Source organism: Salarias fasciatus, chromosome 6 (genome assembly GCF_902148845.1).
Source record: "Salarias fasciatus chromosome 6, fSalaFa1.1, whole genome shotgun sequence".
Classification (NCBI taxonomy): Eukaryota; Metazoa; Chordata; class Actinopteri; order Blenniiformes; family Blenniidae; genus Salarias; species Salarias fasciatus.
The window spans coordinates 8,278,651-8,421,509 of record NC_043750.1 but is presented as its reverse complement, the minus strand read 5'-3'; the positions used below and the strand labels follow the sequence as shown (position 1 = coordinate 8,421,509).

At 45.7% G+C, this 142,859-nt stretch overlaps 14 protein-coding genes across 14 annotated transcripts; 7 read left to right on the top strand and 7 right to left on the bottom strand.

The window, feature by feature from the left end:
• The first annotated feature begins 23,606 nt into the window (after positions 1-23,606).
• Positions 23,607-23,918, top strand: LOC115389944 (histone H4). Its single transcript, XM_030093533.1, has one exon. The coding sequence runs from the start codon at positions 23,607-23,609 to the stop codon at positions 23,916-23,918; it is 312 nt and encodes a 103-aa protein (XP_029949393.1).
• A 920-nt stretch (positions 23,919-24,838) lies between these two features.
• LOC115389935 (histone H2B 1/2-like) lies at positions 24,839-40,113 on the top strand. Its single transcript, XM_030093524.1, has 2 exons — positions 24,839-25,230; positions 40,091-40,113. Exon 1 carries the CDS (start codon positions 24,839-24,841, stop codon positions 25,211-25,213), a length of 375 nt encoding a protein of 124 aa, XP_029949384.1. The 3' UTR covers positions 25,214-25,230; positions 40,091-40,113.
• On the top strand, positions 33,054-33,440 carry LOC115389926 (histone H2A-like). Its single transcript, XM_030093514.1, has one exon. The coding sequence runs from the start codon at positions 33,054-33,056 to the stop codon at positions 33,438-33,440; it is 387 nt and encodes a 128-aa protein (XP_029949374.1).
• On the top strand, positions 35,667-36,339 carry LOC115389917 (histone H1-like). The gene has a single exon (XM_030093505.1). The coding sequence runs from the start codon at positions 35,707-35,709 to the stop codon at positions 36,337-36,339; it is 633 nt and encodes a 210-aa protein (XP_029949365.1). The 5' UTR covers positions 35,667-35,706.
• Positions 38,047-122,432, bottom strand: LOC115389924 (histone H2B 1/2-like). Its single transcript, XM_030093513.1, has 4 exons — positions 122,062-122,432; positions 55,834-55,845; positions 42,272-42,274; positions 38,047-38,096 (listed from the first exon to the last, which is right to left on the bottom strand). Exons 1-4 carry the CDS (start codon positions 122,430-122,432, stop codon positions 38,081-38,083), a joined length of 402 nt encoding a protein of 133 aa, XP_029949373.1. The 3' UTR covers positions 38,047-38,080.
• LOC115389933 (histone H2B 1/2-like) lies at positions 39,732-40,274 on the top strand. Its single transcript, XM_030093522.1, has one exon. It carries the CDS (start codon positions 39,755-39,757, stop codon positions 40,127-40,129), a length of 375 nt encoding a protein of 124 aa, XP_029949382.1. The 5' UTR covers positions 39,732-39,754; the 3' UTR covers positions 40,130-40,274.
• On the top strand, positions 41,520-64,737 carry LOC115389927 (histone H2A). The gene is made up of 4 exons (XM_030093515.1): positions 41,520-41,525; positions 48,180-48,182; positions 55,419-55,810; positions 64,727-64,737. The coding sequence occupies exon 3, from the start codon at positions 55,422-55,424 to the stop codon at positions 55,806-55,808; it is 387 nt and encodes a 128-aa protein (XP_029949375.1). The 5' UTR covers positions 41,520-41,525; positions 48,180-48,182; positions 55,419-55,421; the 3' UTR covers positions 55,809-55,810; positions 64,727-64,737.
• LOC115389948 (histone H4) lies at positions 54,162-54,487 on the top strand. The gene has a single exon (XM_030093537.1). The coding sequence runs from the start codon at positions 54,176-54,178 to the stop codon at positions 54,485-54,487; it is 312 nt and encodes a 103-aa protein (XP_029949397.1). The 5' UTR covers positions 54,162-54,175.
• On the bottom strand, positions 101,679-102,066 carry LOC115389930 (histone H2A). The gene has a single exon (XM_030093519.1). It carries the CDS (start codon positions 102,063-102,065, stop codon positions 101,679-101,681), a length of 387 nt encoding a protein of 128 aa, XP_029949379.1. The 5' UTR covers position 102,066.
• On the bottom strand, positions 103,020-103,331 carry LOC115389950 (histone H4). Its single transcript, XM_030093540.1, has one exon. It carries the CDS (start codon positions 103,329-103,331, stop codon positions 103,020-103,022), a length of 312 nt encoding a protein of 103 aa, XP_029949400.1.
• LOC115389928 (histone H2A-like) lies at positions 110,035-119,996 on the bottom strand. The gene is made up of 2 exons (XM_030093516.1): positions 119,607-119,996; positions 110,035-110,046 (listed from the first exon to the last, which is right to left on the bottom strand). Exon 1 carries the CDS (start codon positions 119,993-119,995, stop codon positions 119,609-119,611), a length of 387 nt encoding a protein of 128 aa, XP_029949376.1. The 5' UTR covers position 119,996; the 3' UTR covers positions 110,035-110,046; positions 119,607-119,608.
• Positions 112,886-113,428, bottom strand: LOC115389943 (histone H2B 1/2-like). Its single transcript, XM_030093532.1, has one exon. The coding sequence runs from the start codon at positions 113,403-113,405 to the stop codon at positions 113,031-113,033; it is 375 nt and encodes a 124-aa protein (XP_029949392.1). The 5' UTR covers positions 113,406-113,428; the 3' UTR covers positions 112,886-113,030.
• On the bottom strand, positions 114,965-115,395 carry LOC115389921 (histone H3). Its single transcript, XM_030093510.1, has one exon. The coding sequence runs from the start codon at positions 115,382-115,384 to the stop codon at positions 114,974-114,976; it is 411 nt and encodes a 136-aa protein (XP_029949370.1). The 5' UTR covers positions 115,385-115,395; the 3' UTR covers positions 114,965-114,973.
• On the bottom strand, positions 116,729-117,383 carry LOC115389919 (histone H1-like). The gene has a single exon (XM_030093508.1). The coding sequence runs from the start codon at positions 117,341-117,343 to the stop codon at positions 116,729-116,731; it is 615 nt and encodes a 204-aa protein (XP_029949368.1). The 5' UTR covers positions 117,344-117,383.
• Positions 122,433-142,859: the final 20,427 nt, after the last annotated feature.

The window sequence follows — 142,859 nt, the reverse complement described above, 5'->3', positions numbered from 1 at the left end:
ATGCCCCCTTACAACAAAGGACAACTTAAAGGTATAATGGACGAGTTTCTCGAAAAAGTCGAAGCCAAACATCTGTTACTCGCTTTTTGAAAACGCACATTCGCCAGACCATCCTACCTGCTCTGCTGCTCCTATGAGAGCGCTTGACGGCGTGACGCAAGCATTTCTTCAGCGTGATTGACATGTCGGAGGACCAGTAGTTGACACTCGCATCACGCCATTCATTGGCTAAAAAATCGTCCATTATACCTTTAACAAAGAATTAAACAAACAAAAGAGAACCAAAAGAAATATGCCATCACATGAAAAATCTAATTAACAAAAAGCAAACCAAATAAGAAAAGAAACAAACAGTACAGGTGATGGCATAACGAAAAACAAACAAATCAGACACACATAATGTAAATAACACCCCATAAATAAGGGAGGGGAAATTAATAGGTGGATAACCCTCATTCCTTCTCATTTACTCCATAAAAGTAACTTAGGGCGGCTTATCATTTGATAATTGAGTCCGTGGTGCTTCCAGTGGGGATACAGTCAAGTCGGCACCACTCCAAGTCGGCCCCGGCCAACTCGGCACCGCCCCGGGATACAGTCAACTCGGCATCAAGCCAAGTCGGCATCAAGCCAAGTCGGCATCTTGCCAAGTCGGCCTCGCAAGCGGGGGGGCTCTTGAGTGGCCTAGTTGGTCGGTGCGGACTTGACTGTAAGCTGCTTACCAACTCGGCCAAAAGCGTCTTTCTTTTTTTTTTTAATCACGATGGTGGATAATGTACCTGGGAGCTTCATGTTTGATGTCCGAGTAGCTTAGCTACAAGCGCGCAGCGCTTAGCGGCTGTCTGGTCATGTGACCGGTCCCAAGGCATTCTGGGAATCGTAGTGCAGCGATGCCGGCTGCGCCGCGACGATTTGCAGTTTTTTTCGTGCCGGCAGCGCCGCTTCTCCTCACATAGCAGGCAGGGGACTGGAGGACAAACTGTGTGGTTATGGTGACTGACAGGTTAGAGGTGGAGAATGGACCTGGAGCTTCATGGTTGACGTCCTGTTTGAACCGAGTAGCTTAGCTACGAGCGCACAGCGCGAGCGGCTGTCTGGTCATGTGACCAGATCATGTGACCGGCATGTGATCCACGAACGCCGCATGATCAAACCAGTCGCCTGCATTATAATTTTATTGTAATGTTCTCCACCCCCGAAGTTTGGTCAGCCAGTACAATTAATTTATTTTTACCCAATCAGTGGAAACCTAGGAAGACCGAAGCTGCATGACGAACTCGATCACACTTATTGTATTGCATCCCAACCACAACATAATACCTGTATTGCATTATGCTTATGCTGATTTGTTCATTTCTGATCAACATTGTTAGTTTATCAGTCATTATTCTTTTCTTTAACAAACATTGTCATTTGCAAAAAGCATGTATTTTGTTGTAAATGTTGTTTGCCCGCCATCTAGTGTGCGTCAACAGTAATAGCAACTGGGACTGTAATATCAAACGATTACCAGTAGTACATGTTAAGCTGTTCATGTGGTTTCTTGGCGTTCATAAGCTCATAAACGTAGCCCTCCGGTAAAATATTATATACATTTCATTTCACTGAAATGACGGTCGTCATGTATACATTTAAATCACGTGTCAAACTCCAGTCCTCAGGAGCGGTGACCCTACATGTTTTAGATCTAATTGTAAATCTAATTGTACTGGCTGACCAAACTTCAGGGGTGGAGAACATTACAATAAAATTATAATGCAGGCGACTGGTTTGATCATGCGGCGTTCGCGGATCACATGCCGGTCACATGATCTGGTCACATGACCAGACAGCCGCTCGCGCTGTGCGCTCATAGCTAAGCTACTCGGTTCAAACAGGATGTCAACCATGAAGCTCCAGGTCCATTCTCCACCTCTAACCTGTCAGTCACCATAACCACACAGTTTGTCCTCCAGTCCCCTGCCTGCTACGTGAGGAGAAGCGGCGCTGCCGGCACGAAAAAAACTGCAAATCGTTGCGGCGCAGCCGGCATCGCTGCACTACGATTCCCAGAATGCCTTAGGACCGGTCACATGACCAGACAGCCGCTAAGCGCTGCGCGCTTGTAGCTACTCGGACGTCAAACATGAAGCTCCCAGTTACATTATCCACCATCGTGATTAAAAAAAAAAAGAAAGACGCTTTTGGCCGAGTTGGTAAGCAGCTTACAGTCAAGTCCGCACCGACCAACTCGGCCACTCGAGAGCCCCCCCTGCCCGCGAGGCCGACTTGGCAAGATGCCGACTTGGCTTGATGCCGACTTGGCTTGATGCCGAGTTGACTGTATCCCGGGGCGGTGCCGAGTTGGCCGGGGCCGACTTGGAGTGGTGCCGACTTGACTGTAAACCCTTCCAGTGACAGCCGTCACTGCCAGCTGCATGCAGGCTGTAACCCAAGACAGCCGGGGGAGACCTTGCAGCAGTCCCGCAGATACCGGGGAGCACCCGTGGTCCAGAGCAGCTATTATTGTCGTAGCCGCACCGTCAAACCAAAGGCAGTCATGCACCAAAAAGCAGCGGCAGAGGCCGAGCATGTAGAATGGAGATCCGATTAATAAAGTTGGTACTCAGAGAGGCCATCAGAGATGTATTCACATACCACCCAAATAGCGTCTGTCTGTCCATCCGAAAGAGACGGGGGCACGGTGTCATGGATGTAATCACCTACAAGCGCAAGAGGTGGGACATGCTCTCAATTCCAAAACCAAACAGGGAGCGCAGATACAGTGTGCCTTTATAGCCAGCTCCCCCTGCTGGGATTGGTTAATTGCTGCAGGCCACACAGAAACCTCCTCCTGCTACACCAACGTCACTCCTGACCTCTGGGTGACCCAGGAACTGTATAAGTTCGGGTTCTTGACCCAGGATCGGTTCCTGTTTTCTTCTCGCGTTCAGTCCGTATACACCTGATGGGACGAGCCTGTACAGCGTCATGATGGCGTCGCTGGGAGCCTTGTGACCGTATAGGTCGGAGCTGCTGATACCCTCCAAAAGCTGTGATGTGTTGCGGTCCCGTTCACCTGACTCGGCGGCGCTGCGCGTCGCCTGTGGTGAGAGATTCATTCATACCTCTGGCAGACGGTAAGGTTGCTGAATCTACTATTCTTCATAGTGAGTGATGGGGTTAGCGGCTGCTTCCCCCAGGGATGTTTACATGACGACTGCGGCCGTTGCAGCGTGGTCGGTGATATTGAGGCTCAGGGACACCGCTTGCATCCCTCACCTGGCTTCAAGAAGTGAAGCAGCAATCTGGCCAGTGTGATACTGTGCTTCTGACTGTTTTGAAGCCGCATTGAGCTACCCGCTGTGCGAGGCTCACCTTGGCCGCTTCCTCCGGCTTCCTATTGCGCCTACGAGCATGCGGGCGAGTGTGCAGCCGGTAGCCCCGGCACCAGGGGCATGCGAGGTGATGCTGCCACGGCGGGCGAGGAGCACAGCGGGTGGAGGCATACGGCTGCTGGCTCGGCTGAGCGGCTAGCCTGTGATGTGTGGCCAGCGTCTGGCCTGCCGCCCTGTCCTTTCCCCACATCCGTTGTTCACTGGGGTAATCGTTTTCCCTTCGCACCCACTTGATTTGCCGTGCAGGTGGCGTACGCCCATTCCCTCGGCTTACCGCACCACCGTCCCAGGCACCTGATACTTTGACTGGTGCCACTGCGGAGCAGTGGGGAGCAGGTGTCCCCGGTCAACAGTTTTTTTCCTGTGTGGTGCTGCCCAGCTGCTAGCCTACACTCTGCATTTGCCGTGTAGGAAGCGTATGCCCCCTTCCCTCGGCTTACCACGCTAGCATCTCCTACCCCGGGCGCCCGTTCCTCCGACGGGCTCAGCTGTGGTTGCTGTGCAGGTGGCGTACCTCAGCTTCTGCGCTGCCATTATTCTAGCCTGCTGTGTGCGCTCGGCACTGCGGTAAGGTAGGAGGGGAGAGAGCCGCCTGGTGGCCACTCTCTCTGCTGGTCGTGGATGGTGTCTCGTTTGGTTGTGCAGGTGGTGTGCGCCCCTTCCCTCAACCTCCGCAGACAGGATGTGGCATGAGATGGAGAGCCGCGTGTTGGCGATAGACGGCTCTCACTGCGTTGTTACCTGGGGAGCCCCCCTTACAGGCGGATGATGCCCAGGACCGCTGTCCCAATTGCCTTGGACCTTTTCACCTCAGGGAGGCGCTGGCAGACAACCTGTGCATAGCCTGTGGCAGTATCGAGGCTGTTGGGGGGGGGGGGGTTGTTCCCTTTCCTGGATGTGGCCTTAGCTGGGACCCTGGCTGGGGGCTGTCATTTGCTGTGCAGGCAGCGTGTGCTGCCGTCCCTCAGCTTATTGCATCACTTTGTCCTTTTGCTTCTGGGTGCTGGGTGCTGGGCACACCCCCCCTCCCTCCCCTGGCGGTGGACCGGTGGCGGCTGATGGAAGAGGGGGCTGCCGAGGGCAGCTGTCCCTCTTAGGCAGGTGACTCAGCCGGCTTGCTGGCCGGTGATTGAGGTTGATTGTCCAAATGGCACACACCTCCTCCCTCTGCTTCTTGTATATTGCTGTTCTTCTGGACTGGTACTGCTCCGACGGCGTGACAACGCGTGATTGGAGCACAGGACAAAAATTCGAGTCTGAGCGCATGAGCGCGAGCGGTGCATGATGGATTCTCGTGGTGTGTGTGAACGAATACCGCGAGAATTCAGCTTGCCGGCAAGGTTAAGCTGACAGCTGATTTTTGCTAATCCGTCCGCCACGCATTTGTTATTGGTCAAGCGGGGTTTTTCAAAAATTTGCACAGTATTTGTCAGTACGCCCTTAATGCGCAGATTTTAGATACATAAACGGCAAAAATCACTGGACATCTTGTCGCAAATGTCACTTTCTATCTACTGTGGGCGTGATTGTTGATATTCACTTGCCAGGTGCATGCTGTCGATGTCATTTTTTTCTTTGTGGTGATTGGGTGAAACCAAACTTGGTTAGGCGGGTGCATGGTGTCCTTCCGTCCAATGAACGCAAAGAGTTCTACAGCAAGTCCCTCCTTCCCCGAGTGGATTTGCCGAGTGAAATGTCAGATTGACATGTGAAGCAATTTGGTGTATATGACTAAGTTGTCTTACTTGTAGTTATATATTTTCCATGGTTATTATTATATTATGCCCTTCCACTTAACTCTGCAGTATTATTAATATTGCTTGTCGTTTGTTTTCATTCTAGATCACACACACACACACACACACACACACACACACACACACACACACACACACACACAGAGGTTTGTATTTCTATCCTTGTGGGGACCTTCCATTGACTCCCTTTCATGTCTAACTCCTAACCCTGACCCTTACCCTAACCCTAACCCACACCAAAACAAAGCCTAACCCTAAAGAAATGTTTTTGCACTTTTACTTTTTTCAGTAACAACAACATGGCCAAGAAAACGCTGTTTCCCCTCATTAGGACCGGAAAAATGTCCCCACAAGGCACATTGTTCCAGGTTTTCCTATCCTTGTGGGGACATTTGGCCCCAACAAGGATAGAAATATGAGTACACACACACACACACACACACACACACACACACACACACACACACACACACACACACACACACACACACACACACACACACACTCCTATGTATACCAGTGCATAGGAATACATAGGAATGACTGGATCCCCACTCTCCGTGCCCTTCTCTCTGACTGGAGCTCTGTCAAGGGAAACTGTCAATATGGCAACATTCACCCAGAGTGCCCCACTCCATCGCATAATCACAGCTGGGTATTATACAAAAAATGAAACAGAAAATAACACCAAACTAGACTCTAAATTGATAACTGCATGTATCTCCAGAGTTTGGTGGCTCTTCATTCGGACATGCTAACATTCAAACATTCTTGGTGTGACTTCCTGTCTCACATCTTGTCTTGTGTGGTGTTATTGCATTGTTTATGTGTTTGTGTTAAGAAACTACAAAAGCCTCTAGTGATGACATCAGTTATGCGACGCGGGCGGAGATCATTAGGACCCCAAGCGGGACTGTGTATGGTTGTTGTTGTGGTTACGGCTGAATAAAGCAAGATGCATAAACACAGTGGGACTCACGAGCTTTATTGGATAACACAACATGGTGTAAGAAGTCCTGTGATAATGCATGAAGTGGAAAGGGTCGGATTTATGCCGCTTGGACTCCCTCTCATGACCTGAACGAGAGAAAAAGAGGAGAAAAGTGAGGCATGGTGGACGACAACATGCAGCGAGCCCCGGCGGGACCAAGCACCACTTTCAGTATCCAGCCACCGGAAACCTTCGACTTCACAAAGCTGCAAGAGTGGGCCAAATGAATACGCAGGTTTGAATGGTTTCACCTTTCAAGTAACCTGAATGCTAGCTCAGACGAAAATCAAGTAAATACGTTGATTTACTGCATTCTTGCAGACGGAGTCGCGTCATAGGTCATGTGACTGCCCATAGCAACCGTCCTCAAGGGGGAAAAACAACAGCCTCACGCAGTTCATTGTGCCTTGTGCATTGCGGTTTTAGGTGTTATTGTAGTGTAATTTTACATTTGTTCAGTGTGTGGAAGGTCTTGTTGGCTATAGATGGCCTACACATACTACGACGAGCTTTTTGGGGATAGTTTGGCCCGATATAGGACAAATTTGGACAATGTGGGTGTAAAAATGTGCCCCTTCAGACTCCCTGCTGATGAGTATGACGGTACGTGGGAATTTTTTTAGCAATTCATCTGTGAAGCGGCACTGTCTGAACAGCCCTGTCTGCTCCGCTCCGTCTGTGTGTGTATAATTACCTCGTGCTACAAAGTAGCATCATAGTATTGTGTACAAAGCGCCGGTCAATTTACGTTCACGTGTAATTGTGCTATAAAAAACAGCGGACACCGGACATTCTCCTGAATTTATAAAACCCGCCCGGACGCACAGGACAGGACGTAAGAAGTGTACATGTCCGGGAAAAAGCAGACGCTTGGTCACCGTATCTATACAGCCCAGGTTAGAGGAGGAGACAGTGCAGGAGGACGAGGAGGACAGGGTGGAAAAGACAAAAAACACTGAAACGGTATCAGGAGTAATAAAAACATACCTGAAATAAAATGAGCTGGGCGCACATATGTGTAATGAGATCTTGGGTGCCATAAGTTGTTGTGGAGAAGGGTCAGACCATTTTCTGAATTCGATGTCGACTTTCTATTTATGGCTTGCAGCCACAGTCGGCGCCTTTCTGGTTCCGTACTCTCACTCGGTATCATATAAAATGACAGAGTAGGATTTTTCCCTGTTATTGTTAGTGCAGCCGACCACACAACAACTTTTAACCATCTTAGAACTTCCCTCGTATTGTACGTCTTTACCCTGTCTAAGCGAGTGGAGACGACGGCTTTCCCCTTTGCACTGGTTGCTATGGGCGACGGACCCGGATGTTGGCCAAATGCCCGGATGTCCACCTGTATGAATGGGCGACGAAGCCGATGATGTCCTGCGCAGGCTAAATATAGCTGCAGATCGGAGAAGAACGTATCAGGGTGTACGTGATGGCTTCCAAGCATTTTTCATTGTGAAGAAAAATGTCATTTATGAGCGAGCGAAATTCAACATGCGGAGACAGGATGAAAATGAGACTGTGGATGCCTTTATCACAGCATTGTATGCGCTGGCTGAAGACTGTGGCTACGGGGAGCTACATGATGAGCTAATACGCGACTGGCTCATTGTCGGTCTGCTGGGCAAACACCTGTCTGAACGCATGCAGCTTGACCCGGATCCCACGCTGGAAAAGGTGATTAACATGGCGAGGCAGAGTGAAGAAGTGAAAAGGCAGCAATCCTCACTGTGAGGAGACACCAGGACACAGGCCGGAGAGGCTAAATGTGTGGACAGAGTGCTGAAAAGCAGTGATAAGTTTGCCAAAGCTAAACCACGCCAAGTCCCCAGTCACCCAAATAAACTGCAGAGTTTTAGACACATTAACCCTCCTCCTGTGTTAGCTTTCTGTTACCATTCCCGGTGTTAAAGGTGCTGTAAGCAGGATTTTGCTAGTCAGTGCTAATTTTTCTGTGTTTTCTTTGGATTAAATGTTAGAGTATCCATTGATAATCCTTTAGGAGTGTAGCATAATTGCACTACCGCAACGACGCAGCGTTTCCATCTGTCTCTGTTCTGAGCTGAAAAGGAGTCTCAACAGCTCCAGGTATCTTTGACCAATCAGAAGAGCCCATGAGGCTCTAACCGTGATTGGTAGAGGAGCGTTCATAGCACGTTCTTGTGGGAGGGGCTTAACTTGCGTAAGGGCGTGATGTCAGAGAAAACAGGACAGGATTGGCTGTGCTGGGTTTCAAATCGCCATCTTAGATGGGTCAAATAGATGCGGAATCCTGCCTACAGCACCTTTAACAGGTCGGTTTCGACCCGTGTTTTAAATCAGCTTCAAAATAGACTGAAACAACAACCTATCATCCAGTTGTGTTTTTCATCTCTTTGTTACCTTGTTAGGCTTCCTTATCCATGAAAATGTTGGGTTTAACAGTTTTGATGTCGGTCTCTGGGCCATTTTTGTAAAATCAGTATGCCTCTCGATTTCAATAAAAAAAAAAGAAAAATTACCCTCAAGAGAATCATGTAATTAAATAAAATGTTGTTGTGTTACCTGAATATTACTGAGGAGTATAGAACACATCTCTGAAATTAATTTGCTTGATTTATTTTTTCATTCAAAAATTAATCACTGTACTAACATCTATGGTGTTATGGGTCAGTTCTGACCCATACATATTATCTTCAAGAAAATGCAAAAAAAAAAAAAAAAAAAAAAAAAAAAATGTCAGCAATACAACTTCAATATAAACACATTGAAACACAGAACAGGTCACAACAGAAAATATTGATTTGCAAGTTCAAAGAAACAAAAAATCAAACCAATAGAAACCAACTACTACTTCCAAAACTATTAGGAAGGGAAATCAGAGTAAAAGTCTCCATGTGCAGAACATGCTTGACATGCGTGTGTGCGTGTGTGTGTGTGTGTATTTAGATGCATGTGTGGCAAAAAGTAACACTTTTTGTGTGTTGTTTACAGAGATATTTCTTGTATTTGAAACACAATATGTGTGTCTCTCTGTCTTTACTGCTTGGGCACACCCAACTCTTTTTTTTTATAGTCAGGTGGCCTGACTGGGGTTGTGGCTGTGGCTCTTCTGGTTGGTGTTGTGGCTGGGCTGACTGAGGAGGATGTTGATGCAGATTCTGTGTTGCCGGTGGTGTGGTCGGAGTGCTTAGTGAGCTCTGCAACGGTCTGACAAAGGCTGCGGCATGGGGATCTCGGTGCGCCTTTGCTCAATGTGTGGCTTGACAAGTCAGTTTCCTACCTAAGATCCTACCAATTTTGGCTTGAATCCTTCAGCAGGAACAGCCCCAGCACCAGTGACCTCCTCATCAGACTCAGATGTGCCTGTGTGGTTAGTACTCCACATTGTTCTCTTCCTGAGAAACTTGCTCCTCTGCATCGCCATACTGATCTGTGTCTTCTCCCTCATTTTCTCCAAAAATGTAATTCAAATTGTCTTTCACCGTAAATCCTTTTTTCATCTTTGCATGCTGCAAATTGGAGATGTGCCCTCTGCAAGTCAAATGAGTGAAGTGGCCTCCCATGTCTGGGCATGGCCATCTATGTTTGTTTTGTTTTTTTGGCAGCTATACTGGACAAATGAGCATCCCCTAAAGCTCAGATGGTTGGGAGAGGAGGTGGCTATCAGTGTGTTGACTGACAATGCACTTTTGATTTCAATTTTGGCTCTAATTTGTACTTTATAATCTTATTTTTTATAACCGGGTCGAAACTGACCCTAACATGACAAGTGACATAATTTCAACTAGACAATTTTATAAAGTAGTGAAAAAAACAGAAAAAAAGTTGAAAAAAAGTTTGTTGAAATCAAGGTTCTTGACAAAGTCAAAAAGCCATGGTGCAAAAAAAAAATCTTCTTCGCTGGCTCTTGAAGGAGGTGGACGCTTTTCCGATCACTCCTGCTTGCTTCTCTCCCTCCCTACTGTCTCCGCTGTAGCACTCTGTCTCGTCTGTTGGACTGGAGCAACCACCTGTCTTGATTTTCTTCAAAGAATCAAACATATCAACCATGGAATTGATCAGCTGGCCTCTCAACGCAATTGATACGATTTTCTCACAAAGAAGTGCAGGAGCAGGGGAGCCTGTCTGCCCTGACGGAACTCGGCATGCTGGGCATTTGATGGAGTCCCGCGGAAGCTGGAGAGCCATCATATATCTGGCAAATCTGAGCGTCGAGGGTGCAGAAGATGTTTACATTTTGGGATTTATGATGATCGGTCTGCTGCTGATTGGCCTGGTCAGTGGTCGGATCCTCTGGAGGATTAAGAAGACCGCCACCTCAAAAGACGTCCAAGGGTGGACGGTCTTTTCAAATCAACGGGCAAAAGCTGAGGCTGACCGAGTTTGCGAACTCTTTCGAAGGATGGACAATTTTGCTGGGACTATGGACAAAATGAGGCGCAAGATGGATTTGACCACAGGAGGGTACAACTCAGTTTTGGTCTGAAATGATTGAGAACCAGCGAAAACGGGAAGATCACAACGGCTCCTTCCGACCAAAACAAGATACCAAGAAACCTTCGGACTGAACCTGGCGCCCCTTGGAATTCAAACAATCTCCCGGAAGAAGATAAGGACACGAGGTCGCTCACTATCTCTCCCACTACTGTCCCGACAAAACACCCTTCCCTTTCTGGACTGTTTCTTTGGAGGACATCCCCATGGCAACGGTGGTCACCAGCTGGAGCGCGGAGAGGACAGGCCAACCACACACACATACAACGGACTGATGAACTAATAGAGCACACACTCGCACACATCCCCCTCCCCCACTCTCAGCGTCCCCTCCCCTCTCTTCTGCTGACGACAAATGGTGATGGCGTGTTGCGCCGATGGGGGCAGCAATCAGCGATCCATTAGTCTGAGAGCAATTTGTCTCGTGTTTTTTGCTATGTTTGTGTCTGGTTGGCTTTGTTTTGGTCTCTCACTTCTAATCACGACTCCCTTCGGAATCGCGATCTGAATTGATGTATCTTTTTTTTTACCACCACCCCCCCACTCCCCATTTCTGTCTGAGTTCCTTTAACTCTGTTTTACTTTTCAAGACGGAGCGCCGTAATTGGCTGCCTGGGCATCTTAAAAACCCATGTAATTTCGTTGGACTTGTAACTTGTTGCGATGACAATAAAACTATCCTGATCCTGAAATTTTAAGTGACTCATTTTTGCATTTAAAGGTGCATTAAGGAGTTTGCACATCTTATGCGACACAGCGCCCCCTGAAGGCCTTGGGCGTAACTGCAGCTTAGTGAAACACTCGTGCCTGTGGCTTCCATCCTTGTACGTGCACAGAAGAGGGGGACTCCTTCCTTGCTCGTTAAGTAGCGCTCGAGTAAAATTTGGGTTTCTTTTGCCTGCTGGGGTCTGTGCTGGAGCTGTGGCAGTGCTAGAAGCCAGTCTTTTCTTACTTTCTGGAAGCTCCATCCTCAGTACTGCTCAGTAGTTGCTGCTAAGCATCTGGCGGACTAAACGAAACTTAAGGATATCAGGACAGCGGGAGCGCGCATTACGTCACATCATCTGAAATTCTCCTCCAAAAAAATTCTGATGCCGGTCCGGCACTGCAACTTTCAAGTGACAATTTAACGCTGTTAGCGGTACTTACAATGAATATGCCAGGGCATATTGTACATATTACTGAATATTTGTAACATATTTATGGTGGAAAATAAGTATTTTTAAAGCTGAAAAACTCCTTAATGCACCTTTAAAAACTAAAACGGGTCGTGCCGACCCTAACACAAGAGGAAGCTTAAACCAAGTGCTCAGTGTCACAAATGCGGCAGCTCTCAGTCACATGCAAAGCAAGACTGTCCAGCAAATGAAGTAAAATGCCACTCATGTGGGAAAAATGGACATTACGGGCAAGTGTGCAAAGCTAAAAAGACCGTGCATGAGTTGGAAGAGGATGTTGATGCTTTATTCCTCGGCAGTGTCACCAGCAACGGAGAGCCATGGATGGTAAATATTGAAATAATTGACAAACAGATGTCATTTAAAATAGGCACGGGCGCTGATGTCACAGTGCTGCCACAGAAGGAGTTTGAAGAGATCTTCGGCAGCAGCCCACCTGCTCTCCAGAAAGCAACCAAGCCACTGCTAGGACCTGGGAGGAGCCCATTAAAGGTCGTGGGAGTTATGGAAATGGTGCTAAGGAAAAGTGACAAAGAAGCAAGGGAGGATGTGTATATCCTAAAGCACCTTCACACTGCACTACTGGGGAGGCCTGCTATCCGCAAGCTGGAGCTCGTGGCTCGCCTAGACAACATCACTATGGAGACCCTTAAAACCAGCTATCCAAGGCTATGCAGCGGTCTCGGAGTGGTGCGGCAACCACATGCCATCAAGTGAAAACAAGATGCTCAACCACTCTCGCTCAAAACACCTCGCAGGATCCCTCTGCCACTCATGGACAAAGTCAAACAGAAACTGTCTTGCATGGAAAACCTGGGCGTGATCACCAGAATAGAGAAGCTTACCGACTGGTGTTCAGGCATGGTAGTGGTACCGAAAAAGAACACAGAAAAAGTTCGCATCTGTGTTGATCTCACACACCTCAACCTCTCTGTGTGTAGAGAAAAATACATCCTGCCATCGGTGGAGGAAACATTAGGCAGACTGACTGGAGCCAGAAATTTCAGTAAGCTGGATGCCAATATAGGGTTTTGGCAGATATCCCTGACAGAAGATTCAGCAAAATATATCACCTTCATCACACCCTTTGGCCGCTATTACTTCAAGCGACTGCCTTTCGGCATAGCTTCTGCCCCCGAACACTTTCAGAACAGGATGCCAACCGAGGTGTTACGACCAGCTCGTTTGGGAGACGGGTGAAGGCAGTAACATAAAGACCACAGATTGAACGTGGAAATTAAAGTTATTTATTTAACAAAAGTAAGATCAAATGGTAACAAAAAGAGACTCTAACCTAGAGTTGTAAAACCAAAAACAAATCCACAAGGTAACTAAAAACAGAGATAATATAGAAAAACTCAAAGGATTCCTGAAGCCAAACTCAAACCAAAAGGATATTTCAAAACACAGAACCAAAACTACAAATAGACAAACCCAAAACGAGTGCCTCACTACCAAACAGCAGACACGATACTAATTCAGAGCTCAAGAGGCACGTGAGCGTGGCGAGCTACAGCCAGCTGCTGTCTGTGTCTTGTCGGCTGCTTTTATCCCCTCAGCTGCTCCCCACGAGGTGCTCTCGGGCCAGGCTCCCCAGGTGCAGGCAATGGAGATGTTTCCTGCAGCAGCAGCAGCAGCCTGGGATCACACACTCTGACACAGATACATACTCACATGGGGGGGGGGGGGGGGGGGGGGGGGGGGGAGAACCGAGAATACGGTGACAGCCGTAACACGCGTAAGTGTGGGAGCATTTCCAAAATGTCCTGAACCTGCCGAGGTGAGGGGCATGCCATCATGGTCCGAGAATTCAGGACCATCCCAGAAAAGTGGTCACCTGTGTGGGGACCAGGTTGCTCTTGGCTGTGTTGACACGCAAGCCGAGAGCGGCAGTGTGCTCGAGCACCGCCTGCGTGTCCCGAACGGCGTCCTCGCGAGACGGGGCACAGATCAGCCAATCGTCCAGATAGGGCAAGATTGTCAAGCCCCGAGTCTGCAGGGGGAACAGAGCTGCAGCCATGCACCTGGAAAACACCCGAGGAGACAGGGAAAGCCCGAACGGGAGGACCCTGAACTGATAGTGCTTCCCTTGAAATGCAAACCGAAGGAACCGCCAGTGTGACGGCGCAACAGGGACATGAAAGTAAGCGTCCCTCAAATCGATCACTGTGAACCAGTCCCCCGGCGATATTGTGTGGAGAACCTGAGGGATGCGCAGCATCTTGAATGGAATAACTTTTAAAAATTCGTTTAGACCCCGAAGATCCAGAACGGGGCGTCAGTCGCCTGTCTTCTTCGGTACGAGGAAATACCTTGAATAAACACCCCCCCGGGTCCTGCAGGGGATCGACAGGAATCACAGCACCTTTGGCCAGCAAGGTGTGAATTTCCTCGGACAGTGCTCGTGCCCTGGCCCGGTCATGGATTACAGTCATTGTGACCCGGCCATGAACGGGAGGCCGGCGGCGGAACTGAATGCGATAACCCCGGGACAGTGTGGCCAGCACCCAAGCATCTGGAGCGTGGGTAGCCCAGTGTCTGAGTTGACCCGGGGTAAAAAAACCGAGCGCTGGCCGTGGAGTCTCATCTGCGTGCCCCCTGCCCTCTGGAAGTCTTGGGGGGGCGCTGGTGTGGCTGCCCCATCCGTGATGAGCGGGGGGGCAGAGACCCATGCTGTGGCCTCCGTTCCGGAACCGTTCTGTAATCCTGGCGGCGAGTTTCTGGAAGAGGGTGCGATGGCCCAGTAGAGTACCTCTGTGAAGATGATGAGGCAGACCCTGGACCCACCCGAGGAGGGGGAGGTCTCTGGAGTCCCACCAATTGCTGCCGAGTACGGTTTGCCTGCGCGGTGCGCTCCAGGGCCTCCAGTGCCGCAGACCCAAATAATTCCCCAGGAACCACCGGCGTGCTCCGCAGCGTACCCTGACTGGACTCTGAAAGTGGTGACTGTGCCAACCAAACCTGGCGTCGAGTCTGTACGAGCGTAGACATCAGGCAACCAAGCTCCCTTGACATTAGGGCGAAAGCTTGTAGGGACGCGTCCATTAGGCCCTGCGTAGGTGGGTCGACAGAAACCTCCTCCAATGTCGACGACAGACCCAGCAGGAGGTGGGAGAGGGAGTTACCAATGCGGCCCATGCGCGCACCAGTCTCATAGGCTTTACAGAGTAGATCGTCCGTGATCCTACACTGCGGTCGCGGCACCTGGCGTTCGTTCGTAGCCTCTACTCCGGATGCACAATGAGAGATGCGATAGCTGATTCCACAGCCGGCATGCGTCCCAGGCCAAACTTATCAGCATCCTGCATCGCTGCAAAGGCCCGCCCATTCGTGGTGGGCCTGGAAAATGCCGTGTTATCCGTCCAACACGCATGCAGCTCCTTAATGTATTCCTCTGATGGCGGGACCGCAAAGGGCTCAGCTGCCGTCTGGCATCGGAAGAAAGCGCTGGAGCGGACTTGGTTTGACGTGGGGACATCCAACTGCAGGCGGGTGAGAGCCGTCTGAATAGCCATGGCCACAGACACATCTCCAGTGCCCCGGGAGCCCGCAGAGGTGTGGGACCCGGACTCAGAAACTCGGGAGCTCAGCTCATCGAAATCACTCCTAAATTGAGTGTCCGATGCCGCCACCGAGATCACGTCCTCGTGCGATGCCAAATCATGTTCCTGCTGAACCGCCGCATGGCGTCCTGTGTCGGCCTGTGTCGGCCTGAAGGTCCTGGAGCATCGCCTTCATCTGCGCCAATTCCGATGACAGGTTTTCCACTCTACCAGACAACCCGTCCCCGGGGTCCTCCTTCCTGCGCCTCTTCCTCGTACGTGCTAGTGCCTCCGAAGAAGGGTGCGTCCGTGTCCGTGACTGTCCAGCAGGCAACACCATAGACGTGGGATCCCCCTCCGGGCAACCCTCAAACTCAGCCAAGCGCGCAACCTTCATGGAATGCGGCATAATTAAGCAACTCGGGCAGTCTGTGCCATGGAGGGCCTCCCGTAGGTAGTCCACACCCAGGCAGGGGGAACACAAATCATGGCCATCCTCAGGTTGGAGTGCTGCTAAGCAGAATCTGCAACACAGCTGCTCCAACATGGCATTAAAAAAAACAACCTTCAGCTGTCCTACTCACTAAGAAACTCAGTGTTCAGAAAAGCAACTACAGAGTCAGGTCGAGCAGAGAACGCCACTAGTGACTCCTGAATGTCCGAGTGCGGGGTCACAAACCGGGTCGAGCAGAGAATGCCACGTGCGATTTGCGACAGGCTCACAATGCAGGAAAACAATCCTGCCGTTGTTTTTCTTTTTTTTTTTCTTTTTGTCTTTAATTTAATTATTACTATTAACTTCCTTCCTTCAAACAACTGAAGAGACAGTGTATGAATCACACTCAGACAGAAAACACGAGCTGACAGACAGCCGTCTTCAATAACAAAGGGGCAAAGTTACGCCTCCTAATTAACAAATTAACAATTAAGCCGCACAGGCAATAAAGCAGAGCAGCGCGCACCACATGGTGGGCTGTCACAACAGAAAACAACTGTCTAAGAGACACGGCGATAAACGATACCTGGCTTTCACGGGAAAGAAGAAAAAGAGGAGATGGAGTGCTGCTTGTGCAGCCCTTAGAGGGCGAGCAAGCTCGCAGCTCTGACTTACCCAGTCGCAGGGTTAACAGTCACAAACAGCACATCAACTGTAAGTGGAGTTAAGCTCAAAATGCTCACCACCAGACCCAACCAACCTGCTCGCGAGAAGGTTTAAAGGGACTGAGCTTCCGGTGTGACGTGGCTATATAGACTCACGTCAGCCACCGGGAGGTCACGTGTGACTTTGTTGTCATTAATTCTCGACCTGCGTATGCGAAAGGATGATCATTCAGTGCTTTGTGCACCGCCTCTGGCGGTCAGTAGGGATGAAATAGAACTCACCATTATCCTCCATCAGCGACTCCAGCAGCGCCGTGGCAGAGTCGTGGTCACGTCCTGGTGTTTACAAGTCAGTGGCGTAGATTGTCCATCTGTTGGAACCATCCCCAGGTCTTTCCAGCCCCGCTCTTCTCTCCCGCTCTTTGAGTTCTGGTCCTTGTTTCAGTTTTTCTCGGCATCGGGCTGAGGTCCAGTGTGATCCGTGGTCTGCCACCAACTCCAGGAGGTCTTGAAAAACATTGGGCGGTACTAAGCTCCTACTGGATCTTTTCATCCCCCACTGAACAAATGAGCGTCTGAATCCTCCCAACAGACCATGGAGTTACTGTCCGCTGTTCTGAAATTGTTTTTATTGCTATTATTTTGTTCCTTTACCATCCGTTCCTCTTCTCTTTCTCCTCACATCGGAGCAAAGCAACATGGCGGAGTTTAGGTTTCAGCCAGAGCTGGTTGCTGATTGGTCAATCACTAAACCAATCAGCGACAAGTATGTGTTGACGTCACATTCCAGCCCGACTCAGCCCGTGTCAGCCCTGCTGTGGAGCAGGGCCGAAAACCTACCCGGGTTGCCTCAAAGCGGGCTGGTGGAAGCGCCCACAAGCGGGGGGAGAGCCGAGTCAAGCCGAGCAGAGTAGGGCCGGTGGAAACGCGCCACAACATGCTTGGACTTATAGAAAGAAAAAAAAAAGAGGAAAAAAAAATGTGTTCTCATTCTTGTGTGAATACTTTTAGTTATGAAGAAGTGTCAAGATGCCAATATAGGGTTTTGGCAGATATCCCTGACAGAAGATTCAGCAAAATATATCACCTTCATCACACCCTTCGGCCGCTATTACTTCAAGCGACTGCCTTTCGGCATAGCTTCTGCCCCCGAACACTTTTTCTTTTTTTTTTTTTTTTTTTTTAATTTATTTGAGTAACATGATAAAATAAAAACAAATCAAAATCACATCAACAAACAAAAATACAATGGTGGTACTCAAAGGGAGCAGGTGGAAGTTCAAAGAACTTATAACAGTCCCACCCCCCGTCCTGCACAATCAACAATCCAAAGTAGAAGAAAACAAAACAATTTGCACAAATAGCGTGCTCATTCAATTTAAGGATAGCAACAAAAAAAAAACTGCAAACAATTTGCACAGCAGTGTACTCATTAAGTAAGTCTTTCTCAGGTGTTAGCCATTTAATTCTTCTGCATATTTCCGCATAAAATAATTTTTATATGTCTTTTTAAATTGCCCCAGTTCCTTACAGGTTTTCATATCATTTTCTAAATTATTCCATCGGTCCACACCACACCTGGTTATACACATGCTTTTTTGAGTTGTTCTAAAGTAAGGTTTTTTTAAGTCCATCTGTCCTCTCAAGTTATACGTCCCTTCTCTTGTACAGAACATTTTCTGGATATGTTCTGGGAGTATATTTACTTTAACTTTAAAGATGAATAAGTTAGTCTTAAACTCTATTAGGTCCCTGAATTTCAAGATTTTTGACTGGAGAAACAATGCATTTGTATGATCACGATAACCAGCTAAATGAAGGATCCTAATTGCTCTTTTTTGCAGTTTATACAAGACATCTGTGTTGCTTTTATATGTATTTCCCCAAACTTCAGCACAATATGTTAAGTGGGGTAGGATGAGAGCACAATATATGGTGAACAGGGATTTCTTGTCAAGGATATACTTGGATTTATTCATCAGGGCCACGATTTTTGCCACTTTAGTCTTGATTTTTGAGATGTGTTGTTTCCAACAGATTTTATGGTCAAGGGTTACACCGAGAAATGTGTACTCATAGACTCTCTCAATGGAAACATTGTCAATTTGAATTTGGATTTGTGGATTTATGTTACGATTTCCAAAGAACATAATTTTTGTCTTTAATATATTTAAGGACAGTTTGTTTGAGGCAAACCAGTTTTTCAGCTTACCCATTTCAATTGTGATCTCTTCCATCAATGTTTTCAGGTTCTCCCCTGAGCACAATATTGTTGTATCATCAGCAAATAGAACAAGTTTTAGTTTTTCAGAAACAGAATACAGATCATTAATGTACAATAGAAACAATTTTGGTCCCAGCACAGATCCCTGTGGAACGCCACATACTATGTTTTCACACATTGACCTGTGCTGTCCCATCTGGACATACTGTTTTCTATTTGACAAATTTCAGAACAGGATGCCAACCGAGGTCACATGTGGCATGGAAGGAGTTGTCTGCCACATGGACGACGTTCTCGTCTGGGGCGCGACTCAAGAAGAGCACGACGCTCGTCTACATGCTGTGCTCAGGTGGATGGAAGAGGCAGGCATCACACTGAACATCGAAAAGTGCGACCTGTCAAAGCAGGAGGTGACCTTCTTAGGTCTCGTGATGTCCACCAGTGGAATCAACCCTGACCCGAGCAAAACAGAAGCGGTGAGAAAAATGAAGGAGCCTACAAACGTCACAGAGCTGAGGAGTTTCCTCGGGATGGTTAACCAGCTGGGGAAATTCATCCCTCAGCTGGCAGAAAGAGACAAGCCACCTAGAGATCTTCTTTCAAAATGAAACCACTGGCTGTGGGGCGTGGACCAGGTCAGAGCATTCCAAGACCTGAAAGATGCTCTGGTTTCACCTCCAGTCCTAGCCATGTATGATCCAAATCGTGAATGCAAAGTCTCAGCTGACGCATCTTTGTATGGCCTGGGAAGCTTGCTGCTCCAGAAATGGGAGGAGTGTAGACCAGTGGCCTACGTATCACGATCTCTCACACAAACAGAGCAGAGATATGCTCAAGTGGAGAAAGAGGCCTTAGGCCTGACCTGGGCTTGTGAACGATTCCGCAACTTTCTCATTGGAAAGCAATTCCAGATGGAGACAGACCACAAACCGCTCCTGAGTCTGCTAGGATCACAGCCACTTGATGCCCTTCCTCCTTGGATCCAAAGAATCAGGATGCGTCCCATGCGCGACTCTTACTCCATCTCTCATATACCCGGCAAATACCTGTGGACAGCTGACACACTGTTCCGTGCTCCAGTACAACAGGTGGAAACACCAGAAGACAAGGAGCTGCTGGAGGATACGAATATATATGTGGACATGGTAATGGAAACTCTGCCAGCAGTGCTTCCTACCTGGAGCAACTGAAGCAGGAGTTAAAAACTGACAGCATTTGTGCACGTGTGATGCAGCTTTGTGAAGAAGGATGGCCTGCACACTACAACAGTGAACCCACAATCAGACTGTACTGGGCAGACCGAGCTTTTCTCATGGTTCACGACGGACTGCTGCTCAAGGGAGACAGGCTTGTCATTCCTGCAACGATGAGAAATGACGTGCTCACCAGACTCCATGAAGGTCATCAGGGAGTGGTGAAGTGCAGGGAGCGTGCACAACAGTCAGTGTGGTGGCCTGGGCTAAGCCAGCAGCTAAATGAAAGAGTCCTCAACTGTCAGACATGCAGTAAGGAGAGACAGAATCCCACAGAGCCGCTGATGCCCACACATTACCCTGGCCGACCATGGCAACGGCTGGGAGCAGATTTGTTTATACTGGAAAGCAAAACCAACCTGCTGGTAGTGGATTACGCATCGAGATTTGTGGAGCTGGCCCTGCTTACACCCTCAAAGTCAACAGATGTAATCCACCCCTTAAAATCAATTTTTGGTCGCTATGGTATCCCCGAGCAGTTAGTGACAGACAACGGACCGCAGTTTTCTGGAGCTGCATTTGCTGCATTCGCACAGTCCTACGGTTTTTACCATGTCACCAGCGGCCCGAAATATCCCCAGAGCAACGATGAAGCGGAGCGCGCAGTCAAGACAGTGAAAAGCCTACTGAAGAAAGCTGCTGATCCCTATCTTGTACTGCTTGCATAGGAACACGCTGCTGCAGAATGGATATAGCCCCGCCCAACTTCTGATGAGGAGAAGGCTTCGCACCACAGTGCCAACACTTCCTGCCCTGCTGAATGCTCTTCCTGACATGGCTGCTGTGGCTCAAAAAGAAAAGAAGAGGATGAGGGATACACAGCAATACAATCTGAGTCATCGAGCACGGAACCTCAACCAGCTTACTCCAGGACAAGAAGTGTGGATAACAGATCAAAGCGCTCGTGGGACTGTGATCAACAGTCACACGGCTCCACGTTCATACATTGTCGATGGACCTCATGGTACTGTAAGGAGAAACCGTCATCATCTTGTTGCCATGAAGCCTGCACCAGAGCAGAGTGAAAGCAGAATGTTGGAGCAACCTTCACCCCCGAAGCACACTGGATTGGCTGTGGAACGGCTGTGGTCCGGACACCGCAGCTAATCCGTAGTCATTAAAATCAATGCTGTGGTTCACACCGACTGCGGTCCAGCTGCGGTCCGACTCCGGTCTGGCTCTGGAGCCCTTGCGAAGCTCCGGTCTCTTTCCGCAAGGATCCTAATTTTCCGCAAGCCGCAGCCCTACCGCGTCAATTCAGACAGAAGCAAGTCGGGTGCCAGAAGGAAACGCGATACGTGTTCCAAAACAAGTGACTTCAAAATAAAATTTGTGTCGTGTTTTTGCCTTAATATTCTATTTTTTTTACTTCTTCTGGTAGAATACAGAAAAAAACAACATCATGTAGTCATTATACACATTAGAAGGATGAACGGTTTTGTGCTTCATCACTGCAGGAAAGTGAAATGACACCAAAATGGCACAAAACAGCTCTATGACCGGAGCGGCTCTGTGTTGCCAGATTGGGCAGGTTTCTGCCAAATCAAGCATCTTTTTCTGAACACTTTGGACAGGTTGATGAAATTATGTTTTTATGACGTGTTTTTTAATCATACAAATACGGGTTTAACGTGCATTTTCAACCTAGATGGAAGTTTGGGCTGCTTTCTATTGAGTAAAAAGGGTTTCATATTGTTTACGCGGGGGGGGGGGGGGGGGGGGGGGGGGGGGGGGGGTATAACAACTGATCTGGCAACCAGGTTCTCATCAGTCTCACCAGGGACTGCGGTGTATCACAGTGCTGCGGTATACAGGCTTCAGTATGCTCCCCCGTCGCTGCCACGGCGTTCCTACGCCGGCAACCCTCCGCCGCTACTGAACATATCTTGCTTCTCCGTCAAGGGAACGCCCTACTCTGCCAAGCCACTAGCAGTCACAACAACAATGCGGCTTCCGTAGCTCCGGCTTTACCGAGACATAGATGTACATACATAGATTTCTAGACGTACGTATCTAGACACACGTGCATTTACCGAACATATATCTGCATATATGACATATCTGGCGACACCGAGCAGTGGTGGAGGAGAGGCTGAGCGGACCATGTTGAAATATTGCTGAAACTAACGAGCTTTTGGATGTTTAAAGCCGTTTTAGGAGCGGCTATACACACAGGCCCGTCTGCTAACAGTGCTAACACTGCTAATAGTATAGGGATGTGCGCCGCTCAATTTTGGATCTAAATTTCTCCTGAAGCTCTGTTCGGATCAGAAAAGCATTCCGTGTGAGGTCTACTTTATTCTATAAACAACGCGAAAGCGGACCAATCACAGCCCTCGACGTTCACGTCACCACGCGTCGCCTTGACGCGAAGTCACTTTTTTCGGGAGGCGCACGTCAAGCCCCGACGTAGGGCTACGACGTAGCCGTCGTAGGAACGCCGTCGTGGCGATGGGGGAGCATACTGAGGCCTTACCGGACCGGAGACGGACTGCAGCCGGAATGCAGCTGGACCGCATCCAGTGTGCATTGGGGGTCAGGGTGTGTTTCAGAACCGTTCTCATCAGATTCACCCCAGAACTCACAGGAATCTTCAGAACAGCCACGCACTCCCAGTACTCGGTTTGGGAAAGCGGTGGTAAGACCAACATGCTTGGACTTATAGAAAGAAAAAAAAAAGAGGAAAAAAATGTGTTCTCATTCTTGTGTGAATACTTTTAGTTATGAAGAAGTGTTATTTTACACAAGATGTTTCTGCTGAACATTTTGCTACAGTCTGCTAAAGTGGGAAAAGGAAAAAAAAAATTGTTTATTCAACAATATGGTCTTGTTTTCCTCAGGTTAAATAGGAAACAGACCTTTCAACCACGAGCCAGAATAATCCTCATGGTCTATTTGAATAAATGGCAGTCTACCCATTGATTCTAGAAAAGGGAGATGTGGCGCTATTGCATTGTTTGTGTGTTTGTGTTAAGAAACTAAAAAAGCCTCTAGTGATGACGTCAGTTATGCGACGCAGGCAGAGAGCATTAGCACCCCAAGCAGGAGTGTGTATGGCTGTTGTCGTGGATACGGCTGAATAAAGCAAGACGCAAAAACTCAGTGGGACTCACGAGGTATATTGGATAACACAGCATCTTGGAGGAATAACAGAAGAACTTTTTTTTTGATAAAAGGAGCAAGTTGATCTTAACAGTGGTAGTTTACTTCCTCTTGTATTTACAGTACTTAAACTTGAAACATTTAAATCCCAGTTTTATTTATTGTCATCACCTGTTTGTTCTGTCACATTATGAGATTTTCACAGATCTCCAACACTGAGTGTAAGATGAGCCTATTTTCTACTGTAAGTTGCTCAATTTTCAGTTGCTTGGTTGCTCGTGCCACAAGATGTCAGAAGCTTCCTGCTGAGACTGCTGCCCCCGCGACCCGGAGAAGCGGTAGAAAAGCGATGGAAGGACAAGTTCACCGAATCACCTTTAAAAACAGTTCCTGTCCAACATCACACACACAGTTCATGTGATCCTGACACTGAGGGTGTGTCGATCCTCTTTTGGTCCACCAGGAGGCAGTAGTCCAACACCGCGGAGGGGACTAGTCACGTGATTGTGACCCTCATTCTTCTATTACGTCCTCAGTTAGACTTTATGAAGGCAGAGCACACGCCGAACATTATCAGATCAGTTATTACATAACCTGACAGTATGAGCGGCAGAGGAAAGGGAGGGAAAGGTCTGGGCAAAGGAGGCGCCAAGCGCCACCGCAAAGTTCTCCGTGATAACATCCAGGGCATCACCAAGCCCGCCATCCGCCGCCTGGCCCGCCGCGGCGGAGTCAAGCGCATCTCCGGCCTCATCTACGAGGAGACTCGCGGCGTGCTCAAGGTCTTTCTGGAGAACGTCATCCGGGACGCCGTCACCTACACCGAGCACGCCAAGAGGAAGACCGTCACCGCCATGGACGTGGTCTACGCTCTCAAGAGGCAGGGACGCACTCTGTACGGCTTCGGAGGCTGAAGCTCCGTCCAGCGACCACACCAAACAAAACAAAGGCCCTTTTCAGGGCCGCCCACCTTCTCACCCAAGGGCTTTTTCCTCTTGTCGACCTATCTAAATAATTGCATGCTAAACCGTTCATGGCGAGAGGATTCTGATCAATTCACTTACTATGAAAGAGATACTCAATCAATAAGGTGGAGAACGATTCTTCAATATCCTCTACCAGGAGCTACGCTAGTCTAGGTAAAGGAAAAAGATAAGTTTAAGTGAAGTTAAAGCAGTACCCAGTCTGGGAAGTGGACTGAAAATTCACCTTCTGATCTCAAACTTGTGTGAACATGAACATTTTCAGTTCAGTCGAACAAAAATTAAATAACTCTGGTCTTCAATTCACATCACTGTTTGAAAACACAGTTCCAATTTTTCCAGGTGCAGTCACTTTAATCATAGTAAATGAACTGCAGTCAGACTCTTCAGAGTTGGTCATTAACAGGTTGAACTTCTGTCCACATGATGTGATCATGTTCAACACATCCTCTTCTCTCTGTGCTCTTCTCCTTTATTACATTCTAGTTTTTCTCAACATGTGAACAGAATGAAAACCCCAGCCCAGATCCCAGCTCCCTCCTGACTTCAGACACCTGCTTAGTTCACAGTCAGTCCACTGAAGCTTCAGAAAAATCAATATTACTCTTTCATATGTTTCTTTTAGCCGGCGTTAACTGATTTTCCCGCTTCTTTGCACAAATGACTGCAGTTGGCGCGCAGTCTGACGGTCAGACCAGTTCCCCTCAGAAAGTCGACCCCCACCCTTCAAGTAGTGAGGACTGGAACCAATCACAGCCAGGGGACAGCGCAGCAGCATCTCCATACAGCCTGTATAAAGAGGACCGCTCCAGCGGGATCCGCATTCTGCTGTGAGGAGCGAGAGAGAGAAAATGCCTGAACCTTCCAAACCCGCGCCCAAGAAGGGCTCCAAGAAAGCCGTGAGCAAGACCGCCGGCAAAGGAGGCAAGAAGAGGAGAAAGACCAGGAGGGAGAGCTACGCCATCTACGTGTACAAGGTGCTGAAGCAGGTCCACCCCGACACCGGCATCTCGTCCAAGGCCATGAGCATCATGAACTCGTTCGTCAACGACATCTTCGAGCGCATCGCCTCGGAGGCGTCTCGCCTGGCTCACTACAACAAGCGCTCCACCATCTCCTCCAGGGAGATCCAGACCGCCGTGCGTCTCCTGCTGCCCGGCGAGCTGGCCAAGCACGCCGTGTCCGAGGGCACCAAGGCCGTCACCAAGTACACCAGCTCCAAGTAAAGCGCTCTGCTGCTGCAGTTGATACCCAAAGGCTCTTATAAGAGCCACCCACTTCTTAGAAGATCAGCTCCTGTTAATCGTGATTCACTGCATCATGTGTAGAAAGTACTAATATATAGCATTATGCTTAATACTGTGACTATTTCGGCCTGATTGAAATGAATCCGTTGATCCGTTCTGGATCTTGATCGGCCACAATAAGACAGAATTAACGATCGGAAACGTTAAAGAGTCCTGCTGGGATAAGAAAGGCAAATACAGTGTAATGGAAGCGTTTCATAAACAAAATCTTTACTACATTAATGAGCAGTATGTCATTGTAGGCAAGGTACTACTGTTGATTATTCAGTGTTTGGCAGTAGAATCTTAAATGCCTTAAATCTGAACCTAAACCTAATATTCGTTATTTCAATAAACCATCCTATGTCATAGCAATACCTGAAGTCTGGGTCAAGAAGAGAGTTTAATTTAAAGGATATAAATTCAATTTAATGAATGGGTGGAACGAAAAAGGAGTGAGAACTCTAATAAGCAAGAACCCCAACTATAAGGTGGCACAGGGGATGTCAGCTGCTATTGATGGAGTGAGGGAATGTATTGCTCTGGAGTTTTGCATGAAAAAAACAATTCCAGCTGTGTATTCAGAGCCCCTGCATCCGAAGGCTTTAAAGAAAGCATGGAGGGAATATTTGCCTGTCAAAGCTTGTCAGAAGACTCTTCATTTTGTGGAGATCTCAATATGGAGTCACATGCAGTGAAACTCTGGGATCTGGTCAAATTCAAAGTTTCACAAAATAGATTTAAAGCAACACCCAATTCAGAAATTGCTTTGTAACACAGAGGGTTATAACTTAAAAAGAAAACTTATTTATAAAATGGCATTGTGTTTGTTCAAAAAGGAAAAGTATGTGTTTCAGTTGTAGGTGTGGATTTGTGGAATGTGTCGGCTGAGGGACTGAAAAAATGGTCAAAGATAAATCATTTAAGAAAAAAGATATGAAAATAAATTTTGGGGAGATAAGGTTGAGGATGGGTTGTGTTGAGTGGTGATTTTTTTTTCTGTTTGATTATTGTTTTAACAAACTCAGAGTGGACATTGAATAATTTAGTGAATGAGTATAGATTTCATTTGGGGATTGGGGCTTTCACGTTTATCTTTGGTTGTAAAGTGATGTAAAACAGTGTAATTCGGTTTTAGACAAGTATTAAAAGGGGCAGTTTCAGTTTCATATAACTTTTACTTCCTCCTGATGCTTTTCAAATGCTGCTCTTTTTTGTTTGCATTTTGTGCTTGGTTTTTACGTTTTTCTTTATTGTTCAAAATAAATGAATTAAAATGGAAAATTCCAAATTCTGGAGTTTACATGCAGTCTGAGTTTACATGCAAAGGTGTCAAATGCCTTTTATTCAGCTTTGCAGCTGATCTCCATGGTTCATGGAAAAGCTTGATTCATCCCAGAGAAATATTCCTGATCGACTGTGACCTGTACACATTTCAGAAAATGTATGTTCGGATGTTCACAGGTTGTGATTGAATCCGGTTTGATTTCCGGTTTGATTCCGGTTTGATTCCCAGCATTGTGGGAAGATGGCGGCGCCCTACAGACCGCCGGCAGCAGCGACAAACAATAACAGATACTAACTTTTTGTTGAAAACACAGTGAGTAAAATGAGTGAGGTGCAAGGCAAGAAAACTCGCGCAAACCCGATGATGGAAAAAGAAATCGAAGAGCTCCGTAAGTCGGTAGGTGCCCTGACAACTGATATGGCCAAGGTGCTAAAACAACTGGAGATGCTAACGGATCTCGTTAGTGAAGTAAAACAACTCAAAGAAATTATTCAAGAAAAGGACAAAACTATCGTACAGCTCGAAAGAAGGCTACATGACCTGGAGCAATACTCAAGGATGGACGATGTTGTTATTTCGGGGTTAAAAGTCCAACCTCGCTCGTACGCAAAAGCTGTGGAGAGAGGAGGGGAAGTAGCAGCAGACGCTCCAGCCGAAGACCTGAGGACGCTGCAGATGCAAGTTTTGGACTTTTTTAAAAGTAAAAACATCGACCTCGATGCAACCAGCATCTCAGCTTGTCACACGCTACCGCGGAGGGACATGAAGACCAACCCTGCCATCAACTAAACTAAACTAAACTAAACTAAACTAAACTAAACTGAACTAAACTAAATTAAAGTAAACCAAACCAAATTACACTAAACAAAATTAAACTAAACCAAACTAAATTAAACTAAACTAAACTATACTAACTAAATATTAGTTTAAACAGTTAAGTATCCACAAAGCTGCCCCAGGAGCTAGAATGCTGTGGGAAGTACGGTGCACTGAGCCCTGTCCTCTAATGTCTGAATGTTATTCCCTTTAGTCCGTTCATTGCTTTTCACCTGTTGTCCCCCCCTTCGAGGGGGAGTCTTCTCCAGTTTCAGTTGCTGACTCCACTATTACGAAGGCCTATGAACAAGCTCCGTCCGGACCGGGAGGACACCCCTGTCGGTCCTGCCCGTGGACTGGCTTCGGTTCTACTTCTGGGATCCGTGGTTCTTGTGCTGGACCGTCCAACGGACTGTCCTCAACATTGTCCTAGGCTTTACTTCTTATTGTCTCATGCTCGCTGTTGCCAAAGCTGTCCGTCCCTGGGAGAGGGATCCCTCCATACTGTGGTTCTCCCCAAGATTTCTTCTTTTCCCACTGGGTTTTTGGAGTTTTTTCTTGCCGGATGTGAGGGTCGAAGGTGGTGGTTGCTTCGTTCTGTCTCGTTACTGTAAATATTGACATATTACCATTATGCTTATTCACTGTTTTTACTTTTACCGACCAATGTAACATCTTGAAGCCCTCTGAGGCAACTGTTGTTGTGATACTGGGCTATACAAAAATAAATTGATTGATTGATTGATCATTTTGCGTTTTGTGAACCGAATAGACAAGACGGCTTTATTGATGCAGGGGAAGAAGCTGAAAGGAACCCAGGTATATGTTAATGAGCATCTAACGAAGAAGAACGCCGAAATTGCACGGGAGGCCCGTATTTTGAAGAAGAATGGCAAGATCAAATCAACATGGACCAGGAACTGTAAAGTGCTAATTCGGCTAAATGGATCTACGCCTGAGGAAGCCAAGACAGTAACGGTAAGAGAACTTAAAGACCTTGAAGCTTACAGATAATGTTACCGTTACTGTCCCCTCCAAGAGTGATGTGGCCTGGATGGCTACAGATAAGCTGCAATGGAAAATAGCGGAATGGTTTATGTACTCCCTTTTTTGATATTTCTCTCAATTTTAATTTTTTGGTGCTCTTTTTTGCATGGATATCCCTTTTTTGTGTGGATGTGGACTTCTCCTTATTTCTATTTGCTACTATTTGCATGGGTCAGTGTCGTGGGACATATCCGGGAAGTCGTTTTGTTTTATTTTATTATTATTTTTTTCCTTCCAATTTCTATTGGCAAGACTTTTCGTTTTTCTCCTTTCTAATGAATGAAAAACTTTTGATGAAGGACTTTTTTCAAAGACAATGACATCTATGGAGGGTGAAAATGCAGTCTTTTTCAGTTGTCAAAAAACACCTGTGGAAGAACAGTGGCCTTCTATGTGTTTTGATGAAGATATTGACCCGGAGAGTAATTTCTTTAAGTGTGGTAATACAAATAACTGCCGTTATTATACAGAGGAGCAGTTTAATACTATTAAATTAGATAACAGTATATCAATTATTCATTTCAATGCCAGAAGTCTATATGCTAACTTCCAAATTATTAAGGGTTATGTAAGTCAGTTTACCACACCATTCAGTGTGATCGCAATCTCAGAGACTTGGCTTAACTTGGAAAAAGGAGTGGACTTTCATTTAGAAGGATATGATTTGAATTTCATGAACAGAACAAACAAGATGGGAGGGGGGACAGCTCTGTATGTAGATAAAAGGTTAAAGTACCCCATTGTGGAAGGTATGACTAATGCTATTGAAGATGTGTGTGAATGTATAACCATAGAGATTGTTATGGAAAAAAAGAAAAATATTATTGTCAGCTGTGTTTACAGAGCTCCTAGCTCCAGCATTGAAGTATTTCAGAATTGGATGGAAGACACGTTTACAATGATGGAGCAAAAAGTCATGTTCATTTGTGGGGATTTCAATATTGACCTACTTAATCCTAACAAGCTTTCATCAGCGGATGAGTTTGTTGCTGCTATCTATAGCATGGCTTTATATCCTATTATCACCAAGCCTAGTAGAATAACGTGTCACTCTGCTACATTAATTGATAATATATTTACTAATAACATGAAAAATAATATAGTGAGTGGATTATTATTGAATGATATCAGTGACCATTTGCCAGTTTTTGTAATTTACAATTGTGATTACAGCATGAAGAAGGTTGGGAATAGTATGGGCTATGTGAGAGTAAGAACGGACGAAGCTCTTGATGCATTTAAAACGTGTGTGTATGAAGAGAAGGATGTTGACTCAGCATATGATGCTTTTTTAAATTCATTTCTACTGCTGTATGACAAAAACTGTCCTTTGCGACAATGGAGGAAGAAACCAAACTGTTCTGATAAGCCCTGGTTCACAAGGGGATTGTTAAATGCCTGTAAAAAAAAAAAAGAATAACTTATATAGAGATTTTATGAAACATAGAACTAGTGATAAAGAAACCAAATATAAAACTTATAAAAATAAGTTAACTGATATTATTAGGAAACGTAAGAAAGATTATTATAATGTTATACTAGAAAAGAACAAAAATAACATTAAAGGTACTTGGGATATATTAAACAAAATGATCAGAAATAGAACAACCAACTCAGGCTACCCACATCTTTTTATTGATAATGAAAAAGCTATCACCAGCATGAATGACGTGGCTGAGGGGTTTAACAATTTCTTTGTGAACGTGGGACCTGAACTAGCAAGACAAATAAAACCTTCACAAGGGGGAGATGTTTTTCAGAACTTAGGTGACAGAATTCCAGATACAATCTTTTTGAGGGATACAGATAGAAATGAAATAATTAATATTGTCAATAAGTTCAAGAATAAGACATCAAAAGATTGGAATGGCATTGATATGATGGTGATTAAGAAAGTAATTATTGCTATTGCGGATCCATTAACGTACATTTGTAACCTGTCTTTCAAATCAGGCACACTCCCTTGTAAAATGAAAACTGCTAAGGTGATCCCATTGTACAAAGCTGGTGATAAACATCTTTTCACTAATTATAGGCCAGTTTCCTTACTCTCTCAATTCTCAAAAATTCTGGAAAAAATATTCGTTATACGTTTGGACAGTTTCATTGAGAAGCATCAACTATTAATGGATTGCCAGTATGGTTTCAGAACAAACCGATCAACTTCAATGGCTTTAATGGAATTAGTGGAAGAATTAACAAGTTCAATTGACAATAAGAAATATGCAGTAGGGATTTTTATTGATCTGAAGAAAGCGTTTGATACAATTGATCATGGCATTTTATTGCATAAGTTGGAAAGGATGGGGATTAGAGGGGTAGGGTATAATTGGTTGAGTAGCTATATTGGAAACCGGCAACAGTTTGTTCAAATGGGTGAATACAGATCAACTAGCTTGGATATTACATGTGGTGTGCCGCAAGGTTCAATTCTGGGACCCAAATTATTTACTTTATATATTAATGATATATGTAAAGTATCTAGTATTGTGAAACTGGTTGTTTTTGCAGATGACACGAATATCTTTTGTTCTGGGGAAAATTTACAGCAGCTGTTGGATGTTGTCTCAGCGGAAATGTGTAAGCTGAAACTGTGGTTTGACACTAACAAATTATCACTGCATCTCAGAAAAACTAAATTTATAGTATTTGGTAAAAGTAAGATAGACTTGAATGCGCAAGTTGAGGTAACGATTGACGGTGTTGGATTGTAAAGGGTTTTTGAAAATCCTTTCCTGGGAGTGATTGTTGACCACAGTTTCAGCTGGAAACCCCATATAAAGTATGTTCGATCGAAGTTAGCAAGAAGTATTGGAGTCTTAAGTAAAGCAAGATTAATCCTGAACCAGAAATCACTATTCATGTTATACTGCACTCTTATACTACCGTATTTAACTTACTGTGTGGAGGTGTGGGGCAACACTTATAAAAGCAACTTACAGACTCTGTGCTTAATGCAAAAAAGAGCAATAAGAATAGTTAGTAATGTAGGTTATCGTGATCACACGAATGAACTGTTTTTAAATCTCCAGGCATTGAAGCTGACTGACATAGTAGAATTCAAAACCGCACAAATAATGTACAAAGCAAGCAATAACTTACTTCCTGGTAATGTACAAAAAATGTTTAGAGAGAGAGAAGGAGGGTATGACTTGAGGGGCAAATTTAAATTCAAACAACCCACTGTCTGTACCACTCTGAAAAGCATGTGTATTTCAGTCTGTGGGGTGAAACTGTGGAACAGTTTGCCTGAGTTTATTAAGGAAAGTAAAAATGTCCGACTCTTTAAAACACAGTTAAAACACTTTCTGTGTCTGAAATATAGATTGGACTGATGTTATGATGGGGAGTGAAGGAAAGGACAGGAGAAGGGAAGAAAACGGAAACAAAGAAGGAAGGAAGAAAAGGGAGGAGGTAAGGAGAAGGACAGGGGAAGGGGAACAAGAAGAAGGAAGGGGAGAGAGACGGGAAAGAGAGGAAAGGAAAAAGTGAAGGAAGGAAAGGGAAGAAAAGAGAGGAGAAAGAAGGGGAAAAAGATGAAAAAGGGGAAGTTGAGAAGAAGGAAGGAAGAAAAAGTAAGAAAGGGGAAAAATAGGGTAAAAAGAGAAAAAAGGAGGAAAGGTAGGAAACGGAAAGGTGAAGCGAGAAGAGGAGGTATTAAAAAATAAATAGAAGGGAAAGAGGAAGGAAGAGAAGAAGAAAAAAGTGCATGCATGTAAATTTGGCTATGTACACACATATATATATATATATATATATATATATATATATATATATGTGTGTGTGTGTGCGTACATGTGTTTTGAATATTTTGTGCAGTTCTATTTCTTTTTAGTTCTTTGTTGGAATATTAACTACTCATTGGTTGTTGAGACTGTCTTGTTTTTTTGTTTTTTTGTTGTTTTTTTTTGCTTTGTTAGAAATGTTGAACAGGAAGAAGGTTAGGCATGTATAAGCTACGTAGCTTCAGCCAAAACCTTTTCGGTCAACCTGGTTTTCAGTGGTGTTGCTTTGGTTGGTATACGTTTCAATATGATCGAAGTAAACTAATCTCAAATCTCAAAATGTCCCGACAGGACCTGAAAATCACAGGTAAAATGTGAACACTGAATTTGAGCCACACACACAGCTCAAAACTGAGCAAAAGAATATGAGACCAAAACACCCCTGACACCGTGAACAATTCGTCACTTCAAAATGTACAGATTGTATGGAGAGTTGCAATGACAGCCACTTTCATTCCATATAAATTGCGTTCAAAACGACTGCAACAGGCAGAAAAATGATCTTGTGAAGCTGCACAGACCTGAGTTTGAGTCTTCATAATATAAATGCGCTTCTCTTTGTTCAAAAAGGCGCGCAGTTTGGAGACTGGTGACAAAGAAAGAATGAATATATTAGAAACTGTAAATCCACTTGAAAAGCCACGGCGGGCTTTGTTCTGATTGGTCAGAAGGTCTGAGTGGAGCCGCTCCTCAGGCTGAGCTGCTGATTGGAGGACGGTTGATTCGAAGCGTCTCTCATTGGTGCGTCCCGGACTGCCTCGCGCTCTGCCCTCATATAAACCACACTTGGACACGAAAAGCTTCACTTTCTCAGAGAATCAACTCCAAAGAACCCGAAGAGAAGATGAGCGGCAGAGGAAAGACCGGCGGTAAAGCCAGAGCCAAGGCGAAGACCCGCTCGTCCCGTGCGGGCCTCCAGTTCCCGGTGGGCCGTGTTCACAGGCTGCTCCGTAAAGGCAACTACGGGGAGCGCGTGGGAGCCGGAGCCCCCGTGTACCTGGCGGCCGTGCTGGAGTACCTGACCGCTGAGATCCTGGAGCTGGCTGGAAACGCCGCCCGCGACAACAAGAAGACCCGCATCATCCCGCGTCACCTGCAGCTGGCTGTTCGCAACGACGAGGAGCTCAACAAGCTGCTGGGTGGAGTCACCATCGCTCAGGGCGGCGTCCTGCCCAACATCCAGGCGGTGCTGCTGCCCAAGAAGACCGAGAAGCCGGCCAAGGTCAAGTAAACGTCCAAACACCCCGAGGCCTTCAAACACAACGGCTCTTTTAAGAGCCACCCACCTCTCACTAAGAGCAACCAGTGTCCGTGCACCTTCTCAACTCCTGGATCCCCTCTGCGCATGTCAATGTCTCTCACTCCACCTCAACACTGCCAATTCACTTTAATCTCGATTGAGATAACTGGAACTGTCCTTGGTGCTGATTTGTGTAATTGAACAGTTCTTTAACTCCTTTATCAGTCTGGGTTCCTTTTTGCAAATCAGAGAAAAAAGACTTGCATTAATGGCATGACTTCATTTTGATTGTACTGGATGACATCTCGGACTATTTTACTAAGTAAATAAAGGGAAGACGTGCAGTGCATGTCGTGTCATAAGCTACTTAGACAATGTGTGCTTTACAATTCAAGAATTCGATTGTGAAATCCAATACACAAGATGAAAATGTATAAAGTTATAACGTACAACATGTTAGGACACCACCTTAAACGCTCATCCTCAGTCATTCTTTCAGCTTTTTCATAAAACCCCAAACATACAACAGAACATATTTATTCACAGATACACAAAGTGGTGGACCTACATGGCGTCAAGTGTTGATGTATGTGATTTTTCCAGAGGAGGCCTGCATCTTTAATCATGGTTGTCAAAAAATTACTTGGATCATTTTTATTGATCTATTTTTTGATCTATTTATTTTTGGGGGGAAGATGGCAATAAGTGAAATGAATGCAACTGAAAGTTTATTTTGAAAACACAAAAGGAACAGAATAAGAGAAGAATAAAGACTTAAAAAAATCAATGAAAAATATTCCAAAATTACATTAAACAACAGACAAGTATTTTTATGTCTCCGCACTCATTCAATTTGACATATTCATGTGTACAACTTTCCATTTTACTATATTAACAACTGAATACTCCCTCATTATTGTTTATGAATGAAATGCCTTCCCAGGCTCAATTCTTCGTTTTTTTTTTTTGTTGTTTTTTTTTTAATAATAATGAGTCATGTTTGATTTTTGTTTATTTTCCCCTACAGTTTAACAACACACATCATAATGTAGAATGTTTTTAATGCCGTTTGAACTTTGTGAACCTTGAAGTTTTGGTTTTCTCTTAAATTGTAACCTTCTCTTGCACAAAACTTTTTCGGGATGTTGTTATGATAGGTTATTTGTTGCTTGATGAAAATTTTAAATGGTTTTGAAATCTATAAGTTCAGTAAATTGAGCTTTCATTTCAGTTGCTGTGACATGCTACGTTTCTGTCAATAGAATCAAGAGATTTCGTTTAGCAGATGTAATAACGAAAGCAATAAAATAAAGTGGAAAATCAAACTGGCATTTGATATATCAAAATCGTTTGTGGAGCAAATTATCAGCTCCACAGTTTAAAATCAGGATATTCCATCGCTTCCTATGAGATTTAAGGTCCCTAGCCTCAATAAATGTGATGTATAATTGATAGAAAAGAAGAGGAATGCTGTGAAAGACATGTCAGAGGGAAGAAATGAACTGAAGTTGACTGTAAATCCTCAACTCCATCCCGTCAACAAAGCAAAAACCTAAGAACACTCAACTTATGACTTAAATCGCAAAACAACCCTATTTGTTATTTATGGCTTTATGTTCAAGTGTTTTCCTCTGGAAAACTAATATTTGAGCAGTTTAAAGTAGTGTTAGTGAGATGTGCTCCCAGCTGAAGTCAGAAAGGAGCTGCTGCGCTCTGCTTCCGCCTCCATCACTGTGTTTGATGCTCCGACAAAATGATAATTTTATCATAAAATGGTGATCAGCAGTGGAGGCTTTCTACTCACACTCTGTGAACAAACATGTGCTGAAGCTGTGGGATGTGTTTCCGTGGATGATTGTAGTGTCCGAAAGTATTTTGTGACAGGAAAGAGAGAGAAAAGCCGCTGCGAAGCGCTGAGCTCCGGACTGAATGAGTGACTTCTGAAGGCTCCAGGAACGAATCGCAGAGATCCTGAGAAGAGAATGTGAGCTGAAGGTGAAGAGACAGCAGTCCGCTGTGGACTCGTCCACTTTCAGCCCTCAGCGATGCTCACAAAGCCGTCTGGAGCTCTTTATTCTCCCGACAGAAAACACAAGTGAAGCCTGTTCAGCCTGCGCGCCGGAGCCGGGCGCCGGGCTGAGTCTCCACGGTTCTCATGGTGTGTTTAAGTCCCGCCCGCTGCTCGGAGATCCTCATCTGTGCTCGGACTCCCGTTGCTCCGCGACTCGAAATCTGACCAGCGTGTTATTTTGGAAGAATGGCAGAAGAAGCTCCAGCCGCCGCCCCCGCCGCCTCTCCGGCAAAGCCCAAGGCCGCCAAGAAGAAGTCCGCCCCGAAGAAGGCCCGGACCGGCCCCAGCGTGAGCGAGCTCATCGTCAAAGCTGTGGCCGCTTCCAAGGAGCGGAACGGCGTGTCGCTGGCCGCCCTCAAGAAGAACCTGGCCGCCGGAGGCTACGATGTGGACAAGAACAAGGCCCGCGTCAAGACCGCCGTCAAGAGCCTGGTGGCCAAGGGGACCCTGGTCCAGACCAAGGGCACCGGGGCCTCCGGCTCCTTCAAGATGAGCAAGAAGGCTGAGCCCAAGGCGAAGAAGCCCGCCAAGAAAGCGGCTCCCAAAGCCAAGAAGCCCGCCGCCGCCAAGAAGCCCGCAGCGGCTAAAAAGCCCAAAGCGACCGCAGCCAAGAAGACCGTAGCTGCTAAGAAGTCTCCCAAGAAGCCCAAGAAGCCCGCGGCCAAGAAGGCGGCAGCCAAGAGCCCCAAGAAGCCCGCCACCAAGAGCCCCAAGAAGAAGAAGGCCCCCGCAGCCAAGAAGGCTCCAGCAGCCAAGAAAGCTCCAGCAAAGAAGGCCGTCAAGCCCAAAGCCAAGAAGACCGCGGCCAAGAAGAAGTGAGCTCTCACTGTCCAACGTCCAACCTCAGCAAAGGCTCTTCTAAGAGCCACCACAGCTCTTCTAGAGACACCAGTCCTCACCACGGGAAATGCACCACATGTCAATGTTATTAGTCCCTCATGTTGTTACTTACTCATATTTCATCGATCAAGATTTTCATCATCCACTTCACCCCCTGATTTATTAACATTTACAGGATCAATCATCAACCCAGGATGTCAAACTAGCCAAGGAGCCAAGCCAAACCTTGTCAGCAATGTTCACACAAAGCCACTTCACAGCTGACTGTGATGCCCATTAGTCAGTCTAATGTCTGTAGGTTCCTGAGTAATGAAGCCCACGCTTGATGCTCACACCTCCTCCGTAATCACATGCGACACACAAGAAACCTCCACACAGTCCTCTCCATTCATTTGAGCTCTTTAACTGAGCCTGAAGTCATGTCACAAAAAATATAATGTCCACAAAAATAAATGAAATAACAAAGGCAATATCCACAGATGCAAAGAACAACAGGAAGAGAGCTCAAAGCACTGTGGCTCCACTCCTCATGCCACTCTGTCTTGTCTGATGCAGGACAGCCAAACCCAGAAAGAAACTTCACTTTCTTAACAGGCAATTAAATATAACTTCCAGAAAACCTCACTTTACTCCACAATGTCAAATAAACCTTATCCACATGGATTTTCAAAAGTAAAATAAAAAAAATAAACACACTATGAACTGTATATAAGCATATGTAAATATTATACAGAACCTGTACATAGTCCCTCCGTATCTCAACCACATATATTAGAATATGAAATCACAATTTTCACATGGAAAACAAAAAAATATATATTCAGGTTCCAACAATCTGGACTACACAAACGTGTGTGTGTGTGTGTGTGTGTGTGTGTGTGTGTGTGTGTGTGTGTGTGTGTGTGTGTGTGTGTGTGTGTGTGTGTGTGTGTGTGTGAGTTCAACCAGTCATTAGAGTGATTCACAATACCCCCTGGTCAGTACTCCAACACAGAAACATTCCTGCAACTCTGCACAGTCATGTTGGATCACAAACAGCAACTCGTCTCTTATGCTTTTCCTCCATTAAACGTGTTTCCCTCCACATTACTTTGAACAAACGGACTGCTGAAAATGTCAGCCAACAGCGACTCTCAGTCTGAGCGCGATTTTTGAAAAACTGTCCTCCAATTAGCAGCTCCTTCTCGTGAGCGTTGTGACCAATGAGAAGAAGAGACGTCACCGCGTCGCCGCTGCTCCTCCTGCTTAAGAGCAGCGACTCTCCGCTCCGTCTGCACTTCTCTTCTCAATCGCTGAAGAAAACAGCTCCAGTAATGGCTCGTACCAAGCAGACCGCGCGTAAATCCACCGGAGGCAAAGCTCCCAGGAAGCAGCTGGCCACCAAGGCCGCCCGCAAGAGCGCCCCGGCCACCGGCGGAGTCAAGAAGCCTCACCGCTACAGGCCCGGCACCGTGGCTCTGCGGGAGATCCGTCGCTACCAGAAGTCCACCGAGCTGCTCATCCGCAAGCTGCCCTTCCAGCGTCTGGTGCGAGAGATCGCTCAGGACTTCAAGACCGACCTGCGCTTCCAGAGCTCTGCGGTCATGGCCCTGCAGGAGGCCAGCGAGGCTTACCTGGTGGGCCTGTTCGAGGACACCAACCTGTGCGCCATCCACGCCAAGAGGGTCACCATCATGCCCAAAGACATCCAGCTGGCCCGCCGCATCCGCGGAGAAAGAGCTTAAACTCTCTGCAGGCTGACTGCGCCTCAAACCCACACCAACGGCTCTTTTAAGAGCCAACCACACGCACTGAGAGCTGCTTTCTCACGTGACTTCCCATACTAGTTGAATGAACTAGGCGCCTGGCTTACGTACCATACCATACCAGCTTTATTTATAAAGCACTTTAAAAACTTTACAGCCGGCCAAAGTGCTGTACACAAACAAATATAAACCACAAAATAGGTGACGTGTGTATCCGCTTACAGGAGAAAAGGGGCTGGTTGGGACACATGAAAACTTCACTCCTTTGAGTCTTATTACCTCTGAAGCAATAGCGACACCTAGTGGCTGCACACCCGTCCACCTGAACCGTTGTTTGTGTCAACACAACCGTCAAATGTGCAGCTTTGTATCAGCGAGCTCCGCTGGATGACTGGGAGCTGTCCATGGTGCTGATCTTCATCTCACTGGTTCCGCTCATAGAAAATCTGTCTGACTTATCCGCGGGGAGTCTGCAAGTAAAACGCATGTGGGAGACACATTTCTCATCTTGTTACTGATGTTGAATGACAGATAACTGTCACGAAGAGCTGGAAATGCTTGGTTTCAACTTTCTTTTTTTTTTTTTTTTAGTGCAGGGAGGGGCTTGTGTATTGCAACTCAAATGCGCATCCATGCGCATGCCAATTCCGAAATGTTTTAAAACCTTTTGTCACTCAAGAACCACAAATGAGAGCTGCAAAAGATTCACGAAAAAAAGTCACCTTCCTGTGCATTCCAGTTGTTTAATTGACATGACCATTCATGGAGTAGTTTTTTTTTTTTTTTTTTTTTGGGTTTTTTTTGTACCTCATTTTACCTAGGACGGTCCCAATGAGATTAAAAGCCTCTTTTCAAGGGACTCCTGGGGGGGTGGGTACAAAGTTACAGTTCCAAAGACACAGTGTTATAAATTACAAGTAAAAAAAGGACAATTAGTGGAGATTCATGTCCATACACTCAAAGACTCACCATCTCATCTATGCTGTATTGTTGAATATTGTTTTTTCAGCAGCTAAATATCTATTTTATCACGACTTTTGTAACTGCATTTTCTCTTGGAAGCGGGTTGAGAAAAGACCAATGTGTTTTGTATCATCACCCTATTTTGAAGTGATTACTTTACTCTTGACCTCCTCTGACTCCAGATTCCAATTAATCCCGATCATTTTGAACATTTCTTGTTTTGTTTTTTTTTTTGTTTTTTTTGTTTTTTTTTTATCAACGTTTGAAGACTTTGCTCAAATTTCGCATCCGATTGTTTTCTCTTTAAAATTCAGGAACTTCTTGTCAGTATGTGGGCATTAAGTGGATGTGAGGAACCACCTCACTGCTGTTTGATGAACTCTTTCAGAAAACCTCCCTGGTTCCATCCTAATTCTGCTCACGTTGCCTTTCAGCTCAAGGGATCCTATTTGAATTTGTGGAGGAGAAAACCGCCACTTCTAACTACTGGCGCGCAGTCGAACGGACAAAGATCAGTTTCCCCTGGAAACAAGGGAGTCCCCCTCCCCCATCGTTTCCCACCGTCTGACCAGCTGGACCAATCAGCGATGAGACACCACGCATTCTACTTTACATACCGCCTGCATAAGAAGAGTCCCTCTGACTGCAGCCGCTCATTCGTTGCTGCGAAGTACCGGAGCGTCAGGATGCCTGAACCCGCCAAGTCTGCGCCCAAGAAGGGCTCCAAGAAAGCCGTGAGCAAGACCGCCGGCAAAGGAGGCAAGAAGAAGAGGAAGACCAGGAGGGAGAGCTACGCCATCTACGTGTACAAGGTGCTGAAGCAGGTCCACCCCGACACCGGCATCTCGTCCAAGGCCATGAGCATCATGAACTCGTTCGTCAACGACATCTTCGAGCGCATCGCCTCGGAGGCGTCTCGCCTGGCTCACTACAACAAGCGCTCCACCATCACTTCTAGGGAGATCCAGACAGCCGTGCGTCTGCTGCTGCCTGGTGAGCTGGCCAAGCACGCCGTGTCCGAGGGCACCAAGGCCGTCACCAAGTACACCAGCTCCAAGTAAAGCGCTCTGCTGCTGCGGCTGAAGTCAACACCCAAAGGCTCTTTTAAGAGCCGCCCACATTCTCTGAAGAGCGCGCTTCATTAATCTCATTGAAGTTCTATCCGTTGTCATTGTAGGTATTCATGGCTCCTATTGTTGCTAAACCTTTCACAACTCATTCTGTGTAGAATGAGTCGCATTCTCGTATTCGCCATGACCGGCAGTGGGCGCAGTCGGGTATTTCAGCATGTCCTGTCAAAAAGCTTCAGAAGTGATGGGGGTTTCAAGACTGAGGCGGTCTAAGGACAAATATGTAGCGGTGCACTGTCCACAACTTGTCCTGTGACGTCGGTAAACTCAATCATTTTTGGTATTTTCACATATTAAAAATCACGGTCAAATGCACGGAGCTTCTGTGGCTCTTGGAATATTCAGATTGCATATTCTTTCCCCTCAGTGGCAGAGCTGTCGACCAGACTGGTAGAGCTGGGATTTCTAGCTCTTTGAAAGGGAGCTCTTTGACATGACTTGATGAACATCACGTGACTCTGTTAGAGCTGTCAACCTCATTAGTGTGGCATCAATCCCTTATTTTCTGACATCTGACTCTTTCACTGTCGGTTATGAGTTTTCATCTGGTGCTTAATTTGATGACCCGGCTTTAAAAATGAGGTTTTTCCAGACACATACTACTTGTGGTTCACCATGCATGTTGTCCCCAGAGAACAGCTTCAAAATACCGTTGTAAATGAAGCCATAAATGCATTTATGTCTGGTCATTAGTTCCCCTGTTGGCCACTCGGTGGACCTAGCGCTGAATGGGAAACAGGAAGTAAAGAGACATGAGAGAGACACGAGTGACACAGACACAGAAGATAGAGAGAAAAGAGCAAAAGAGAAGTTTATTTTAACTCTTCAACTGGTCAAGGGCGCACACGGTACATTGTTTCTTCGCTTGTAACTTTTGTCCTGTGATTAAAGTGATTTGTGGTGTAGTTCATCTGCATTTGATTTCTGTGTATGAACCAGTTACTCTGTGATATGCTCACTTGCACATTCGCCACTGTAAACACAGTCGTGTGTGTGTGTGTTTTCCATTGCAAAAACCTCTGATAAAACTGGTTTCCTTGTTAACTGGTGACTGACTTCCTGTAGCATTTCCTTCTGCTGCTGTGAGGAGCAGCACTCCTCTGCTAGTTAGCTGCTGCATGCAGGTGACTGGAGCTTGCTCTGGAAAACTGAAGCTTGAAGATGTCGTCAGTCGTTCCGATGAAGGCAGTGGTGACAGCCCAGACTCATCAGGCACACAGGAGACACGTGAAGGAAGCCTGGATAATTTGCACACAGGAACACCTCTCAGACAGCTGTGAACCGGCTCTCAGCTTTGACTAAAAAGAGCCGTTCAGACAAACAACTCGTTCATTGAACATCACACCAGATCATACTAGCGTCCTTATATCTTGCTACAGCGCAAATGAAGCGAAATCTACTCTCAGTGACATGACTAACTTGTCAATGGAAAAGCAATTCAATATATACTGTCAAAATGATTTATTTGACAGTATTTAAAGCTCATGTCTGGAGTTTTGAAAGAAAGAGATTTTTTTTTTTTGTGTTTTTTTTTAATTCAATGTCTCGAGGTTCCGCCCTCCCACGCTTTAAGTGAGCTACCAAGCCATGCCCCTTTAACTGTGCGCTGGCATTACCTGTGGGGTCAAAATGAGTGCCTCTGAGTTCGCAGCATCCTACATGTTTAGCTGTTTACAGTTGATGTTTAGCAGACAATGGATATATCCGAGGTAACCTAGCTAAAGCCGGCCACACACTACAGGATTTTTTCAATCTTCCCCGATTCAGACACCACACACTACACGACAGCAGAGGACAGATCGTACCCGATCTTCCTCTCCTGATCGTCTAGTGTGTGTGTCACTCCGGAGCAGACCACACACCAGCAGATTCTTCAGCCGAGAATCGGCTCCTCACTCCTCCAAATCTCACGTCGTCCGACGTGACTTTGTGCTGTTTCCCTTCATTTCTGTTTTTACATTCATCTCCACTTTCAATAATAAGTGGAGAACTCATTCGTTCCCTCAGTTCATTCATTCACATCGGTATCGCTCCTTCAGTGCAGACCCCCCACCCGCCGTGCGCACGGAGCACGGACTGTCAGCACCTTGTTAGAAAATTTAAATGTTCCAGTACAGAAGAGGGAAACATAGTTTCAGATCATTTTATTATAATTTACATTTAATAATAATTCAGCTTATTAGCTAATCTGTTTGTGTGTTTTTTTTGTTTTGTTTTGTTTTTTCTTTTGAGTCCCGAGTGCAGCAGTAGAATAAAGTTATTAGCAGACCGTGTCAAATAAAAGCTACTTTTTTAAATCATCAAATATCTTAAATCATTCTTTATGTCCACAGATTTGATAGTTTACACCAGAATAAAAACACATTGAGCTTTGATTAGGAAAGTTTCATTATAGTCCGCTCTGTCTCTGAGGGCACGGAATCGGTGGAAAGTTTTTTTTTTTCTTTTATTATTATTTTTTCTTCCCCATTCTTCCGTGATGGTTAATAACGGAGATTAATTAAAACATTGGGATTATTGCAGGACTGGAGGAGATGCAGACATTAGATCAGAGTTTGGGTCTGAATGGAGGATCCAGTTCATCCAGGAGCGACAGGATTAACCATCACTTTCTGCACGGCTGAGTTTAAAGCTCTGGCTTTTCTGTTTCACTGTCATATATAGTGGATATATATCACAGACATATATTCATCATCCAGCTCTTGACAGCTGTGAGTGGATGTTTTTAATCAGCGGCACCTTGGTGAGACGGAGCTGTTCATCCAATCAGAGAGCTTTATTTCGAGGGTGTGGACAGCTCTACTCAGAGCTGATCGGCGCCTCTCGGAGCGCACCACACACTACAGGATTTGCGATCGGAAATATTGAACATGTTCATTATCTCCGATCTCCCCTTCCGACGCCTCCCGAGAGGCTCCGACCGGAAAAAATCTCTCGGAACACACCGCACACTACACGAAGATCGGACCCGAACTCATTTGCATACTCCCGACAATCGGACCCTGTCGGCCTCGATCGGGAGGAGAAGATCGGGGCAAAATTCGGCCCGATTATCCTGTAGTGTGTGGAGGCCCTAAGCTGCTGCGTAGCTAACTCACCTCTGCCTGGGCGAGTGGCCTCTGGCTGCAGGCACACGTTGATTGACAGCGTGAAAAAGCGGAAGCTCGAAGGCTGACCACGCTTTTTCGGATAATGTGGGGGTCAATGAGAGGAAGGTGGAGCTCATAGATAAATTTGTATATTGCTTTATGCCAACATTATATTATAGTATGGACCAGACCAACACATTTAAAGGTGCATTAATTAAGGAGTTTTCACATTGTATTTGAAACACTGGCCCCTGCAGGCCTTGGGCGTAACTGCAGCTTAGTGAAACACTAGTGCCTGTGGCTGGTGTCCATGTACGTGCATGGAAAAGGGGAACTCCTTCCGTGCTCTTTAAGTTGTGCTGGAGTAAAATTTAAGTTTATTTTACCTGGTGGGGTCTGTGCTGGGGCTGTGGCAGTGCTAGAAGCCAGTCTTTTCTTACTTTCTGGACAATCCTGCTCAGTTGTTGCTCGTTAAGGATCTGGCGGAGTAATGGCGGACAAAAGGAAACTTAAGGTGTGAGAAAGCCCTAAAGATCCAACAGCACCGCCTGCTGGTGACTGGATAAATGCAGCCTGAACTAGTCTGGGCATGCCCAGTCACACTACAGCCCGCAGGCCGATTCTGCAGGAGGACTTTATGGAGCTGTGTGGAGTTTTTGTGTGTTTTCCTGCCTTTTGTGTGCGTTCATGACGAAATGTAGTGATGTTAACCGTGACACCGAAGCTTCGAAGCATGTGTTGAAAAAATGAACCTCTTCTCAGTGGAGCTTTGTATCGGAGCTTGATTCGTTTCCTGATAATCACGTGATCCGTGACGTCTGAAGCTTCATTCGCGCACACCCACGTGACGCTTCAGCTGCTGCTTCACAGGTTTAAAACGCGCTGCAGCTGTTTGTGGGTTGTGGACAGGGCCGGCGCCGGCTTCTCAGACGCCCCGGGCAAGTTCATTTCACCCAACAATGGTGTTATGAGCAAATGTGTTATGCCTATATTTTGTTCATTGTTAATGTTAGACTTTGACATATATTTGGGGTGGTTGGTTGCCAGTTGCAACAATAAGTCATATGTAAAGTATTGTTTTGTCAGACCAAATCCCTTCTTTAAAAAACATCCCTCATTTGTAATTTATTTTTCTAGGTCCAGTGTTTAGTTTGTGGCCAGCATCTGTCAACGTCAATTCACTTCCACCATCTCTCATGATACCTAAATAATTACTGTGTCTCAAATGATAAGTCAGCTTGCTGCTGACTTGTTATGTGAGACACAGCAAATGTACTGGTCACTTCAAACACATTCAGTCATGCATATGAACACTCTGCTTTTTCATCCCCATCGTTATTCAAGTTGGCCTATGAACAATAGAAATGCTGCCATCAAAATATTAGCTATACTAGGTTTTAGTGATGTGGACAAATCATTCAATAATTTAGAAAATGTAATTACTCATACATCACATTCATTCATTCAGCTCTGACACATGACATGCTTTCCTTGACTTTCACCACCAGGGGTCCTTGTTGGGCTCTGATTTGAAAAGCTTCGAGTACGGAACCTTTTTTCGATACAATTGTGTTGAAAGCTTTGTTGCTTCAGATTGCCATCACTAGTTTTAGCCATACTGGCTCAGAAACAACACTAATGTTGCACAAACACAGCGCTCTGAAGTGGCGTTAAAGGAAAAACAGGCGGCTCACGATGAACTATCAACAGAAACGTTCAGTGGAGAAGAAGAACATCAAGGTTCGTTCTTTGAGTGTAAATAACGAACTAATAACTCGAGCCTCCAATCCAAGGCACACTGAAAAAACTGACTTTTTGCTATAGTAAAATATATGTAATGAATTAATTAATTTTTACACTGTAATATTTTGATTCAGAGACAACATGATTTTCTTAAGTAAAACATTATATTTAATTCATGTATTTAATGAACTGTGAAGGAAGAGTGAATTATATTTATGAATTGCTCATAGTATTTACATGTTCGATTCTCATGCCACATAAACTTAGAAACAGTGAGTACCTTTTAATTAGAAAATGTAGCTTGTGTTTGAATCCACACATGCGCAGTTTGACAGAGGAGCGCGGGAGGATTTTAACGGTTCAAGCTCCACTAATTAAGGAAGACTGCGTGCAAGTCGTCTGTCAGAGACGTGCTGCTCGACTGCATTGCGTGAGCTCCGGTGAAACGTAAGTTATTGCCTTTTTGCTTAAAGTCTGTGATAACATATTGATCCGTGAGATAGTTTCTCGCGTGCATTAACGTTAGTTTTAATCATGATTTTGGCCAACGTGAACAGATTTAAGCATCCACACCTCGTGCTACCTGTGCAGGAGAGCTATGCTAACGTTAGCTGTTCCACTTTATTTCGTGAAGCTAAATTGAAAGTTATGCTCGGTAAATCAGTAGAGTGAGCAAAGCGAATAATATTTCAGTGTATGTAACATGCTACTAGTGCAGGACAGCTCTGCTAACATTAGCTGTTTCACTCCATTAGTAGTGACTTTTGCTTTTAACTTGTGCTTGGTTAATTAGTGGGGCTAATATAAAACAGAGCTAAATGATATTTCTTTTAGTGTTGTGGAACAGTAACTCAGTTAATGTTACTAATTTCAGTGAGTAAGTTATTTAAATGCACCAGAATGTATCTTAAAGCTACTGGCTTGTTTGTGAGCTAACTATATGTAAAAATAGGAACAACATTCTCTTGTCTGTTGAATACTCAGAGGCAAGTATCTAGAAATGCAGTGTGGAGGGATGGGTACTCCAATGGAGCACGCAGGGAAGTTAATCTTGTATTTTCAGTTCATGGATGTTTGCAGGCTATTTGGTATTTGTATAAGGTAGGAGAAGTTCAGGTTTTCAGTGCATGTGTGAAAGCAGCTTATGGTGAAAACAGAATTCTTTCTGCTCATTGTACACTAATTAAAGCATACTTTGAAAATGTTATATTTTATTTTGCTAGGAGATCCCCTTAAAACAATGAATTATGTTACTTGATTGATCATTTAACCAAGTAAAGGCTCTACTGTGAGTCCAGCTACTTAAGTTATGTCATTATTGTTTCTCAGAGTGCAAGTCTGTAATCTGTAATCTGTAATTTGTTAAACAAATTCTCATGTTTTTTGTTTTTTGTTTTGTTTTTTTTTTAACAGGAAGCAGAAGGGTATGACAGTGAGGTGTTGTCATGTGCCAGGCCAAGCAGCCAGTTGAATAGAAATTGACAACTTGCCAGGAGGAGTGAGTTGACCCAGGCTGCAACATTAGTCTTGTTCAGGTATGTGGAAATCTGTGTATACATAATGTAACATTTGTGTATTTTGTTCATTTTTTAACTACATTGTGTAATATAATTCTAAGAAATGTAGCTTAATGTTTTGATCATTGTTTTGACATCACAAATTGTGTCTGTTCATTTACAGGGTGACATTCTTAGGACGAGCCAAAGCAGTGGACAGTTGAGGTGTAGGGAGAAGGACATTGTCGGGTTTCCACACTTCTGTCATCAGGGAGAAACAGTAGGCTTCCTATGTTATGATATGGTCATGCAAAAATTGCAAGTTTCAGACATCAAAACGTTTAGATCTCTTGAAGCATTATAGATTGAAACATCTACACACCGGTCGGGCACTCCCCTGTTTGTACCCAGATTGCCCTTGTTCATTTAAAGGTTGGGGAGCACTTCGCACACATTTGTCTAGAGATCACACACAAACAGAACAGTCAGAGCAAACTTTTTCATTTTTGTGTCTTGTATGTAATTCACCTCATTTTAACACAGAGAAGCAGTATTTTGAACACCTTGGGGTTCATCTGAAAAAGCACGAAACTGTTCACTGTGTTTTTAAAGACTGCGACTACACTACCAATATATATTCAACTTTTGCTTCACATAAAAGTAGGAAGCACAATCCTCACTGCCTTCAAGATTTTAAACCTGAAGTATTTCAGACATATTCAAGTCAGGCAGAGGATAGTAGTTGGCTTGCTGACAAAAGTGATGTTACTTCTGATGAAACGCTTGTCAGAGAGGGTGAAGATTTAAGTAAAGTCCTTGTTGATCATCTTGGTTCATTATTGCTTAAATTAGACTGCATCTTCAATGTGCCAAGCAGATGTATCGATGAGATTGTAGATGAGCTTCAGTTTATTACTTGTTCAGCATCTGGACCTATTATCAAAAACATTGTCCATGACACGTTAGAAAAACATAATTGCACCATTGAAGATTTGGTAATCAAAGATTTGGTAAATAGCATTTGCCAATTAAACCCTGTTAGTTCGGCCTTAAGTGAAGGAGGTCCTCTTGGCACAGCATATCAGAGAAATAAGTACTTGAAAGAACAATTCTCTATTGTTGAACCATTAGAGTATATTCTTGACGCAAATGAGGGAAAGACATTCCAATATGTGCCAATTCTGCAATCCTTGTCACAAATTCTGAAAAACCGGGACATTCAAGAGAAGGTGTTCAGGAGTGCAGGACATTGTGGTTCTTCATGTCAGTATAGTGGTTTTCGTGATGGTTCCCACTTCAAGGAAAACACATTTCTGTCTGGAGAGGAGTTACGACTTTCACTTCTACTCTATTGTGATGATTTTGAAATTTGTAACCCATTAGGAACCTCTCGTAAAAAGCACAAGGTTACGGCTGTTTACTGGGTGTTGGCTGATATTCCGTGTGTATTAAGGTCTACATTATCATCAATTTACTTGGCTGTTCTTTGCAAGGCAGATGATGTGAAGAAATTTGGCTATCCACAAGTGCTCGAGCCATTATTAAATGATTTGAAAAGCTTTGAAGATGATGGCCTTTTTGTGCCCTGTTTGGGAAAAATTGTGAAAGGCACTGTATTTTCAGTGATTGCAGATAACCTTGGTGCACACTCAGTTGGTGGGTTCGTTGAAAGTTTCAGTGGCACATACGTTTGCAGATTCTGTGTTGGAGAGCGGTCCCAGTTTCAAGACCTTGAAGTCAGGACAGGAGCATTCCCTCGTAGAACAAAACAGCAGCACAAGTCGGATGTTGAAGTAGCCTTGTCCACTAACACCCATAGCCACGGAGTGAAAAGACATTGTGCAATCACGCAAAAGTTAAATCATTTTCATGTGACAACAGGTTACCCGCCTGATGTCCTGCATGATTTACTTGAGGGCATTGTACCATTTGAGCTGGCTTTGTGTCTGGATATTTTGATAAAGAAAAACTATTTTTCCCTCATAGAGCTCAATAGAATCATTCATCAGTTTCCATATAAGTGGAAAGACAGAACAAACTGTCCACAAGGTATTCCGCAAACCTTTGCCTCTCGTAAAACCATTGGTGGTAACGCCCATGAAAATTGGTGCTTACTGAGGCTGCTTCCACTTATGATAGGCTCCAAAGTTCAGGAAGAGGAACAGGCATGGCAGCTGTTGATGACACTCAAAGATATTGTTGAATTGGTTATGTCACCTTCCCACACAGAAGAAAGCATTGGTCACCTTGACAGCCTCATTTCTGAGCATAGACATAGATTTAGCAGTGTTTTTCCACAAGAGAAGTTGATTCCAAAACACCATTTTATAGAGCATTATCCACAGCTCATTAAAGCGTTTGGCCCACTTGTGACCTTATGGACAATGAGGTTTGAAGCCAAGCATAGCTTCTTTAAGAAGATAGTGCGACAGACAAACTGCTTCCGAAACATTTTGAAGTCTATGGCAAATAAACACCAGTCCATGATTGCATACCAACTACATGGTTCAAATGTCAAAAAACCCGCTGTTTCTGTATCAAAGATGTCAAGACTTCCATTAGAAGTTGTAAATGAGAACATTCAAGAATTTCTATCACAGAAATTTCCCGAAGAAGCAGTTGTTCATATGACAACCAAGGCAGAATTTCAGGGCACCGGTTACAGTATTGGCATGATGTTGGTTTATGGCTCCACTGGTGGGTTGCCTGATTTTGCTGAAATTCTACAAATGATCATTGTTCAGGACAGCTTAGTGTTTGTAATAAAACTGCAAAATGCATGGTACTCTGAGCATTTTAGATGTTTCAAGTTGGAGTCCACAAGCATAGTCAAAGTAGTTGAGCAGTCACAACTCACAGACATATACCCACTGGCTACATATGCAATGGAAGGCAGTCGAATGGTCAGCCTTAAACACCACATCTGCCTGTCAAACTAGGTAAAGTATAACTTTACATTGTTTCAAACCAGCTTGTGATTATGTTTTATATGACACGTTTTCTGGACTTGTACTTATTTCATATAAAGCATGTTTTTTTTTATCAGTGAACACACACAGTCCACTGATAACGCTCTGTGCATACAAACTTCCACACAAAGTGCTCACGCCTTTACTTGAAGTGTTCCAACTTTTGCTGTGATAACAGTAGGTGTGTAACAGTACACAAAAATCACAGTTTTGTACTCAGTTAAGGGGAAAATTTGCTGGTGTTATAGCAAAATCTTTTCAGTTCAACCAAACACCTGGCAACAACAGTATATTTTCCCTCACAGTAGACAGGAGTTGCTTGTCTCATACTGCCTCAATCAGTTAGTTTGTGTTGTAGTGTGACTTTTGTGTACATATTTTGGATTTACAGAAGTCACATAATACAAAAACTAAACTATTAAGGGAGGGGTAGACCAAAAACTCCTACACTTTTGGTTGTACTGCCTAGCTTCCATATTGATACTCTCACTTCTCAAAATTGGGGGGCTGCTAACCAGCATCTACCTCGGGTAATACATATGACCTTGTACAATCCCACTTGCAAAGAAAAAAAAATTGTGCGCTCTTGTGAAATCATGCCCTTGTTCTTTGTTTTCTCTTGCAGTTCTGCTCCACGTGGGTTGTGATGATGTCTGCCCCCATTCAACTGCGGGTTATTATTGAAGAGACTCAAGTTCACAAGTTAACCCTACCACATGGAATCCCTGGCACTGTAGAGGAACTTATGGCAGCTGCACAAGATCATTTTCAACTCAGCGGGAGTTTTACGGTTATGCACATGGACAAAGATTTTGACAATCAATTTTTCACTCTAATGTCAACAGATGTGGTGAAGGACAAAGACACAATCAAACTAGTTAAAACAGAACCTTCTGTTACTCTCACATTGACTCCTATTGATGAAGCCGCTTCTTCCTCCTCTTCAACGCCACTGGATCAGTCTTTCCGGGATGACAGTTCCTCACTTAGTTCATCGGACACCATCATTTTATCACAGCCCCCAGAGCATCGATCAGAATCTTGGCCAACAAATTTCGTGATACCCACCTTTTCATATGATGTTGAGATGCTCCTTCAAGCAGGAAATAGGGCTTATGAAAGTGATGGCTCACTCCTTCAGAATCCAAGCATGAACTCGAGCATACTTGAGAGACTTGCTGAAGCAATATTCCACTATACTGCCTATCCCACTGGTCTTCAAATACTGGCAGTTGTAGAAGCTCTGACAAAGAAGCATCCATGCCTAATGGAGCCCGGAACCTCGTTTTCGGGTATGTACGGATGGCAGCAACGTCTCAAGTACAAGATGGCGAATTACCGTTCGAAAATGAGAAGGTGTGAAGTACCTTGTCCTGAGCTTGACATCAACTCACTGAAAAGGAAATCACCTGGGGAGAGAAATCCTGCAAAAAACTGCAAGAGACCAAAGAGAGCAGAGGTAAATTACCTTCCTCCACATCCAAGTGGAGAAACAAGCCAAAGTCTGGAGGTGGAGAGACAGGACCTTCTTAATGAGGTTAAGAAGAAGAACAACACTAAAGTGATTCAAGAAAAAATGGCGAAAACATTCTCTTGTCGAAGGCTTGAGGTTGTGAGGGACAGTCCAGCTGCTGCTGACTTCAAAGAGAGATGGCCTGCTTTGTTTTGTGAAGCTGAGGTAGGTAAAAATGTAAACCCCAGAATTTTAGCACCTGCTTACTTAATCCACCATTAATATCTACGGGCTTGGAAATACCCTACACAGAGGTCTCCCTCCCTTCATTCTGCATCACAGTATTTAGCCCAGTTTTTGATGTTGTGATCTTTTGTCATTTCAGATCAAGGAGGAATTCAGGAGAATCACTACAATTTCCTTGGTGCAGACCTTCATGTACAAACTCGACCACTACACACCAAAACTTACTGCCCTGATGAAGGCCAAGGGAGGCGTTGTGGGGACCAAACTGAGGCCATTCCTGGACAAATTAAGTCAGGTGTGTAGGGCAGTACCCAACTCAGAATTTTGCTAGTCTAATCACATCGCCAATTCATAGTTCAGGTATTCAAGCACACTGCAAAGTATCACTTCTCCCAGGCTGCTGAAAGCACTGTTGGACACTGCAGCAGTTTATCTGCCCTGCAAACGTCTATGTGCACTTTGTTTTCATTAGTTTTGTTTGTGGTAATTTTGTTTTGAAAGTTTAAAGTCTTCCATGCTGTTGGATCCATGTGTGAACAATGATACTTATATTTATGATTTCCTTTACACGTAATTTGCCCCACAGGTGTGTATATTAATGTATTTAGCACAAATCTTCATTCTTGGTGGCTTCTATGGCCTATATTCCACACATAGCTCTCAAATCAGTACTCATTGCACATGCAGGCTTCTGTGTTCTTGTCTGATAGTTTGTTTTATATGAATTATGGTTCAGTATTGAAATCAAATTAATCTGTTCGCAGAGCCTTACCATTGACATGAGACGTGAAGCTGTTATCCGCAGCCTCATACTGTACCTTGGCGAGAAAGAAGAGGAACTTTTTGAAGATTGCCTGGTAAAGCACAATTTCTTTTTTCAATGATGTGTTTAAAAGTTGAGTGTTATTTAAAATGCAATTTATCACTGAAGCAATACCACTTATTGCAGCAAATTTTTAACGAAGCAGACAAGTGGGATGGGTGTTATAGGCTTTAAAAAATGAAACGGATGTCCAGTGCTCTTTTTGTCTTCAGATTTGATAATCCATTTAGATTGCTTGAATTCATTCGCCACTGTTGATTTATTTAAAGAAAACTTCACAAAACTTCATCATCGACACACTGGTATGCAGTCACACTGACAGAAAATTGTTTGCTCTCCTGTCACACACACCATGACACATTACCTGGAACTTTATCTCTTTTTGACTGCAGCGCCACCTGCTGTTTAAACATAAAAACTGCATATAAATGCATTTATTCCATAAACGACCAAAAAAATTAAAAACAGACAGTTGCTCCAGCACCTTTCTTACACCAACATTAGTAAAGAAACCCAGGGTTTTTTTTTTCTTTTAGATGTGGCTAAACTTGCTCAATAGGTCATTGACTCTTTGCCAGGAGGAGACGAGTGTCTTATGTGAACTCAGTTTAGTGTAATCAGTGGTATGCTTAATGATTTTTAGCACAGGTGTGCATTTTGCCCTGATAATGAAGTCACTTTGAATGATTCAGGTTTTTTTTTGTTTTTTTTTACTTATGCTGTTCGTATATTTTATGCAGGTGGACAGACGCAGTGATGCCGCTCAGCACATCCTCAAAATCCTGGTCGTCCATGGAGCTGATGGAGAGGATCCTGTGGATGTGTCCATCCTTCTTGAAGGCAAAGAGATGTTGCCGGGATGTGGGACGACTTCGAAAGCTTGTGCACTGCTTATGGGTCTGATTTATGCCCTCAACCTTGCATATCCGCCAGCACTGCGCTACACTTTTGAGGTGTTTCAGAAACTTTTCCTGGAGCTGGATGGGATCAAGTTGTCCCCAAAAGTACAAGCTTTAAAGTTGAAGTTACTGTCTTAAATGCTGTCATCACAGCAGGCATATCACCTCTTCTGGACCTTCCGTTTATGTTCGGCAGTACAGCAGCTTGTCTTTATATGGATGTTCACTGCTGAGATATTGACTTGGAACAAAAAAAAAACTTTGTAAGCATTTGTGAAACTGAAACTGTGATGTTCTGCTTAGGCCGTTAAGAATTGGCGCCTCGCCTCCGAGTTCAACTGTGCCCTGGCTAACTGGAAATTTGTGTGATCAGAAATGTTTCCCATGTTGTGTGGACTAAGGCACCTGGTCTTTTCGTGTCATTCATGTTCACAAATTTATACTAAAGATAAAGTTAACATGTTATTTGTTTTAATTGCTGCCTTTTTAGCTGTTGATTTTTTGATACCTAAAAGGTTTTAATTTGCATTCTTCAAAGTCCACTACTCCAGAGTGATGGCTGAAATGTTGCAAGGTTTTAATATTTAAATAGCAAAACTGCAAATTTGTGATTACAGAGAGAATTGGAGGAAGAATTGCTGTTAAGTGTTCATAAATAAACTGTATTTGAACTGTATTTTAGTTTTGTGATTTGTGATATATTAAATGCATAAAGAAATTCAAATTTGAAAACATTTAGCAAAAGAATTAACATTTACAAAATTATAGTGAGTAAATCAAATGAGTAATGAATTGTTCAACAAATAGAAACTACTTAATTACTTCATAACATCAAATACAAATTTATAATGTTAATATTATGATGTTGACTGAAAAAAATGAATTAAATTTACTTGATTATTTTAAATAAATATAACTTCTAACTGTATGATAACGAAGTAACATTTACTTGATGTTTTCATGACTGTTACTTGTAATGGTGCATATATGTTACTTGTTTCTGGGAGGTAACTAATATTTGATTTTATAGCAGTAAAATTTACTTAGAAAGCGTTAGTGCAAATTGTTACGAGGATTTTTTTAAGTAAATCTTAAAAGTTATTTTTTTCAGTGCAGTCACACAAAACAGTGGCGGCCAATCAGAAAAGATGAGCAGTACAGGCTCCGCCTCTGTCTTCCACCACGTCCTCAGATGGCATGTAAAGCACCGCGACTGCGGGAGGATTGAACATTTGGTACTTCGACTCAGAGAACTGAAAATGAGCGGCAGAGGAAAGGGAGGGAAAGGTCTGGGCAAAGGAGGCGCCAAGCGCCACCGCAAAGTCCTCCGTGATAACATCCAGGGCATCACCAAGCCCGCCATCCGCCGCCTGGCCCGCCGCGGCGGAGTCAAGCGTATCTCCGGCCTCATCTACGAGGAGACCCGCGGCGTGCTCAAGGTCTTCCTGGAGAACGTCATCCGGGACGCCGTCACCTACACCGAGCACGCCAAGAGGAAGACCGTCACCGCCATGGACGTGGTCTATGCTCTCAAGAGGCAGGGACGCACTCTGTACGGCTTCGGAGGCTGAAGCTCCGTCCAGCGACCGCACCAAACAAAACAAAGGCCCTTTTCAGGGCCGCCCACCTTCTCACTCAGGAGCTCTTTCTTGTTGTACAATGTCTGGGTCTGTTCTGGTGTTCGTTATTTTTTTTCTCAGTTTCGGAAGGACCTTTTGCCACTTGAATCTCGATTGTAGCGCCTCAGTTACTTTATAAGCACGCAAACCTCGTCAGATACAAGAACCATTGCTTCGTAGAAACAAAATCGAAGGGCATGTAACGTCTGATTATGCTCACACATGGAAGGTACACTTCTTGACATTTCCGTTATTTCTTCCGTCAATACGGCTTTAACCCGTTCTGCCAACGATTATTCTCACTCGTGGACGATTTCCTCAAAAGCTAGTAGACCACTCGTACAAAGGTTTTCATTTTTCAAAAAAAATCGTTTCCATGTGTTTCCGTCATCACACTAAAACACCTCTGACACCGTGAACCACTTAGAACTTCAAAATTTCCAGATTATATGGAGCTACTATGAAGGCTGCTCTTATTTAATATAAGTTGTGTTCAAAGGGACTGCAGCAGGCTTTAAAATGTTATTGTGAAGCTGTAAATATAAACATGAAGCCTTCTGTCTGCGTTTCAGTCTTCATGATATAAATTCGCTTCTCTTTGTCATTGGTCTCCAGACTGCGCGCCTTTTTGAACAAAGAAAGACTGAATATATTAGAAACTGTGTAAATCCACTTGAGAAACCACGGCGGGCTTTGTTCTGATTGGTCAGATGGTCTGAGTGGAGCCGCTCCTCAGGCTGAGCTGCTGATTGGAGGACGGTTCATTCAAAGCGTCTCATTGGTGCGTCCTGGACTGCCTCGCGCTCTCTGCCCTCTTATAAAGGACACTTGGAGACAAAGCGCTTCACTTTCTCAGAGAATCAACTCCAGAGAACCCGACGAGAAAATGAGCGGCAGAGGAAAGACCGGCGGTAAAGCCAGAGCCAAGGCCAAGACTCGCTCGTCCCGTGCGGGCCTCCAGTTTCCGGTGGGCCGTGTTCACAGGCTGCTGCGCAAAGGCAACTACGCGGAGCGCGTGGGAGCCGGAGCCCCCGTGTACCTGGCGGCCGTGCTGGAGTACCTGACCGCTGAGATCCTGGAGCTGGCTGGAAACGCCGCCCGCGACAACAAGAAGACCCGCATCATCCCGCGCCACCTGCAGCTGGCTGTGCGCAACGACGAGGAGCTCAACAAGCTGCTGGGTGGAGTCACCATCGCTCAGGGCGGCGTCCTGCCCAACATCCAGGCGGTGCTGCTGCCCAAGAAGACCGAGAAGCCGGCCAAGGCCAAGTAGGCGTCTAAACACCCCAAGGCCTTACAACACAACGGCTCTTGTAAGAGCCACCCACCTCTCAAGAAGAGCACGATGTCCCACAATTTTGTAGTAACTCTTGACTTCGCAACGTCTTCTGTAACACCTCAACATAATGCAGTTCATTTAGCGTCAACAGATGCAGTCTTTATGAGAGTACAACTATTCTCTTCTTTGCACAGGGATTACGCAGTAATCTCAGGAAAGCACACCTCTGTGGTCAACTGTCAACGTTACTAGTGACACATTCTCTTTTCCATCTCTGTCCTTCGGTGATTCAGAACTGTCCTTGGTGCTGATCTTAGCGCATGCTGAACTAGTTTCTCTCGCCCTCTCTAACAGTCAATCTTTATTTGCAAAGCACGTTTCATTTTCATAAAAACACCAAGTGCTGAACAGAAAATAGTCGATAAATAAATAAAAATAAACGACGCACCATCAATCAGCTGTGTTGTGGGCCCCATGGTGGGCTGGGTACCACGTAGCAATAAGATAGATTTAAGCCCGCCACACACTACAGGACTTTTTCAATCTTCCCTGATCCAGACACCACACACTACAAGACAACAGAGGACAGATCGCACCCACCTCTCCAAGATCTTCTAGTGTGTGGTGTCGCTCTGGAGCGGAACACACACTACAAGATTCTTCAGCTGAGAATCTGCTCCTCACTCCAACGTGACTTTGTGCTGTTTCCCTTCATTTCTGTGTTTACATTCATCTCCACTTTCAATAAGTGGAGAACTCGTTAATTCCCTGAGTTCATTCATTCACATCCATATCACTCCTTCAGTGCAGGACCCCCCCCCCCCCCCCAAGTGCACACGGAGCACGGACATCAGCACCTTGTCAGAAATTTTAAATGTTCCAGTACAGAAGAGGGAAACATAGTTTCAGATCATTTTATTATAATTTGCCCTCCACATTTAATAATAATTCAGCTTATTAGCTAATCTGTTTGTGTGTATGTGTGTGTGTGTGTGTGTGTGTGTGTGTGTGTGTTTTTTTTTTTTACTTTTGACTCCCGAGTGGAGCTGTAGAATAAAGTTATTAGCAGACCGTGGCAAATAAAAGCTACTTTTTTAAATCACCAAATATCTTAAATCATTCTTTATGTCCATAGATTTGATAGTTTATACCAGAATAAAAACACGTTGAGCTTTGATCAGGTAAGTTTCATTATAGTCCGCTCTGTCTCTGAAGGCACGGAGTCAGCGGAAAGTTTTTTTTTCTTTTATTATTTTTTTTTATTCAGTGATGGTTAATAACGGAGATTAATACTAACCTCATTTTCATAAAAACAACACCAAGTGCTGAACAGAAAATAGTCAATAAATAAATAAAAATAAACGACGCACCATCAATCAGTATGCACCACCTATACTGTAACGGAATAGTTTCATTGATGTGCTGGCTGTATCAGTGGCGTAATGCTCCGGTCAGAGAAGACAAAGCAACTTCTGTGCTTTAGATGAATTCAATTTGAACTCTTCAATTTGAATAGGGCATTAGTTCACTGTAGTGAGTACAGATGTGTGTGGTTTGTGATATCTGCAGCATGTTTTTCCCTAAATGATCAACCGATCACGGGTTGTGCGCCAGCAGGAGTGCTTGTTTTGGCCACCTACACCGCGAGTGGCTGGCGGCATTAGTTCACTTCCGCACTGGCGGAACGCTCGTTTTCCGGGCGGGAGGTGGTTATTAGGGACCGAGCCCTCCGGGCATGGGGCATGGTCTCTATTGTTCTTCGTTCATTTTTTGTTCTCCTCCTTCTCGTTCTCTATAATACTAATGCCCAAATAAACACCAATTTGACCTCCTAAACATGCACGAAAACTCAACAAATTTGGCACGCACATCTGGACCGGCGAAGAATTTTATAAAATGGAAAAAATAACAGCTAACAGCTACATGCTAGTACATGGCATGCTAACATTTCCATGGAAATGAATGGGAGATGCTAATAGATGAGATGCTAACATCTTCATTTTAAAGGATGAGACATGCTAGCAGTGCTAAAAAGAACAGTGCTAACGGATGACAGATGGTAATTGTCAGAAAGTCTTGTGTGTTTAGCGGGTATTTTACTTTGAAGTCGCACAATGGTGATGTCACTTCCTTTACTGAGTGCGTCCTCTGCTCTGAAGCCATCCCCAGACGTGTGTTCTTTTTTTTTTTTTTTTTTACTTTTGACTCCCGAGTGGAGCTGTAGAATAAAGTTATTAGCAGACCGTGACAAATAAAAGCTACTTTTTTAAATAATCAAATATCTTAAATCATTCTTTATGTCCATAGATTTGATAGTTTATACCAGAATAAAAACACGTTGAGCTTTGATTAGGTAAGTTTCATTATCGTCCGCTCTGTCTCTGAAGGCACGGAGTCAGCGGAAAGTTTTTTTTTTCTTTTATTATTTTTTTTATTCCCCATTCTTCAGTGATGGTTAATAACGGAGATTAATTAAGACATTGGGATTATTGCAGGACTGGCGGAGATGCAGATATTAGATCGGAGTTTAGGTCTGAATGGAGGAAACACAGTTCATCCAGGAGCGATAATAGTGAACATATTTCACAGACATATATTCATCCAGCTCTGGCAGCTGTGAGTGGATTTTTTTAATCAGTGGCACCTTGGTGAGACGGAGCTGTTCAGCCAATCAGGGAGCTTAATTTTGAGGGTATGGACAGGTCTACTCGGAGCTGATCGACACCTCTTGGAGCGCACCACACACTACAGGATTTGCGATCGGAAATATTAAACATGTTCATTATCTACGATCTCCCCTTCCGACGCCTCCCGAGAGGCTCCGATTGGAAAAAAATCTCTCGGAACACACCGCACACTACACGAAGATCGGACCCGAACTCATTTGCATACTCCCGACAATCGGACCCTGTCGGCTATTGGGAGGAGATTGGGGCAAAATTCGGCCTGATTATCCTGTAGTGTGTAGAGGCCTTAAGATGTTGGATTCAATGCCTGAAAAGCAGGGTAAAAGTGCATAGAAATAAGTAGTGACACATTGAACCGTGTTTTCTGCTGCAAAACTCATCTGATTATTCACAAAACATTAAATCAATTTATCATTCATCCATCCATCCATCCATCCATTTTCTACCGCTTATCCGGGGCCGGGTCGTGGGGGCAGCAGTCTCAGCAGGGATGCCCAGACTTCCCTGTCCCCAGACACTTCCTCCAGCTCCTCTGGGAGGATCCCAAGGCGTTCCCAGGCCAGCCGAGAGACATAGTCTCTCCAGCGTGTCCTGGGTCTTCCCCGGGGTCTCCTCCCAGTGGGACATGCCCGGAACACCTCCCTAGGGAGGTGTCCAGGAGGCATCCTAAACAGATGTCCGAGCCACCTCAGCTGGTTCCTCTCGATGTGGAGGAGTAGCGGCTCTACTCCGAGCTCCTCCCTGGTGACTGAGCTCCTCACCCTATCTCTAAGGGAGCGCCCAGCCACCCTACGGAGGAAGCTCATTTCGGCCGCTTGTATCCGGGATCTTGTCCTTTCGGTCATGACCCAAAGCTCATGACCATAGGTGAGGGTGGGAACGTAGATTGACCGGTAAACCGAGAGCTTCGCCTTTCGGCTCAGCTCCTTCTTCACCACGACGGACCGATACAACGACTGCATCACTGCAGCTGCTGCACCGATCCGCCTGTCAATCTCACGCTCCATCCGTCCCCCACTCGTGAACAAGACCCCAAGATACTTGAACTCCTCCACTTGGGCTAGGGTCTCTCCACCAACCTGGAGGTGGCAAGCCACCTTCCTCCGGTCGAGGACCATGGCCTCGGATTTGGAGGTGCTGATCCTCATCCCTGCCGCTTCACACTCGGCTGCGAACCGCCCCAGTGCATGCTGTAGATCCAGGTTCGATGAAGCCAACAGGACAACATCATCTGCAAAAAGCAGAGATGAAATCCTGTGGTTCCTGAACCGGACCCCCTCCGGCCCCTGGCTGCACCTAGAAATTCTGTCCATGAAGATTATGAACAGAACCGGTGACAAAGGGCAGCCCTGCCGGAGTCCAACATGCACCGGGAACAGGTCCGACTTACTGCCGGCAATGCGGACCAGACTCCTACTCCGGTCATACAAAGACCTTAACAAGGGGCCCCGGACTCCGTATTCCCGGAGCACCCCCCACAAGACACCACGAGGGACACGGTCGAATGCCTTCTCCAAATCCACAAAACACATGTGGACTGGTTGGGCAAACTCCCACGAACCCTCGAGCACCCTATGGAGGGTATAGAGCTGGTCCACTGTTCCATGACCAGGACGAAAACCGCATTGTTCCTCCTGGATCCGAGGTTCGACTATCGGTCGGATCCTCCTCTCCAGTACCCTGGAATAGACTTTCCCGGGGAGGCTGAGGAGTGTAATTCCCCTATAGTTGGAGCACACCCTCCGGTCCCCCTTTTTAAACAGGGGGACCACCACCCCGGTCTGCCAATCCAGAGGCACCGTCCCCGACCGCCACGCCATGTTGCAGAGACGTGTCAACCAAGACAGTCCCTGCACATCCAGAGACTTAAGGTACTCAGGCCGAATCTCGTCCACCCCCGGTGCCTTGCCACCGAGGAGCTTGCCAACCACCTCAGTGACTTCAGCTTGGGTGATGGACGAGTCCACCTCTGAGACCTCAGCCTCTGCTTCCTCCACGGAGGACGTGGCGATGGGATTGAGGAGGTCCTCAAAGTATTCCTTCCACTGTCCAACAATATCCCCAGTTGAGGTCAGCAGCTCCCCACCTCCACTGTAAACAGTGTTGGCGGAGACCTGCTTTCCCCTCCTGAGGCGCCGGACGGTTTGCCAGAATTTCTTCGAGGCCGACCGATAGTCCTCCTCCATGGCCTCCCCGAACTCCTCCCAGACCCGAGTTTTTGCCTCCACAACTGCTCGGGCTGCAGTTCGCTTGGCCTGCCGGTACCCGTCAGCTGCTTCGGGAGTCCGATGAGCCAGCAAGGCTCGATAGGACTCCTTCTTCAGCTTGACAGCAGCCCTTACTTCCGGTGTCCACCACCGGGTTCAGGGGTTGCCGCCACGACAGGCACCGGAGACCTTACGACCACAGCTCCGAGCAGCTGCTTCGACAATGGAGGTGGAGAACATGGTCCACTCGGACTCAATGTCCCCAGCCTCCCTCGGGACATGAGAGAAGCTCTCCCGGAGGTGGGAGTTGAAATCCATGCTGACAGAGGGTTCCGCCAGACGTTCCCAGCAGACCCTCACAACACGTTTGGGTCTGCCAAGTCTGTCCGGTTTCCTCCTCCGCCAGCGAATCCAACTCACCACCAGGTGGTGATCGGTCGACAGCTCTGCCCCTCTCTTCACCCGAGTGTCCAAAACACGCGGCCGGAGGTCAGATGACACGACAACAAAGTCGATCATCGACCTCCGACCTAGGGTGTCCTGGTGCCAAGTGCACTTCTGGACACCCCTGTGCTCGAACATGGTGTTCGTTATGGACAAACTGTGACTAGCACAGAAGTCCAATAACAGAACACCACTCGGGTTCAGATCGGGGAGGCCGTGCGATCCAATCACCCCCTTCCAGGTCTCACTATCGCTGCCCACGTGGGCGTTGAAGTCCCCCAGTAGAACAATGGAGTCCCCAGTCGGAGCACTGTCCAGCACCCCTCCCAGGGACTCCAAAAAGGCCGGGTACTCTGCACTGCTGTTCGGCCCGTAAGCCGAGACAACAGTGAGGCACCTATCCCCGACCCGAAGGCGCAGGGATGCAACCCTCTCGTTCACTGGGGTGAACTCCAACACATGGCGGCTGAGCTGTGGGGCTATAAGCAAACCCACACCAGCCCGCCGTCTCTCACCGCGGGCAACGCCAGAAAAGTGGAGAGTCCAGCCCTTCTCGAGAGGTTGGGTTCCAGAGCCCAGGCTGTGTGTGGAGGTGAGCCCGACTCTATCTAGCCGGTACCTCTCAACCTCCCTCACAAGCTCAGGCTCCTTCCCCGCCAACGAGGTGACATTCCATGTCCCTAGAGCCAGTCTCTGTGTCCGGGGATCGGGTCGCCGGGCACCCTGCCGTCGGCTGCCACCCAATCCACGCTGCACCCGGCCCCTACGGTTCCCTCGGTGGGTGGTGAGCCCACCGGAGGTCAGGCCCACGTCGTCCCTTCGGGCTGAGCCCGGCCGGGCCCCGTGGGCAAAGACCCGGCCACCAGGCGCTCGCTTACGAGCCCCAACCCCAGGCCTGGCTCCAGGGTGGGGCCCCGGCTGCGCCATACCGGGCGACGTAACGACCTTTGTTCTTTTTCTAATCATAGGGGGTTTTGAACTGCTCTCAGTCTGGCCGTCACCCAGGACCTGTTTGCCATGGGAGACCCTACTAGGGGGCATAAAGCCCCCCGGCAACATAGCTCCTGGGATCATGCGGGCTCTCAAACTCCCCCACCACGTTAAGGTGGCAGTTCTAGGGGGAATTTATCATTCAATCATTCAATTATTCAGCAAACAAAACAAACATTTTCCTAATATTGCAACTGTGTCTCTTCCATTTATCAGTTCCTTTTTCAGGTTCATGGTGTGAATGTGTGTGTGCACATGAATGTACAGGCAAGTAACGTGCTTGTGTAAGGTATGTTTACTGTGTGCAGGTGAGTATAAAATGTGTATGTAACTGTCATTATGTTCCAGACAGGTATGGCTGGTGCAGTAAACCAGGTACAGTAGATACAGTATGGGATGTGACCTGTGAGTGTACCAGTGGTGGGCAATATGATGATATATATTGTAGATACGATAGAAAACTGTCTATCGTGTCATTTTTCTTCTATCGTTTCTATCGTTGTTTTATCAATTAAAGTGAATCTTTACAGCATAGGCTGTACTGTGACTGGTTTTGCGACATTGCGCTGCTTTACGTTAGTCATGTGGTACCACGCACGACCAACAACAACACATGCAGACGAGCGGAGGACTAACATGGAGGAGGACGGCTCAGAAAAAGATCTATCGCAGTCACAATGGACACATAGGGCGAATCCCAATTCTCTGCTTAATCCTCAATCTTACTCCTCATTCCTCAAAATGCACGCTCCCGTGAAGTTAAAGCTATAGTGCGTAACTTCGGTCACCCTCTAGCGGAATTCTGCGTTCTTACAACAATAAAGCCGGCGCTTCCGAATGACGTACGCCCAGGTGCCACCCCCCCCCCCCCCCCCCCCCCCCCCCCAACCTGCTGCGGTTATTCGCGTTTCCACAGTGCGAATCACCATTAGAAACGGTTTTTATTCTGTGTGAATAAGGACAGCTGGTGAAAAAAAAGATGGACTCTTCTGAAGAGGTAATTACTGTTCTCTCTTTTTTTTGCCACAGAAACGCAAATAGCTTATTAAAACGGGAGACAAGGTGCCTGCTAATTTGTAACTGACAGGTTAGTGGATAAAAAGACCCAGTGCTCATCAGCAGAAATCATTTGTTGTCCGTTGGTCTCTAGTTGCAGCTTCTTGATGAAAAACGGAGTGACTGTTAACACAAAGCACAGTGTTTTCTGCAGGAAAAGAGTTTGGCCGGGGGGTGTGGTGTCGCTGCTAACGCTGCTAACGGCTAACGCTGCTAATGCTGCCGGTGTTCGACTGTCGGAAAGTTTTTGTTTCCTCCTCTCCGTTGTCCGGGCGCTGCACAATTTAGCGTGGGCGGCGCCCGAACTGAAAAGGTCTTGCAGAAACCCTGATAGCATGTTGCTTCCTCGGTCTGCCTGAGACTGTAAACTGAGCCTGTTGCTATGAGACCCTCCGTACGTCCTCCCCCTCCCTTCTTGTTGTGACGTAAAATGCCTAATTTCCTGTGCGCCAGCGCGGGAATGTCGCCGGTCGACACGCAAAGCAATAATTATATGTATTGAAAAATCCTGCGACATGTTAGAGGAGCCGATCGGCTTAATTTGCATTTTGTCATCTCCAGTAGTAGTGGCTTGGCTAAAACGGACATTCATAGAGATTTAAAAGTTACGCACTATAGCTTTAAGTGGTGTCCCATTCCTTTACAAGTTGAGGAAAGGAGCGAGACTAAGGAGCATTATCTCCCTTAATTTTGAGATTCTCCGAGACCTCCCTTGGAGTTAAGGATAACCCAGAATGCTTGTTAAATAGTTCGTTTTGCTGTTATTTTATTAATAAAAAAATTTGTATATTACTTTGGGAGTAATTGTATTAAGTGTCTATCACAGATATTATTTACAAAGGCTATTAGACAGAAATCAAGAAAATTCATTTGAATGCATTTATTAACAAGGTCACACATGCAAAATGTTAAAAATTTCTAATACAGGGCACATTACTTACAGTTATAAAGGGCGTTGTTATTGATAATTGACCGAAATTATTACGGCTGCTCTTCCACTTCAGCCCCCCCCCCCCCCCCCCCCCCCCCCCCCCCACACACACACACACACACACACACACGTTCCACGCATGCGCGCTCTCTCTCTCCTTCGGACGGTCCAAAGAAGCGTCGCGCTAGCCGCTAGCACCCCCCCGACGGTCTGAAAACTGCTCCCCCCTGCGCGGTCCCCCCTGGCCAAACTTTTTCCCTGCAGGAAACACTGCACTTCTGGCTTTCTCCTACCCTCTTGAGCAGTGCTGCCCCCTGTGGTCCAAGGAAGTAACTGTCTTTAAGGGTTGTCCCATTTCCAAGTGACATTATGTAACCCAGGTGTCAAATCCTGACAGCCTGTCATTATACTGTTCACTCTTGTCCACATCCAGACATTTATAGATCTGCTGCACTCACTCTCTCTCAAATCCCGCGGCATTTGACATGTTCCCGTTGGCTTGGCGATTAGCCAATCAGATCGCTTCATTCATGACGACGTCACACAGTCACGTGACTTAGCGCCGGCTATTATTAGCAGGGTCATGCTGGGGAGTAGGGAGACACGGAGAGGCAGTGGGGATGCCAAGAGAAGGCTGTGCTCAGGTCGGTTTCGGTCACATCTTTGCGGTTAAACTGTCTTTGTGCTGCTCTATACTTACGTGACCATGCACTTATATCATAGGAGTCGTCGGCTACCGCGTGTGAGATCGTGCGATTAGAGCACACACGTGTAATCCAGACCGTGGAATCGGTGAGTGCTCAGTCCGTTTGTTAGCCTAGCGTCTCCATTCATTCTAGAGGCAGGTGTTATTCAAAGTTGTGCCTTGTTTTCAAAAATATCAACTTAACATGAACTGTGATGATAAGCCAAATACTCCATCGTTGGTGTCAGAAAAGTGTGATGCTGTATTTTAAGTGCCTTTATTTTTGAATGTGATCTTGTAAGTTTGTGGCTTATAAACTTCACTGATGCACTGAATGAGCACTTTATCTGTCAACAGTGGACTAATTAATTAATTTCCACAGTTTGCATGAAGCATTTTACTTAATGATATGACTATTTATTGAACTTTGACACTGAAAGATTGTATTTTATTACTATTTAAGACTCTTTGAATCTCTTTTCGGATTACTTTCACTGCAGTGTAACTTACTGTGCAGGTAGTGCTATAAATTGGTCAGTGCGCACAATTACTTCAGTCCAATTTATTAGTACAAGGATTTGTATTTATTTGATATGTACATGTATTTGATATTCGTTATTTGGTGCTTTGTACAGGCCAGGTTTTTTTTTCCTGCGGTCCTGCAAAGAATGATGGCGAGCTAGAGACCAGGCCGAGAGCCTAACCGGAGCTCCGGTTTTCCAGCCGGAGACCAAGTGCTACCTCTGCCGGGCCGGTAGGGGCTCCTGAAGCCAGCAACCTCTCACCCCCACACGACTTGACCTACACCCACACAACCCACACATGCTTGGACTCTTCCGCAGAGTCACCAGCTGTTTAGACCCAGACGTGGGTCATGTGAACTTTGGGTGGGATGAATGGACAATTGGGTTGATTGCTTCTGTCCAAGGGGTGTGAAGCTGGACTCCATCTCTTACCACTGTGAAAAATCAATTGCTGTTATCATCATCGTTTCTTTGTGTTGCACTTCTAATACCTGTCACCTTCGAATATTCATCACAATTGTAACTTGTTGAGAGTATCTCGAATGGCCATTCGCGCAGGTTAAAGTTTTGCAAATCTGTTATGTTTGTTTGTCCTGTTTGTTTTCCTTTTGTTTCGAAGAGCTCAATATATGGTACCTTTTTACTTGCAAACTCAACTCCAAGTCTCTGCCTCTTCTCTCTTCATGAGCGAACCCAGAATCTTCTGATCAGCTAGCCTGTTGCTATTATTGGAATTATCTTCATCTAGTCCTGGGCTTGATTAGCCTTTAGCGTGTAACATAAGTGCTACAATTACATTCCTTAACACTTGTTTTTAGGAGGCACTTAATTTGAGAATGAGGATCAAGGTTGAGGAGTGAGGATTAAGCAGAGAATTGGGATTGGGCCATACAGAGTCCCAGGAAGCTCAAATCGAGCTTGTGCCGAAAAGACGGAGCACGTCTGTGGTTTGGCTACACTTTGGATTCATGAGACACGGAGCAGAAAACAGCAGTTTGCAAACTGTGCCACAAGGCCGTTCCCTCGCCGGACGCCAACACAACAAACCTCTTCTATCACCTGCAGAAGAAACATCAGAGGGAGTACATAGATATTCAAAAGTTGCGTTTGAGCAAAGAAAGAAATGAAACAGGGCCATGTCGGGCGAAGAACCGCTACTACACTCAACGGAGCCTGCAGGAGTCTTTTTCACGAGGCACAACGTATGAAAAAAATTCACAGCGCCTTAAACAGCTCAATGATGGCGTTACACGTTTGATATGTAAAGGTGGTCTCCCGATTGAGCTGGTTGACAAGCCAGTGTTCCGAGAGCTCATGGAACTAGCCGATCCACGGTACAAAATGCCCAGTCGGAAGCACTTCACTCAAGTCGAGGTAACTTGTTTATATGCTGAACGCTGGGCTGAAGTAGCGAGGGAAATCAAGCGTGTGGCACATTATTCCCTGACAACTGACCTCTGGACGAGCCGACAGACAGAGCCCTACATGTGCATAACTATCCACTTCATCGATGACGAGTGGACCCTCTGTTCTCGCTGCCTACAGATGGCCTACTTCCCAGGAGACCACACAGGAGCTATGATAGCCGAGGGTATGTAGCCTACTTTAAAATAATTTACTTGTCTGCTGTTAGTACTTTTTGGCCGAGTTCATTCACCAACGTGTGTGTTACTTCCCTCGAGTTTAAATCAAGCGTCAGGAGTTCTTTGGTTTCAAACGGGCATTTATTGAACACGTTGCTTGCTTTTTACCGCCTTCACAATGCCGTCAGAACTGAGAATAAAACAGAAACTGACATCAATAACTTAAAACATCCACATGAAATAAATGAAACAGCAACATGAGATCCAAAAAAACGAATTACAAACATAATTGGTATCTCCAGTTACAAACATTCATAACATCAGCTTTAACACAGGAAAACAAAGGAAAAACTTGTACCTCATTGGCCTCATTAACTCGTGAGGGGGTAAAGATGATCTTTAATGGCTCCTTCCTTAAAGAAAAGACGCTTGTTGTCTTCAAATAAACTTATTGAGCCACCGTCTCTTGCAGACTCCTCCCGCACAGCACCGCCTGTAGCTTTAAATGCGTACGCCCCTTAATGTGGTCCGACGAGCAACCGAACACGAAACAAAAAATAGGTTCCACTCTAATCTACAAGATCTTTTTAACATAATAAATGAACTTTATCTAAATGAACTTACTGATTTATTTATTGTGTATTTTTAAGCCTCTTTTACCTAAGTTATTAAATAATGAACCAAAAAATATGCCAGCTGTCCCTGATGGCAGCTACAGTGTGTATTGCTGTGTATACTTGACTGGTTTTGTATCGTCCTGTTTATTTACCGTGTCATTTGTAGTGTACTGTCGTAGTGGTGGTTTTGTGGTAAAGTATTAATAAAGCGGCCCTATTCACTGTCTAGATTTGACAGATGCACTGGAGTCATGGGGACTGGAAGAAAGCCAGTTAGTATGTGTTACTACAGACAATGCCACAAACAACATCTCTGCAGTGGAACAACTTCAGTGGGAACGTCTACAGTGCTTTGGTCACCGTCTCCAGCGTGCCATTGGTAAGTGTAAGTGTGATGCAATTTTTTTTTTAATGACCTTTTTTAGTATTTTAATGGGAAATATAGTAACAACAACAATAGTAGTTGTAAAAAGATTTATTAATCCTGTGACTGTTTTTATAGACTGCCAGTCTAGTAGTATCATCATCAATTTAATCCATTAGTAATCATAATAATAAAAATATTGTGGCGTTCGAGCGGCGACTTGCGGGCAAGAAGACGAGGCGAGGTCTGCTCTATTGCTCAACCAAAGCTTTATTGTGAAAACAATCAAGCAAGGGAACATGACACACCAACACCGAGACAACATCATCGCGGCCCGTAGGCCCCAGGTCACCCCCCAAGCAACCCCTCTGGCCCACGGTCCGACACATGATGAAAATAAAAGGACACAAACAGCACATAACAATAAGCAAAACACAACCGTAATGAAAGGAAACACAAATAAACCACAAAACACACACAAATGGCCCGGAACGGCCCCCGAACTCCGTCCCGTGTCCCATAAGCCCTTGCGGCTTCACACATAGTTCTGGGGATGCGGCTCTCTAGCGCCCCTAGCGACCCCCGCGGTCGCTACACAGCCCCCACCCAAGGGGTTTAACATCCCCGAAACCCCGTTAGTCCCAGGGACAAAAGTTCTCAAAAGAGTCCAACAGTCCAGGCCGCCTCCGGCGGCGCGAAACGCAACGCGGACCCTCTGGCGCCGGTCCCGGCCGGGGGTCCGCGCCAACAGTCCCAGGTCTTTCGTTGCCAGCTTCTCCCCCCCTGGGCGGCTCCAAATGCCGGTACAGGGAGAGCCGGTTACGGTGAAAGGCCACCATGCGCCTGCGCCTCCTGACCCGCCCTGGTCTCACTCCGGCGGACCAAGGACAGAGGACACAGCGGTGAACATGATGCTGCGGCACCTCGCAGCGTCCGGCCCCCACCGAACCCTGGGCCACGTGCAGGACCCGGGAGACACGCCGACAGTCTTTGCCACAGGCCGCAAAGATGTCTCGACGCTGCCCCTGTTCGTTGACCGCTTCAACGGTCCCAGCGGCAAGGCCTCTGACGTGGGGCGGCCACCAGGGGGGGTGGACTCGGCGAGGCACTGTCTCTCGTTGGCGGACGTAGTTGGAGACAGCTTTTTTAAGGGGGCGGGGCCCTGCTCCCGCTCGGTGGTTGGTGCCCGCTCTGCAGGAGCGGAGTCGGCCTCTCGCTCAGCGGACGTAATTGACGACTGCTTGTCGGAGTGGGCGGAGTCGTCAGTCTGCTTTCTTTTGCAGCGTTTCTTTCGGCTCGGCCGACGCTTGCAATCCTGGGTCCCCAGGACGACGCTTCTCTCTGCGGTGTCGATGCAGCAGGACCAGTGCAGCTCCTCGGCCTGACCGCAGCTCTCCACCAGCGTGTACCGGCCCCGGTAGGGGTCGGTGGTTGGCTTCCTCATAGCGCCACCCCGCTTCTCGATCGCCGGAGCTCGCCTTCTCGGGGCCGGCGCCAGACAGTTTCTCGCGATGTGGCCTGGTTCACCACACCGATAGCAGCCGTCACTTTCACGGCACCCCCGGTGAGTTGTTTGGGGCGATGTGGAGCGCTGTGCCTGGCGGACTGCTTCAGTGTCTTCTTCGGCGGTGTCAGCCAGTCGAACCCCGGGCGGTGATGTGGCGCCGCCCCGCGGCGTGGAGAGGATCGTCTCAGCTCGCTCTGCTTCCCGGAGGGCCTCCTCCAGGGTCTGCGGAGTGGCGAGTTGCACATGTTGCCGCAACCGCTCGGGTGTGAGTCCCTGCAGGAACGTGTGGAGGGCCAGTTCCCCCCGCACATTCACGGGAAAGGCGGGGTAACCCCGCCGCGTGAATAGCTGCACATCAGCGGCGAAGGAACCTAGGTTCTCTCCCTCTCGGCGGCAGCGGTTCTTCAGTTTCTCTCTCTCAGTGGCCTCTGTTGTGTATTTTTTTAAATCCTATGGCCTATTCAAGGTTCAGTTAAACTTCAGTTACTCATGTCAAAATATACATTTCTCAATTTTGTCATCCCTATCATCAGGCACCTGGGCCTGACTCGGAGGCTGACCCTTTGGAATGGTGGAAGCAGCACGAATTGAACTTCCCATCTGTAGCCAGGCTTGCCAATAAGTACTTGTGCATTCCCGCCACGAGTTTGTCATCAGAAAGGGCCTTCAGTGCGAGTGGAAATATCGTCACATGCAAGAGGTCATGTCTTAAGCCAGAGAGAGTCGACCAACTTACTTTTCTCGCCATAAACCTGTGAATTCAGTTTATGCGCATTGTTAATGCAGTGTTAATTTTTCATTACTTTCACAAAGTAGCCTATTTTCACTTTGTGCAATATTGTTTATAACCAACGCCTTAATATATTTTGGTATTTGCGTTTGATATTATTGCTGGTCTTTTTTTTGCACTGTTAGGCTACAGTTTTAAGAAACTTGAAAACAGTTTGTTTATTTGATGCCTCCACCTGCCTCTTTAGGGCAATAATGTCAGGTACTGTTCTTGTTGTTCTACTCTGACTGCACTACTATTTTGATACCTCAACTTGCGTCTTTAGGGCAATAATGTTAGGTGCTGTTATACTGCTCTTACTTGAACTACAAAGATACAGATTGTAGAAAAAGCAAATGTGGAGGCTTTGGTCGATCAGCCTCTATGCCTTATTTTTATGTTATATATTTTTGCACTCCTGTACAGCAATCCAATTTTCATGTCATTTCCAAATAAAGGGAGAGGAAAAAGTAAGCAGTTTCTATAGTATGTTGTACAGTTCGTTTTCAAGTTATTCTGTGAAAACTGTCGTTACCTATATCATGTCATATCGTTATTGTGATATAAAGTAGTCCATATCGTGATAGAAGATTTTTTTCATATCGCCCACCACTAGAGTGTGCTGTATGTATCCAAGGGTGCTGTTCAGGTGAATATGGTAAGCAGGTGTCCTGTCTGTGTGTGTGTGTGTGTGTGTGTGTGTGTGTGTGTGTGTGTGTGTGTGTGTGTGTGTGTGTGTGTGTGTGTGTGTGTGTGTGTGTGTGTGTTTGTCACAGCCCTTAAGCATATTCACATTACCATTCAAAATGGCTAACAATAGCATCACTTTCAAATGCATTCAAGGCCATTTATATAGTTATACTAGTCCCATATAGCTTCCGGTAAGCAATGAAAGTGACTGTGCTATTGATGTAGTCTACTGTAATACTGTTAATCACAATCACAGTGTAGCATGAATCTGTATTCATTAATTTACCTTACTGTAGCTTAAAGCTAGTTTTAGAGAAAAGTTTTAACTGTCTGTCTGAAACATATGAAAGCACCATCACATTATAGGGAAATAATAATAACAATACAGTAGATCCAACAGGACTCAGGCACTTTAAACCCAAATAAATGCACTTAGACAACAACCCATTAATTGTAACTTATCCATATGAACACCACAGTATTTCAAACATATAAAGAATTTCAGTAGAGAACATTATAAAATTTAATCATGAATATCCAGCTGCTCATCACACAGTAACTGAAGAAAGCTCAGGATGACTGCTCTACCAGCTCAACAAACTCATCAATAACACTGTAACTATCAAGTGCTCAGGAAACAACATTAGGAACGTCAGGGATTAATTATAACTTGACAAATTTCAGGGTGTAGTGCAACACAATGCAGCGCATCATTACTGACAGTCACAAAATAGTGGTAAATTTGTTGACTTTCTTATACTCCTAAAACTTGACAACAAACACTCAAAAACATCTTTCAATCGTAACACAGCATGCCCACATCAACTCTAACAGTGTGTTTCCACCGGACGCGTTTAATACGACTGCATTTGCATGACAAATGACACCGCGCTGCGCTAGACGCACAAGTTTTACCGCTGGTGTGTGAATTCATTCGCGCGACGTGTCATGCTGGTACAAATATGCAACACAAAACACCCTGCAGAAACATCACAGCCATCCACATCACCGTCTCCTGCACAGCAGCAGTGGGCAGGATTCTTCTGATGTTTGTCCCACAGTCCTGTGTGCACCCAGCTGTCTGTCTGTGTGTGTGATTGATGGTAGCAGTTTTTGTTCTTCTTTGTTTTTATGACTGTTTTTACTGTTCAGCACTTTGCATTGTTTTTATGAATATGAGAAGTGCTTTTACAAATTAAAGCCGCAAGCGGCATTGGTCAGGGCCAAGCCTCCCCGCTGGCCCGCGACTGAGACGTCCACCCATTAACATGGGAGTTGTTAGCATCTCCCATCCACTAACATGTAGGTGTTAGCACAATCTCATCCACTAACATGCAGGTGTTAGCATCTCCCGTCTACTAACATATAGGTGTTAGCATCTCTCATCCACTAACATGTAGGTGTTTGCATCTCCCATCCACTAACATGGAGTTGTTAGCATCTCCCATCCACTAACATGGAGTTGTTAGCATCTCCCATCCACTAACATGGAGTTGTTAGCATCTCCCATCCACTAACATGTAGCTGTTAGCATTTCCCATCCACTAACATGTAGCTGTTAAAATCTGTCATCCACTAACATGGGAGTTGTTAGCATCTCCCATCCACTAACATGGGAGTTGTTAGCATCTCCCATCCACTAACATAAAGCTGTTAGCTTCTCCCATCTGCTTTTGAGAGTCACTGAATGAAGGCACTGAGTGTCAGAGTTTGATTGACAGCTGCTGTCAGCTGTGTAACTGCACCGTATGCCCATATATGGTCATGTCCGTTAGAGTGGGAGAGAGGAGAAAATAAAAATTTCTGTTTGGAAAACGACCACTCCTTGTTCCATTCTTGTTTGGCAGAACTGAACAAAAAATATCACGTTTGATAGGAAATTTAGTTGTCTTTCAGTTGGTGAGGCTTTCAGAGCAGTCAGACTTTTAGCTTGGACCGTAGAGGCCTCAGTTTGTGAGAAGGGCAATATTTTTCCCCATCCGATTCCATTATAACTGAGAGCAAAAACATGCACACCTTTTCATTCTCGTGAAAACTGCCCTATATCAAGATAATTTCCCCACTTATGTTACATCATCTTGTTCGGGAGAACCTGGTGACGCTTCACATGTGATCGGTTTGTTGATAGGAGTCACGGTTTAGCCACACTCGATGCTTGTTTGAGGTGCTGAAAAAAGGCATTTTTCCATTTTTTTCCCATTATAACGGATGAGGGCAGGAGCAAGGCAAGATTTCAGACTTCCAACTTTGAATGCTAATAAAATCTACACCGTTAGACTTCTGACAAAGATTTGAAAACTTTTGTAAAGAAACTTGTCCTCTATCATGTCGCGTTAGTCTGATGTCTGTACGACAAACGGTCTCGGAGGAGATAATTTTTTTGTGAGGAGTGATTTTGAGTAAAATTTTACATTGAAAGGGAAATTGAGGACTTTCTGTTGGATTTAGGTCAAGGTTGTCAACTCGTGAATTGTAGATGTCGATGAGACAAACGCGTGAGTGTTGGTTTGATCTCTCTGCGACATTCCTGCGGGACGTTGCAACTATTTACTGTTTCTAGGTGGCGCTAGAGAGCAGATGGGGTTAATTTTTCCATTTCATAAAATTTTTCGCCGGTCATGAAGTGTGTGCCAAATTTGGTGAGTTTTCGTGCATGTTTAGGGGGTTAAATTTGGGGTCAAAGGCGCATGGAGTATAATAATAATATCTAAAAAGAAATGGACGAATAACAATAGAGACCTTGCCCTCTGGGCATGGTGGCCGAGCCTGGAGGCGAGCTCCAGGCTCGGTCCCTAATAAACATTGAGATTGAGATAGCTCCGCCTGCCACCATCGCTGGTCTGTATTTGGCATGGGGAAGTCAGCTCCGGCTGCAGCTGAGGCGCTGGCATCGCTTCTGGATGCATGCTGCCTTACGGAGGCGGTATAAGCTCGATGAGTTCCACTGTCTTCTGCATGAGCTGCACCTGGACCACGGCTGGTTCCAGCGCTACTTCAGGCTGACGCTGTGTTTCCACCAGAAGCGGTAAACAAATGAGATCGTGCATGCCGCTTGCCGCTTGCCGCATGCCGCTTGCCGCATGCCGCTTGCCGCATGCCGCTTGCCGCATGCCGCTTGCCGCTTGCCGCATGCCGCTTGCCACATGCCGCATGCCACATGCCGCATGCCACATGCTGCATGCCATTCGCCTTTTCATCACACCAACTCTTCTGCGTGATCGGAGCACTGCATGCCCTACGTCAGCACATCCGTGAAGACCTCCACATTTATAGGCTGTCCTGGCACGAATTTGCTTGAAAAGTTCAATTATTTCAATTCGAGCGACAAGCAACGAGCAATGAAGTGGCGGGCTTCGGGCGGCGATCATCAAGCGGCGGGCGGCGGCAAGTGGCAGTGCAAGTCAACGGGCGCGCTAATTTTTCGCTGGAAACGCTCGCCGCCGGCCGCTCGCCTTGGCATCATGCCAACTGTTCTGCGTGATCGGAGCACTGCATGCCCTCCGTCAGCACATCCGTGAAGACTTCCACACTTATAGGCTGTCCTGGTACGAATTTGCTTGAAAAGTTCAATTATTTCAATTCGAGCGACAAGCAACGAGCAATGAAGTGGCGGGCTTCGGGCGGCGATCATCAAGCGGCGGGCGGCGGCAAGTGGCAGTGCAAGTCAACGGGCGCGCTAATTTTTCACTGGAAACGCTCGCCGCCCGCCGCTCGCCTTGGCATCATGCCAACTGTTCTGCGTGGTCCGAGCCCTGCATGTCCTCCGTCAGCACGTCCGTGAGGACCTCCACGCTGATAGGCTTTCCTGGTGTAGCACTTATGTAGCACCCACTGAAGGCCAACCAATCCCGGGACTAGATGTAAATAGTTTCTAATTTAGCAATAGTAATGATAACCACAGGCTACCTGATCAGAAGTCTAAGTTGGCTCTTGGAGAGAGAAGAGGCAGAGACTTGAATTTAAGTTTGCAAATAAAAAGGTACCATGTATTGTGCACTTGAAAAACACACAGGACAGACAAAACATTTAACAAATTTGCAAAATCTTTTCAACCTACGCGAATGGCCATTTGAAGTACTTACAGCAATTTACAATTGTAATAAATATTCAAGGTCAACTGATATTAAAAATGCATTACAAAGATGATGATTAATAGCAAATGTATTTTCACAATGGTAAAGGGTAGAGTCCAGTTTCAAACCCCTTGTAAAAAACAAACAACTCAAGCGTCCATTCATCCCACCCAAAGTTCACATGACCCACGTCTGGGTCAAAACAGCTTGAGACTCTGTGAAAGAGTCCAAGCTGTGTGGGTTGTGTGGGTGTAGGTCAGTTCGTGTGGGGTGAGAGGTTATCTGGGCTTCAGGAGCCCCTTACTGGCCCGGCAGAGGTCGCGTTTGATCTCCAGTTGGAAGACCGGAGTTCCGTTTAGGCTCTAGGCCTGGTCCTTGGTTTGCCATCACTCTTCAACAGGATCATAGGGGGAAAAAACTGGCCTGTATGAAGCACCAAAGGCTCAAACAAATATCAAATACATATATACATCAAATAAATATAAATCCTTGTACTAATAAATTGGACTAAAGTAATTGTGCGCAGTGGCCAATTTATAGCTCTACCTGCATAGTAGTTTACATTGCAGTGAAAATAATCCAAAGAGAGATTCAAAGAGTCTTAAATAGTAATAAAATACAATCATTCAATGACAAAATTCAATAAATAGTAATATCATTAAGTAAAGTGCTTCATGAGAACTGTGGAAACTAATTAATTAATCTACTGATGACAGATAAAGTGCTCATGAAGTGCATCAGTCAAGTTTATAAACAACAAAACTAACAAGATCACATTCAGAAACAAAGGCACTTAAAATACATTATCCAACTTTTTGGCACAAATGTAACCCCATATAAAACATTGGAGCATTTGGCTTATCATCACATTTCATGTTAAATCGATATTTTTGAGAACAAGGCACAACTTTAAATAGAAAATGCATGCTAACAACTCCCATTGGAATGAATGGAGACGCTATGCTAACATTAGCACAACAACTTAGCACTCACCGATTCCACGGTTTGGGTCGCACGTGTGTGCCCTAATCACACAATTACAAACACGGTAGCCGACGACTCCTATGGTTAAGTGCATAGTTAAGTACAGAGCAGAACAAAGACAGTTTAAATGCAAAGATTTGACTGAAACCGACCTGAGAACAGCCCTCTCCTGGCGTCCCCACTGCCTCTCTGTGTCTGACGACTCCCTGGAGTGATTCTGCTAATGACAGCCGGCGCTAGGTCATGTGACTGCATGACGTCATCGTAAATGAAGTGATCTGATTGGCTAATCGCCAAGCCAACGGGAACATATCAAATGCCTCCGGGATTTGAGAAAGAGTGAGTGTAGCAGATCCGTAAATGACTGGATGTAGACAAGAGAGAATAACAGACTGACAGGCTGTCAGGATTTGACACCTGGGTTACACCCACATGAATTCGCTTGAAAAGTTCAATTATTTCAACTCGAGCGACAACTGACGAGCAATGAAGCAGTGCTTCGGGCGGCGATCGTCGAGCAGCGGGCGGCGGCGAGTGGCAGTGCAAGTTGACGGACGTGCGAAATTTTTGCTGGAAACGCTCGCCACCGGCTGCTTGCAGCGTCCTTGCTCTCCATCCGCCGCCCGCCGCTCAAGATTGAGCGGCAATCACGTCATTACTTTGACTTTGTATGTAATCTCATCGCGCGAAAAATTCACGTGGTGTCCGGTGGAAACACACTGTAAGTTTTAGGGCATCTGTTGTTGTGTTTTTCATGGCATGCTGACCTGAAAACAGGGTAAAAGTGCATAGAAATGAAGAACATTGAACTGCGTTGTTCTGCTGCAAAACTCATCTGAAGATGGAGGAGCGGTCTCACTCCTTTACCTCGGGATTGATACAGACGGACATCTGGGCATTTGGCCAACATCCGGGTCCATCGGCACATAGCAACCAGTGCAAAGGGGAACGCCATCGTCTTTGCTAGCTTCAACAGAGTAAAGATGTGAGGGAGAGAGAGGTTCGAAGATGATTAAAAGTTGTTGTGTGGTCGGCTGCACCAACAACAAAAGGAAAAACCCCACTCTATCTTTTTATATGATACCGAGTGAGTGTACGGAACCAGAAAAAAACTGACTGTGGCTGCACAGTTTACTCCATAACATCCAACAAACCTTATCCATATGGACTTTTAACCTTAACTTATTCATACACATATTTTCAAAAGTAATTAACCACAACATGAACTGTACCTAATCATCTGTGAATATTTTAACCTGAAATTACAGGTTAAATGCTTATTTGTGTTTAAGATGTGAAGTGATTATTTAAATAATCACTTCACGTCTCAAACACTAATAAGCATTTAAATATGAAATGGCAATTTTCACACTGATAAACTCAAACTGTTTTTAAGCTCCTACATATGTTGGTGTGGATTTTGTCACAATCACTTCAGAATATGTAAAATGCTTCAGCAAGCTGAGTAGACATGAAAACACATCTCCAGCATTTATATAAAAACAAACAAGAAAAGGCCAGATAACTTCAAAATAACAAATATAGATCAATTAGTACCACAACTTGAGTCACATCAGACTTCAGTTACACCTCTAGCAGGTGTAAAGCCACTGAGGAGCTGTAATGTCATGAGCTGCTTTTAACGACTATTTTTCCTGCTACCTCTGCATTCTGGACAGAACCCAGAACCCCGCTCACCCTTTGGTTTTTCCTTGATGTTCACACAGCCAAAATGGAACCGCTGCATTTTTCAGTTTTCGTTGTCACAGCATGCAGACGGTTTAGTGAGTAGACCAGGTAATTAACGATGTCGAAGTAGCTGATGTCAGCCCATTTATCCTCGTTCCGAGTGAATTCCATGCTTGCGATCAAGTATGGGTCAATAGTCAATCCCCTTGCACTTTTCGTGACACAGAATCCTGTTTTTTTTTCGCTCAAAAGTCCGCAGTAATCCGCCACTGTCTCATGTGTTTATGACTCCGTGTATGCCCTCCAACATGGCGCCCGAAACTGTTGCTCAGCAACCGATGACGTCATTAGGAACACCCTATTCTGAGCCCTGACTTCAGTTTGAAATGTTGGCTCCGCCCCCGAGCTCTCTGACTGGTTCCTCACATTGAGAAAACCCTCCCACTCCCCCTCCGCTCTGCTCCCACTCAGCGTGCACGACGTTACATGCACATCCCGTACGCGTGCACAATCCTCCGGAGGAAACACAGCAGAAGCCACTTCGACTCTTTTTTGTTCAAAATAAATAGCCACTTCGTCTCAGGTAAACCAGATTTTACCTTGTCACTACATGTTCAATGCAGAAAGTAGCTTGTTGCTCCTTCAGCTTCCATGCTGGTCTGTTTACCGGTGTTGTGCACGCGCTGAAGACGGCCTCACTCCCCACCCGCCCCCACTGCTGCTGCGCTGTGAGTGGAGGAGAGAAGTCGTCACGCTAAATCCTCAGGCAGCGCTTTGCGGGGCCAGATATCCAAAACACGCTGATCAATGTGTCATTTTTTTTCCACAGAAATGTAGCATGGACTTGCTAGTACATGATGTCAAAAGCATTTTTCTCGTCGTGGTTAAATTAATATCGCGGATAGCGCCTTTAAGGTGGCCGGGGTTTCTAAGCAGGAATAGCCTCCATCACCAAGTAAAATGTATCCTGGAGGGGGATAACTTTGTGCCCTGTAGAAAGTGCTATATTTCATCACCCTCGTGTCATGCACAGAGCCAGGAAAATCGACAAATATATCCAAGAAACGTCCATTTGCGTCACACATTGCCATCACATTGACAGAATGAAAGCCCTTATAATTTAAATAATCCATGTGGTGCAGTTGTGGGGGTTTTATCCGGATATGTGACCCATCGATTGCACCAGCAACACAGCTAAATACAGGACTTCCTGCAAGCATGGCAAATCCCTGTCCAACTTCTTGAAGTGCAGCTGCTTTAGGGAAGCTGATAGCTTTTGCCAAATTTCTGTATGTGTTATTTGCCACCCTGTGCACCACACGATTGATTGTAGCTTCGGGGACATTGAAAACACTGGCTACAACATGGTAGGACAAGCCATGAGCCAACCAGTACGTATACAGCAGCACCTCCAGTTGGAACCCCCAGCCATGGTCCTGCTCTCTTTTGAGGAGTCTCTGCAGACTGTTCATGGCCCTTCTGGAGAGACAAAACTCTTTCTTCAGTTCCAGCTCCATGTTGAACCAGAGTTTTAAAATAGGGACATTGGCGTTCAGCTGACAATAATGGAATGTTTGTCCTCTCTGCAAACACACAAACATAAATAATGTTTTTTAAAAGGTTTAGCAGATGCATGCAGGCAGTCAATCCCAAATCACTCTATCAGCTCAAATGCAGACCCCCGTTACCGGAGACACACCACCCAACCCCCACACAACTGTACAGAATGTAGTACAGAACATAGTACAGAACGTAGCACAGAAAATGTTTACATTTTACCTTTATATTTTTTATGTACTACACAACACGTTACAGCGGATGATAATATTGACACAAAACAACATGATAGCTTTACAAAATCTGTCTACATCACCGATAAGGTCAGAGGAATGCATAAACAGAACAATACATATCACAAAATTCTCGGACATAACAGCCAATCTCCAGAGAAATGTACTCCTCTGTATCTTTCTTCGCCTTGACGTAGAAAGGCAAACAAAAATAAACAAAGTAAACAAGCAACAGCAACAACTTGTGCTTCTGATGGCATGATAACGCTTACTGGAAAAGTACACAAAGAAATTACCCTCTGTATAACCGGTGTTTTTACGTCGCGTGTTGTGACGTCATAATAGTGAGACAGGGCGCATAGGGGTAAGGGGTGTCTCAGTTCATAGGGCTGAAGCAGTAGCCCTTTATTTTATCCCTATTTTTTAAGACAAAGGGGAAGGGGTAGGGGTAGGGGTAGGGGTAGGGCTAAGGCAACGGCAAAGGGCTAAGAGGGGGAATTGGGACTGGGCCTTAATTATGCTCCATTACTGAAATCAATAGAAGATGACCTCCTACGGTGGAGACGCTTACCTGTATCTCTTATGGGGAGGGTTGCCACCATTAAAATCATGATTTTACCTAAGGTTTAACAAGTTTGCATACTGCAGTTGAGGCCATTCCCTCGGGTCGTTCATCCACTCGTCAGTAGGGAGTCTGAAGGGGCACACTTTTACACCCACAATGGCCAATTTTGCCCTTTATCGGGCCAAACTATCCCCAGAAAGCTCGTAGTAGTATATGTACGCCATCTATAGCCGACAAGACCTTCCACGCACTGAACAAATTTAAAATTAAAGTACAATAACACCTAAAACCGCAACACACAAGGCACAATGAACAGCGTGAGGCTGTTGTTTTTCCCCTTTCAGCAAAATGGTGGATGGTTGCTATGGGCGGTCACATGACCTATGAAGCAACTCAGTCTGCAAGAATATTTTTAAAGGGAGGTTAAAAACACCTTTTCAATCAGGCTTTAACTGACCTTTTATAGTCCTCTTATTTCCATCATTTTTTATGTCATTTTAATTCTATTTTATAATGTACTTCTTATTTTACTTTTTTACTTTATAATCTTATCTTATTTTGTATCATATCCTTTTAAGTTTTTAGCTGTTTCACTCCAGTGTTTCCTGTGGGGGGACCTTCACACTGGGAGTTGGATCCGGTCCTCTGCTGATGTTACTGCACTCGGGTCCACAGGCCTAAGGGTCTCCACACCTCGCTGTGCGGGTTCCCTTGGTCTGACGGGATTGGGGGTTGTTGCGCTGGGGCCCCAGTATTAATGACCTTTGACTTCGCGTGGTGTGGGCGGCCCCACTGATGGTGTTTCCCATGATGCTAAGTGCCATGCCATGCCTCCTCTGTTTTGCATAACAAAAAGGGTGTGTGTCTGTTTGTATGTGTGTATGTGCACCTGGCTGTCTGTGTGTATGTGTTGTGAATTCCCTGCTGTGAGAAGGACACATCACAGCGGGCTGCTTCACACAGATACTGATGGACTGTTGTTGACTGTTGACTGTTGATGGACCTGCGCAGTGTTCAGTAACCCTTCCTGTAGTCAACAAGCTGGACTGATCGTCTGCCATCGTCAGTGTTCATTACTCCTTTGTACAGCAGTGTGCGTCCGTGATGATGTAAGTTACATTATGAGAAATTGTTGTTTATATTTGTATGTGAGGAGAGCTAATATTCATGAGTCATTTGCTCCTGAGTCATTTGCTCATTTTCTTTGCTTGCTTATCATGTCAGCATGCCTTACTGAACCCCATAAAACATGGACGGCTCGGCATGTAACTTTGTTTATTAACACACAGTTCTTCTCCTGTCGCTGTTTAGTTAGCTCCATAGCTGTTGTTCAAAAAGACTATTATGTTGGTGTTAAAGTGTCAGCCTGACCGGATTGGTAGTCAACCAAGTTGTTCTCATTTACCCACTGCGCAAAAACACGTTGAATCAACGTCTTCTTAAGGTAATTTTTGGAAGTCCCAGCAAGGTACCCACAAGGTGCAGAATGTAACGCCAGATGATGTCTTTTTTTTTACGTAATTTCGACGTCGGGTATCGACGTCACCAGGACCTCCAGACAAGGGCTAATTCTAGTCCAAATCGGGTCATTTAGGGACGTCTTCCCAACGTCTTTTTCGAAATTGAATTGGACCTCTTCTGCCCCTCCTTACCTCAGTAGTGCAGCCAGGCACGCTGACGCTCAAGCCCCTCCCCAACCCCACCCCCCAGGTGCTGCCGTGAAATGTATTCTATCCAAAACTCCATTTGCTAAACTATAGAGGACTAGCAAACAGGTCAATTCTTATCCACAGACTGGTTGAATTAAGATAGCCGATTTTCAAAGCAAAAAAGTTAAACCAGACAGCTTAACACCCAGCAGTGGTGGCATTTTAAGAAAATTAAGGGTAAAGGGTTCTTGTATAGACTGATTCAGAACTGAAAACCATTTTCAAATGAAATAACAATTCAGTAGAATCAATTTTCCAGTTTTCAATACAGAGAGCAATAAAAGAGTAATAAAAGTAACATTTTTTGTTTCATTCTTTAATCGAGAATACAATAAAAACAAATAGTAACATTCGGTAGAATCCAAGTTTTCCAGAGCAATACAATAATATATTCACTATTTTTCCATTTTAATAGAGAACACAATAATAAAAAAATAGCGAAATTCAGTAGAATCAAAATTTTCCAGAGAAATACAATATATTCACAAATTTTCCATTTTCAATAGAAAATAAAAAAAAATGTAACATTCAGAAGAATCCAAGTTTTCCAGAGCAATTCAATGATATATTCACAATTTTTCCTTTTTTAATAGAGAACACAATAATAAAAAAATTGTAACATTCAGTAGAATCAAAATTTTACATACAATAATATAGTAACATCTACTATTCAAATACAAAACAAACAAAAAAAAACTACAACTCTGAACAACTCTACTTGTGAAAGTGAAGGAATCAAAAGAAATGGTCCTCAAATGTGGTGGTGGTGGTGGTGGGGGGTGGGGGGGCAGAACACGTCTGGAGGAGAGGTTGACGCAGCAGGCCATAGCAACAGAAGCATAAAGCATAAGTGTGACTCCTTATAAAACTCTCGGACGTCTCTGTGGCGCATGCTTCAGGTGGTCAGCGATGGTTTGCTTGATGAGTTCTTCTGTTGCCGCCTTATCAAACCTCATAACTCCTTCTGCAAGAGTAGAAAAGACAAGTGATATTAAAGCTCGTGTCCGGAGTTTTGGAAGAGAGAGGTTTTTTAATCCAACGTCTCGAGGTTCCGCCCTCCCTCTGCTTTCATGAACGACCAAGCCACGCCCCTTTAATTGTGCACGCGAATTATCCGTCGGGTGAAAATGAGAGCCTCCGAGTCCTACAGCATCCGACACATTTAGCTGTCTACAGCGGATGTTCAGCAGACAGTGGATATACCCGAGGTAAGCGCGGCGGCTGCTGCATAGCTAACTCTCCTCTGCTGGGTGAGTGCGTGTGCTCTCTGGCTGCGTGCACATGTTGACTGACAGCATGACAAGGTGGACGCTCGAAATCTATTGGCTGACGCTGACCAGTGCATTTTTGGATGACATGGGGGTCTATGAGACGAAGGCGGGGCTCATAAATAAATTTTTATATTGCTTTATGCCAATATTATAGTTAAGTATCGAACCAGACTGACACATTTAAGCTCTGTTGAAAAATGATACATACATTGGAAATGAATGGAAAATCCGGACACGAGCTTTAAGAAATCTGTCATCCCCTATGCCCATGCATCCAATACTGGATCAATAAGCATCAGCAAATATTAAGACAGTACAACTTGTCTGTCTGACAGATGTAACGTGAAAGACAAGTAAATTTCCAATTTGAAAGCAGCCAAAGTTCATTCTACAATATTACTACTGCAGAGCCTGTGCCCGTATTGTGTTTTCTGTCAGCTGGAAGATGAAGAAAATGTTTTGAATTATATGACAACAGCAGACAAGTGCGCACATGAGACATTGTCTTTAGTGCAAATGAAAATAAGAGAAGTGTTAGGCCTATGTATAGGCCTACACCAATGCTGTCCTACTACTAAAACATCACTGACCCAAATATGTTCATCAAGTTGGGTATGGAGCAGTAGCGGCCCGTAGCGTGGGGCGCAGGTGGTGAGAGAGCTTGTTTTGTTCACCCACATTGCCAGCCGCGGGCGGTGCGGTGTTAATTCACTTCTGCATTGACGGGAGTGCTCGTTTCGCATTCAAGGCGCATTCCAAACAACACAACAGGTAGGCAACGATGATTTTTACTAAACTGGTTTCCTCAACACTGCCAGCCTGGAATGCGCGGGTATGGAAACAAGCGCTCCCGCCACCTCCACCGGTCGCTACTGGTATGGAGCTACAGTCCCTGTTCCTGTCAGTCATGAGGGAAAGCCATGTTTGCAAATGGATTTCACCTAGAACAATTGTCACTTGTCAGAGGAAAGTATGAGGAAAACAAAGCTAAGGAGAAACTTGTAGCTGTTGTTTAACTTCCTATTGGAGACTGTAACGACTGAATTGCAAGCGAAATGAGGACGATAGAAATAAATTCAATGGCTACTGTCAAAAACTACAGGAAGAAGTAAATACCCCAATGACCCATCGTTTTCCCACATTCTACTTTCGCAAGGGGGAGGGATTGTATGCAAAATGGGTATATTGCGATTTATATTGGATTTGTCTAATATCTTTGGTGCTGTATGTCGTAACAGCTTGAAACTGCACTGCAACCCGCAATACTACAGGGAATGCACCCTCCAAACTGTAGATCATTCAGTGGAGATAGGTGTAAGACACTAAAGACAGAGATTTGCTGCATTATTAGGTAGATATGGACTTACCTTGTATTGCCTTGAAGATTCTTGTGCCCCTTAAAGCTCTTTTGTCCTTGTGGCCCTTGCCCATCATATTAAATTGTGCCATTAGGGTGTTCGAGAACAGCCTTTACAAAAAAAAAAAAAAAAAAAAAAAAATTAGGAACACAGCTTATAATACTTTTTGGCTGACAGACTTTGAGGGCATGTTAGAAATTTACAGTCACTTAAAATATTTTGAACATGCAAATTAACAATCTGCAGATCTGCTCCCTAGCCATGACACTACAGCTACCAGCTACTTAAATATTACCAATTACATACTTCAAGTTCCTTCTAGTATAGTTGACTACTAATAATAACTTGAAATACATAGCTGGCAATACTGGTGTGTAGCTGGCAGTTGTAGCCCAATGGTTAGGAAGCAGGTATATAGATCAGTTCAGTGTGCGAAATGTTTACCAGCCGTCAGCATAAACACACCTGTCAAGGACTTTTCGGACGCACTCCTTTGGGTCCCTTCCTCCTACTCTAGCCAGACGCTGCACCTGTTGGAATATGCATCCTAAGTGCTCGGCAATATGTCTTCACTTCAACGCTATTGACTAGACATTTTCAGATTTGTAAAAACCCACCATGTGTTCAAAGTTACTCTCGTCAGTGAGATGCTCCTCCTCCTCGTCAAACTGCTCCATGGTCTCCATCCTGACGATGTTCCTGACGCGTGCTGACGTGTGCTGGGAATCCTTATCCCGAAGCTGAGAATCCTTATCCCGAAGCTCAAGAAGCAATGTTAAAACCTTTTTCTGAAACACTGAAACAATCCCAAGATTATTGCGATTAGAATACGACTCCAAAATGACAGATAATTAAGTGTTAAAAAACACGTCGTTTCTGTAGGGAGAGATAGATCAATGTCCAGGGAGGTTATTTCATACTTTTAATCCAAAACTCATTTTTGCAGTCACATCTGCATGATTAACATTTGATACAATCAATAATACTAGACTTACCCTCCTGAGGCAATGGGAACGTCCAGGTTCTGACATCTGAAAGCGCAGAAATGTTGAGTTAGAAATTGATCATGGACAAACTGAACAGACTTGGGCTACAAAAGAGTACTATTCAGCAATCAGGCGTGCATTAGTACAAAATACTTGATTGCACAGTGCTTTCATTAAATTGAATTCAAACTCACCATATCTGGCATAGCGAGACGTGGACGGGCGTCTGTGTAAAGGAGACCTGGATCGGCGCCTGGTGGAGTGAGACCTGGACGGGGGCCTGGTGGAGTGAGACCTGGACGGGGGCCTGGGGGAGTGAGACCTGGACGGGGGCCTGGTGGAGGGAGACCTGGAGGAGGGAGACCTGGACGGGCGCCTGGTGGAGGGAGACCTGGAGGAGGGAGACCTGGAGGAGGGAGACCTGGACGGGCGCCTGGTGGAGTGAGACCTGGACGGGGGCCTGGTGGAGTGAGACCTGGACGGGGGCCTGGTGGAGGGAGACCTGGACGGGGGCCTGGTGGAGGGAGACCTGGACGGGGGCCTGGTGGAGGGAGACCTGGACGGGGGCCTGGTGGAGGGAGACCTGGACGGGGGTCTGCTGGAGTGAGACCTGGACGGGCGCCTGGTGGAGGGAGTGCTGGACAGGCGTCTGGCAGAGTAAGCAACTTACAAGCCACTTTGACCCATTAGTGAGTGTGTGTTTGGCTAGTAAGATTAACCCGTTTTGCCCCACTGGCAACAATTGTTGCCAAAGTTTATCACTGTTGTTTTTGACTCACAATAAAAAATTTAAAAGGTACTAATGCAACTTTTCCCACTTAAATGCTAGTAGACCACTTAGACAAAGGTTTTCATTTTTAAAAAATCATTTCCAAGTGCTTCCTGTCACATGACATCATCTGCTTCCTGCTCCTTCCGGCTGAAGACATGGCGGACGCAAATCTTCCTGGAAAGAGGTAATTTTCAAACATTTCTAATGATTTTCCAACAGCCATATTTATAATTATTTAATCATTGGAGTCTCTAGAGTAACCCTGAACCCAAAAATTGTACCTAGGATAAATATTTTTTTGTTCATGGGCTTATTTTTATGAGCGGCAACAAAAGTTGCCAATGGGCACATAGCTTGTCACTAACTACAGGAAAACACTGTCTGCAGGATTGCTCCTAATTTACTTATTTAAATTTGTAGAATGATGTACAGTGTCTCATTTTAGTCCTCTTAGAATACTCTTTCAAGCTAAATAAGTTCACAGGTGTTCAAGGCCTGTGTGTTTAGGATTTTTATATGTTATCATATATCATTTTGTTGCTAGCTAACATTAGCTTGTGTTTCACTGAAGTAAACAATGTTGCTGTTGGATGATGTTGGAGGTGCACTTCTCTTGGCACACAAGTACTTTTCATAGCCAATGCCCCCCCACCCCCACCCCTGGGGTAGGATGGATGTTATTTAGCAATATCACAGTCGAGTCTGTGATCTTTGACTAGAGGTCATCATCGCTACTGCTCTTCAGTCGACAAGAGCAACAGTGATGATATCCAGACCAACATCAAAAACTAAACTGTGATATTGCTTTTCCAGAATATTCTACATATGATGCTTTAGAAAGAATGATATTGATGATTCATCAATAAAATCAAATGTGAACTAAAACATGGCGCATTCTTACATCTGTCATGCTTGCTTTGTCATTCATTTAGGTCCTGGAAAAGCGGGCAGAAGGATCTCCTCTGCTTCCAGAGGCTGACAGCCCAGACCCTCCTCCATGGAACAAAACCAATTAGGCAGGGTAGAAGATCTTCAAAGGCATTGCTGATAACTGGTTTGATAGTTTCAACCACTGGGCCTTCAACAGCAGCAGGTGCAACTAGTGAGAGGCAAACGAGGCCTCATGAACCACTGTCCGTACTGTCTGAAGCCACTAGATGGTGCTGTCTGTTCAAGAATTGTGTGAAAGCACACTTCATTGTCAGTCCTTCAGCCTCCACTTTAAAACCAAGAGACTCGTGACCACAGAAAATGGAAACCACGGAAAGTGGTTCAGGAGGCCTGATTTACCCATCACTAGAAACGATGCAAGAACTGTGGCGGCGCACATCATTAGCACGTGGAAAGTGTGATGTTCCACCACATGTGGTGTGCTTCAAGAAGTACCACAATGAGTAGAACATGTATGAAAGATGATGGAATGTATGGCAAGAAATTTTATGTAGTATGTGTTTTTAGACATTCTAAGAAAAAACTGTTTGCTGAGGTGTTGAGTGTAAAAAAATGAGAATAAAAAAAACATTCCAAATTGTTTGTTGTTTGGAATTTTATGCAGGGAGAACCTGAGGCTCCATCTTATTGTTATTGTTTATTCTGACTATATTATTATTTTGTTGTCATTGTCATTCCTGTATTATAGGTGACATTTGACATAGTGACAAGGTATGTGCCCACTGGCAACAATTGTTGCCAGTCATAAAAATGCAATTTTTTTCAAAAAAAAGAACAAAATGGAAATAATAAATACAGAACTTGATTCAACTGGACTCAACTGATAAAATGATATGCCTTACAACTCTGAAAAAAATTTGGGCACAAATGGGTTAACATCTACTAGCCATTTTGGCTGGTGATAAAAAAAACGTTAATTTAGAGCTCTGATTGCATTGTATTTGGCACAGAATACACAAAAATACAGAAAAAAGGCACAAAAATGTCAACAAGCATACCTGGAAGCACACCTTTCTGCTTTGGGATGTTCACTCATGTCTGCATTAAGAAGGGGAGGCAGCTTGGCTGGAGGCTTAGGGAAGCTTGACACGGTTACACCTATTAGAAACACAAGTATCAATAACAAATTAGTTATTGTAGTTATTTACAAATACCCATGCAAAACAGAAACGTCATAAAAATGTATATGCTTCATTCCAGAACCATTTTAGAAAATCATTATAGACTGAAGATAATACCTCTGTTTTCCTGATCAGATTCCGAATTATCTGTAAATATGAAAAATGTTAATTGTATAAAATTTGATGCCCATTGTCAGATTACACAATCATCTATGTTATATGAATGCCTGCCTTCTATGCATTGTACGAATGTCAAGAATAAAATGCTATACCATTTTCTAGGAAGTCCTCCGGAATGGTTTTCCTCTTCCGCTGCCTCTTTTTTGCAACCACCTCATCGTCCTCGTCATCCTCGGACTGGCTCGTCATGCTATAAAGAGCACATTCTCTGCGCTTTGCTATGATTCAATCACAAAACAATCATTAAAATCTTTGAAAACTAATTCATCTCGGTCATAATTATTCAAACAGATTAGCTACACACAAGCTCAAAGGAGAACTTCTGCCAATTTCAATATGCTATTTGCTAGTCGTCTGCTGATGTTGCATAACCTTTTGAATGTTATTGGGAATAAATTAAGATGTTTCTTGGAATGTAAACATACTCTGCCCCCATTACAATGACCAGGCTCTTGGAAACGGCTGAAAAGAAAGAAAAGAAAAAAAAATTCTCTGGTGCTGACAAGTCCAGGGTAGTCCAAGCATTACAACTGCATGTCAAAATTTGCAGAAGTTATCCTTTGTCTCCTTGGATGAATCAACTTTAACACAAGCAGCCACAACCACACTTGCCTGAGGTCATCTTTATTTTCACTAAAGGGAAGACGAGCCAGTCCTCCTCTGGTTCCACCCGTTCCCTTATAGCCTTTTCTGTTTTTGTTGCATTGTAGCTGCAAGGCCACCGAACAATTCTTTTTTCAATATCTATCCAGTTCTCTGGGACCACGCCTTCCTCCTCCCGGTCTCCCTCTTTCCACACAGCCCTCGCATACATGACTGGAAAGGGCAGAACACATTTGCAGTGACATTATCATATACATTTACACGAATAAAGTAGTACATGAACAGTGGTTCTCAAAATTATTTGAATTAAAAATCCAAACAAAGAATCCAAAGGGACCCTTAGACACATTGAAAGTCACTGCAGGTCAAAACAAAAAACAATAATTGTAATGTTACATGTTTGTTAGAATGTTAGATGTTAGAATGTTAGACTCAGAACTTACAAAGGATCTAATAAGGAGTAACAAAACCACAAATGACTACATTAAAGGGTTAGATGACAAGACAATAGAGTTGGCAGATGTGCAGAATACGGATGAGGGTTACTGGGGGTGAAGCCTGTTATGGAAAGAGGTGAGGAACGAACAGTGATTTATGGTTAGGGTGAAATGAAGGAAATGCAGGTAGCCGTCACTGAGAAAGGAAAAAAAAAAAACGGAAAAGGTGATCAACAGTGATCTCTGGTGGGTTCTAGATAACATAAATAAAAAATTAACCTTCAATTTCAGTGCTCCAGGGAGTGACGAAGGGGCATGAGGACAAACCCACCAGCTTCTTGAGGTAGGCAGGCCACCTTCCGAAATAGGTCCCGCTCAAGCAACTGTGCATTTGTCATCCTGACCTGTCCGTTTCTTGTGCACACTATATCGAGCAGTCCAGAGCTACAGGGTTGGCTAAACAATGGTGACGTGTGACGCTGGTGCAGGATTTCGCATTCAAAAGAACCATCTGCATTCTGCTGTCGAATGAAGGCGAATCGATCTTTCAAAAGAAAGCAACAGTCCTTTGCTTTGATGGAAGAGATCTTTTTAGGCTTTGTAGTGCTCATACTCATGTCTGAGTGTTCCAGTTCCGCCAAACGCCTCGTCACCTGTTCCAGAGGACTTCTTCCACTCCTGACATGCTTCTTAATTTTCTGGAGGTAATTTTCAAAGGGGAAACATGACACTTCATTTAATGAGCACTGGAAGTGGCGGACATCTTCGTGGAGATGCGTTAATCCATGTACATTGTACACTGGGAAGGTCTCACCATAGAGGTGAGCACTGTTCCTGACAAAGTGCTGGAGCAGGTCTTGGGCATACTGGACATAACCATTGCGAATCCTGTCATCTGACTCCAGCAGTATTGACATAGCCACCGTCAAGGACATGAAATGTTGGTACAGTTCCGGGGACAACACGTTTTTCAGCACGATAGGTCCAGTGTAGAGCAGAAACTGCCTTAGTTCAGTTGCTTTCCATCTGTCAAACTCGTGTAAAGCTCGGGGCTGTCGGGCAAAATCGCTGGGCATCTTGCCTCTCAGAGCAACCAGTTTCTCAGAAATGGTTTCCTTTTGTCTTGCTGATAACCGGCAGGTTGTCGGGCCCCGTGTCAAGTACACCAACATGCGTCTCACCACACCCAAGCAGACCATGTGCATGTAGTCCAAGACAAAAGAGGTAATGCAAGGCACTCCAGCAGCAATGAAGGGGCTGACTCCTTGCTGGTGGTTCTTGTACTCCCATTTAGAGAAACCATCATCCGTACGGGAAGTGCATTCATGATGGGTGAAAACTACTCTTCCCTCAACATGGGTACCCCTGGTGATGCATCTGTCGCAGCTCTCATATTGTTGTGGCTTCATGCCTTGTGTTGCTCGTGGGTTGCAAACATGCTCATTTAGCATCCATAATAAAGCTCTGAGACGGCGGCTTGGGTTCAACGGTCTTTACTGCAGGCTGACAACATGACAAAAACAACTTCATAGTGGAGCGCCAGCTCCGCCTAGTGGCCACAGATAATATGTTCCACCACATCCCTCTTTTCACAAAATAAAGAATGTTTTGACCTATGTTAAGTGTTTTCTTTTCCAACTCTTTTCCTTAAAATATCGAACAATTTCGGTTGTTCAGCGCATAACAAAATTCAACCATTTGGTGTATTCATTCTGTAAACAATACGATTTTCAATTGTTCTGTAAACAATACGATTTAAATTTATTCACTTTCATTTTTCTTTTAAACAGGTGTATGCTTAACCAAACACAAAACATCATGAACCTGTAACTCTGAATGTCCACTTAATCATCTCTGAACCTGGCAGGGCGCCGGACTGCACAGCCACTGCGCGCGTAACAGGTTGGAGTACCGTTCACAGTTGGGGATGAAGAAACACCTGGGAGGGGCTCTGGAGGTGGTTCTGCAGGTTGATCCTCTGAGTCAGATTGTTCATCTACTGAAGTGTCTTTGAACAGACTCGGGTGGATTTTTCTCAGATGCCTCCTGTTTCTCCTGAGAAACCGTCCTGCTGGAGTCCGCACGGTGTAGGAGCGCGGTTCTTCTCTCTGTTGAACAATGACAGCTGTCTCCCAGCCATGTCTCGTTTGCATGTGCACTGTGTCACCTGGGGTTAACTCAGGAAGTGGCTTTGCACGTTGGTCAAAGTGTCGTTTCTGTCGGGACTGTATTTCTCTTATCTTGTCTGGAATTTGTAGAGGAGTAGTCTGTTTGAGAAGAGCACTAGAGCATGGAAGTGTGCTGCGTAGGACTCTGCCCATCAACATCTGTGCAGGAGACATGTTTAGTCCTGTAACTGGGGTGTTTCTCAAGGATAACAGTACCAGATGTGGGTCTGTGCCAGTTTGGGTTGCTTTTTTCAGTGCATGTTTGACAGTCTTTATGGCTCGTTCTGCCATTCCATTTGATGAGGGAAAACCGGGACTGGAAAATGTGAGCTTTATTTCCCATGAAGTCACAAATGACTTCATCTCGTAGCTGGCGAATGGGACGTGATCACTCACTATCTCTTTGGGAATGCCGTGTCTTGCAAAGACTGACTTCATCTTTTGAATCACAGTGTGTGCTGTTTTGTCAGGCAGGTTGAGCACGTCAGGATACTTTGTGAGGTAGTCAACTAATAACAAATATGACTGACCATGTAGCTCAAAAATGTCTGCTCCAATTTTCATCCATGGCAGCTCAGGGATTGGATGTGGGGCAAGCAGCTCTGCTTGTTGCTTTGGTTGTAATTGCTGGCATTGCACACATTTCTCAATCAGAGTCTCTATGTCACGTGCCATCCCAGGCCAGTACAGTACTTTTCGTGCTTTTGCTTTTGTGCGCTGTACTCCCTGATGAGCCAGATGTAGCTTTTCCAAGATCACTTTTCTGAAGTCTTGGGGTATCACGATTTTGTCTCCCACCATAACAATGTTGTTTTGAATGCTGATAGTATGTCGCATTGGCCAGTAGCTGTGGAGCGTTCTGTCCAAACTTTTCCTTCTGGTAGGCCAGCCATTCATGTGCTTGTCACATACAGCTTGTAGCACACTGTCTGCTGCAGTTGCCGCTTTCAGCTGGTTGAGTGTGTCCTCACTTAAGGCATCTGTGGCTTCTAAAGTGTACACAACTCTCTCATCATTTGGATTTTCATCAGCATTGACATTTTCGCTGTTTGTTATGGCTCGTGAAAGTGCATCGGCTATGTACATGTCTTTTCCAGGTGTATAGGTGACAGTGAGATCATACCTCTGCAGCTGAAGAAGCATTCCTTGCAGTCTTGCTGGTGCTTTGCAGAGCGGTTTGCGCATAATCACTTCGAGAGGCTTGTGATCAGATTGGACTGTCACTGGTCTTCCATAGACATATTGGCGAAACCTTTTGGCGGCAAACACAATGGCAAGCAGTTCTTTTTCTATTTGTGCGTACCTTTTTTCAGTTTCTTTCAGTGCTCGGGAAGCATAGCACACAGGTTGACCATCTTGTAGCAGGCACGCTCCAAGTCCATCTTTAGAAGAGTCTGCTTGCAGTGTGAGAGGTTTCTCGTGGTCATAGAACCTCAGGACTGGTGCTTGTGTGAGGGCAGTTTTGAGTTTCTGCAGCGCCTCACTGTGGTGTGCTTGCCATTGCCACACAGTGTCCTTCTTGAGTAGTTGTCTTAGGGGCGCAGTAAGTGACGCTTCATTTGGTATGTACCGCGCTAAGAACTTTGTCATTCCCAGTAAGCGTTGGAGACTTTGTTTGTCCTCAGGAGTGGGCATGTCAACGATGGCTTTGATCTTTGTGTCATCAGCTTTTTGACCTGCTGCTGTGATGACATGTCCCATGTATTTCACAGTGTCCACTTTAAACTGAATCTTGTCTTTGTTGAATTTCACATTAGCTGCTTTTGCTCTTTCCATTACTTTTTGCAAGATTTCATCATGCTCACGCTCTGATTTTGCTGCAATGATCATGTCATCTGCTATGACGAACACACCAGGAATGTCACCGAATGTCTCACAATTCTTTTGCTGAAACACTTCGCTGGCGGATTTAATTCCAAATGGAAGCCGGAGGAAACGATATCGACCCCATGGTGTGTTGAAGGTGCAGAGCTTTGAAGATGATTCGTCCAGTTTGATCTGCCAGTATTCATCCTTTTCATCCAAAATAGTGAAGACTGATTTTCCTGCAAGTTTGCTGCGGACGTCTTCATGTGTGGGAATGGAGTAGTGCTGGCGTTTGACTGCTTGGTTCAGGTCACAAGGGTCCAAACACACCCTTAGTGTACCATTCTTCTTTTGAGTTGCAACAAGACTGTTTACCCATTCTGTGGGCTCACTGACAGGAGTTATCACATTTCTGTCTTGTAAATCTTTGAGAGTCTTTTTAAGTGAATCCATTATTGCGAGAGGGACATTTCTGCATGCATGAATGACAGGTGTGACATTTGTGTCAACGTGTATGTGGTGAACTCCAGGAAACTCACCCAGACCTGTAAACACCTCTGCATACGTCTCCAAAAGTTCCTCTTTGGTGGCTGGTGGCTTGCCGGGCTTTGGTGATTTCTTTGTGAGCGCTTCGACTCTCTTCACCAGCTGCAGCCCTTCACAAGCTCGTCCACCCAGGATTGCTTTGTCTGCTTGGCTAGATACAAGAAAGTCAAGCACTGCATTGCATTTGTCAGTTTTACATTGAAGAGACACAACACCATCTGCATGTATGCGGGCACCACCGAAAGCTATTAGCACAGTTTTTGTGGGCTGTAGTTGAATGGGACCCGGTAACTTGTGGTACATGTCCAAGGGAAGCACATTAGCGTCTGCGCCGGTGTCAAGCTTGAAAGTGACTGGCATTCCTTTTATTATTGCTGTTTCTTTCCAGCTGTTGGCCTCACTTTTATCACTGCACACCATGCCAATGTACAAAGTGTCCATTTCTGTCTCAATGTTATTCACTGCCTTTGTTTTCTTGTAATCACTGTTTTTCTCAGTGTTTGTCCTGCATACCTTTGCGAAGTGGTTATCTTTACCGCACTTGTGGCACTTCACCCCGTACGCTGGACATTGTCTTGGCTCATGTTTATTCCCACATTTTGTACAGATGGTCTTCTTGTCATTGGATTTGTTTCTGTTTTGTCCTTGTTTCTTGTGTCCAGGTGCTTTTTTCAGCACATCCACGGAAGCATCTTGGATAACAGGACCTGCTTGCATTGCTTGAATCTGAGATTTGGCCACTTCTGCTGACCTGCACGTTTCAATGGCCTTATTCAGGAAGTATCACGAAGTAATCTCTCTTTCAGACGTGTGTCATTTATGCTGAACACCAGTTTATCTCTGATCATATCATCCACATTTTGACCAAACTCACAGTCTTTGCTCTTTTGCGTAGCTCTGTGATGTACCTGTCTACCGTAGTTCCTGGTGACATCGGATGAGACCAAAACTGATGACGCTCGAAGACAACATTTTTCTGTGGGCTGCAGTAATTCTTAAAAGCTGTCAGGATCTCTTCCATTGTGAGTGCATCTCCGGCAGGGGTTATGGTGAGCGTGTTGTACACTTCTAATGCCTCCTCGCCGATAGTGTGAAGAAGTATGGCTGTTTTAACCATTTCATCTTTTCCTGATGCACCCGTGGCTGTCATGTAGATCCGAAACCTTTGCTCCCATCTGCGCCACGCCTCAGACAGATTGCCGGTGAGTATAAGTGGTGATGGCGGCTTAAACTGCTCCATGCTTGTTTTAGCTAGCTCCTGTTAGCTTCAAGCTTTTCTTGAGTTAGTTTACTCTTACCGCTGTCTCTTGTCCCTTGGCAGTCGAACTTCTGACACCATGTTGTGGCTTCATGCCTTGTGTTGCTCGTGGGTTGCAAACATGCTCATTTAGCATCCATAATAAAGCTCTGAGACGGCGGCTTGGGTTCAGCGGTCTTTACTGCAGGCTGACAACATGACAACAACAACCTCATAGTGGAGCGCCAGCTCCGCCTAGTGGCCACAGATAATATGTTCCACCACATCATATGAAGTATGACCCTTGATGCATTTCAGAAACGCCCTAGCTGGCGCATCACAGACCAAGGAGACAATGGTGACAGAGTAAGTCTGGCCTTCAAAAGTTATGCCATCTTGTTTGAGGTGAGCATACTCAGTCAGGAAGTCTCGAAGGTATTCCTCAACAGGGCTAGGCTTCTTTGACCCACTAAAAATGGCAACAATAAATGGATCAAATCTGCCACACTTCACCAGTATCGGCCAGCACTGCACTCCACTACTTTTAAATAGTGGTACACCATCAATGTTTACACTGAGGTGCACATCATGCCCCTCCAGGTGTCTCAGGTAACGAAGGATGCCCTTCTCCAGCCCGTAATACTTATACTGGCTGCCACATTTGGGTTCTGTCACACTTGTCTGTGGTGTACTGAGGAGTGTTCGGCAATCCAAAGGCAATAGGTGGCCTTGCTTCCTTAATATTGGCAATAACCCATTGATTGCTCTGTGTGTCAATTTGTGTTCCAGTGCCCACTGTCTTAGTTCTTCCTCAAAGCTGCTTGTCACTTCAGGGTCAGCGATCAACGATTCAGATTCAGAGTCAGTACAGTCAAAATCAGTCTCAAAGTCGATGCTGTGTGGTGCCCCAGGTGCACTAACATTCACTGACCCTGAAGGACCAGACCCACTGTCTCCAGCTACACTTGCAGCTACACTTGCAGCCCTTGGATTCTCGCTAGCACTATCCTGGTCGCTACTGTCTGAACGTCTGAGAAGTTCGTGTAGGTCTCTTTTGAGTTTCCGGAATTTTTTTATTCTGTGGGTCATCTGAAAATGTAAACGTGCACTATTAGCTTCATGTAACCTTTAAAAAACAAAGACTGGACATTTGAGTGTATGTGATAGTCGTATCCACCTCAGTTGTGTTTGGCTGTCCGTCCGAAGTCAGGCTGTCCACCTGAAGGAAAGGCAGAGAACAGTTTTAAAAAGTTTCCTTGTAAATGTGACAGAAAGTAGAAATGGTCATTGCACGCGCGCACACCCGCACGTGTGAAAATACACACAAACATATATATGTATACACACACACAAAGAAGAAGAAGATGATGTTTGCAGTTCAGAGATCATCATCTTCTTTGGAGCGGGTGGCAACCAACAACTTTGGTGCACAGCGCCACCTACTGTGTCTCTTGGTGAATGTACTTCAGTTTACAGCCTTATCACCATATTCACTTCAGAGATCTGTAAAACCTAAACAGCATGTGTCTTGTGACACTGGGCTGTTGTGGCGGAGTGGCGTGAGCGGACATGAGGAAATATTGGAGATACTAATGAGTTTTTGGACGATGAAAGCCGTTTTGGGAGCCGGCGCCACACGTCCCATTGGCTAACAGTATACGGATGGTTGCAGCTCGATTTTGGATCTAAATTTCTCCCGAAGCACTGTTTGGACCAGAAAACCCTTTTGGATGAGTATATTGTTCTACTCCCTTCTATAAACAACATGAAAACTGTTTAAACCAAACTTATTCTTTAAGGTTGTCAGTTGTCACAGATAAATAATATGTGGATTTAGATTTTTTTGATTAAAGATGTACACTTGTTTCTCAGTTGTCTGAAAGATGACCAGTGGCAAAACAACTTGTCCTGGCTTTGGCCCATGCCCAGTCACACTGATAGCATCCGACAATTCAGGGGAAAACCAGGGGTTATTTGTCCTTTCACTCTGAATTTCCAAAAATAAGCATGTTTGTTTAAAGTTTTTTCAAAACTTTCTTTAAAAAATGCCCATGCAAGCTCAACTTCTGGCAACAATTCTGATTCTAAGACAGCCCAAGACCCACCTTTCCACAAAATTTCATTGCAATCCAACCATTACTTTTTCCGGAATCTTGCTAACAAACCAACCAACCGACGTGATTCGATAACCTCCTGGCTGAGGTAAATATTTGCTTCACAGTGTATGTCACAAGTGTTGAAGCATAACAACGGCTAGCATTAAGCGAAGCAGTCAGATGATATAAAGCAAAAGTGCTTTGGACTTTGGGTAGGTTCACAGGAAAAACTGACAACAAATTGATGACCAAACAGAGTGCACGGCTGCCGAACTAGTGCCGCTGTAGTAGGTGTCCTGCATTCTTAGCACCTCGACAGTAGTACTAACACAGAAGACCATGTTTTGTCCCACGTCCCAAAATGCCAAGCAGCCTAGTAATATAATAAGCAATGCCGTCATCTTCATCTTACTGCACATCACGAATGATTAAGTAACAGTGCTACAGTTTTGTGTGGTTACCCAAGGTCCAGGGAGATGCAGCAGGCCAAGACCAGGTTAGCCAGGTCTCCTGAATGGTATAGCAAACCAAGCTGGTTAGCTTAGGCTCCGGGGGATGCAGCAAGCCAAGCTGTAGCAGTTGTTAGCTGTTAGCATGGCCGCGGCGTCCTGGACGGTGTTAGCCGTCGACGTGATGGCAGCGTCCTGAACAGACTGAAACCAGCGGTCGCATTGTTTATGCTCTCGGAGTTCCTGCACGTTCGCCAGAAGCTCTGGTGAAGGTCCGAGTGGCGGCTCTCCTCCTCCAGCTAGCTTCCCGCTGGAACCGCGGCGCTAGCGCCTGTACAGAGTCCCTGTTAGCGGCTGTCTCTCGGGTCAGGGCCGCTCAGGTTTCTGGCTGTGAGCCTTGTGTTAGCAGAGCAGCAGCAGAGCAGCTAGTGGGTCACTGAGTGAGCTGAATTCCTCGGTCCAAAGCTCCAAAAATAACACTATAAGTTTTTGCCTGGAAGAATATAGCTAGTCACGTCGACAAGCAGCCCACTAGAACAATGAGCAACATAAAACAAATCTCAAGGACTTACCTTACACCGTTCTCTTTCGCTTGTTCTCTACACGTCGTCACCACGTGTAAGATGGCGGTGGCACGGGGAATATTTTGAGTTTTGGCCAGATGGGGCGTGTCCTACGGGTTCGTCATGACGCATCTGATCGAGTATCCCCAATTCCCCACTAAAGAAAAGTGACACTTTGAATACGCCAAAGGCTACTCGATAGAAGGATGCATAATCATTTTATTTGTGATTTTCATTTTTTTTTAATTACAAATTATTTTAGAAATACAAAAATTGTTAAGTATTTGTACTTCAAAATGATGTTTAATCACTGATATACACCTACTAATACACACAAATAACAACTGTTAGGCCAAATATAATTGTTTTTGTAAATCCCCCACCTGTGTTAGACGTCATTTTCATGTCCAAAAAAGTCAGGTGAAACGACTAACTATATTTAGATGTCTAATAGAGGTCATAGTTTGACGTCAAAATAGTAGACCTAATTTGGACGTCGTTTTTTGGTACAGAACTGGTCTTAGACGGACCGACGCGATATGGACATGATCTGAACGTCTATGCGACGTCCTATGTTTAGTGGGTAGTTTGGTCACGTGATCAGCCTTTTACTTCAGGCTGTATGTGCAGGTGAGATAAGGTGGAGTAGGCGCAGTTCGTTAAGGTGGATCCAGCATCCAAGATGAGTGTCGGTCAGAACACAGGAGGAGGAGGAGGAGCAGGCTCTTCAGTTGTGCTTTTATTAGGAGATGCCCATGATCACAAATCAGTTCTGAAAATAACAATAATAAACAAATCAACCTCAGCCTTTGTATTTCCAATTTACATAAACACAAATTATTCACATCTATCATGCAATGGGCATGAATACAAAAAAAAAAAAAAAAAACCTCATGGAATGAAGAAAAACCAAACATGGATGTGAATTATATACATGAGGTCAATATAAACAAGATGAATGACATGCTGTAAGATAATTGCTTCAATGCTTGTGCAAAGTGCTTGTGTGAGTTAATGTTTGTAACTGTGCAGAAAGTTTGCACAGAGCGCGCTGAAAGTCTCGCCATACTCAGTTCTCGGAAAATGTTGTCTAGACACCTGTTTCGCAGAAATACGTTTGGTTCATTCTGTTTGTGCAGAAGAAGCGGAACCCACCCTCAAGGTGTGAACAGAAGTGAACCAAAGTTCAAGAGGATGTGGACCCGACAACCCAGACTCTTGGGTGTCTCTGAAATGTTTTTAAATGTCTGTGGGCGGATGCGCCCACGCTTACCCATGTCTATGCTTGCTCTCCCAACTCAATAAAAAGCTGAAGACACCAGAAAGGGGTCGGAGACAGTCTGTGAGTCGCTCACAGAACAGTGTACTCTCCCCCATCTGCAGATGCAGCCAAAACCCAAATCTCGTCTCTGAGTGTTCACTGTTTGGATTGTTTAACGTTTTGAAGTGTCTTTGAACCCGACACATGCAATATTGACATATAGGTAAATTAAAGCCGCAAGCGGCATTGGATGGGACCGAGCCTCCCCGCCGGCCCATGACTGAGACGTCCTCGTACCTTGCTGGCCGAAATCCAGGTCATTGGGAGTTTTGCTACTCTGTAAACATCCATTTTCTTGATTTTACCTTATTTTATGTTGTAAAAGGGCTTTTATTTTGAAGGAATTTTGGACTTTTATTTTGGAAAGTTAGTACATGCTGTCATTGACACTGGTTAACCCCAAATTGTCAATGTGTTTTGTTTGAAATGTCATTTTTCACAAAGTTTGGACTTTTATTTTGAAAGGGTTTGAGGCTTTTATTTTGACACTCCAGCAACCTTTTAGAGCTCAATGAGACGAACGCGTGAATGTTGGTTTGATATTTCTACGACATTCCTGCAGGCCGTGGCGAACATTTTTGTTTTTGTAGGTGGCGCTAGAGAGCAGATGGGGTTAATTTTTCTATTTCATAAAATTTTTTACCAGTCCGGATGTGCGTGCCCAATTTGGTGAGTTTTCGAGCATGTTTAGTGGGTCAAATTTGTCTCCGCGATGGAAACAACCATATACGAGGGGGTACCCAAAAAAAAAAAAAACGGAATTTGGTCAGAAAACAATAATAATAATGAGTTCCGACTTCTGGCCGTCAGATGTGCTGCAGGTAAGCCTCATGCACATCTGTGAGAAATTTGAGCTCCGAGAGTTACACTGACGCCTGTCAGGAGCTATTTAAAGCAACAGAGTGCAGAGGCGGTCTGCGATTTTTTCCAAAATGGCGACATTGACTGGGAAGCCAGAGCAGCGTGTAAACATTAAATTCTGCTTTTTGCTGGGAAAAAACAGCAGCAGAAACACTCAGCTTGTTGCAGCAAGCCTACAAGGATGATGCTCTGGGGAAGACTCAGGTCCATGAGTGGTTCGGGTGGTTTAAAAAGGACCAGATGTCCGCGCGTCAGGTCCGCTCAGCCGTGAAAACAATGCTGAGCTGCTTCTTGGCTGTCCAGGGTATCGTCCACAGTGAGTTTGTCCCTTCAGGTCAGACTGTAAATCAGGACTACGACATGGAAGTCCTCAGACCGCTCCGTGAGGATGTGAGGTGGAAGCGGCCCGCGGAGTGGCGGAGTGGAGCCCGGTTGATCCACCACCACAGTGCGCCAGTGGACACGGCGCTGCGCGTCACGCAGTTTCTGGTGAAGAATGAGATGAATCTCCTCTCCCATCTGCCTTATTCGCCAGATGTAGCCTCGAGTGACTTTTTCTTGTTCCCCAAGCTGAAGAAGGAGCTGAAGGGACAGCGGTTTGCAGATGTGGAGGAGGTGACAGAAAAATCGCAGCCGGCAAAAAACGGCACTTTTACGCGCGGGTCTGACGACGCATTGGTGAAGTGGGAGACACGGCTGGAGCGCTGCATTAATGCAGATGGGGATTATTTTGAAGGCGACGGTGGTGTTTTATTTTGAAATGTCATAAATAAGTCACCCGTGGTGTAGGTGGCCAAAACAAGCACTCCTGCTGGCACACAACCCGTGATCGGTTGATCATTTAGGGAAAAACATGCTGCAGACATCACAAACCACACACATCTGTACTCACTACAGTGAACTAATGCCCTATTCAAATTGAAGAGTTCAAATTGAATTCATCTAAAGCACAGAAGTTGCTTTGTCTTCTCTGACCAGAGCATTACGCCACTTATACAGCCAGCACATCAATGAAACTATTCCGTTACAGTATATTTATAAAAGGCTGGGTATAGGTGGTCCATACTGATTGATGGTGCGTCGTTTATTTTTGTTTATTTATCGACTATTTTCTGTTTAGCACTTGGCGTTTTTATGAAAATGAAGTGAGGTGTTACAGAAGACGTTGCGAAGTCAAGAGTTACTACAAAATTGTGGGACATCGTGCTCTTCTTGAGAGGTGGGTGGCTCTTACAAGAGCCGTTGTGTTTGAAGGCCTTGGGGTGTTTGGACGTTTACTTGGCCTTGGCCGGCTTCTCGGTCTTCTTGGGCAGCAGCACCGCCTGGATGTTGGGCAGGACGCCGCCCTGAGCGATGGTGACTCCACCCAGCAGCTTGTTGAGCTCCTCGTCGTTGCGCACAGCCAGCTGCAGGTGACGCGGGATGATGCGGGTCTTCTTGTTGTCGCGGGCGGCGTTTCCAGCCAGCTCCAGGATCTCAGCGGTCAGGTACTCCAGCACGGCCGCCAGGTACACGGGGGCTCCGGCTCCCACGCGCTCCGCGTAGTTGCCTTTACGCAGCAGCCTGTGAACACGGCCCACCGGGAACTGGAGGCCCGCACGGGACGAGCGGGTCTTGGCCTTGGCTCTGGCTTTACCGCCGGTCTTTCCTCTGCCGCTCATTTTCTCGTCGGGTTCTCTGGAGTTGATTCTCTGAGAAAGTGAATAGCTTTGTCTCCAAGTGTCCTTTATAAGAGGGCAGAGAGCGCGAGGCAGTCCAGGACGCACCAATGAGACGCTTTGAACGAACCGTCCTCCAATCAGCAGCTCAGCCTGAGGAGCGGCTCCACTCAGACCATCTGACCAATCAGAACAAAGCCCGCCGTGGTTTCTCAAGTGGATTTACACAGTTTCTAATATATTCAATCTTTCTTTGTTCAAAAAGGCGCGCAGTCTGGAGACCAATGACAAAGAGAAGCGAATTTATATCATGAAGACTGAAACAGAAGGCTTCATGTTTGTATTTACAGCTTCACAATAACATTTTAAAGCCTGCTGCAGTCCCTTTGAACGCAACTTATATTAAATAAGAGCAGCCTTCATAGTAGCTCCATATAATTTGGAAATTTTGAAGTTCTAAATTGTTCACGGTGTCAGGTGCTTCAGTGTGATGACGGAAACACATGGAAACGTTTTTTTTGAAAAATGAAAACCTTTGTACGAGTGGTCTATTAGCTTTTGAGGAAGTCGTCCACGATACCTTTCAGTGAGAATAATCGTTGGCAGAACGGGTTAAAGCCGTATTGACGGAAGAAATAACGAAAATGTCAAGAAGTATCACTTCCACGTGTGAGCATAATCAGACGTTACATGCCCTTCGATTTTGTTTCTACGAAGCAATGGTTTTTGTATCCAACGATGTTTGCGTGCTTATAAAGTAACTGAGGCGCTACAAACGAGATTGAAGTGGCCAAAGGTCCTTCCGAAACTGAGAAAAAAAATAACGAACACCAGAACAAATCCAGACATTGTCTGTACAACAAGAAAGAGCTCCTGAGTGAGAAGGTGGGCGGCCCTGAAAAGGGCCTTTGGTTTTGTTTTGTTTGGTTTGGTTTGGTGTGGTCGCTGGACGGAGCTTCAGCCCCCGAAGCCGTACAGAGTGCGTCCCTGCCTCTTGAGGGCGTAGACCACGTCCATGGCGGTGACGGTCTTCCTCTTGGCGTGCTCGGTGTAGGTGACGGCGTCCCGGATGACGTTCTCCAGGAAGACCTTGAGCACGCCGCGGGTCTCCTCGTAGATGAGGCCGGAGATGCGCTTGACTCCGCCGCGGCGGGCCAGGCGGCGGATGGCGGGCTTGGTGATGCCCTGGATGTTATCACGGAGGACTTTGCGGTGGCGCTTGGCGCCTCCCTTGCCCAATCCTTTCCCTCCCTTTCCTCTGCCGCTCATTTTCAGTTCTCGATATCAGAACGCCGAATAGTCCCTCGTCGCGCAGTCACGGTGCTTTACGTGCCATCTGAGGACGTGGTGGAAGACAGAGGCGGAGCCTGTACTGCTCATCTTTTCTGATTGGCCGCCACTGTTTTGTGTGACTGCCTTGGATTGGAGGCTCGAGTTACTAGTTCGTTATTTACACTCAAAGAACGAACCTTGACGTTCTTCTTCTCCATTGAACGTTGCTGTTGATAGTTCATCGTGAGCCGCCTGTTTTTCCTTTAACGCCACTTCAGAGCGCTGTGTTTGTGCAACATTAGTGTTGTTTCTGAGCCAGTATGGCTAAAACTAGTGATGGCAATCTGAAGCTTTCTGAAGCAACAAAGCTTTCAACACAATTGTATCTAAAAAAGGTTCAGTACTCGAAGCTTTTCAAATCAGAGCCCAACAAGGACCCCCAAGGTGAAAGTCAAGGAAAGCATGTCATGTGTCAGAGCTGAATGAATGAATGTGATGTATGAGTAATTACATTTTCTAAATTATTGAATGATTTGTCCACATCACTAAAACCTCCCACTGAGCAATAGACGGCTAGTAGACGTCTAGTATTTTTTTAGACCTGATTTCAACCGTCTAGATTCCGTCTGTTTTTAGACGGAATTTAGACGTTGCAGTTTAATCAATTATTCTATAATTATTTATTTAAAAAAACAACTGTAAGGTGCATAGCTAATCTCCAAATACTGAACTAATATAATTATGAAAGCCGTTGAGCGATATACAGTATAGTATAAATATAGCCGAGATTTAGACGTCTAAATCTCTACCGCATTTCAACGTCTAGATATAGACCGAATCTAGACAACTGAATTTAATCCATTGTTTAAAAGTTGTTTATTTAAAAAAACAACTGTAAGGTGCATAGCTAATCTCCAAATACTGAACTGATATAATTATGAAAGCCGTTGAGCGATATACAGTATAGTATAAATATAGCCGAGATTTAGACGTCTAAATGTCTACCGCATTTCAACGTCTAGATATAGACCGAATCTAGACAACTGAATTTAATCCATCATTCAGTAGTTGTGTATTTAAAACAATAACTACACGTTGCAAAACTGATCTCTAAATATTGGATTGAGATCATTTTAATAGCCATAATCGTTATGAGGTATAGTTTAGATGTAGACGTCTAATATCCCGCATTTCAGTGTCGATAATTACACCATTTTACATCTTCGGAATACAAATCAAACAAAAATCTGATGGCAGAGCCAGCTCTTTGCAGTGCACAGCTTTCACAGTGGAGTGATTGGTGTTTTCGCGTTATTCTATAAAAACGTATGAAACCTCCCCAAAACCTTCGGTAAATCTGAAAGCCCAGATCCTGCTGAGCACTCGACAACAGAGTTTGTGGCTGAAATTCCCTTAGATTATTAGATGTCGGTTGTGTTTTCTCAGCCTCTGTAACGCTGACTGCCCACATGTTGCTTTCGTTGTTGACAAAAACCTCTTTGGTGTACTACGGTCATGTGACGCACCGTGCAACCACTTCTGGGAAAACGCTATTCTGCTCAAAGAGAAGTAGTCCGTGATAAAACTTAACTACTTTACAGTCTTGTGGAGATTGTACGACCATAACCTGAAAACGCCTTCAACTTGTGCCTGTGGACTGTGCAACTTCCAACTGTGAAATCCTTGTACTCATGTGCTCCACTGTACTGAAACAACGGCGGAAAAGTTGGTAGAAGAAGTGCTGTTTCAGGCATACAGAGGTGGGTGTCGAAGCAAATACTACAGAATTTTTTTAATTTTTGCAATGTTTGGTCCTTTTACCGTCATTCATTAATTTAGCATTTGCTTATTTTAATTAAGGGCTGCTCTCTCTGTAGGAATTGAGGTTAAAAGCTTCTGCTTCGGCTATTTTCCAAACATTTTACTGTTTAACTTCGAAGACGAGATATATTCAGATGCCAATACTTGACCATAATACACATAATTCACCATAATTCATAATACAATAGGCAGCCACATTTGCAGTTTTTCTTCATTTGTTCTATTGCTTTGTTTGCAGAAGCAATTCGGATGAATTTTAAGGAGGCTACAGACGACCAAATCCACTTGGCCATGGGATTCTATTTCAAACAGGCCCCAGCTCGGACTGGTGGAGGGGGTTACAGGAGACCAGGACACCAGTGGTGTAGTTTGATTTTAAAGGTTTGGTTTGCAGCAATTAAACAAACAACCAAAAAAAATATATATAAAAAAAATGTTGTTGTTGTTATTGTTATGGTTTTAATTTTGTATTTACAAGTTGTTCTATTTTTTCACCACAATGTTTATGTGACCCACCTCCAGAAGGGTTAATAAATAAAATCCATTAATTTGCAGTCATTATTTAATTATTTCCTTATGTTTATAAGTGTTTTGTATTTTACTTTGAAAAACCTGAAGTTTATTTTGAAGACCGGAACTGTACAATTTGGCAGTCAAACTGAGAAATGAAGTAGTTGTTGATACCATGCTCCGAAAACTCCGTTTCAGAGAGAGGAAAAACCGTCGTTGAAGCTCTTTCCGGCCGCGTTTCTCCTGAAAAAACCATTGGTAAGCTTGCCGCTGCGTGTTGCAATGTGTGTGTATGTGGAGATGTGAGGTGACCATGCTGTTTCAATTAAGGGTGTTTTGTACATCTTAAGTTGTTTTTGATTCATGTTTTGCACTTAAAAACATTTATATTAATGGATTGATGGTGAAATTTGACTGGAATGAGCACATTATGAGAGTTTCACTGCGTGAAATGCCTCATCTTTTGCACATGTGATGCGAAGTTAAAATGTGTTCAGGAGTACAAGAAGTCATTTTAAGTTCATTTAAGTTGCTTAGAAGCAGCAAAGCTGTAATTTAAGTTAGTTAGTTTATGAGAACGGATGTATTTCAGTGAAAATCTCTTCTCTGATGTTAAAAAAAAAAACTAGAAAATGAGAGAAACACATGAGGAAGCACATGTTATGCCTTCATGTAGAAGTAAGAATTCCTTGGTTGAATGAAATCTTTAAAACATTATTCCTTTGAATTTGAATTGATTAAAATACATTTTGACATGATAAACTCTTAATTAAGATTAATTATGGTTTTCAGCATGTAACCCATAGTATTTTGATTCCTGTTTCATAAAGATTATCAGTGTTGTACAACCACCTTGAACTGAACATTTAGGTCAGGGCTACTCAACTTACCATTGCTCGTGGGCCACATAGAGAAACATCTCTGTTTGCGTGGGCCGCAACCTAAGTTTGCTAATTTATATGACTGAATTATGTAAAAGACATTTAAATAATGTAAGTAATATTCAATAATGAAATTTTAAATGCATTACAATAGAAAGACAACTAAATTAGTCTTTTGTAAAACTAAAATAAGACTTTGTTGAAAATATATTACACTAAGCCTTATAGATCTATCTGAGTCTGTTTTTCTGCATTTCCAATAAAAAGCAAAAAGGTGAAATGGCATGGCATTTAAAAAAAGTCAGATATCAAATTAAAAAATGAGGCTTTATTCACAAAATATGAATATACTTACTACACATATTAGCATTTTTTGTAACAAAACATAAGTATTTTTTTTTTTAGTTTTTAAAATATTTTTCAAGCAATGCGTTTGAGAAATTCACTAAATTACAACAAAAAAGCAGGTCTTTTTCCACAAAAAGGTAAATAAATTAAGGGATTCTTCATAAAAACAATTGGCCTACTCCTGCAAAAAATAAATGGAGTAAAAATTAAATCTTGTGCATCACAAATAAGATCACCGGTGGCAAAAAACCAATCATTGTAAAGCATACAAACATCTACAGGTGACCTACTTTTTGGAGAACAATGTAACCAAATGACAGAAGAAAAACACAGGTGTGCATTACTCACAGAAACTGTGCCCAACAGCAGCCCTACAGAAGGTCAAAGCTAAAACTATTACACTCACTTGGAATCAGGACGATGTATCACATTTCTTAGCAAAGTCCAATACACGTAGGATTTATAATAAGAAAAACAAAACTTTCGGAAGTGTCTCAGTGACAGAACAGTGGCAGTGTTGTCACAGGTTGAGTGGTGCAGTCCTACTGTAATAAATTAAATTCCTGACAGCTGTCGCAGCGACGCTGAAGATTCGCTCGTTTAGGAATGGACGGTTTTTGGCAAAGAAGGCACACTGGCTTGTTATTTACTTCCAGAAAAGCAAATTCTTCCTCCCACGACGGTTGAAATTTCCTGTGTTCATCGCATAACTTTAGTTTAATTTTACCGGCGGCAGCCATGAACTCCACTGCAATCGGTCTTCTTCGAGTCTTTTGTTTTTGGCAGTGAGCAAACAGCCTATTGGCGCATTACCGCCACCAGCTGGTACAGCCTCACAGTTGCAACACTTATCTCCCTGTTGTCAGCAGGTCAAACACACTGCCCTCTGGTGTCCGCACATCAGAAACGTTTTTTCCTCATTAAAAGTAGATTTTTTTTTTTACTGCTTACAATCAGCCGTGGGCCGCACCTTTACAGCATGCGGGCCGCATGCGGCCCGCGGGCCGCGGGTTGAGTAGCCCAGATTTAGGTGATCATTTGAAGAGGTTCTGTGCATTGAATTGGATTGTAAACCTGTTTTCTAAATACAGGTCAGGTTCTATTGTGATGCTTGGAAAGAGTGAAGCTTCAGCTTTCGTGTCTGATGAAGCTGATGAGCGATCCAGCTGATGGCGAGCTCCCAGTCCACCTTCGGTGCTTCAAGCAGAACTTTTAATTCCGCCACACCACTTAACGGATTCAGTGGTAGGGTTTGTGTCAGTCCAACTGACCGGCACCAACGAAAGCCTTCCTTGGATATCCTTGAATCTTGACTTTTGACTTTGACTTTTGGATCCAAACCACCGAGGAACACTCCCATTTGGACATTTATTTATTTTATTTTATTTCTTAGTTTATGGGCCCAAGGTTGTAATGTTATTGTGTTTAGTATTGTTAAGATCTTTGTGGAACTAAAGAGTTTCAAATCATTCTGCCTCTGTGTCCAGTGGTTATTGTTTCACTCGGCTCCTACGAACCTAGTATGTGACGTGTACATACCCTGAAGTGGGTTACATTTAAAAAAAAAAAAAAAATGTTTCTTATATTTTATGTCGGTAGTTTGTATTAGAGTTTGTGCTTCTCTTTTCAAGTGGTGAAAAGAAATTAAAAATATTTTTTGGACATTCATATTTTTGAATTTTATTTAAAAGGTATTGGTTTAGATCACAGTACTAATAGTTAAAAAAGGAGCTCAGATTAAAAAAAATGTTAAAATACAGGTTTCTGGTGAATAATAAAAAAATTGCAATGGCTGCATTTTTATTAGAATATCTTAATACGTTCAATAGACGTCTATAAGACGAGTAGTTTTTGTAAGGGGTTTCGATCTGGTACAAAAGTAAATGTCTAGCAAACGTCTAAATTTATACGTCTATAAATAGACGTTCATTAGCGGTTATTTAAACGTCTTAAGATCAGAAGAGGTGTACGAATTTGGTATATAAATGAACGTCTAATAAACTTCTAAGTTTAGACGTCTACAAATAGACGTATATTAGTGGTTATTTAAACGTCTAAGATGAGACGAGGCGTACAGACGTAGACAGCTAAAAGACGGCTAATAGACGGCTAAAAGACGGCTAATGCTTAGACGTCTAAAAGACGTGTAGCTTAGACCGCTAAAAAAAACTTTCATTTTTAGACCACTGGTAGACCAATTTTAGACTAGACGTCGAAGAACAATTAGACGTCATTTAGACGTCATTTAGACCGAAAAATGCTCGGTGGGCTAGTATAGCTAATATTTTGATGGCAGCATTTCTGTTGTTCATAGGCCAACTTGAATAACGATGGGGATGAAAAAGCAGAGTGTTCATATGTATGACTGAATGTGTTTGAAGCGACCAGTACATTTGCTGTGTCTCACATAACAAGTCAACAGCAGGCTTACTTATTTGAGACACAGTAATTATTAAGGTATCATGAGAGATGGTGGAAGTGAATTGACGTTGGCAGATGCTGGCCACAAACTAAACACTGGACCTAGAAAAATAAATTACAAATGAGGGATGTTTTTTAAAAAAGGGATTTGGTCTGACAAAACAATACTTTACATATGACATATTGTTGCAACTGGCAACCAACCACCCCAAATATATTTCAAAGTCTAACATTAACAATGAACAAAATATAGGCATAACACATTTGCTCATAACACCATTGTTGGGTGAAATGAACTTGCCCGGGGCGTCTGAGAAGCCGGCGCCGGCCCTGTCCACAACCCACAAACAGCTGCAGCGCGTTTTAAACCTGTGAAGCAGCGGCTGAAGCGTCACGTGGGTGTGCGCGAATGAAGCTTCAGACGTCACGGATCACGTGATTATCAGGAAACGAATCAAGCTCCGATACAAAGCGGTTCTGAGAAGAGGTTCATTTTTTCAACACATGCTTCGAAGCTTCGGTGTCACGGTTAACATCACTAGCTAAAACCTCCTGGCCAAAGGTGGTTGAGAATCACTGTGATAGGGTAACGATGCCATAGAATGAATCACTAGATGAACCATATGACACTGCTCTTATCACAGCAACAATATGTACCCCCACCACCACCCCCCCCCCCAAAAAAAAAAAAAAAATTAAAAGGGATTCTCAAACGTGTGTGAAATACTGTCCTTAAAGCTCGTGTCCATAGTTTCCGTTCGTTTGTATGTGTCATTGTTTAACAGAGCTTAAAGGTGCATTAAGGAGTTTTTCTACTTTAAAAATACTTATTTTCCACCATAAATATGTTACAAATATTCAATTATGTGTACAATGTGCCCTGACATATTCATTGCAAGTACCTCTAACAGCGCTAAATTGTCACTTGAAAGTTGCAGTGCCGGCCGGCACCAGAATTCTTTTGGGGAGAATTTAAGATGATGTGACGTAATGCGCACTCCGGCTGGCCTGATTTTCCTTAAGTTTCGTTTTGTCCGCCATTACTCCGCCAGATCCTTAACGAGCAACAACTGAGCAGGATCGTCCAGAAAGTAAGAAAAGACTGGCTTCTAGCACTGCCACAGCTCCAGCACAGACCCCACCAGGTGAAAGAAACTTATATTTTACTCCAGCACTACTTAAAGAGCACGGAAGGAGTTCCCCTTTTCCATGCACGTACATGGACACCAGCCACAGGCACTAGTGTTTCACTAAGCTGCAGTTACGCCCAAGGCCTGCAGGGGCCAGTGTTTCAAATACAATGTGAAAACTCCTTAATTGATGCACCTTTAAATGTGTTGGTCTGGTCCATACTATAATATAATGTTGGCATAAAGCAATATACACATTTATTTATGAGCTCCACCTTCCTCTCATTGACCCCCACATTATCCGAAAAAGCGTGGTCAGCCTTCGAGCTTCCGCTTTTTCACGCTGTCAATCAACGTGTGCCTGCAGCCAGAGGCCACTCGCCCAGGCAGCGGTGAGTTAGCTACGCAGCAGCTTAGCTAGCTTACCTCGGATATATCCATTGTCTGCTAAACATCAACTGTAAACAGCTAAACATGTAGGATGCTGCGAACTCAGAGGCACTCATTTTGACCCCACAGGTAATGCCAGCGTACAGTTAAAGGGGCATGCTTGGTAGCTCACTTAAAGCGTGGGAGGGCGGAACCTCGAGACATTGAATTAAAAAAAAAACAAAAAAACTTCTCTTTCTTTCAAAACTCCAGACATGAGCTTTAAATACTGTCAAATAAATCATTTTGACAGTATATATTGAATTGCTTTTCCACTGACAAGTTAGTCATGTCACTGAGAGTAGATTTCGCTTCATTTGCGCTGTAGCAAGATATAAGGACGCTAGTTGGTTCTGGTGTGATGTTCAATGAACGAGTTGTTTGTCTGAACGGCTCTTTTTAGTCAAAGCTGAGAGCCGGTTCACAGCTGTCTGAGAGGTGTTCCTGTGTGCAAATTATCCAGGCTTCCTTCACGTGTCTCCTGTGTGCCTGATGAGTCTGAGCTGTCACCACTGCCTTCATCGGAACGACTGACGACATCTTCAAGCTTCAGTTTTCCAGAGCAAGCTCCAGTCACCTGCATGCAGCAGCTAACTACCAGAGGAGTGCTGCTCCTCACAGCAGCAGAAGGAAATGCTACAGGAAGTCAGTCACCAGTTAACAAGGAAACCAGTTTTATCAGAGGTTTTTGCAATGGAAAACACACACACACACACACACACACACACACACACACACACACACACACACACACACACACACACACACACACGGCATAAAATGCTCAGTCAAAGGACACTACTTCCTGGTCAATTATAAGAGTCCACGCTTCTTACTGAAGAAACAAAGAATTTATTCTTGTGAACGCTGATGTACATCTTCATTTAACACCGTGAAAACTAAAATGAAGAGATACAAATCTCAATTAATATATTTTCATGACAGAAATCAGTCTCTGTAGTCAATCAAATACACCCCATTCAAACAAAAGTCCCATCTGACATTTCAGTATTACATGTCAAGTTGTAAACACACATTAGTGACAGAATCAATTCAATTCAATTCAATCTTTTCCTGTAAATAACATAAAAATCAACTTAAACACTCTTTACAGTGGCGAATGTGCAAGTGAGCATATCACAGAGTAACTGGTTCATACACAGAAATCAAATGCAGATGAACTACACCACAAATCACTTTAATCACAGGACAAAAGTTACAAGCGAAGAAACAATGTACCGTGTGCGCCCTTGACCAGTTGAAGAGTTAAAATAAACTTCTCTTTTGCTCTTTTCTCTCTATCTTCTGTGTCTGTGTCACTCGTGTCTCTCTCATGTCTCTTTACTTCCTGTTTCCCATTCAGCGCTAGGTCCACCGAGTGGCCAACAGGGGAACTAATGACCAGACATAAATGCATTTATGGCTTCATTTACAACGGTATTTTGAAGCTGTTCTCTGGGGACAACATGCATGGTGAACCACAAGTAGTATGTGTCTGGAAAAACCTCATTTTTAAAGCCGGGTCATCAAATTAAGCACCAGATGAAAACTCATAACCGACAGTGAAAGAGTCAGATGTCAGAAAATAAGGGATTGATGCCACACTAATGAGGTTGACAGCTCTAACAGAGTCACGTGATGTTCATCAAGTCATGTCAAAGAGCTCCCTTTCAAAGAGCTAGAAATCCCAGCTCTACCAGTCTGGTCGACAGCTCTGCCACTGAGGGGAAAGAATATGCAATCTGAATATTCCAAGAGCCACAGAAGCTCCGTGCATTTGACCGTGATTTTTAATATGTGAAAATACCAAAAATGATTGAGTTTACCGACGTCACAGGACAAGTTGTGGACAGTGCACCGCTACATATTTGTCCTTAGACCGCCTCAGTCTTGAAACCCCCATCACTTCTGAAGCTTTTTGACAGGACATGCTGAAATACCCGACTGCGCCCACTGCCGGTCATGGCGAATACGAGAATGCGACTCATTCTACACAGAATGAGTTGTGAAAGGTTTAGCAACAATAGGAGCCATGAATACCTACAATGACAACGGATAGAACTTCAATGAGATTAATGAAGCGCGCTCTTCAGAGAATGTGGGCGGCTCTTAAAAGAGCCTTTGGGTGTTGACTTCAGCCGCAGCAGCAGAGCGCTTTACTTGGAGCTGGTGTACTTGGTGACGGCCTTGGTGCCCTCGGACACGGCGTGCTTGGCCAGCTCACCAGGCAGCAGCAGACGCACGGCTGTCTGGATCTCCCTAGAAGTGATGGTGGAGCGCTTGTTGTAGTGAGCCAGGCGAGACGCCTCCGAGGCGATGCGCTCGAAGATGTCGTTGACGAACGAGTTCATGATGCTCATGGCCTTGGACGAGATGCCGGTGTCGGGGTGGACCTGCTTCAGCACCTTGTACACGTAGATGGCGTAGCTCTCCCTCCTGGTCTTCCTCTTCTTCTTGCCTCCTTTGCCGGCGGTCTTGCTCACGGCTTTCTTGGAGCCCTTCTTGGGCGCAGACTTGGCGGGTTCAGGCATCCTGACGCTCCGGTACTTCGCAGCAACGAATGAGCGGCTGCAGTCAGAGGGACTCTTCTTATGCAGGCGGTATGTAAAGTAGAATGCGTGGTGTCTCATCGCTGATTGGTCCAGCTGGTCAGACGGTGGGAAACGATGGGGGAGGGGGACTCCCTTGTTTCCAGGGGAAACTGATCTTTGTCCGTTCGACTGCGCGCCAGTAGTTAGAAGTGGCGGTTTTCTCCTCCACAAATTCAAATAGGATCCCTTGAGCTGAAAGGCAACGTGAGCAGAATTAGGATGGAACCAGGGAGGTTTTCTGAAAGAGTTCATCAAACAGCAGTGAGGTGGTTCCTCACATCCACTTAATGCCCACATACTGACAAGAAGTTCCTGAATTTTAAAGAGAAAACAATCGGATGCGAAATTTGAGCAAAGTCTTCAAACGTTGATAAAAAAAAAACAAAAAAAAAACAAAAAAAAAAAAAAACAAGAAATGTTCAAAATGATCGGGATTAATTGGAATCTGGAGTCAGAGGAGGTCAAGAGTAAAGTAATCACTTCAAAATAGGGTGATGATACAAAACACATTGGTCTTTTCTCAACCCGCTTCCAAGAGAAAACGTAGTTACAAAAGTCGTGATAAAATAGATACTTAAAAAACAATATTCAACAATACAGCATAGATGAGATGGTGAGTCTTTGATTGTATGGACATGAATCTCCACTAATTGTCCTTTTTTTACTTGTAATTTATAACACTGTGTCTTTGGAACTGTAACTTTGTACCCACCCCCCCAGGAGTCCCTTGAAAAGAGACTTTTAATCTCATTGGGACCGTCCTAGGTAAAATGAGGTACAAAAAAAAAAAAAAAAAAAAAAAAAAACTACTCCATGAATGGTCATGTCAATTTAAGAACTGGAATGCACAGGAAGGTGACTTTTTTTCGTGAATCTTTTGCAGCTCTCATTTGTGGTTCTTGAGTGACAAAAGGTTTTAAAACATTTCGGAATTGGCATGCGCATGGATGCGCATTTGAGTTGCAATACACAAGCCCCTCCCTGCACTAAAAACAAAAAAAAAAAAAAAGAAAGAAAGTTGAAACCAAGCATTTCCAGCTCTTCGTGACAGTTATGTCATTCAACATCAGTAACAAGATGAGAAATGCGTCTCCCACATGCGTTTTACTTGCAGACTCCCCGCGGATAAGTCAGACAGATTTTCTATGAGCGGAACCAGTGAGATGAAGATCAGCACCATGGACAGCTCCCAGTCATCCAGCGGAGCTCGCTGATACAAAGCTGCACATTTGACGGTTGTGTTGACACAAACAACGGTTCAGGTGGACGGGTGGGCAGCCACTAGGTGTCGCTATTGCTTCAGAGGTAGTAAGACTCTGAAAGGAGTTACGTGTTCATGTGTCCCAACCAGCCCCTTTCCTCCTGTAAGCTGATACACATGTAAACTAGGCGTTTAGTTCATTCAACTAGCATGGGAAGTCACGTGAGAAAGCAGCTCTCAGTGTGTGTGGTTGGCTCTTAAAAGAGCCGTTGGTGTGGGTTTGAGGCGCAGTCAGCCTGCAGAGAGTTTAAGCTCTCTCTCCGCGGATGCGGCGGGCCAGCTGGATGTCTTTGGGCATGATGGTGACCCTCTTGGCGTGGATGGCGCACAGATTGGTGTCCTCGAACAGGCCCACCAGGTAAGCCTCGCTGGCCTCCTGCAGGGCCATGACGGCCGAGCTCTGGAAGCGCAGGTCGGTCTTGAAGTCCTGAGCGATCTCTCGCACCAGGCGCTGGAAGGGCAGCTTGCGGATGAGCAGCTCGGTGGACTTCTGGTAGCGACGGATCTCCCGCAGAGCCACGGTGCCGGGCCTGTAGCGGTGAGGCTTCTTGACTCCGCCGGTGGCCGGGGCGCTCTTGCGGGCGGCCTTGGTGGCCAGCTGCTTCCTGGGAGCTTTGCCTCCGGTGGATTTACGGGCGGTCTGCTTGGTACGAGCCATTTCTGGAGCTGTTTTCTTCAGAGATTGAGAAGAGAAGTGCAGACGGAGCGGAGAGTCGCTGCTCTTAAGCAGGAGGAGCAGCGGCGACGCGGTGACGTCTCTTCTTCTCATTGGTCACAACGGTCACGAGAAGGAGCTGCTGATTGGAGGACAGTTTTTCAAAAATCGCGCTCAGACTGAGAGTCGCTGTTGGCTGACATTTTCAACAGTCCGTTTGTCCAAAGTAATGTGGAGGGAAACACGTTTAATGGAGGAAAAGCATAAGAGACGAGTTGCTGTTTGTGATCCAACATGACTGTGCAGAGTTGCAGGAATGTTTCTGTGTTGGAGTACTGACCAGGGGGTATTGCGAATCACTCTAATGACTGGTTGAACTCACACACACACACACACACACACACACACACACACACACACACACACACACACACACACACACACACACACACACACACACACACACACACACACACGTTTGTGTAGTCCAGATTGTTGGAACCTGAATATATATTTTTTTGTTTTCCATGTGAAAATTGTGATTTCATATTCTAATATTTGTGGTTGAGATACGGAGGGACTATGTACAGGTTCTGTATAATATTTACATATGCTTATATACAGTTCATAGTGTGTGTGTTTTTTTTTTTTTTACTTTTGAAAATCCATATGGATAAGGTTTATTTGACATTGTGGAGTAAAGTGAGGTTTTCTGGAAGCTATATTTAATTGCCTGTTAAGAAAGTGAAGTTTCTTTCTGGGTTTGGCTGTCCTGCATCAGACAAGACAGAGTGGCATGAGGAGTGGAGCCACAGTGCTTTGAGCTCTCTTCCTGTTGCTCTTTGCATCTGTGGATATTGCCTTTGTTATTTCATTTATTTTTGTGGACATTATATTTTTTGTGACATGACTTCAGGCTCAGTTAAAGAGCTCAAATGAATGGAGAGGACTGTGTGGAGGTTTCTTGTGTGTCGCATGTGATTACGGAGGAGGTGTGAGCATCAAGCGTGGGCTTCATTACTCAGGAACCTACAGACATTAGACTGACTAATGGGCATCACAGTCAGCTGTGAAGTGGCTTTGTGTGAACATTGCTGACAAGGTTTGTGGCTTGGCTCCTCAGCTAATTTGACATTCTAGGTTGATGATTGATCCTGTTAAAGTTAATAAATCAGGGGGTGAAGTGGATGATGAAAATCTTGATCGATGAAATATGAGTAAGTAACAACATGAGGGACTAATAACATTGACATGTGTATTTCCCGTGGTGAGGACTGGTGTCTCCAGAGGAGCTGTGGTGGCTCTTAGAAGAGCCTTTGCTGAGGTTGGACTTTGGACAGTGAGAGCTCACTTCTTCTTGGCCGCGGTCTTCTTGGCTTTGGGCTTGACGGCCTTCTTTGCTGGAGCTTTCTTGGCTGCTGGAGCCTTCTTGGCTGCGGGGGCCTTCTTCTTCTTGGGGCTCTTGGTGGCGGGCTTCTTGGGGCTCTTGGCTGCCGCCTTCTTGGCCGCAGGTTTCTTGGGCTTCTTGGGAGACTTCTTAGCAGCTGCGGTCTTCTTGGCTGCTGCCGCTTTGGGCTTTTTAGCCGCTGCGGGCTTCTTGGCTTTGGGAGCCGCTTTCTTGGCGGGCTTCTTGGCCTTGGGCTCGGCCTTCTTGCTCATCTTGAAGGAGCCGGAGGCCCCGGTGCCCTTGGTCTGGACCAGGGTCCCCTTGGCCACCAGGCTCTTGACGGCGGTCTTGACGCGGGCCTTGTTCTTGTCCACATCGTAGCCTCCGGCGGCCAGGTTCTTCTTGAGGGCGGCCAGCGACACGCCGTTCCGCTCCTTGGAAGCGGCCACAGCTTTGACGATGAGCTCGCTCACGCTGGGGCCGGTCCGGGCCTTCTTCGGGGCGGACTTCTTCTTGGCGGCCTTGGGCTTTGCCGGAGAGGCGGCGGGGGCGGCGGCTGGAGCTTCTTCTGCCATTCTTCCAAAACAACACGCTGGTCAGATTTCGAGTCGCGGAGCAACGACAGTCCGAGCACAGATGAGGATCTCCGAGCAGCGGGCGGGACTTAAACACACCATGAGAACCGTGGAGACTCAGCCCGGCGCCCGGCTCCGGCGCGCAGGCTGAACAGGCTTCACTTGTGTTTTCTGTCGGGAGAATAAAGAGCTCCAGACGGCTTTGTGAGCATCGCTGAGGGCTGAAAGTGGACGAGTCCACAGCGGACTGCTGTCTCTTCACCTTCAGCTCACATCCTCTTCTCAGGATCTCTGCGATTCGTTCCTGGAGCCTTCAGAAGTCACTCATTCAGTCCGGAGCTCAGCGCTTCGCAGCGGCTTTTCTCTCTCTTTCCTGTCAGAAAATACTTTCGGACACTACAATCATCCACGGAAACACATCCCACAGCTTCAGGACATGTTTGTTCACAGAGTGTGAGTAGAAAGCCTCCACTGCTGATCACCATTTTATGATAAAATGATCATTTTGTCGGAGCAGCAAACACAGTGATGGAGGCGGAAGCAGAGCGCAGCAGCTCCTTTCTGACTTCAGCTGGGAGCACATCTCACTAACACTACTTTAAACTGCTCAAATATTAGTTTTCCAGAGGAAAACACTTGAACATAAAGCCATAAATAACAAATAGGGTTGTTTTGTGATTTAAGTCATAAGTTGAGTGTTCTTAGGTTTTTGCTTTGACAGGATGGAGTTGAGGATTTACAGTCAACTTCAGTTCATTTCTTCCCTCTGACATGTCTTTCACAGCATTCCTCTTCTTTTCTATCAATTATAAATCACATTTATTGAGGCTAGGGACCTTAAATCTCATAGGAAGCGATGGAATATCTTGATTTTAAACTGTGGAACTGATAATTTGCTCCACAAACGATTTTGATATATCAAATGCCAGTTTGATTTTCCACTTTATTTTATTGCTTTCGTTATTACATCTGCTAAACGAAATCTCTTGATTCTATTGACAGAAACGTAGCATGTCACAGCAACTGAAATGAAAGCTCAATTTACTGAACTTATAGATTTCAAAACCATTTAAAATTTTCATCAAGCAACAAATAACCTATCATAACAACATCCCGAAAAAGTTTTGTGCAAGAGAAGGTTACAATTTAAGAGAAAACCAAAACTTCAAGGTTCACAAAGTTCAAACGGCATTAAAAACATTCTACATTATGATGTGTGTTGTTAAACTGTAGGGGAAAATAAACAAAAATCAAACATGACTCATTATTATTAAAAAAAAAAAAAAAAAAAAAAAAAAAAACTAAGAATTGAGCCTGGGAAGGCATTTCATTCATAAACAATAATGAGGGAGTATTCAGTTGTTAATATAGTAAAATGGAAAGTTGTACACATGAATATGTCAAATTGAATGAGTGCGGAGACATAAAAATACTTGTCTGTTGTTTAATGTAATTTTGGAATATTTTTCATTGATTTTTTTAAGTCTTTATTCTTCTCTTATTCTGTTCCTTTTGTGTTTTCAAAATAAACTTTCAGTTGCATTCATTTCACTTATTGCCATCTTCCCCCCAAAAAGAAATAGATCAAAAAATAGATCAATAAAAATGATCCAAGTAATTTTTTGACAACCATGATTAAAGATGCAGGCCTCCTCTGGAAAAATCACATAAATCAACACTTGACGCCATGTAGGTCCACCACTTTGTGTAACTGTGAATAAATATGTTCTGTTGTATGTTTTGGGGTTTTATGAAAAAGCTGAAAGAATGACTGAGGACGAGCGTTTAAGGTGGTGTCCTAACATGTTGTACGTTATAACTTTATACATTTTCATCTTGTGTATTGGATTTTACAATCGAATTCTTGAATTTTAAAGCACACATTGTCTAGTAGCTTATGACACGACATGCACTGCACGTCTTCCCTTTATTTACTTAGTAAAATAAGTCCGAGATGTCTCATCCAGTACAATCAAAATGAAGTCAGGCCGTTAATGCAAGTCTTTTTCTGATTTGCAAAAAGGAGCCCAGACTGATAAAGGATTAATGAACTGTTCAATTACACAAATCAGCACCAAGGACAGTTCCAGTTATCTCAATCGAGATTAAAGTGAATTGGCAGTGTTGAGGTGGAGTGAGAGACATTGACATGCGCAGAGGGGATCCAGGAGTTGAGAAGGTGCACGGACACTGGTTGCTCTTAGTGAGAGGTGGGTGGCTCTTAAAAGAGCCGTTGTGTTTGAAGGCCTCGGGGTGTTTGGACGTTTACTTGGCCTTGGCCGGCTTCTCGGTCTTCTTGGGCAGCAGCACCGCCTGGATGTTGGGCAGGACGCCGCCCTGAGCGATGGTGACTCCACCCAGCAGCTTGTTGAGCTCCTCGTCGTTGCGCACAGCCAGCTGCAGGTGACGCGGGATGATGCGGGTCTTCTTGTTGTCGCGGGCGGCGTTTCCAGCCAGCTCCAAGATCTCAGCGGTCAGGTACTCCAGCACGGCCGCCAGGTACACGGGGGCTCCGGCTCCCACGCGCTCCCCGTAGTTGCCTTTACGGAGCAGCCTGTGAACACGGCCCACCGGGAACTGGAGGCCCGCACGGGACGAGCGGGTCTTGGCCTTGGCTCTGGCTTTACCGCCGGTCTTTCCTCTGCCGCTCATCTTCTCTTCGGGTTCTCTGGAGTTGATTCTCTGAGAAAGTGAAGCTCTTCGTGTCGAAGTGTGGTTTATATGAGGGCAGAGCGCGAGGCAGTCCGGGACGCACCAATGAGACGCTTCGAATCAACCGTCCTCCAATCAGCAGCTCAGTCTGAGGAGCGGCTCCACTCAGCCCTTCTGACCAATCAGAACAAAGCCCGCCGTGGTTTTTCAAGTGGATTTACAGTTTCTAATATATTCATTCTTTCTTTGTTCAAAAAGGCGCGCAGTTTGGAGACTGGTGACAAAGAGAAGCGCATTTATATTATGAAGACTCAAACTCAGGTCTGTGCAGATCACTGCACAAGATCATTTTTCTGCCTGTTGCAGTCGTTTTGAACGCAATTTATATGGAATAAAAGTGGCTGTTATTGCAACTCTCCATACAATCTGTACATTTTGAAGTGACGAATTGTTCATGGTGTCAGGGGTGTTTTGGTCTCATATTCTTTTGCTCAGTTTTGAGCTGTGTGTGTGGCTCAAATTCAGTGTTCACATTTTACCTGTGATTTTCAGGTCCTGTCGGGACATTTTCTGAAATGTGTACAGGTCACAGTCGATCAGGAATATTTCTCTGGGATGAATCAAGCATTTCCATGAACCATGGAGATCAGCTGCAAAGCTGAATAAAAGGCATTTGACACTTTTGCATGTAAACTCAGACTGCATGTAAACTCCAGAATTTGGAATTTTCCATTTTAATTCAATTATTTTGAACAATAAAGAAAAACGTAAAAAACAAGCACAAAATGCAGACAAAAAAGAACAGCGTTTGAAAAGCATCAGGAGGAAGTAAAAGTTATATGAAACTGAAACTGCCCCTTTTAATACTTGTCTAAAACCGAATTACACTGTTTTACATCACTTTACAACCAAAGATAAACGTGAAAGCCCCAATCCCCAAATGAAATCTATACACATTCACTAAATTATTCAATGTCCACTCTGAGTTTGTCAAAACAATGATCAAACAGAAAAAAAATCACCACTCAACACAATCCATCCTCAACCATATCTCCCCAAAATTTATTTTCATATCTTTTTTTTCTTAAATGATTTATCTTTATGACCATTTTTTCAGTCCCTCAGCTGACACATTCCACAAATCCACACCGACAACTGAAACACATACTTTTCCTTTTTGAACAAACACAATGCCATTTTATAAATAAGTTTTCTTTTTAAGTTATAACCCTCTGTGTTACAAAGCAATTTCTGAATTGGTTGTTGCTTTAAATCTATTTTGTGAAACTTTGAATTTGACCAGATCCCAGAGTTTCACTGCATGTGACTCCATATTGAGATCTCCACAAAATGAAGAGTCTTCTGAAAAGCTTTGACAGGCAAATATTCCCTCCATGCTTTATTTAAAGCCTTCGGATGCAGGGGCTCTGAATACACAGCTGGAATTGTTTATTTCATGCAAAACTCCACAGCAATACATTCCCTCACTCCATCAATAGCAGCTGACATCCCCTGCGCCACCTTATAGTTCGGGTTCTTGCTTATTAGAGTTCTCACTCCTTTTTCGTTCCACCCGTTCATTAAATTGATTTTATATCCTTTAAATTAAACTCTCTTCTTGGCCCAGACTTCAGGTATTGCTATGACATAGGATGGTTTATTGAAATAACGAATATTAGGGTTAGGTTCAGATTTAAGGCATTTTAGATTCTACTGCCAAACTGAATAATCAACAGTAGTACCTTGCCTACAATGACATACTGCTCATTAATGTAGTAAAGATTTTGTTTGTGAAACGCTTCCATTACATTCCATTTGCCTTTGTTGTCCCAGCAGGAGTCTTTAACGTTTCCGATTGTTAATTCTGTCTTATTGTGGCCGATCAAGAGCCAGAACGGATTTACTTCAATCAGGCCGAAATAGTCACAGTATTAAGCATAATGCTATATATTAGTACTTTCTACACATGGTGCATTGAATCACGATTAACAGGAGCTGATCTTCAAAGAAGTGGGTGGCTCTTATAAGAGCCTTTGGGTATCAACTGCAGCAGCAGAGCGCTTTACTTGGAGCTGGTGTACTTGGTGACGGCCTTGGTGCCCTCGGACACGGCATGCTTGGCCAGCTCGCCGGGCAGCAGGAGACGCACGGCGGTCTGGATCTCCCTGGAAGAGATGGTGGAGCGCTTGTTGTAGTGAGCCAGGCGAGACGCCTCCGAAGCGATGCGCTCGAAGATGTCGTTGACGAACGAGTTCATGATGCTCATGGCCTTGGACGAGATGCCGGTGTCGGGGTGGACCTGCTTCAGCACCTTGTACACGTAGATGGCGTAGCTCTCCCTCCTGGTCTTTCTCCTCTTCTTGCCTCCTTTGCCGGCGGTCTTACTCACGGCTTTCTTGGAGCCCTTCTTGGGCGCGGGTTTGGATGGTTCAGGCATTTTCTCTCTCTCGCTCCTCACAGCAGAATACGTATGTTAGCTGGAGCGGTCGTCTTTATACAGGCTGCATGGAGATGCTGCTGCGCTGTCCCCTGGCTGTGATTGGTTCCAGTCCTCGCTGCTTGAAGGGTGGGGGTCGAGTTTCTGAGGGGAACTGGTCTGACAGACTGCGCGCCAACTGCAGCCATTTGTGCAAAGAAGCGGGAAATTCAGTTAACGCCGGCTAAAAGAAACATATGAAAGAGTAATATTGATTTTTCTGAAGCTTCAGTGGACTGACTGTGAACTCAGCAGGTGTCTGAAGTCAGGAGCGAGCTGGGATCTGGGCTGGGGTTTTCATTCTGTTCACGTTGAGAAAAACTAGAATGTTATAAAGGAGAAGAGCAGAGAGAAGAGGATGTGTTGAACATGATCACATCATGTGGAAAGAAGTTCAACCTGTTACTGACCAACTCTGAAGAGTCTGACTGCAGTTCATTTACTATGATTAAAGTGACTGCACCTGGAAAAATTGGAACTGTGTTTTCAAACAGTGATGTGAATTGAAGACCAGAGTTAATTAATTTTTGTTCGACTGAACTGAAAATATTCATGTTCACACAAGTTTGAGATCAGAAGGTGAATTTTCAGTCCACTTCCCAGACTGGATACTGCTTTAACTTAAACTTATCTTTTTCCTTTACCTAGACTGGCGTAGCTCCTGGTAGAAGATATTGAATAATCGTTCTCCACCTTATTGATTGAGTATCTCTTTCATAGTAAGTGAATTGATCAGAATCCTCTCGCCATGAACGGTGTAGCATGCAATTATTTAGATAAGTCTAACTGAGGACGTAATAGAAGAATGAGGGTCACAATCACGTGACTAGTCCCCTCCGCGGTGTTGGACTACTGCCTCCTGGTGGACCAAAAGAGGATCGACACACCCTCAGTGTCAGGATCACATGAACTGTGTGTGTGATGTTGGACAGGAACTGTTTTTAAAGGTGATTCGGTGAACTTGTCCTTCCATCCATTTTCTACCGCTTCTCCGGGTCGCGGGGGCAGCAGTCTCAGCAGGAAGCTTCTGACATCTTGTGGCACAAGCAACCAAGCAACTGAAAATTGAGCAACTTACAGTAGAAAATAGGCTCATCTTACACTCAGTGTTGGAGATCTGTGAAAATCTCATAATGTGACAGAACAAACAGGTGATGACAATAAATAAAACTGGGATTTAAATGTTTCAGGTTTAAGTACTGTAAATACAAGAGGAAGTAAACTACCACTGTTAAGATCAACTTGCTCCTTTTATCAAAAAAAAGTTCTTCTGTTATTCCTCCAAGATGCTGTGTTAGCCAATATACCTCGTGAGTCCCACTGAGTTTTTGCGTCTTGCTTTATTCAGCCGTATCCACGACAACAGCCATACACAGTCCTGCTTGGGGTGCTAATGCTCTCTGCCTGCGTCGCATAACTGACGTCATCACTAGAGGCTTTTGTAGTTTCTTAACACAAACACACAAACAATGCAATAGCGCCACATCTCCCTTTTCTAGAATCAATGGGTAGACTGCCATTTATTCAAACAGACCATGAGGATTATTCTGGCTCGTGGTTGAAAGGTCTGTTTCCTATTTAACCTGAGGAAAACAAGACCATAATGTTGAATAAACATTTTTTTTTTCCTTTTCCCACTTTAGCAGACTGTAGCAAAATGTTCAGCAGAAACATCTTGTGTAAACTAACACTTCTTCATAACTAAAAGTATTCACACAAGAATGAGAACACATTTTTTTCCTCTTTTTTTTTTTCTTTCTATAAGTCCAAGCATGTTGGTCTTACCACCGCTTTCCCAAACCAAGTACTGGGAGTGCGTGGCTGTTCTGAAGATTCCTGTGAGTTCTGGGGTGAATCTGATGAGAACGGTTCTGAAACACACCCTGACCCCCGATGCACACTGGTTGCGGTCCAGCTGCATTCCGGCTGCAGTCCGTCTCCGGTCCGGTAAGGCCTCAGTATGCTCCCCCATCGCCACGACGGCGTTCCTACGACGGCTACTTGGTAGCCCTATGTCGGGGCTTGACATGCGCCTCCCGAAAAAAGTGACTTCGCGTCGAGGCGACGCGTGGTAACGTGAACGTCGAGGGCTGTGATTGGTCCGCTTTCGCGTTGTTTATAGAATAAAGTAGACCTCACACGGAATGCTTTTCTGATCCCAACAGAGCTTCAGGAGAAATTTAGATCCAAAATTGAGCGGCGCACATCCCTATACTATTAGCAGTGTTAGCACTGTTAGCAGACGGGGCTGTGTGTATAGCCGCTCCTAAAACGGCTTTAATCGTCCAAAAGCTCTTTAGTTTCACCAATATTTTAATATGGTCCGCTCAGCCTCTCCTCCACCACTGCTCGGTGTCGCCAGATATGTCATATATGCAGATATATGTTCGGTAAATGCACGTGTGTCTAGATACGTACGTCTAGAAATCTATGTATGTACATCTATGTCTAGGTAAAGCCGGAGCTACGGAAGCCGCATTGTTGTTGTGACTGCTAGTGGCTTGGCAGAGGAGGGTGTTCCCTTGACAGAGAAGCAAGATATGCTCAGTAGCGGCGGAGGGTTGCCGGCGTAGGAACGCCATGGCAGCGACGGGGGAGCATACTGAAGCCTGTATACCGCATCACTGTGATACACCGCCTGCGGTGTCTCTGCAGTCCCTGGTGAGACTGATGAGAACCTGGTTGCCAGATCTGTTGTTATCTCCCCCCCCCCCCGGTAAACAATATGAAACCCGTTTTACTCAATAGAAAGCAGCCCAAACTTCCATCTAGGTTGAAAATGCACGTTAAACCCGTATTTGTATGATTAAAAAACACGTCATAAAAACATAATTTCATCAACCTGTCCAAAGTGTTCAGAAAAAGATGCTTGATTTGGCAGAAACCTGCCCAATCTCATAGAGCTGTTTTGTGCCATTTTGGTGTCATTTCACTTTCCTGCAGTGATGAAGCACAAAACCGTTCATCCTTCTAATGTGTATAATGACTACATGATGTTGTTTTTTTCTGTATTCTACCAGAGGAAGTAAAAAAAAATAGAATTTTTTTTTTTTTTTTTTTTTTTTTTTTTTTCCCTTGTCCTGTTCGGTAGCTGGGGCGTGCAATATTGTATGATTGTAGCCTTTTACTATCCGAACAGATTTTAATATTAGCAGCCGGATGAGACTGAGTCTCCTCCTGCTGCTGCCTTTATTTAAAGCTGGCATCCGGCATGGCTACCGGACAGGACCGGGACGGAAACGCTCAGAGAGCAGGGACAGAAAGAGAGAAAGATAAAGAGAGGGAGAACGGAAGGGGGGGGGGGGGGGGGGGGCACAACCTATGTACAAAGTCACAATACAAAACAGTGTTGTCGACGCACCACACGCAACCTAGAACAATCCCAAACCCCCAATCTAGACAACACCAAAACAGAGCCGACAACCAACACAGAAAATTACAGAACCATACATACATTTTTTTTTTTTCCCCCCTTTTTTTCCAAACCATATTAGTGAACAGACCAGGCCACAAAAATAAAAGGAGGTGTAGGGGAGGAGGGAAATGCAAGGACACCACAAACCGTATTTTTTTTTTTTTTTTTGAATATAGCTAGTCGTAACTAGTAGTAAACTAGGGGCGTGCATCAAGAGAGGTCTGCTACAGATCACCATTAGTCTAACCACCACAAGAAGACAAGGTAACCCAGTATGTAAAGAGTGATTAAAGATCAACGTGATCATGTGAATATGATGGTGACAGTGATGGTGATAGTGTTCATGCATATATGACCTCTGACCTCTGAGAAGGCCAGAAGCAGGCCAGAGAGGCCCTCAGAGCCCAGACAGCCGGCGGACATCACAGAGCCCGGATCCAAGCCGCCCCCCCAGGCAGACGCCCACGCTCCAGTCCAGAAACGGGGCAGAGGAAAGCCCCGGCCGGGGACCCCGGCAGTCCCGGGGCCCGGGCCCCGCGGAGCCATGACCGGCAGGAGCCGGTCCACCCCGGGCGCCGGACGCCCGGGGCGGGCAGGGCCGAGAGCCCAAGGCCCAAGAGCCCAGGAGCCAACCCCCCACCCAGGCGAAGGGCTATGACCCACCCGGGAGAACCAGCCCACACGGGCGGCTACCCACCCCGGTCCAGTACACCCCCCAGCGCTCCGGCCACGCACCCCGAGATCCAGGGCATCACCCCCCCGCCCCCCCCCCCCCACCCCACCCCACCACCCCCCCACCCCACTCCACCCTCCCCCGCCAACCCACCCCACCCCACCCCCCCGCCCCCCACCCGGAACCCACCCCCCCGCCCGTCCCCCGCCCGGCCCACCCCTCCCACCCCCTGTCCTCTCCCGCCTCACTCCCCCCCGCCCCAACCCAACACTCATACCCACTCACTCATACTGACACACACACATGCACACACGCACACACACAACTACTCATCCCTAAACCAAACGCACACACACACACACTCACATTCCAACACACTCACACCCTCTCACGCACACGCTAACAAGCACGCGCACGCACACGCACATACACACACATACACACAGACACACAGACACACACACACACACACACACACACGCACACACACACACACACACACACACACACACACACACACACACACAGTCCATCCTACCCCAAACACACTCACATTCCCGCGTCATCCAACTGTCACATCCTGTGGGAGACACCCCCGGAAGGCAAGGGAACACCGAACCCCACATCCAGAACCCCCCTGCCACCCACAACTGCCGCCCCCACCCCCCCACCCCCCCGCCGCAGACAGGTATGCACCCCCCTGAGCCAGCAGCCCCCCAAACCACAGCCGCTCCAAACCCCCGGCCTGTGGGGAAAACAACAGCCCCCCCCGCCCCACCCCCCACCAGAAGGAACCTGGAAACGGGGGCGCAGAAGACCCCATTGCCCTCCCTCCCCCCCCTCCATCTCTTGAGTGTTGATGGGAGTATATGTTGTTTGCGATTAAAATTTGAGGGTCAGTAACCACACCGTGCCGCGAGTGAGGCCAAACGAGCAGTCTCATCCACCTGAACAGCCCCACCCCCGACACAGCGCGCCAAGACCCCCCGATGTGTGTGTTTGTATGTATTTGGTCGTGTTAGATGACTAAGTGCAATTAAGACTGAGAGGCGAGCCACTGAAGGGTGCAGTGATTGGGGCCACTTAGATGGCCCCCTCCACCACACCCAACTTGATAAGCCCGCCTCCCAAAGCCCTACGTGTGTGTGCATGAGAGCGGGGGGGGAGAGGGGGGTCCGGGGATGCCGCAGCACCCCCGTCACCCAGGAGCCCCCCGATGAAGGACAGGGCCAGGAGCGCCACCCCCCCCCCCCCCCCCAGGACCAGGGCGGACAGCGACCATGGCCAGAGAACCACCGACCCATGAAGCACACACCCATCATGCATCAGGAGGAGTGAAGGTGAGGACAGACAGGGGGCAGCAGAAGGACCCAGACCCAGGGCCCACCGACCCCAGGCCCACCGGGGCTACCCCCCACAGGACACCGCACTCTCTCATACATAGCTCCAGTCGCCCACACATATACACACACGTACAGACATACATACATACTTACAGATACACACCCTCACACACATACATACCCCGCTCACAGATACATACCCACACACACATACATACATAGTCATACACAAACATATCCAGATACACACCCACACACTCACATACACCTACATAAATACCCACACATACAAAAACATATATACATACTCACACATACACACCCACACACATATACACATACACGTACACGCACCTTCCCCAACCCCCTAACCCCCACAGCCCACCACCCCCCTATCTACACCCCCATCCACCCCACCCTGTCCCCCACCACCCACCCACCTCCCCCGCCACCCCCCACCCATCCACCCCAACCCCCCTGTCCCCCACCACCACAACCACCCACCCCAATGCCCTGAATTCCGGGGCAGCAACCAGACACCAGGGCGTGCACCGACCCAGGCCACGGCAGCACGCCCGAGCCGACCGGCCCCCCCAGCCAGGTCGACCCCCCCACCCTCACGGAAGGAGGGAGCCCCCAGGCACCAGGGCCCAGGGCCCCCAGCCACACCCGCCCCAGGACACCCCGGCCGCCCGGACATGAACCGGCACCCGCCGACCCCGGCCCCCCGGGGCCCCCGCCCCACCGCCGCCAGACAGCCCCAACAACCGGCGGCCCCCCCACCCCCAATCCAAACCAAACATGAAGACAGCCCCCAGCGAAGCTGCCCAGATCCCGACCCCAAGACAGTGCCAACCACCTGCAGCCATCAGGCCCCCCCACCAACAACCGACCCTCAAAGTGGAGAGGCCCTCATCTTCCCCTTACATTAAGTGATGGAGCTGATCACAGGGGACCAGAGGGAACCAGATTCAGCTGATTGATCCTCTGAACAGACAGACATCGTCTCCAAGCTGATATGATCTAATAGAAGATTCTTAAACTGCCCGTTACTCAGATTATTTCTGGATTTCCAATTTACAAGGATAGTTTTCTTTGCGATGCACAAGATGGTGAGAACCATGTAGACTGAGTTTATCGACATGTTAATTTCACCCAGATCACCTAAAAGGCACCGTGTGGGAGTTGCAGGGATATTGCATGTGAACCATGTTGACAGGTCTTCACACACCTGAAGCCAGAACCTCTGCACTGGTGTGCAGGACCACAAGGCATGGAGGTAGTTGTCAGTCATGTTATCATTGCAATGTGAACAGATATCAGATTGTGATAGACCCATCTGGAACATCCTTCGTCCTGTGTAATGAATTCTATGCAGAATTTTGAATTGTATTAGTTGTATATTTGAATTCTTTGTCATTTTGAAAGTATTTAAACATATTTGTGACCACGCATTTTGGTCAAAGTTGTTAGATAAGTCAGCCTCCCATTTTAAGGTCGGAAGGAAGATTTCGTCTTCTACCTTTGATAATATTTTATATATCTTTGATAGCAACTTTGGGGAACTGAGGTTTAAGAATTCTTCGACCCCGAGAGGTAGCTGTCCCTGCAATTGATTAAAGGTATACTTTTTGCCTATGATAGATTTAAGTTGATGATATTCTAAAAATGCTGTGCTGCTGATTCCATATTGTGAGATGAGAGTATTGAATGATAGAAAGTTGCCATTTTCAATGATATGTTCAAGCTGGCTGATTCCTTTATTTCTCCACTGAGTGAAGTTGATCATCTTTTTGTTTTGCACGATGTCCGGGTTGTTCCAGATGGGTGTGAGTTTACACGGGATCAGAGAAGATTTGGTTAGCTTTAGAAAGTCCCACCAAGCCATTAAAGAGGAGCTGATGTTGACACTTTTAAAACACCGATGGGATTTGATGGTGGGACTGATGAATGGCAGGTCAGAGATAACTAGATCCTCACATAATGCTTGCTCTACATCCAGCCATGGTTCATCTAGATTGTTCGGTTTAAGCCATTTGGAGATATATTGCAGCTTGCTGGCTATAAAGTAATTACTGAAGTTAGGCAAGTCTAGTCCACCTCTGTCTTTAGTCTGTTGTAGCGTCTTTAAACTGATACGTGATGGTTTATTTTTCCAGAGAAATTTAGATATGTATGAGTCCAGTGATTTGAACCAGCCAGACGATGGTTTGGTTGGTATCATTGAAAATAAATAGTTAACCTTAGGTAAAGTCATCATTTTAATGGTGCAACCCTCCCATAAGAGATATAGGTAAGCGTCTCCACCGTAAGAGGTCATCCTCTGTTGATTTCAGTAACGGAACGTAATTTAGTTTTAAAAGTTCTGATATCCTTGGAGAAATGTTTATGCCTAAATATCTAATGTTTCCAGACTGGATTGTAGCATTGGGTATACTTTGTAAATCACAGTTTATAGGCATGGCTGTAGTCTTAGACCAGTTGATAGAATAGTCAGATATTAGTGAAAATTTGTCAATAAGTGTGATTGTCTGGGAGATAGAAGATGGAGAGTTCTGCAGGAAAAGCAATACATCATCTGCATAAAGACTTATTTTATGTTCTATCTTATTGTTAGCCAGGATCCCTCTGATGTCTTTATTTTGTCTTATAGCAGCTGCCAGAGGTTCGATAAAGATGGCAAACAGTGAGGGAGAGAGTGGACAGCCCTGTCTGGTTCCTCGCTGCAAACAGAAGCTTGGAGAAGTCTGCTCGTTAGTCTTCACACATGCAGCTGGGTTGTTATATAAGATTTTAATCCAATCTATGAAAGACGTTCCAAACCCAAATTTGGTTAATATTCCAAATAGAAATTTCCAATTTACTCGATCAAAAGCTTTTTCAGCATCTAAAGAGATAATTATGGATTCCAGATTGTGTATTGTAGCGTAATCTATTATATTAATTAATCTGCGCATGTTATTGGATGAGTGTCTACCTTTAATGAACCCTGTTTGGTCAGGATGTATTATGAGCGGGGTTACCTTTTCTATTCTTCTGGATAGGGCTTTGCTGATTATTTTGAGATCTACATTTATTAATGAAATAGGACGATAACTGGACGGAAGTGTGGGGTCTTTCCCTGGTTTAAGTATTAAAGTTATTTTGGCTAAGTTCATATTTGAGGGTACTGTTCGTTTATTTTTTATTTCCATTACCATTTTATGAAAAGTGGGAGCCAACATGGTCCAGAATTCTTTATAGAATTCTGCTGAAAAAAAATAGAAAAGATAGAATATTAAGGCAAAAACACGACACAAATTTTATTTTGAAGTCACTTGTTTTGGAACACGTATCGCGTTTCCTTCTGGCACCCGACTTGCTTCTGTCTGAATTGACGCGGTAGGGCTGCGGCTTGCGGAAAAATAGGATCCTTGCGGAAAGAGACCGGAGCTTCGCAAGGGCTCCAGAGCCAGACCGGAGTCGGACCGCAGCTGGACCGCAGTCGGTGTGAACCACAGCATTGATTTTAATGACTACGGATTAGCTGCGGTGTCCGGACCACAGCCGTTCCACAGCCAATCCAGTGTGCATCGGGGGTGAAGGTTGCTCCAACATTCTGCTTTCACTCTGCTCTGGTGCAGGCTTCATGGCAACAAGATGATGACGGTTTCTCCTTACAGTACCATGAGGTCCATCGACGATGTATGAACGTGGAGCCGTGTGACTGTTGATCACAGTCCCACGAGCGCTTTGATCTGTTATCCACACTTCTTGTCCTGGAGTAAGCTGGTTGAGGTTCCGTGCTCGATGACTCAGATTGTATTGCTGTGTATCCCTCATCCTCTTCTCCTTTTCTTTTTGAGCCACAGCAGCCATGTCAGGAAGAGCATTCAGCAGGGCAGGAAGTGTTGGCACTGTGGTGCGAAGCCTTCTCCTCATCAGAAGTTGGGCGGGGCTATATCCATTCTGCAGCAGCGTGTTCCTATGCAAGCAGTACAAGATAGGGATCAGCAGCTTTCTTCAGTAGGCTTTTCACTGTCTTGACTGCACGCTCCGCTTCATCGTTGCTCTGGGGATATTTCGGGCTGCTGGTGACATGGTAAAAACCGTAGGACTGTGCGAATGCAGCAAATGCAGCTCCAGAAAACTGCGGTCCGTTGTCTGTCACTAACTGCTCGGGGATGCCATAGCGACCAAAAATTGATTTTAAGGGGTGGATTACATCTGTTGACTGTGAGGGTGTAAGCAGGGCCAGCTCCACAAATCTCGATGCGTAATCCACTACCAGCAGGTTGGTTTTGCTTTCCAGTATAAACAAATCTGCTCCCAGCCATTGCCATGGTCGGCCAGGGTAATGTGTGGGCATCAGCGGCTCTGTGGGATTCTGTCTCTCCTTACTGCATGTCTGACAGTTGAGGACTCTTTCATTTAGCTGCTGGCTTAGCCCAGGCCACCACACTGACTGTTGTGCATGCTCCCTGCACTTCACCACTCCCTGATGACCTTCATGGAGTCTGGTGAGCACGTCATTTCTCATCGTTGCAGGAATGACAAGCCTGTCTCCCTTGAGCAGCAGTCCGTCGTGAACCATGAGAAAAGCTCGGTCTGCCCAGTACAGTCTGATTGTGGGTTCACTGTTGTAGTGTGCAGGCCATCCTTCTTCACAAAGCTGCATCACACGTGCACAAATGCTGTCACTTTTTAACTCCTGCTTCAGTTGCTCCAGGTAGGAAGCACTGCTGGCAGAGTTTCCATTACCATGTCCACATATATATTCGTATCCTCCAGCAGTTCCTTGTCTTCTGGTGTTTCCACCTGTTGTACTGGAGCACGGAACAGTGTGTCAGCTGTCCACAGGTATTTGCCGGGTATATGAGAGATGGAGTAAGAGTCGCGCATGAGACGCATCCTGATTCTTTGGATCCAAGGAGGAAGGGCATCAAGTGGCTGTGATCCTAGCAGACTCAGGAGCGGTTTGTGGTCTGTCTCCATCTGGAATTGCTTTCCAATGAGAAAGTTGTGGAATCGTTCACAAGCCCAGGTCAGGCCTAAGGCCTCTTTCTCCACTTGAGCATATCTCTGCTCTGTTTGTGTGAGAGATCGTGATACGTAGGCCACTGGTCTACACTCCTCCCATTTCTGGAGCAGCAAGCTTCCCAGGCCATACAAAGATGCGTCAGCTGAGACTTTGCATTCACGATTTGGATCATACATGGCTAGGACTGGAGGTGAAACCAGAGCATCTTTCAGGTCTTGGAATGCTCTGACCTGGTCCACGCCCCACAGCCAGTGGTTTCATTTTGAAAGAAGATCTCTAGGTGGCTTGTCTCTTACTGCCAGCTGAGGGATGAATTTCCCCAGCTGGTTAACCATCCCGAGGAAACTCCTCAGCTCTGTGACGTTTGTAGGCTCCTTCATTTTTCTCACCGCTTCTGTTTTGCTCGGGTCAGGGTTGATTCCGCTGGTGGACATCACGAGACCTAAGAAGGTCACCTCCTGCTTTGACAGGTCGCACTTTTCGATGTTCAGTGTGATGCCTGCCTCTTGCATCCACCTGAGCCCAGCATGTAGACGAGCGTCGTACTCTTCTTGAGTCGCGCCCCAGACTAGAACGTCGTCCATGAGGCAGACAACTCCTTCCATGCCACATGTGACCTCGGTTGGCATCCTGTTCTGAAAGTGTTCGGGGGCAGAAGCTATGCCGAAAGGCAGTCGCTTGAAGTAATAGCGGCCGAAGGGTGTGATGAAGGTGATATATTTTGCTGAATCTTCTGTCAGGGATATCAGCCAAAACCCTATATTGGCATCTTGACACTTCTTCATAACAAAAAGTATTCACACAAGAATGAGAACACATTTTTTTTCCTCTTTTTTTTTTCTTTCTATAAGTCCAAGCATGTTGTGGCGCGTTTCCACCGGCCCTACTCTGCTCGGCTCGACTCGGCTCTCCCCCCGCTTGTGGGCGCTTCCACCAGCCCGCTTTGAGGCAACCCGGGTAGGTTTTCGGCCCTGCTCCACAGCAGGGCTGACACGGGCTGAGTCGGGCTGGAATGTGACGTCAACACATACTTGTCGCTGATTGGTTTAGTGATTGACCAATTAGCAACCAGCTCTGGCTGAAACCTAAACTCCGCCATGTTGCTTTGCTCCGATGTGAGGAGAAAGAGAAGAGGAACGGACGGTAAAGGAACAAAATAATAGCAATAAAAACAATTTCAGAACAGCGGACCTTAACTCCATGGTCTGTTGGGAGGATTCAGACGCTCATTTGTTCAGTGGGGGATGAAAAGATCCAGTAGGAGCTTAGTACCGCCCGATGTTTTTCAAGACCTCCTGGAGTTGGTGGCAGACCACGGATCACACTGGACCTCAGCCCGATGCCGAGAAAAACTGAAACAAGGACCAGAACTCAAAGAGCGGGAGAGAAGAGCGGGGCTGGAAAGACCTGGGGATGGTTCCAGCAGATGGACAATCTATGCCACTGACTTGTAAACACCAGGACGTGACCACGACTCTGCCACGGCGCTGCTGGAGTCACTGATGGAGGATAATGGTGAGTTCTATTTCATCCCTACTGACCGCCAGAGGCGGTGCACAAAGCACTGAATGATCATCCTTTCGCATACGCAGGTCGAGAACTAATGACAACAAAGTCACACGTGACCTCCCGGTGGCTGACGTGAGTCTATATAGCCACGTCACACCGGAAGCTCAGTCCCTTTAAAACTTCTCGCACGCAGGTTGGTTGGGTCTGGTGGTGAGCATTTTGAGCTTAACTCCACTTACAGTTGATGTGCTGTTTGTGACTGTTAACCCTGCGACTGGGTAAGTCAGAGCTGCGAGCTTGCTCGCCCTCTAAGGGCTGCACAAGCAGCACTCCATCTCCTCTTTTTCTTCTTTCCCGTGAAAGCCGGGTATCGTTTATCGCCGTGTCTCTTAGACAGTTGTTTTCTGTTGTGACAGCCCACCGTGTGGTGCGCGCTGCTCTGGTTTATTGCCTGTGCGGCTTAATTGTTAATTTGTTAATTAGGAGGCGTAACTTCGCCCCTTTGTTATTGAAGACGGCTGTCTGTCAGCTCGTGTTTTCTGTCTGAGTGTGATTCATACACTGTCTCTTCAGTTGTTTGAAGGAAGGAAGTTAATAGTAATAATTAAATTAAAGACAAAAAGAAAAAAAAAAGAAAAACAACGGCAGGATTGTTTTCCCGCATTGTGAGCCTGTTGCAAATCGCACGTGGCGTTCTCTGCTCGACCCGGTTTGTGACCCCGCGCTCGGACATTCAGGAGTCACTAGTGGCGTTCTCTGCTCGACCTGACTCTGTAGTTGCTTTTCTGAACACTGAGTTTCTTAGTGAGTAGGACAGCTGAAGGTTGTTTTTTTTTTTTTTAACGCCATGTTGGAGCAGCTGTGTTGCAGATTCTGCTTAGCAGCACTCCAACCTGAGGATGGCCATGATTTGTGTTCCCCCTGCCTGGGTGTGGACTACCTACGGGAGGCCCTCCATGGCACAGACTGCCCGAGTTGCTAAATAATGCCGCATTCCATGAAGGTTGCGCGCTTGGCTGAGTTTGAGGGTTGCCCGGAGGGGGATCCCACGTCTATGGTGTTGCCTGCTGGACAGTCACGGACACGGACGCACTCTTCTTCGGAGGCACTAGCACATACGAGGAAGAGGCGCAGGAAGGAGGACCCCGGGGACGGGTTGTCTGGAAAACCTGTCATCGGAATTGGCGCAGATGAAGGCGATGCTCCAGGACCTTCAGGCCGACACAGGACGCCATGCGGCGGTTCAGCAGGAACATGATTTGGCATCGCATGAGGACGTGATCTCGGTGGCGGCATCGGACACTCAATTTAGGAGTGATTTCGATGAGCTGAGCTCCCGAGTTTCTGAGTCCGGGTCCCACACCTCTGCGGGCTCCCGGGGCACTGGAGATGTGTCTGTGGCCATGGCTATTCAGACGGCTCTCACCCGCCTGCAGTTGGATGTCCCCACGTCAAACCAAGTCCGCTCCAGCGCTTTCTTCCGACGCCAGACGGCAGCTGAGCCCTTTGCGGTCCTGCCATCAGAGGAATACATTAAGGAGCTGCATGCGTGTTGGACGGATAACAAGGCATTTTCCAGGCCCACCACGAATGGGCGGGCCTTAGCAGCGATGCAGGATGCTGATAAGTTTGGCCTGGGACGCATGCCGGCTGTGGAATCAGCTATCGCGCCCCTCATTGTGCATCCGGAGGAGACGCTACGAACGAACGCCAGGTGCCGCGACCGCAGTGTAGGATCACGGACGATCTACTCTGTAAAGCCTATGACACCGGTGCGCGCATGGGCCGCATTGGTAACTCCCTCTCCCACCTCCTGCTGGGTCTGTCGTCGACATTGGAGGAGGTTTCTGTCGACCCACCTACGCAGGGCCTAATGGACGCATCCCTACAAGCTTTCGCCCTAATGTCAAGGGAGCTTGGTTGCCTGATGTCTACGCTCGTACAGACTCGACGCCAGGTTTGGTTGGCACAGTCACCACTTTCAGAGTCCAGTCGGGGGACACTGCGGAGCACGCCGGTGGTTCCTGGGGAATTATTTGGGTCCGCGGCACTGGAGGCCCTGGAGCGCACCGCGCAGGCAAACCGTACTCGGCAGCAATTGGTGGGACTCCAGAGACCTCCCCCTCCTCGGGTGGGTCCAGGGTCTGCCTCATCATCTTCACGGAGGTACTCTACTGAGCCATCGCACCCTCTTCCGGAAACTCGCTGCCAGGATTACAGAATGGTTCCGGAACGGAGGCCACAGCATGGGTCTCTGCCCCCCCGCTCATCACGGATGGAGCAGCCACACCAGCCCCCCCCAAGACCTCCAGAGGGCAGGGGGCACGCAGATGAGACTCCACGGCTGGCGCTTGGTTTTTTTACCCCAGGTCAACTCAGACACTGGGTTACCCACGCTCCAGATGCTTGGGTGCTGGCCACACTGTCCCGGGGTTATCGCATTCAGTTCCGCCGCCGGCCTCCCGTTCATGGCCGGGTCACAATGACTGTAATCCACGACCGGGCCAGGGCACGAGCACTGTCCGAGGAAATTCACACCTTGCTGGCCAAAGGTGCTGTGATTCCTGTCGATCCCCTGCGGGACCCAGGGGGGGGGGGGTTTATTCAAGGTATTTCCTCGTATCGAAGAAGACAGGTGACTGGCGCCCCGTTCTGGATCTTCGGGGTCTAAACGAATTTTTAAAAGTTATTCCATTCAAGATGCTGCGCATCCCTCAGGTTCTCCACACAATATCGCTGGGGGACTGGTTCACAGTGATCGATTTGAGGGACGCTTACTTTCATGTCCCTGTTGCGCCGTCACACTGGCGGTTCCTTCGGTTTGCATTTCAAGGGAAGCACTATCAGTTCAGGGTCCTCCCGTTCGGGCTTTCCCTGTCTCCTCGGGTGTTTTCCAGGTGCATGGCTGCAGCTCTGTTCCCCCTGCAGACTCGGAGCTTGACGATCTTGCCCTATCTGGACGATTGGCTGATCTGTGCCCCGTCTCGCGAGGACGCCGTTCGGGACACGCAGGCGGTGCTCGAGCACACTGCCGCTCTCGGCTTGCGTGTCAACACAGCCAAGAGCAACCTGGTCCCCACACAGGTGACCACTTTTCTGGGGATGGCCCTGAATTCTCGGACCATGATGGCATGCCCCTCACCTCGGCGGGTTCAGGACATTTTGGAAATGCTCCCACACTTCCGGCGCGACAGAGCCCCGCCATATGTTCTCTACCTCCGCCTTCTCAGCAAGTTGGTGGCGGCGTCTGCGGTGGTTCCCCTGGGTCTTCTATCTCTTCGTCCACTTCAGATGTGGCTGAACAGTCTACACCTGAGCCCCAAGCGACACAGCCACAGGCGCAGGCGCCTACGCATGTCGACTCAGTGCCTGATGTCTCTCTCGCAGTCGCGGGAGAGGTGCTTCATCACACAAGGGGTTCCTATGGGTTTCCTACTGAGCCGTCGGGAGATCGTTCATACGGATGCGTCTCTCCGGGGTTGGGGAGCAACATGGCAGGGGCGCATGGTGCAGGGGACATGGTTGCCATGGCAACAGGGGCAGCACATCAATATCCTCGAATTGAGGGCTGTGCTTTTGGCACTGCAGCAGTTTCTCCAGAATCTACGAGGCCGACATGTGCTGGTCAGGACCGACAACACCAGTGTGGTTTTTCACATCAACCACCAGTGGGGCACTCGGTCCGTGGCTTTGACAAGGCTGGCCACTCAAATCCTGACTTGGGCGGCTCCACATCTGGCCAGCTTGAGAGCACTGCACATTCCGGGAGTGTTGAACACGTCAGTGGATTTCCTGTCCCGGCAGTCACCGCTACCAGGGGAGTGGCGCCTTCACCCAGAGGTCGTGGACCGGGTCTAGCAGACCTTCGGCAGGGCGGAGGTAGACATGTTCGCGTCCAGGGAGTCCACCCACTGTCCCCGCTGGTTCAGTATAATGGACGACGCGGATTCTCTGGGCCTGGATGCACTGGCGCACGACTGGCCCCGAACGCTGCTGTACGCCTTCCCACCTTTTCCCCTGATATTTCCTACAATACTCAGGGTCTCTCGAGAGGGGCATCAACTGATCCTGATAGCCCCTTTTTGGCTGGCGAGGACTTGGTTTCCTCTGCTGCGCAGGCTTTGCTGCAGCTCGCCGAGGCGCCTTCCATCCAGGAGGAATCTTCTGTCCCTGTTCGCGGGGAGGATCCTGTATCCCAGTCCAGACCGTCTCCAGCTATGGGTGTGGCTGCTGGAGGGCCGGGGGTCTCGTTCTCAGAGTTCAGTGGGGACATAGGCCACACCATCGCCAATGCCCGGGCTCCATCCACATGACAGCTGTATGCCAGCAGATGGAGGTTATTCGACAGGTGGTGTCAGGAAAGAGGTCTGGCTGCGGTTCAATGCCCGGTGCCATCCATATTGGAATTCTTGCAGGAGCTGTTCAACCTGAGTCGCTCGCCATCTACACTTAAAGGTGCATTAAGAAGTTTTACAACCTTAAAAATACTTATTTTCCATCATAAATATGTTACACATTTTTAATTATGTGTACAATGTGCCCTGACATATTCATTACAAGTACCGCTAACAGTGCTAAATTGTTACTTGAAAGTTGCAGTGCCGGTCCGGCAAAAAGCATTTTTTTGGGGAGAATTTGAAAGGAATGACGTAATGCGCGCTCTGGCTTGTTCAGTTTCGCTTTGTCCGCCATTACTCCGCCAGATGCTTAGTGAGCAACAACTGAGCAGGATCTTCCAGAAAGTAAGAAAAGACCAGCTTCTAGAGCCCCTTTTCCACTGCGCAGCTGGTGACGGTACGGGTCGGGTCTGGTAGGATCGGGTCGGTTAAAGCGTACCAGGCACAAATCACGTGTCGCGTTTCCATTTGCGGGGTTCCTGTTGTAATGTAGGCGGGGTGATGAACGGCCACAGGAAGTGACGTCATTACGCATCGGCAAACGCGCCGGCAAAACAAGACATCAGACGGAGGAGTGGAGGAGCTCTGAGCAGCTCGTAATGTTTCAGTATTGAATAAAATTACATTTCAGTGAAGCGTGAGGCTGTGTTTTGGTCGTGGAAATTCGGTAATAAATTATGAAGTCATTGAAAATCAGAGGTGAGAAAGTGACTGAATCGTGTTGACACTATATAGATATTATATTATGGTCACTGTAGAACCCCAAATCAACCATGGACACTTTATCTATGCATTCTGTTGGTCTAAAACATACTTGAACATATTTCTATACATTATAGCTCCAGTTTTATTTTGGTAGTAGTAGAAGTGTTATAATTTAGATCTGTTGTATGTTAAGTTAGATCTCTTCGTCTTTTAGATCTCTATTACTTATTTGCAAATTTCATTTATTTGCAGCCGTTTGATCTACGAGCCTCCAGAACTGAATGTCTCCATGGTGAGATAAATTGTCTATTCTGTTCTATATGAAGCACAGATCTGCTCACATCTGGGTAAAAGTCATTTTTTTTTCTGACAGACAGAAGTTTGCTGTTAAAGGTTTAGTTTCAAACCAGTCTTAGGAATTGCGCAGAGACTACATGCTTGTCACCATGAGGCCAGCTCAGAAGAAGAGCTGGTTGATGATGGGAGAATTGTTTTATAAGGCTGCATTTAGTGACAGTTGTGTTTAAAGCTGTACCAGGGTAATATTAAATCAGTGCTGGCTTCTCCCTGCATGTAGATGACTCTGGCTCCACCTTACCTTTCGCTCTTCAACCAGCAGTCAGACTGAAGTGTGTGTTTCCATAAAGCACCCTGTTACTGTAACGTGTCGCAGTGCAGAATTGTCTGAAGTTCATGATAATCACCATGTAAAATATTCAAAATATCACCACATACAACCTTTACAAATGAAGTTATTTCATCTCCATTCAGCACCACTACTTGGACAGAAATGCCAAATGCAAAAACACTGCTGTGCTTGTGTTGAGCAAGAACCAGTGAATTCAGACACATACGGGGTGAAAACTGTTTTTATTGGAAAGGACATCAACACCACCAGTTGTTGAGTTGCTCCTGTGTAGCGCTGGGTTCTTGGGGTCTGGACCAGCAGAGAGACCTGCTGCAGGAACGTCTAAAGGCCTGGCTGTGCTGCTGCTGAGAGGCCAAATCAGCCTCATTCAGCCTCGCTGCCCTGCTCCACCTTCAAGGAACTGCAGGCTCAGACGCCGCTCCTCCTGCTGCTCCTCCTCCTCCTGATGGACATGCCGTTCATTACGCTGCAGCTCCCAGCTCACCTGAAGCCTGAATTTCTCTCAGGGGCTCCGTCAGGTCTGGTTGGTGCTCCAGCCTCCTCCTGGGTAAAAAGCAAAGGGAGAAAGAGAGCAGTTCAGCAGACACTGCCACCCACACCCTGCCTCCACCCATCAGACACTGTGGTGGCAGGTGATGGAGACGTTCCTGGACAGTAACATTGCTGGATGTAATTCCCAGGGTGTAATTGCAGAGTGTGGCCGATCAGCTGACTGCTCTGCACTTCTGTAATGGATTCAATATGATCTATTGTCGTTTGTCCAGCAGTTTTTGCTACTTCACCAGTTTGTGTTCACTGTAACACTGGACGAGAGACAGCTGTTCAGCGTCCACAGTTCACCAGAGCAAAGTGGAGCTGCAGAAACAGCAGCATAGATTTATTTCAGTGCTCTGCATCAATAGTACTGCACACTGGGCCCTGGATCCAGCTGGAGCAGCAGTGGTGAACGTATCAGTGTGATACTTGATAGAATACCAGTATAGATGCTGAATCCTTTCCTGCATTAACTACAGCATGAACAAAGCTGCTACTCACCTCCCAGCTGCTGGGGCTTCATAACAGTCTGGCTGGAGGTGGAGTGGATGCTCCATCCTGCTCCTCCCTTCTCCACCCCTGGGCTCAGAGGACGACAACTCCTGGTCCAGGAGTGACTCCTGTCCTCCTGCAGAAACGTTATACAAACCACATTAATGCAACAGACAACGCTACATGGGAGATGATGTACAGCTGGGTGCAAAGCTAACTAGCCTAGCCGCGTGCTAATGCTAAGCAGCTAGCGCGCTGCGTTTATTTAAGACAAATTTAAGACAGAAACCTCAGATTTCAGTGGTGGATAACTGCATGGTAACACTGGTGGTTGTACAGTTCAGAGTTTTAAAACTTACCATCAGCTCCTCCTCAGCCGGGCGGCCGCTCCGTCCTCACAGCCTCCTCTGCTCCACTCGCCGGTCTATGTTCATAACTTCGGTCCATGGCATCAAAACACCGCCGGATCTTCCTCAGGATCCCACTGCAGCTGTTGTGATCCTTTATTTTTCTGTAATCTCTCCTCAATTTCTTGCATTTTGCGCGGTGCTGACCGGGTCTGGAGCCGACGGAGAGCAGCCGCTCTGAGACGACGGTGTTGTTTTCCCCCTTTTTTTCCATTTGCGGTGTTTCCCCCCCCCCCCCCCCCCCCCCCTTTTTTTCCATTTCTAACAGCACCTTACGTTCCATTGAACCTCCTCTGCAGTGATGGAAAGCAGCCGCTGCTCCTCCCGTGAAGACCGGTGTTCAGTAGACTTTTTGGAAAGGTTTGCGGAGTTGTCGCGGTGAGACCGGTGGAACAGATCGTTAGATGGCTGGCTGCTTCGCGGGCTAGCTAGAGTGGCACATGTCACGGACCAATCAGCAGACACGGGTGCTCAAGTCCCGCCCTACCATATCCGGCACAGTACGGGTGGTAGCTGCTCGCGAGCAGGACCAAAAATGGTCGCGGTTGGTCACGGCTCGTCACCCTTATGACGTCACCACTGGCAATGGAAACGCGCGCATATCCGATCCGATCCTACCAGACCTGAACCGTACCGTCACTGTGGAAAAGGGGCTTAGCACTGCCACAGCTCCAGCACAGACTCCACCAGGTAAAAGAAACTTAAATCTTACTTGAGCGCTTCTAAACGAGCGAAGACGGAGTCCCCCTCTTCCGTGCACGGGAGCCACAGGGACGAGTTTTTCACTAAGCTGCGTTACGCCCAAGGCCTGCAGGGGGCGCTGTTTCGCATAAAACATTCAAACTCCTTAAGGCACCTTTAAGGTGTATACGGCTGCGATTTCCTGCTGGCACCAGGGTTTTGATGGCCGTTCTGTTGGCGGTGACAGGACGGTCTCATCTTTGTTAAAGGGTGCTCGTCGTCTCCGCCCCCTCAGTCAACCAAGGGTGCCGACGTGGGACCTGTCTTTGGTGCTCGAGTCCCTGCGGGCCCCTCCATTCGAGCCCCTGGATCAAGCAGGGTTGAAATGGCTGTCGCTGAAGACTGCGTTCCTCTTAGCGATGGCCTCGGGTAGACGAGTGGGGGAACTGCAGGCGCTGTCGGTTGGCGACGCAGGCGGCAGGTGGAATGCCGATGACTCTGGAGTGACACTCTGGCCTGACGCCTCTTTCCTCCCCAAGGTGCTTGGTTCTGCAACTGTTACG

Excerpts from the sequence above, each read along its gene's own strand:
- LOC115389944 (XM_030093533.1), top strand. The coding sequence starts at position 23,607 with ATGAGCGGCAGAGGAAAGGGAGGGAAAGGTCTGGGCAAAGGAGGCGCC.
- LOC115389935 (XM_030093524.1), top strand. The coding sequence starts at position 24,839 with ATGCCTGAACCTTCCAAACCCGCGCCCAAGAAGGGCTCCAAGAAAGCC.
- LOC115389926 (XM_030093514.1), top strand. The coding sequence starts at position 33,054 with ATGAGCGGCAGAGGAAAGACCGGCGGTAAAGCCAGAGCCAAGGCGAAG.
- LOC115389917 (XM_030093505.1), top strand. The coding sequence starts at position 35,707 with ATGGCAGAAGAAGCTCCAGCCGCCGCCCCCGCCGCCTCTCCGGCAAAG.
- LOC115389933 (XM_030093522.1), top strand. The coding sequence starts at position 39,755 with ATGCCTGAACCCGCCAAGTCTGCGCCCAAGAAGGGCTCCAAGAAAGCC.
- LOC115389948 (XM_030093537.1), top strand. The coding sequence starts at position 54,176 with ATGAGCGGCAGAGGAAAGGGAGGGAAAGGTCTGGGCAAAGGAGGCGCC.
- LOC115389927 (XM_030093515.1), top strand. The coding sequence starts at position 55,422 with ATGAGCGGCAGAGGAAAGACCGGCGGTAAAGCCAGAGCCAAGGCCAAG.
- LOC115389930 (XM_030093519.1), bottom strand. The coding sequence starts at position 102,065 with ATGAGCGGCAGAGGAAAGACCGGCGGTAAAGCCAGAGCCAAGGCCAAG.
- LOC115389950 (XM_030093540.1), bottom strand. The coding sequence starts at position 103,331 with ATGAGCGGCAGAGGAAAGGGAGGGAAAGGATTGGGCAAGGGAGGCGCC.
- LOC115389943 (XM_030093532.1), bottom strand. The coding sequence starts at position 113,405 with ATGCCTGAACCCGCCAAGTCTGCGCCCAAGAAGGGCTCCAAGAAAGCC.
- LOC115389921 (XM_030093510.1), bottom strand. The coding sequence starts at position 115,384 with ATGGCTCGTACCAAGCAGACCGCCCGTAAATCCACCGGAGGCAAAGCT.
- LOC115389919 (XM_030093508.1), bottom strand. The coding sequence starts at position 117,343 with ATGGCAGAAGAAGCTCCAGCCGCCGCCCCCGCCGCCTCTCCGGCAAAG.
- LOC115389928 (XM_030093516.1), bottom strand. The coding sequence starts at position 119,995 with ATGAGCGGCAGAGGAAAGACCGGCGGTAAAGCCAGAGCCAAGGCCAAG.
- LOC115389924 (XM_030093513.1), bottom strand. The coding sequence starts at position 122,432 with ATGCCTGAACCATCCAAACCCGCGCCCAAGAAGGGCTCCAAGAAAGCC.